The sequence below is a fragment of the Elephas maximus genome, chromosome 13, assembly GCF_024166365.1.
Source record: "Elephas maximus indicus isolate mEleMax1 chromosome 13, mEleMax1 primary haplotype, whole genome shotgun sequence".
In the NCBI taxonomy this organism is placed as follows: domain Eukaryota; kingdom Metazoa; phylum Chordata; class Mammalia; order Proboscidea; family Elephantidae; genus Elephas; species Elephas maximus.
The window spans coordinates 75,549,092-75,670,987 of NC_064831.1; the positions used below are offsets into that span (position 1 = coordinate 75,549,092).

Sequence of the window (121,896 nt, forward strand, 5' to 3'; positions counted from 1 at the left end):
CCTCACTGGACAAACCGATTTCAGGAAGTTTGTCTATAGCAACTTTACTTGGTTTTCAGTATCCTTCAGCTACCCCAGGTGAAGAGGGCCCATGTCCCACCCCAGCATTTCAGTCTTACCATGGCAGTATCTAAGGCAGCTGCCTCACACATGTCCAAATCTTACCGGTCTACAACCCATCAAGGGTGAGGATAACGGTGGTATAAAAATGGTATGGCGGCAATGTCTGAGCTTGTCTAACTTTAGGAGGGGGAGAAAGAGTCTTTACCAGCATCAACAGCCCAAGGCTGATTCCTATGAATGGGAGGTCAGACACATCTTTTCTCTGCAAACTTTATACCAATCTCTCTACTTGTACGCTGGGCTCAATAATTTGCTGCAATGGCTACACAGAACTCAGTACTCATGACTATGGGGTTTACTATGGAAGCAGCAGGTTACAATTAAGAATCAGAAACAACTTGGGATACAGTTCTTCAATCAGGATAGCCTCTTTTCAGGCGTGCCGGCAGGCAGTCATCTCTCTCTGGCCCTCGGCACCTGGGCCTGACCTCTGCACTGTTCAGGCAAGTGTTACAAATCCCTTTAGCTCCTCCGATAAGTGCCCAGGGGCACCCTACTCCACTAGTAAGCCTCGGCCTGAAGGTGCAAAGCTCTCTGGTTCCATGGGTTAGCACACTCACTGTAGCTGCCTTGCTCCGTAGGCTGGAAAACCCACTGCGCCATCTTGTGCTGGTCTCCTAGTTCTGTTGCTGCTGGTTCTCTGCTGTGCTTGCTGCCTCTTCTTGCCATCTTTCACGGTCTCCAGCATTACAGTTCTCTGTCTCCTGGGTCTAGAAGGTTCTCAGTGCAGGAATCCTGAGTCCAAAGGGAATGCTCCACTGCTAGCTCTTCTTCTTGGTGGTAGTGGGTCTCCTCTCTCTGCTCCCTTCTCTCTCCTTTTATCTCTTGTAAGATAAAAGATGTGACTCAGGTAAGGGCATGACTTGAATAAGGGTGGTAGCAGTGGTGACTGGAGTAAGGTGAGTAGTAAGGCAGTGACTCAAGAACATCCACACTAATCTTGCCCCATTAACGTAACAGACAACTCAATCCCAAATGGAACCATAACCACAGGCATAGAGGCTAGGATTTATAACACACTACAAAATGGAGGATAATCACATCAGATCACAAAGTGAAGGATGATGACATCATTACCTAACTTCCAAATTACATCATTACATAATTGTCAAACCGCTGAAAATCATGGCCCAGACAATTTGACACATAACCTTAACCATCATGGGTTCCATACAACTTTTTTGCATACTTCCACCAAATCACTGTGTGAGAGTCACAAAGACTAGGGCTAGAAAGGTCATATTAAGTAATTTACTGTACTGCAGGTGGCCATTATTGATCACTTATCACTTGCTTTGTTCTTCCTCCAGTAAGTACTCATTTAATCTTCACAACATCACTGTGAGGTTGGTACCAAATTATTACTTTACCCATTTTACAGATGATTTTTTTTTTTTTTAGGTAAGCTGCAGAGAAGTTAAGCAACTCTTCCCTCAAGGTAACCACCTAGGATAAAGTTAGAGTCCTTTCTTAACCACTAGCTTTACTTACTGATAAAGAATAAAGTGGTAATTTGGTAAGGGGATTTGATTAAGTGGTTCTGTTGCCATCCTCCATCCTCCACTGCAGCCAACCCTGATTTTAGTTTTCAGCCACCACAGGGCATTTGTTCTGTTGTAATTTTATTGTTCTAAGTCACATACAATAAAGCCACGAACTCACAAAATGTACCCTATCCTGGGTCTTTAGGAGATTTTAATGAACAAATAAGGCTGTTCTGGAGTTAATGATCCACTCTTTCAGTTGATGTAAAGCTTCTAAATCACTTATTAATTTTGAATTGAGATTCAATTAAGTACCCAACTCAGTTTAAGACCCAGGCCCTCCCCATTTTAATGAGAGTCGAGACCCAGAGAGTTTACATAACTTGCTGAAGGTGACACAGCTTGTGAGCGATAAAGCCAGAACAATAAGCAGACTTATCTGATTCCACAGGGAATGGACTGTGATTGAAAAATGGCTTGTAGAACAATATTAAAAGGCAGAGAAAAGTGCCTGCGAATTACTAATTAAAAAATGGAGGTTACAAAATAACTTTATCAATTCTTGGGTACAGATTGTTTTTCATGTTTTAACATACCTGAAATCAGGGTACATCAACAGCCAATGTGAGGGAACTGAGGCTTCACCCAAGAGGACACCCAAACAGCTAACAAACATATGAAAAGATGTTCATGATTGTTAGTCATTAAAAAAAAAAAAAAAGACAACAACAAATGTCGATGAGAATATGGGAAAATTGGAACCCTTATTCATTGCTGTTGGGACTATAAAATGGTACAACCACTATGGCGCGTCCTCAAAAAACTAGACATAGAAATACTTTATGGTCCAGCAATCCTACTCCTAGGTATATATCCTAGAGATCTAATATAAGAGACATGGACAGACATGCATACCTATGTTCATTGCAGCATTAGTCACAATAGCGAAAAAAAAAAAAAAAACCTAAGTAAGCATCCATCAAGGAATGAACGGATAAGCATAATGAGGTACGTGCATACAACGGAATAGTACGCAACCATACAATATACAGAGACCAATGTTCATTGGTGGTTACCAGAGATGGGTTTGGGGGAGGGGGATTCACTCTCTTTTGGTGATGGGAAAAGTAGCACCAAATATGGGGTATGAGCACAGCTTGACCAAAGGAAATGATACCACTAAACCCATTGCCGTCAAGTCGATTCTGGCTCATAGTGCCCCTTTGGGACAGATTAGGACTAACCCATAGGTTTCCAAGGAGTGCCTGGTGGATTCGAACTGCCGGCCTTTGGGTTAGCAGCCTTACTTGCCGTAGCTCTCAACCACTGCGCCACCAGTGTTTCAATCATGTCAAAAAAAAGTGCTAAAAAAAAAAATCAACATGAGAGATTCTAATCTGACGTACATGAGTGGGGTCACCATGAATCAGAATTGACTCAATGACAACTGGTTACAAAGAAGGAAAATCTCTATTTTTGTATCATAAACCTATCCTAGATCTGATTGCAAATTAAAAGACATCCTCCTCTACTCTTCCCAGAGTGAAATCCAACTAGACCTTCAAAACTTCTCAAAAATATAATATTATTAAGGATACAGCTACGTGGACATGTATGCTTTATTTATGAAAGTATAAGTTCATGTATCCCTTACGGAAAGCAACAAAGAAATTTTCAAATTTGTAAGTAAAAAAAAAAAATCAATGTGAGGGAAGCCGGGGAATCTGGGAACAGAGAGGAGGCTGCAGACTCAGAGAGAGGGAGGAATGAGAGGTCAGAAGGAAGGAGAAAATGGAGGAGGGCGCACAGAGGCAGAGGAAGAGAAAGGGCAGAAAGAGGTAAACTTAGGTGGGAAGAAGGGGAAGACACTCAGAAGAATGAGAAGGAGCAAGGCTGAAATGAAGTTATGGGGGTCCCTGGCCTGCCTCCTGCTCGTCCTGTGCCTGGGCAACAGGAAGGCTGGCCTACTGCTGCGTGGTGGGGAGAGTGCTGGAGCAAACCTTGGGGAAATCACTGGACATGGGATGGTAGATGTCATTAGCCATGGAGACGGGGAGGCCATTGGGCAAGGGTCTAGAGAGGTGACCAGCTCTGGAGTCAGGAAGGCTATGGGCCCTGGGGTGGGAGATGCCACTGGCTACAAGGTTGGCAAGGCCATCAATATGAGGCCACGGAAGCAGTGGGAGTGAGGCTGGCAGACAGGCTGAGGATATCATCTGACATGGAATAGATGCTGCCCACAGCTACTGGCAACTGTCCCCAGCAGCAATGACACCCTCCATCTGGAGCTTCTGGCATCTCTGGCTCTCAGGGTGGCCTCAGAGGCCATAGCCAGGGCAATCCTGGAGATCCAGGGACTCCCTGGGCCATGGACACCCCAGCGGCTCAGTGGGGTGTCTATGGCCCAGGAACCAACTCTCAGAGCGGCTCCTGGGGTTGAGGAGGCAATGGAGGGTCATTCAACTTTGGGATCTATGGCCCAGCCTGGTGATGACTCAGTGAGAGAGACAGCAGTGGCAACCAGAATGTTTAGTGCACCAACCCCTCACCCTCTGGCTCAGGGGGAAGCACCAACAACTCTGAGGGGAGTACTAGCTCGCTGTGGAGCATCAGTAGTGGCGACAGTAGCCGCAGCAGCTCAGGGGCCAGGTGGAACTGACCCTAGACAGTAATAGAAACTTGGATCAAGGCAACTACTCAGGCTTCTAGAATCCCACACCAGCTCATCCTCAGGTAGCAGCTGTGGAAGTCATGGTGGAAATAAACCCTGGTGTGACAACCCAGGTAACAAAGTTCTCACGTTCAGAGGACCTGGGGGTCAGGAATTCAGAGGACAGGGAGGCCCTAGCAGCTCTGGAATCTGGAAAGCAAGCCAAAAGAGCAGTCTCCTCTTTGCGAGCTCCCAAAGCAATTACCAGAACTCTTCAGATGTTTCCTGGGCTCTTAAACTTTGATACTTCCTGGAAGAATTTTATACCCAAGCTGAGTTTCATTACCTGGAATGCCATAAACAAGGATAGAGGAGCTTTCTCATCCTGTGACCTTTAGGCAAGGAACTACCAGACAGATGGGGCCCCTGCCCCTGCCCCTGCCCCTGCCCCTGCCCCTGCCCCTGCCCCTGCCCCTGCCCCTGCCCCTGCCCCTGCCCCTGCCCCTGCCCCTGCCCCTGCCCAAACCATCACTATCTCACCACTAATCTCAACCCCAAGGAGCCCTGGTGGAGCAAAGTTTAAGAGCTCAGATGCTAACTGAAAGATGGGCAGCTTAAACCCACCAGCCGCTCTGTAGGAGAAAGACTCAGTGATCTGCTCCCATAATGATTACAGCTTAGAAAACCCTATGTGGTTCTGCCTTGTCCTATAGGGTTCCTATGAGTCTGAATTCACTTGATAGCACATAACAACAACAATAAAAACAATCTCAACTCTTGCCTTTGAAGTAAACCTCAGCTGCTCCATATACACACACACACACACAAAAGTCAATGTGAAAGGTAAAACAACAAAGGTTCTAAAAGATGGAAATACCTTCATGATCTTGGGGTAGGAACAGATTTGTTAAAATGGACACAACAAACACTAACCATAAAAAGGTCAATATACTGGACTACATGAAAGTTAAAAACTTCTGTGCATCAAAAATGAGAAGGCAAGCTACAGAGAGGGAAAAGATATTTACAATACATATACCCAAAAAAGGCACTCATCAGAACATACGATAAACTCTTACAAACCAAGAACAGGCAGATAATCCAATGGAAAAATAAGCAAAAGATTTGAGCAGACACTTTACAGGAGAGTGCGTCCAAATGACCAATAAGCATACGAAAAGGAGCTCAATCTCATTAGTCTTGTTGTTGTTAGGTGCCGTGTCGAGTCATAGCGACACTATGCACAACAGAAGGAAACACTGCCCGGTCCTGCGCCATCCTTACAATCGTTATGCTTGAGCTCATTGTTGCAGCCACTGTGTCAATCCACCTTGTTGAGGGTCTTCCTCTTTTCCGCTGACCCTGTACTTTGCCAAGCATGATGTCCTTCTCCAGGGACTGATCATTAGTCTTAGGGAAATGAAATTTAAAACCATAATGAGCTGTCACTATACACCCACCAAAAACAAAACAGACCCATTACCATTGAGCCAATTCCAACCCATAGTGACGCTATAGGACAGAGTAGAACTGCCCCGAAGAATTTCCAAGGAGCAGCTGGTTAGCGGCAGTAGCTCTTAACCATTGCACCACCAGGGCTCCCAATCCTATAAAAGAGAAAAGACACAGAGACAAAGAGAAAGAAAGCCTAGTAAAGATGAATCTACAAACCAAAGAACATGTGGGGCTATCATGAGCTTGGAGAGACAGGAAATGATGTTCCCCTAGAGCCCTGGGAGAGAGCATGACCTTGCTGACACCCTGAATTCAGACGTCTGTCTTCCAGAACTGTGAGACAATACATTTCTGATGTTTTAAGCTACCTAGTTTATGGTTCTTCGTTACAGCAGCTCGAGAAAATTCATACAAATGGCAATGCCAGGTGTTGGTGAGGGTGCAGAGAAACTGGTACACTTATACATTGCTGGTAGAGTACAAATTAGACAATCATTTTGAAAACCTGGCAGTTTCTGTTAAAGCTGAACATGTACACATGTACCTTATGAGTCAGCAATTCACTCCTAAGTATTGACCCAACAGAATTTTGTATATATGTGTAGCAAAAGACAAGTGCAAGAAGGTTCACGGAACCATCATTCATAAGAGCTAAAAATTGAAAACATCCCAAATGTCTGTCAACAGTAGAATGGATAAGTAAATTGTGGCATATTCATAAAACCGAATTTTATCTAGCAACAGAATTAACAAATCATACAACAACATAGATGAATCTCAAAAAGGCATTATTGAGGCGGAAGATGCCCGGCACAACAGAGTACCTACTCTGTGATTCTAGTTACAAAAAGACAAACACAGCCCAAACCAATCTACTTTGATAGAAGTTAGGGTGTCGGTAACGTTTAGAGAAGTTGTGAAGGTAGTGCCTGGGAGGGGGCTCGGGGAGGATTTCTGGGGTTCTGGTAATGTTACATTTCCTGATCTGGGTGGTGGTTGGGGTGAACATTCTTAAGCTGTACACTAGGATTTGTGTATGTGTGTATATAGTATACATCAGTAAAAAGTTAAAAAAAAAAAGAGGGAGGATAAAATAAAACAATTTGAGACAAAGTTAATTACATACTCACAGACCCTTGCTGAAAGAGCTGCTCCATGACTGTAACATAAACGGCCATTTAGTGATGCCTTGACTCATCTTTAAAGAGCCCCGGTGGTGCAGTGGATAAATGCTCAGCTGCTAACCGAAAGGTCAGCAGTTCGAACCCACCAGCCGCTCCTAGGAAGAAAGTTGTGACAGTCTGCGTGCATAAAGATTACAGCCTTGCAAACACTGTGGGGGCAGCTCTACTCCATCCTATAGGGTCCCTATGAGTCAGAATTGATTCACAGGCAAGGAGTTTGGGTTTTTGGCTCATCTTGAGTCCAAAATCTGTAAGATATAAATATATAAAAATAATTAAATGTCAAGTGCTGGGCTTTTAACTAGTGGGTGGTTTGAACCCCCCAGCCGCTCTTCGGCAGAAAGATGTGGCAGTCTGCTTCAGTAAAGATTACAACCTTGGAAACTGCACGGGGCAGTGCTACCCTGTTCTATAAGGTCACTATGAGTTGGAATCAGCTGCATGGCAATGGGTTTATATGTATATATGTGTGTGTGTCTGTGTGTATGTATGTATGTGTGTGTGTGTATTGTCGCATCCTGAAAACCAGTTTACATCCTCAACCAATCCCTAGCAAACTCATACCCTGCTGCATGCTGTTACGAAGCCAAAGCAACTCCTCAAAAAAAAAACCAGCTCCCCATATCACCACTGTTCCGTTGCTCTTAAGTTGATTTCAACTCAGAGCGACCCTATAGGACTGAGTAGAACTGCCCCATGAGGTTTCTAAGGCTGTAATCTTTACAGAAGCAGACTGCCCTATCTTTCTCTCCGCGAGCAGCTGGTGGGTTCCAGCTGCCAACCTTTCAGTTCAAAGGGTGAGCGCTTAACCACGGCACCACCAGGGCTTCTCTCCATATCACATCAGCACCTGCAAAAGCCCCAACTCAAGCCTCTGTGGGTAGGGCCTAATCCAAGGTTTCCCTTCTGAACTCTCGGCGTTGTTTAAACTCCCCAATCTGGAGCCTGTTCCCCCTCCTTCTTACCATCCTAACTCTTCTGGGATGAAAGCCCCTGGTCTCCACCAAAAGCCTTTTTTTATCTAGCCCTGCTCCCCGGGTGTAGCCCCTGTGTAGCCCTGCATGGCAGCCCTTCGCTCTCAACTGTGAGAGCACTCATCATTCTGCTACCCAAGACTTGTTAAAGGAAAACATTTATAACAATTGGCACTGTGAACGGGCTGGCTAGGCCATGACCACCCGACTCCTGGGTGGCCTCTCTAGGGGACTGCTCTTGGCTTACTAACTGGGTGGGAACCAGATCTTCACCTGTTGGTGCGCTGGTGCCTTCGCTGGATGTGCTTACTGGTGGGTTTGCTGATGCTGGCCTTACCCTGACCTTACCCAAATTATTCCCAGCCAGAAACTCCATAATAATAATAGGACGGAAACTATTCAATTGCATAGTTTCTGAGAGTAGAAGGGCCCAGGTGTGAGTACAACATAAGCTTGCACCATGTACCCTAGGTCTGGGTGTTCCATGTGTCCTGATGTGGTCCCTACGATTTGCTCCAGTGTCTCAGGCAGCTCTGTACCAAGGGGGATGGAGGTGTGACTCCCCAGTTGGAAGATAATGGCTCTCCGGTGTAAGGTCTTAGGTCACCTTCTCTGCTTTCCTCTGCAGCTGTCACCAGAGATTTCCCTCCCTGGACCCCCAGGGATATTGTGAATTTTACCTACGGCAGATGCTACTGGGACTATGTAGGGGCAGGAATACCTAATATGGATGTGTTCCAAGACCCCCGTGGGGGTTTTACAACTGTTTAAACAATGCAAAACTTCCGACCAGAGTGCTAGGGCCCTGCTGGGTGCTGCTGTATACCAGCTCAGCTGAAGCCTCGGTTTGCAGACCAGGGGGCAGGGCTGCTATGTCCAAGAGGCAGAAGAAAGGGGACTGCTGGGGCCAAGAGGGTGGGGTCACCATTCAGAAGAACTAGGAGAATGGGGCCACCCAAAGCCAAGGTGCAAACCTTGACTCCTGGGAGGTTGACTGGAGAGCTCTGGAGAAGGAAGTGGCTACCTATAACAGTAGCCCTGGTGGCCCTTCTGGGACTTTTCCAGTTACCACCCAGAAAATCTGGATTTGGGGGGATCAATCTGAGATTGAATTGGAAAGTCAAAATTTTACTAATTTAGAGGTTCAACGTATATCAAAAAATTTCTCTCAGAAAAATAACGAAAAAGGGGGCTGATTGGCTATTGTGCCCCTTTACCGTGGGCTCTGAATTTGCGGTGACCGCTATTGAGTTGAGACAATTGGCAGGGTGGGTAAGAGACCCCAAAATGTATAATCTCTTGTGGGACCAAACATGTTGAGGGCCTGAGTGGCCCACTAACATGAGAGACCCCAGAGAGGCCTTGCTGGCATAAAGAAGCAAGAGGAAAGCAAAACGGAGGAGGAAGCAAGCTCCTCTGATGTTCTGCCAGTATTACATTGTGTCTTTATGGCCTGGAAAACTGCTCAGGCTGCCACTGCAGTCATAGATGCTAAGGCAGGAGCCCTCTGGGAGATGCTTGAAGAAGCCCTGCTGCATAAAGTAGTCAGGGTACAATGGCTGTATCGTTTTGCCGAGCACCCACTGAGGGAGTGTTATGAATTGAATTGTGTCCCCTAAAAATATATGTTGTAAATCCTAAACTCTCTGTCTGTGGTTATAATTCCATCTAGGAGTGGGTTTTCTTTGTTATGTTTACGACACGATTCATGCAGGGTGTGTCTTAAATCAATCTCTTTCAAATTATAAAAGAGATTAAATAAGCAAGTGAGAGAAACAGAGATGTAGGAATGTAGATGTCACACCACATGAAGATCACCCCAGAATGAACCAAAGAATAGAAGCTGCAGAGACAAGGACCTTCCCCTGGAGCCGACAGAGAGAAAACCCTCCCCTAGAGCTGGCACCCTGAATTTGGACTTCTAGTCTACTCAACTGTGAGACAAATAAGGCCACTCACTTGTGTTATTTCTGTTATAGCAGCACTAGATAGCTAAGACCCCTACCAAGAAGTAGGGGTGCTGCTCTAACAAATACCTACAATGTGGAAGTGATTTTGGAATTGGGTAGTGGGTAGAGACTGGAAGAGTTTTAAGGTGACTAAAAAAAACTCGTTGCCATCAAGTCAATTCCGACTCATAGTGACCCTACAGGACAGAGTAGAACTGCCACACAGAGTATCCAAGGAGTGCCTGGTGGATTCAAACTGCTGACTTTTTGGTTAGCAGCTGTAGCACTTAACCACTATGCACCAGGGTTTCCTTAAGGTGCTTAATAGTAAGTAAAAGACTAGATGGCCTTGAAGAGACTGTTGTTGGCAGAATTATGGACTTCAAAGGCAATTCTGGCAAGGGCTCAGAAGAGAGTGAGGAGAGCCATAGAAAAAGTCTTTATCATCTTAGAGGATACATATGGCAGAATGTGGCTAGAAATGTGGATGTTAAATGTGCTTCTGGGGAGGCTTTGAAAGAAAAAGATGAACATGGGACTGGACGATGAAAGAAGAGCCATGCTTTTTATGCAATGGCAAAGAGCTTATATGAACTATATTCAAATGTTTGGTGGAAGGTAGAACTTGGATATCTGGTTGATGAGACTGCTAAGCAAGGTCTTAAAGAGGCCGTGTGGCTTCTCTAATAGAAAAATGCGAGAGGAAAAGATGGACTTAAAAATGAACTGTGCAAAATGAAAACAGATACATCAGCCTGAGACCAGAAGACCTAGATGGTGCCGGGCTACCACCGATGACTGCCCTGACAGGGAACACAACAGACAATCCCTGATGGAGCAGGAGAGCAGTGGGGTATAGACCTCAAATTCTCATAAAAAGACCAGACTTAATGGTCTGACTGAGACTAGAAGGACCCTGGAAGTCATGGTCCCAGACCTTCCGTTAGCCCAAGACTGGAACCATTCCCAAAGCCAATTCTTCAGACAGGGATTGGACTGGACTATAAGATAGAAAATGATACTGGTGAGGAGTGAGCTTCTTGGCTCAAGTAGACACATGAGACTATGTGGGCAGCTCCTGTGTGGAGGGGAGATGAGAAGGCGGAGGGGGACAGAAGCTGACTGAATGGAAACGGGGAATACAGGGTGGAGAGGAGTGTGTTGTCTCATTAGGGGGAGAGCAACTAGGAGTTCATAGCAGGGTGTATATAAATTTTTGTATGAGAAACTGACTTGTAAACTTTCACTTAAAGCACAATAAAAAAAAAAAAAGAAAACAGAACTTAAAGATTTGCATAATTCTGTTGCCCTGGAATGTCTTAGAATGTTCACCAACGACATGGTTATACAATCTTCTGTTAAAGAAGTTAACCCTGTAACTGTTGGATCTAACCACCTACCACAGCAGAAAACCCATCAGTGTAGACTGAAGGAGACAAAGAAAGAGTGAAAGGAAAGAAAACTGTCTGCCTCTTGGAATTCTTCAGGCAGGAAACAGGTCAAAGGATCTTCATCTGTTGTCCTCCAAGAAAAGAAAGGGACCATCCCTGGAGCAGTTCAGAGATCAGCAGAACTGTTAGAAGGAGAACAGGAAACAGGGCCTGGTCTCCTGGATCTCAAAGGGTGGGGCCACAGCCTCTTAGGTTTCAAAGAGTTGGATCTTTGCCAACTTGGTTCCGGCATGTGGGGCTGCCGTGAAGGTGTGACGGGGGATCGGGCTGCTGCCCAAAGCTGAGGGGGGAGGGCTGCTATGTCCAAAGGGCAGAAAAAAGGGGACTGCTCGGGCCAAGAGGGTGGTGTTGTCATCCAGATGAGCTAGGAGAATGGGACCACCCAAAGCCAAGGGAGCAGAATTGCCATTCCAGTGGGCCTGGAAGGTGTAGCTGAAGCCCAGGGCTGAGGTTCCGGTACCCAGAATCCAGAGAACATGGCCAACACCCAGAGCCTGGATGGCAGGGCCATTGCCCCAACCTAGCCAGTGCCATCGAGTTGATTTTGACTCTAAGCGACCCTATAGGACAGAGTAGAACTGCCCCATAGAGTTTCCAAGGAGCACCTGGCAGATTTGAACTGCTGACCCTTTGGTTAGCAGCCGTAGCACTTAACCACTATGCCACCAGGGTTTCCAGGCCATTACCCAGATTGTCCTAAAGAACAGAGGATTATTTTCACACCTTGAGAGCTAATATAAATTTTCTACTGGGTTTTGGGTTTACTTGTTGCCCATTATCCCTTCTTTCCCTCCAATTTCTCCGACTTGTAATGGAAATGTCTACCTTCTGCCTGTTCTACCATTGTACTTTGGAAGCAGATAACTTGTATTGTAGATTTTCCACGTTCACAGATGAAGAGGAATTTTGCCTCAGGATGGAATATGCCTAAAGTTTCACCCATATTTGATTTAAATGATTCAGAAGATGAGATTTTGGACTTGGAGTTGATTTAAGACTTTTGGGATAATGTGATCGGTGAATATGTTTTGCATGTGGCAAGGACATGAATTTTGGGGGGCCAAAGGATGGAATGTTATCAATTGAATTCTGTCCCTAAAATACGAGTGCAGGTTTTTGAGTTGCTGAGAAACTGCACAAGGCTGTGCTCCTGGAAGACAGTACTGGCAGCAGTGGGTAGGGCAGGTTAGGTGGGGGAGGGGGGCACAGATTGTTGGCAGGGAAATCAGTTTGGAGACTACCATAAATAGCTCTGCTGTCCATACCTCGCCAGCCCTCTGCCCCTCCCCGAGTCTCGATTTCTAATAATGGCTTCACCTTTCTTTCAGCCCAGGGATGAAAACGGGAGTCACTCCTCCCCTGCCATGCCCCACGCCCAGCCAGCTGTGATTTCTGCCCAGCCCATCCCCTTCACACCACCTCTGGAGTCCCACTTTTTTTGAGGCCCTGCTGGGATCCTGTGTCAGGCCTGCCCCTGGCTCATGGACCTTGGTCTCCTTTCCCCAGGCCTGACCCCTCGTCCCCCAGTCTCCCCTTGCCCCAGTGCCAGATGTAACCCCTTATTTGAACTTCCTCGTGGTGGTAATTGAAGCCTGAATGATGCTGCAGAGAAGGATGGAGTTTAAAGAAAAGGGGCTTGGATTCTCCAGTTTAGTGTTTGTCAACAACTAATGACCCTGGAGGGCCTGCTGGTTGGAGTGCAAGTCCTCCACCAGCCCAGCCTCCTCCAGATCTTAGCTATCGTTGAAGAGCCAGTGTGATGGTGGCTCCTCCACTAAGCTCCCCAGGATCTCCTCCGTCAGGACTGATCTCTTCGCTGGATGCCTCACACCTCCAAAGTCCTCTTGGGACACTTTCCTCTTGTGTCTGAGGCAGCAGTGACTGTGTAGATATGTGTCTGGCCCCAAAAGGGTGGGGACTGAGTGAAATTGTGAGGGAAATAGAATTAAAAACAACATCTACTCACAACACAGAAAACCTCTGCACAAAAATAGAAGAGAAAGAAAACTGTTTTATTACTGAATACTGAATAAACATTAAACCAGAGTGTGACGCATCATAGGCCACCTGTGACAGAGATCGCAAAGATAGAAAGAAATTTTACCCTTTTATAGCTAAGTGAATGCAAAACCTTACATTGGGGCTTTCCAGATAAAATCGCCAATTTTCCAGAATCTTTAGAGTGGTGAAGCTATGCTTATTGCCTTCCAGGAAACTGGGAGGTTGGGGTTCTCAAGTTTTAGAGGAAATATACTTGATTTACATGCTCTTCAAAGAGACAGAGAAAGAACTTACGACTGCAAGTTTTCTAAAGTAAGTGTTGAAAGTAAAGGAGTCTCTTCCTTATTTTTAGTTTGTATTTGCCCTTAAAATATGCATTTTCTGGCTCTACGGTGGACTTGCCCGTGACTGGAACTCAATAACTAATTAAACTAACCATGGATTCCAACTCATGGCCGCCATATGTGTCAGAGTAGAACTGCGCTCCATAAACCAAACCAAACCTGTTGCCGTCAAGTTGATTCCTACTCATAGTGACTCTAAAGGACAGAGTAGAACTGTTCCATAGGGTTTCCAAGGAGTGCCTGGTGGGTTCGAACTTCTGGCCTTTTGGTTAACAGCCATAGCTCTTAACCACCATGCCACCAGGGTTTCCCTGTGCTCCATAGGCAATAGCTAATTGGAATTTGATGAAAAATGTGGAAAGATGAGAGCCTACAATTCCACTGACACCAGACTGGAGGATCCAGGCCCTGTTCCTTTAAACACTATCTTTCTTTGCAGCATCTTTCGGGCTATAATTACCATCATCGGAAATTTCCAAACAAGAGCAATATATACGGGCTATGGTCTCCTCCTCTTCCTGCTTGAAAGTGCACTAGAATAGGAGCCAGATATCCCAAATGGGAGTTTTGTTACTTCCTAGCTGTATGACTTTGAGAAAGTGACCTAACTTCTTGGAACCAACAGTGCCAACACTAGCCATCTAAGTTGGCACTGTATGAAGAAGGCTGGCATGGAGCTAGAACTGCCATTTTGGATGTGGCAATATGGGAAGTGACATAAATAACTGAATCTAATTGTTTGGGTCAGAAGGATCCTCAGATGATCCATTCTCAGTGTATCTGTGGACACTGAGGCCAAGATCAGGTAATACTGGGTTGGCATGGAAACCAAATGCCAGAGGCTTCCACAGCCTTCACTTGTTTTAAGCAAGAGAATTGGGAACAGGGTGAAAGAGAGGACGTGGGCTTCTGGGACATGCTGGCTCAAGGCCTCAGATACCGGGGGTCTAAAAGCAGTGACCCCTTTGGGCCCAGTCCACTGTAGATTCCTAGGCCAAAAAAGTAGCTCTGCTTGAGTGTGATTGCCTGACAGCAGGCAGGAGACACTTTGAAGTCAGTGGTTCAAGGTGAGTTTCCTGGCCCACCTCCATTTGGCATTATGGACTTCCAGGCAGTGAAGAAGGGGGGCAGGGGAGGGCTGGGAACACAGCCCATAGAGAGGAAGCTGGGTCCGGAGTCAGCTGGTGTGACTGGGAAGGAGGGGGCGGGGTCTATCGGATTTCTCTAAATAAATCCCAGTCCCCCAGCTAGTGTCTCATTTCTATAAACTGGTTGGAGGGAAAGATTTTGGTTATTTGTAGAACCAATCAGTACTGTCTTTTGAACGAAATAGGCAAAACAGAACTGTTTGCCCCCTTAATTGTTGAGCTTATTCATGCACACACCACTTGACTAGGAATCTGGAATGTCATAAACACTGGTGGTTGCTTTTATCGTGCACTGGGTGCGCTCCCAGTTTTTACATATACTGTTTCACCCAAGCGTCCTGGCAGCCCTGTATTGTTATCATCCTGATTTCACAGGAGAAAACCGACTCTGGATATGCTAGGTGACTTAAAGACTTGAAACTTGACCTTCTGGGGACAGAGAGGAGGGATTCGAACTCTTGACTCTGGGCAGTCCACGCAGCCCACGGAGGGGGTAGGTGGATCTAAGGCCGAAGTTGAGAAGACCGGAGGAGGTGCGGGTGGTTTTAGTCAAGAACGCGGAGCCCGCTCTAAGTTAATGCGCCTTATGGTTCCGCCCAGCAAACACAAAGGACGGACTCAGGGCTGCTGCACAGATTTGCCCTTGGGCTTTTCAGGTTTAAGCTAATGTGTTAGCAACTGCCACCCTGGTTTAAATGGGGCATCACCGAGAAAGGAGTTTAGCCTCGCCGGCGCTCCCCAGTCTTCCACCTGTGAGCCTGAGCTCGGGTCACAGAAGGTCTCAACCGTCTTCCGCTGGGGCCCAGCTGGGCTCCCCTGGGCGCCCACAGAAGCGCGGGCTCCTGCTCGGCCCCACCCCTGCTCCGGCGCTGCTCAAAGAGGTGTTGGGCGGCGGGCCGGCCCTGGCACCGCCTCCTCCCTGGCGAGGCCCAATGCAGTGGCGGCTCCGGCAGCTCCTCCCCGGTCCTGCCGCGTCTGCCCCTGCGAGCCAGGCCCTGCGGCAGCCCGCTGCCAAGCAGCCGGGAGTAGTGGCCCGGCGTCCGCATCTTGCTCGCCCTCTGTTCGCTCGCCTGCTCGGCATGGCCGGCTACCTGCGAGTCGTACGCTTGCTCTGCAGGGCCCCTGGCTCCGGGCCGGCCTGGACGCCGGCGGCCCTGACAGCCCCGAATTTGCAAGAGCAGCCGCGGCGCCACTGTGAGTGCCGCGCGAGGGTCCGGGTGGGGCGTGTGCCCGGCGCCGCGAAGTGGCGGCCTCCCGGGCCAGGGACACGCGCGAGCCGGGGACACCCGCGAGCTAGGAGTGGTGGGGTCGGGCACACAAAGGGCCGGGGGACTGCTCTCTCCGCGCTCCCCGCCCCACGCTTCCGGGCTGCGCCAGGCGCAGGGTTGGGGACTTGAAGGACGGTGGCAACTGGTGGCCCTGGCGACGCCGGGCCGGGCTCTGCGGCTGTGCGCGGGCGGAGGCTCCAGGCTGCTCTTCGCCCCCACCCCTGCAGTTGTCCCGGGAGGGGGGCTGGGGGGCTACCCTGGGCTCGGAGGGTATCCTGGCCGCCCTGCGCCCCTGTAGGGAGGCAGGCAACCAAGCTGGGCTGGAGCACCCCGCCTGCTCCCCGGGTCGCAGCGCGGTCCCTGCTCAAACAAAGGCGGGGAGGGGGAGGCGTCAATTTCCCCTTCCTTTTTAGCCAGGCGCGCGCTAATCCCTCCTCGCTGTCAAGTCCACGTCAGCTATTTTTGGAGCCTTTCACACGACTGCTGGAGGAGCGTCCTTTTTATTTTCCCCTATTGTTGGGCCGTCACCCTTCTTCGTCGCCGCACTTGAGGCTCCATCCTGGGCCCTCTCCCTGGCTGGACCTGTCTCTTCTTCCTAGCCGGCCCCTGGCCCTGCTGGGCTCCCCGCCGCGGAGAGATCTGGCAGCCCGCGCGAAATGTCCCTTTCCTGAATATTCCCAAAGCTTCTGGGATACTCTTAGCTCCCTGCTTAGGAGAGAAGACAGTAGTCGGATCACAGTACACAGAACTTAGCACTATTACCAATGCAGGCCGCCCCGCCTGGCATGTGAGCATCGGCCTCCTCTCATCCTGGCTCCTCAAGGGCAGCTTCAAAAGGCTGGGAACAATGTAGGTCCTTTGGCTCTGTCTGATGCATGTTGCCATGAAAACCCTATCCTGACCTGGCCAGGAGCCCCTTGGGGTGAGCCAGGAGAGTGAGGAAGAAGAGGTAATCTTTAACTAAGTGGGAGCAGCTGACCAGGGCTGGGAGACGAGGGAGGGGGGCTTGCATCCCAGCCCCCATGTGCCAAGGAAAAAGGGGGCATTTCTGCTTTTGTACTTCTAGGATCTGTCTCTGAGGGAACAGTCCTGCAACTCGAAGGTGCCAAGTACCCCCAGGCCCCAAACAAAGATTCCATTATGGCACCACCTTCAGCAAAATAGAGTGGAAGTTAGATACATTCTCCAATAATCCTTTTTTTTTTTTTTTTTTTTCTGCACTGATGGTAAAAAGCAAACACAAAACACACACACACAGAGCCCCTTTTGGAGCCTGGATATAAAGAGCAAGCAGTCAATGGCAGGTCTTTCCAAAAGTCCCCAAGTAGGTTGGTTATTAATGGGGAAAATGCCTGGTGTTTGAATTGGATATTAGACTGTACAGCTGTGAGCTTTACTAGCTTGTTACCTGGCAACACGGCTGGAAACAGAATTCTTGGCATTCCCCTTGATGACAAGGAAAGAATCTGTTTTTTGGCTAAAATAGTCCTGTGTCGCTGCTGCCCAGTGGTTCCCACACGTGTCTCTAGTTTTGCAACACCATAGGCCTCCAGCGACTGCTGCTGGCGGTTCTGATAAATGAAGGGCTGGCGGGCTCGTGGGAGAGTTACTTTTTTAGCCCTCCTTTACTTTTTTTTTACTCCACTTCTAGCTGGGAGACTAATCATCTCAGTCTGCCTCTTAATTTTTCAGATTTTTTTGGTGTCTTGCCTGCTCTCTTAGACTCCAGGGTGGATTATTTAATGACTGTTCAAGGTTTTGCAGACCTGTCTGCAGAGTTCTTATTTAGCCTCCACTGAGTGAGTTTTCTCTGTACCAAATAAAGACCAAACAAAGACCACAGCTGCACCTCCAGAGCTGTTTTGGGTGGTTATGTTTAGGTCCAGTAGGTTTTGAGAAAAGCCTGGAAAGCCTGGGGCCTGCCCCCAAATCCCCTGTGTGATGTCAAGGCCTCTTGGGCTGATTCCATACAGGGTATGAGGAGCTGGAAACTGCTCTCTGATTACTGGAAGCCAGGGTGCGTGGCCCTGCCCCAGGGTTTATACCTCTGTAGCTCTGTCTTAAAAATGCCAGCAGATTGCCACATATTTATACATTCTAGGTTGTGAGCTTCTCCACTGCCTGGGGCAGATGCCACCATGTACCTTTGTGATGATCTAAGTGAATCAGGTGCAGTCTGAAGCCCTGAACTAGCTGCCTCGGTGTGGCAATGCGTCCCAGGAGGGGAGACAGCGTGCTCATCAAAACAGGAGGTGAGGGCTGGACAACCTGTACCACAGACGGAAGTGACCGAAACTGCCATTCATTCACGCCTTCAACAAGTATTTATTGTACATTCATTCACGCCTTCAACAAGTATTTATTGTACTCCTTCAATGTGGCAAGCACATGCTAGGTGCTGGGGATAGAGCCGGGAATAAGGCTGGCAAGGATTTCTGCCCTTATGGAGCTTAAATTCTAATGCTGGAGGGGACAGACAATAAACAAGGTTGAAGTTGACTATAAGCACTTGGCTACTAACTGAAAGGCTGGCTGTTCAGATCCACCCAGAGGGACCTCAGAAAAAAGGCCTGGCAATCTCCTTCTGAAAAATCAGTCATTGAAAACCCTGTGGAGTGCAGTTCTGTTCTGAAACACATGGGGTGCCATGAGTGAGAATCAACTTGGCAGCAACTTTTTTTTTTTTTTAAATAGTGTGTTAGTGGTAGACGTGGTATATAGTGTGATACAGTAAAACCTGAGAAAGCCGGAACCTATGTAAGGTGGAAACTGTTAGAGAAGGAAAACTCAAATATTTTCCAATAAAATGAGTGATAGGAAAGTGGTAAGACTGTACCCCGTTGAAGGTGGAAAACTTTCGAGACCCGGAAAAACAAGGCAGTCCCACTGAGTTCCGGCTCTCATAGGTTTCACCTTCCATGATAACAGGAAAACAAATAAGCAAGGAAGGTAGGGGTGTGTGTGTATATACTATTGGATAGGGTAGCCAGAAAAGGAGAAAAGAAGATGAATAAAGCTCTGAGGGAGGCGAGGAAGCAAGCCATTAGTTTTTTGGGGAAAGAGCGCTGGCAGAGAGAGCTGCAGGTGCCGAGGGTGTGAGGAGAGTGCACCTCAGCACATTCCAGGAGCAGAGTGAGGCGCATGGCTGGAACAGAGTGCATGGAGGTGAAGTGGTAGGAGAGGTGATCAGGTAATGGGGGCTGTGGGGGCTTGTGGGTCATGTTCAAGGACTTTGGCCTTTACTGAGTGAATGGGGAGACTTGCAGGGCTTTGAGAGGAGTGTCATGCCCTGCTTTACATTTTAATAGGAGCACTGGCTGCAGACACCTGTTGGAGGCTATTGCAATAACCTGCTGACTTAGTTATCTAGTGCTGCTATAACAGAAATACCATAAGTGGATGGCTTTAACAAACAGAAACTTATTCTCTCATAGCCTAGGAGGCTAGAAGTCCTAATTTAGGGTGCTAGATCCAGGGGAAGGCTTTCTGTCAGCTCTGGGGGAATGTCCTTGTCATCAATCTTCCCCTGGGTCTAGGAGTTTCTCAGCGCAGGGACCCTGGGTTCGAAGGATGCGGCTCTTCTCCTGGCTCTTCTTTCTTGGTGGTATGTCTCTCTGCTCGCTTCTCTCTTTTAAATCTCAAAAGAGGTTGACTCAAGCTTTTTACGAACATGGCACTGAAAGTGAAGACGGAAGCCCCTGCCCCTACCAAAACTGAAGCCAAAGCAAGGGCATCGAAGGCCAAGATGGTAGTGCTGAAAGGTGTCCACAGCCACAAAAAAAAGATCCGCACGTCACCCACCTTTTGGTGGCCCAAGACACTGAGGCTCCAAAGGCAGGCCAGATATCCTCGGAAGAGTGCCCGCAGGAGAAATAAGCTTGACCACGATGCCATCATCAAGTTCCCCTGACCACTGAGTCAGCCATGAAGATCGAAGATAGCAACGCACTTGTGTTCATCGTGGACGTCAAGGCCAACAAGCACCAGATCAAACAGGCTGTGAACAAGCTCTACCACACTGATGTGTCCAAGGTCAACACCTTGATCAGACCTGATGGAGAGAAGAAGACATATGTTTGACTGGCTCCTGACTATAATGCTTTGGATGTTGCCAACAAAATTGGGATCATCTAAACTGAGTCCAGCTGGCAAATTCTAAATATAAGTTTTTTCACCACATTAAAAAAAAAAAAAAAAAAAAAGAGATTGACTCAAGATACGACCTGATCCTGTAGATTGTGTTCTGCTTCATTAACATACCAAACCAGTTGCCATGGAGTTGATTTGGACTCATAGTGACCCTACAGGACAGTAGAACTGCCTCATAGTGGCTGGTGGATTCAAACTGGGACCTTTTGATTAGCAGGCAAATGCTTAACCACTGCGCCACCGAGACCCCTCATTAACATAACTGCCTCTAATCCTGCCTCATTAACATCATAGAGGTTAGGATTACCAACATACAGGATAATTACATCAGATTACAAAATGAAGGACAACCACACAATACTGGGAATCATGGCCTAGCGAAATGGATACACATTTTGCAGGGGGACACAATTCAATCCCTAACACCTGGCGAGAGCTGTTGGTGGCGTGGACCTGGGTGGTAGCACTTGGGGTAATGAAAAGTGATTTCTGAGTATATTTTGAAGGAAGAATTGATAGGATTTTTTTTTAAAATAATTTTTATTGTGCTTTAAGCGAAAGTTTACAAATCAAGTCAGTCTCTCACACAAAAACCCACATACACCTTGCTACACACTCCCAATTACTTCCTGCGCAACGAGACAGCCCGCTCTCCCTCCACTCTCCCTTTTCGTGTCCATTTCGCCAGCTTCTAACCCCCCCCGACCCTCTCATCTCCCCTCCAGGCAGGAGATGCCAACATAGCCGATAGGATTTTTTGATGGTTTGGATATGAGTGTGAAAGAGCAGTGAAGGACAATGCCAAGGAAAATACTAGATTCTCTTCCAGAATTGCTGCCCTGCTTTCTTGAGCCTCTGGGAATTTGGGACTTTACTCCATGTCCTGCTGCTCCGTTGGCACATGCTGGCTGAGCAGCCTCTTTGCTGAAAGCACCTTGAGTGGCCAAAGGGTTATGCTTGGGGGCAGCTGTGTGGGAAGGACATCCAGCCTTGAGTTGGGAGCAGTGAGCAGATCCAGAAACCGGGGATGGGTTTGGAAATCCTTACTTGGTGTTGGGTGTTAGGATCCCCAGGCAGGGGGAGGGGAGGTGGCCTAGCAGGCCTCCTGCAGCTGGTGTAATTCCATCCTGCTCTCTTGCCAAGAGAGGACAGTGTTTGTGCAACGCGTCATCTGGAGATTCATGGTGGCTGTTACTCTGGAGGCTTTCAGAGAGCCCAGTGCCTGCTCCTTGGATTTCAGGTTGCTTGTCACCACTATATGAGTTCGAATCGACTCAATGGCACTGGGTTTTTTTGGGTTTGTCACCACTTGGGGGGCCTGGTGGCGCAGTAGTTAAGCATTCGGCTGCCAACCAAAAGGCCAGCAGCTTGACTCCACCAGCCACTCCCTGGAAACCCTGTGGAGCAGTTCTGCTCTGTCCTATAGGGTCACTGTGAGTCGGAAGTGACTCGGTGGCAATGGGTTTGTTTGGTTTTGTTACTACTTGAGAGGTGCAGGGTATGGGGCGTCTCCATATAGCCTGAGCAACAGACCAAAACCCAAACCAGATCAGTTGCTGTTGAGTCAATTCTGACTCATGACGACCCCAAGTGCAGAGTAGAACTGCTCCCATAGGCTTTTCAAGGGCTGTGACCTTTCAGAAGCAGATCGCCAAGCGTTTCTTCTGAGGCACCTTTGGGTGAGTTTGAACCTCCAACCTTTCGGTTTAGTAGTCAAGTGCTTAAGTGCTTGCACCACCTAGGGACTGCTGAACAAGAGACCCATTAAAAAATCCAACCCAGTCAAGTCCATTTTGACCCATAGTAATCCTATAGGTCGGAGTAGAACTGCCCCATAGGGTTTCCAAGGAGTGGCTGGTAGATTTGAACAGCTGACCTTTTGGTTAGCAGCCAAATGCTTAACCACTGAGCCACCAGGGCTCTGAACAACTTGATGGCAATGAATTTGGTTTGTTTTTTTATGGCCTATGCCGTCGACTCTATGGGACTGGGTTTGGTTTTGGTTTATGGCATGAGAATTTGAGGTCCCTGTCTGAACCAAAAAAAAAAAAAACCAAACCTGTTGCCCATGAGTCAATTCTGACTCATAGCTACCCTACAGGACAGAGTAGAACTGCCCCATAGGGTTTCCAAGGAGCGGCTGGTGGATTCAAACTGCCGACCTTTTGGTTAGCAGCCTGAGCTCTTAAGCACTGCATCACAGGGTCCCCGGAGATCAAACCAAACTCATTGTTGTCAAGTTGATTCCGACTCATAGTGATCGTATAGGACACGGTAGAACTGCCCCATAGGGCTTCCAAGGGTGTAATCTTTATGAGGAAACCCTGGTGGCGTAGTGGTTAAGTGGTACGGCTGCTAACCAAAGGGTTGGCAGTTCGAATTCGCCAGGTGCTCCTTGGAAACTCTATGGGGCTGTTCTACTCTGTCCTGTAGGGTCGCTATGAGTCAGAATCGACTCAAGGGCACCGGGTTTGGTTTTTTTTTTTTTTTTGGTTTAATCTTTAGGAAAGCAGACTGTCACATTTTTCTCCCAAGGAGTTGCTGGCGGATTTGAACTGCACACCTTTTGGTTAGCAGCCAAGTGCTTAACCACTGTGTCACCAGGGTTCCTTCTGGGCCCCAGTAGGGGGTGCTTCAGCAGGCCTGGACTGAAGGGAGGAGCCATCCTCAGCCCAGCCTTATCGTCAGTGAGGCCTACTCAATGTGCCCAGAGCTACTGATTCTTTAGGAGAGGCTGAATATCTAGATTGGTATGTAAAATCCTTTGATTTTTAAACCTTGGCCACCAATTACCATTAAACAAACAAACAAAATCACTATCGGGTCCAGACTACACAAACCTGTAGGCTTGGATCACCTACCCCAGGTGCTAGGAGAGGAAGTTTGCACTTACGACTTCTGTAAAAAGTTCTGCTTGCTCTCTCCCCATTACTTGTGGTTTTTTCCTTTCACCCTCACTCCCTGAGGGCGAGCACTGTTTTGTTTTAGGCCTTTTTATATTCCCATGGAGGAGGCACCTGGTGTTCTATAAATGAATCGGCCCTGTGGTCTCTGAGGGTTTGACACCTGCACCAGGGAAGGCTGTCGGCTGTGATCTTGACATTGAACTCCCCTTTGGAGGAGGCATGGTGGCCACAGCCTACATAGCCTGTTGTGTCTGCCTGATGACTAAAACTAGTGGAGCCCAGGCTGAGGCTGAAACCTAGGACTGCCCCTCAAATGATTCTTTCCTTAGGAGTCCTGTGTCCAGACCCAGTTGCCAGCTAGTTGACCCTGACTCGTGGCAACCCCATGTGTGTGAGAGAAGAACTGCCCCATAGGGTTTCCAAGGAGTGGCTGGTGGATTCGAACTGCTGATCTTTTGGTTAGCAACTGTAGCTTGTCATAGCTATTAACCGCTGCGCCACCAGGGCTCAAAACAAACCCCACTGCCATCGAGTCAATTCTCACTCATAGTGACCATATAGGACAGAGTAGAACTGCCCCATAGGGTTTCCAAGGAGGCTGGTGGATTCAAACTGCTGACCTTTTGGTTAGTAGCTGAGTGGTAAACCACTCTGTTACCAGGGTGCTGTCATCAAATTAGCTCATAAGAAATACTTATAAAAATTAAGCTAGCTCTCATACACTGCTGGTATGATTGTAAAGTGATAGCTACAACCACTGTGGAAAACGGTATGGTCCTTCCTCAAAAAACTAGAAATAAAAAAAAAAGAAATAGAAGTACCTTATTATGATCCAGCAATCCCACTTCTAAGTAGAATCTAATAGCATTTGGCTGCCAACCAAATAGAAGAGACAGTAAGACATATGCACACCTATGTTCGTTTGAGCACTATTCACAATAGCAAAAAGATGGAAACAACCTAATGCCCATCGACCGAAGAATAGTTAAGGAGAACGTGGCACATACACACAATGGAATAGTGCCAGCCATAAAGAATAATGATGAGTTCTCAAAACATGTTATAACGTGGGTGAACCTGGGATATATTAATGCTGAGTGAAATAAGTCAATCACAAAGGACAAATATTGTATGATCTGACTTCCATAAGAAGACAAAAATAGGCATATATATAAAGACCAAGGTTCATTGGTGGTTACCAGGGATGGGTGGGGCAGGGGAAGAGGGCGTGTCACTCTCTAGATAATATGATTCCAACTCACAGTGACCCTAAGGACAGAGTAGAGCTGCCTCCATCGGGCTTCCAATGCTGTAATATTTACAGAAGCAGACTGCCATATATTTGACCGGTGGAGTGGCTGGTGGGTTTGAACTGCCAACCTTTTTTTGGTTGGTGGCTGAGTGCTTAAGTGCTGTGCCACCAGGGCTCCTTATCTAGATAACAGATATTCGTTATTTTTGATGATGGACAATGTAGTACCGGGTATGGGAGAAGTGCATACAGCTTGACCAAGGTAAAAGATGTCATGATGTCACTAAGGAGTGCACAGGAAAAAACGGCGTTTTTGGTAAAGGATATGACAAATATAATTATGCAACAACACCAACACAGACCAAAAAATGTGTGTATGGTTACACATGTATGCATATTTGTGTATAGGTATACGTGTACATATGTGTGCATGAATAGATATATCTATATGTATGTGCGTATACATATATTTATGTGTATGCATGCATATCTATTCATATATAAAATAAGCCATATGGGGGCACAGTTATGGATACTTCTTAGACATAGCCAAACACCTTGCAGAATTGGTTTTATGGGTTTGAAGCCTTAGGACTATAGTCTTATGGGACAACTTGGTCAATTGGCATAATACAGTTCATAAAGTTTATGTTCTACATCCTAGTTTGGTGAGTAGTGTCTGGGGTCTTAAAAGCTTGTGAGCAGTCATCTAAGATAAAATTATTGGTCTCTACTTGTCCAGAACAAAAGAGAAAGAAGGAAACCAAAGACTCAAAGAAGAAACTAGTCTATGGGACAAATAGTTTACATGAACCATGGCCTTGTCTATCCTGAGGCCAGAAGAACTAGATAGTACCTGACTACCAATATCTACCATTCTGATCAGGGCCACAATAAATGGATACTGATAGACTAGGAGAAAAATGTGGAACAGAACTCAAATTCTTAAAAACTGTAGACTTGCTGGACCAGTTAAGACTAGAGGACTCCCCGAGACTATTGCTGAGATACTCTAAACCTTGAACAGAAACTATCCTCTGAGGTCACCCTTTAAATAACAGATGGGGTCATAAAATAAAGAATATCACCCATGAGTACTGTGCTCCTATAAAAAGTCTATATGAAACCAAATGGTTAGCAGTTCCTCTAAAGCAAAGATGAGGTAAGGGGGCAGGAAAATTAGATTATTAGAAACGGAACAACCAGAATGGAATTAATGAGAATGTTGACACATTGTGGAAAATGTTAACCCATGTCACTGAACAATTTGTGTAGAAACTGTTAAATGGAAACCTAATTTGCTGTGTAAACTTTTATTGAACACAATAGAATACTATTTAAAAAATGAAGCTAACTGTGCAACAGCTTTGCAGACTTTCTGCAGACCCTAAAGCTCTTTCCAACTCAAGCTTCAGACCAGAAAAGGTGGCAGAATTCTGTAGCCTGGGTCCCAAAATCCCCATCTCATGTTGGGGAGGGTGGTATGGTAGTGCCATCAGCATTTACCTTTTTTCTCTAGGGAATGAAATATTTTGAGTCTGGGTTTGCTTTTAGTGTCTCTACATCTTACCTATAAGGACTTCCAGAGGCTTCTGGGTTCTATCCTGCCTCTGACACAAGCCACACTCCCTGGGTCTCATTTTTCATCCTCAACAATCTCTAAGATTCTTTTTAGGTTAAGTAACAACAACAAAAAATCTGTTCCTACATCTTTGGCGAGTGAACTGTTTTGCTGCCCATAACTGAATATTTTTCTTAGTGATCTGGAAGTGTCATCATGAGCCATGGGTATGGTGTGTAGGACAGGGATATGTTTGGCTGGAGTCTACTGGGCTTTGGTCATCTTTGTTTTAAATGTGTCTAGTTTTTTTTTTTTTTTTCCAGCTGGTCATGGTTTTTTTTTTAAACTTGATTTTTTTTTTTTCATTTAATGTATTTTGGAAATCTTCCCATGTCAGTAACTATGGCTCTACCTAATTTTTTTTTTTTTTAATTGTGGTAAAGTACATATCACAAAAAATCTGCTATTTCAACCAGCTATATTTTCTTGGTTCCTGGGCCTGCTTTTTCACAGGCTTCTGTATCCCTGCTGCTCTTGCTGTCAACCTAGCAGATGTCTGTCACTTCTTCCAGCTTCTTTTCAGCTAAACATCTTCTCTTCTGATTCCCTGTGTCTGATCTGTGGTGGTGGCTCAGTGGTAGACTTCTCGCCCTCCATGAGGGAGACCAGGGTTCAATTCCTGGCCAATGCACTTCATATACAGCTACTACCCATCTGTCAGTGAAGGCTTGGGTGTTGCTATGATGCTGAACAGGTTTCAGTGGAGCTTCCAGACTAAGACAGACTAGGAAGAAAAGCCTGGTGATCTACTTTTGAAAATCAGCCAATGATCTGATCCACAAGCAGTCTTGGGGATGTCGCAGGACTGGGCAGCATTTCGTTGTGTTGTACATGGGGTTACTGTGAGTCGGGAAATGACTCAACAGCAGCTAACAACCACAACAACACTCTATGGTAAGGTTGGGAGACACTTAACTACACTTGTAAGGATTGAGTGTAACATAAGAGTAAGTGGGCTTAAGTGAGGTCTGAGAGCTGTACCTCTGGGGAAAGGGCACAGGTGTCAACCAGCCTGAATTTCAGTATCAGCTGAGATTTTCCGACGACTGAAGCCTAGTTGGGTTGGGATTTTCCGTAGATCTTGCTGCCCTACCCTGCAGTAGCTGCTGCTTCCCAGACTGTGGGCAGACCCACGTGTAGGCACTAGGGTGGCCCTGTCTGTGGAGGCCAAGGTTCAACAAGCCTCGTCCAAGGCTGCCTGCACTGATCAATTAACCAGCCAGGTGCTGTCGAGTTGACTCTGACTCATAGCGACCCCATGTGTGATTTTTCAGAAGTAGATCGCCAGGTCTTTCTTCCCAGGTGCCTCTGGGTGGACTCAAACCTCCAATTTTTTAGGTAGCAGCTGAATGCGTTAACTGTTTCCCCACACTGACTAACTGGATGGGCTGTTTTCTTTGGAATTCACTTCCCAGACCGTTGGTTTTTCTTAGGAGTCAGTCTTTCCTTGAAGTGCCACCCCCTGCTCCTGTTTCTCCCTCCACCATCTCCCTGCGACCCTGATCGGCCACTTGTTGGCTCCTTTGATGATTCTTGGGCAGGTGGGGATCGGCTTACACCAGGGATTCTGAGTTCAATTTGTAGATGCCATAAGCCTGTCCTTACCATTGAGTGAGGTCTGAAACCCTTGGCTCTGCTGTTTTCCAGCCTTGTAGCTTAGGACACTAAGTCTGTAACCTCTCTGAGCCTCAGCTTCCCCACGTTTCAAATGGAGATGATGCCTCCCTTAGAGGGTTGTTTTCGGAATTAAATGGAATCGCATACGTAAAGCATGTGGCACAGTATCAGGCATGTACCCAGCTGCCTTGGAGTCACTCCAACTCATGGTGACCCCCTGTGTGTCAGAGCAGAACTGTGCTTCATAGGGTTTTTTCTGTGATTTTTTGGAAATAGATCGCCAGGCCTTTCTTTTAAGGAGCCTCTACCAAACCCAAACCCGTTACCGTTGAGTCAATTCTGACTCATAGTGACCCTATAGCACAGAGTGGAACTGCCCCTTAGGCTTTCCAAGGAGCGGCTGGTAGATTTGAACCACTAACCATTTTGATTAGCAGCTGAGCTCTTAACCATTGTGCCACCAGGAGCCTCTAGGTAGACTCAAACCACCGATCTTTTGATTAGCAGCCAAGCGGTTAACTATTTGCACCACCCAGAGACTCCATCAGGTACATGGTAGGTGTTTTTTTTTTTTTTAAAAAGTTGCCTTCGAGTCAGTTCTGACTCATGGTGCTCCCATGTGTTTCAGAGTAGGTCTGTGCTCCACAGGGTTTTCATGGCTGTGATCTTTTAGAAGGCGATTGTCAGGCATTTCTTCCAAGAAGCCCTTGGGTGGGTTTGAACCGCCAATGTTTCAGTTAGTAGTGGAGCATTTAACCATTGAGCCACTCAGGGATTCTAGTAGGTGCTTATTTAATAAGTATCTGTACTATTTCCTTCCTCGCTTCAAGTTAAGTCAGGGGCTCTCCGGTTACAAGCAACAGACAAAGTTAGTGACTGGCTAACTTTGTGAGGCACTTATTGGAAGAATATGAGATAGCTCGTAGAGTTACAGGGAAAACTAAAGAACCAAGTCTTGGACAAGATGGAAATCTGGGCTGCTCCGAGTGACAGGATCTCCTGGGACAAGTGGGCCCCAGCTGATTCTCATTCTCTAGGTTGGTCCCCTGCCTGCAGATTTCCAGGCGGACAGTATTTGACTGGCCAGATTTGGACCTTGCCTCCTTGACCACGGGCTGGGCAGGCATCTTCTTGGCTAGTCCTGCCTGGCCACACTCAATGGGGGACGCAGGTCTCCAAGCAGTTGGGGAGCTGCTCCTGACAAAGGGGAGTGGACGCTGGGCAGCAGGAATGCTAGGTGCCCACTGTTCCCTTCCTGGTGGAGGGTGGGTGTGACCAGGGTCATGGGAAGTGAGGGCCTGTCCCACCAGCTTCCTCAGGAGTGTGATGTGCTGTGTATGCCGGGTTCTAGATGCTGACAAGAGGATCAAGGTGGCCAAGCCAGTGGTGGAGATGGACGGCGATGAGATGACCCGTATTATCTGGCAGTTCATCAAGGAGAAGGTAGTGCCCCCACCTCCAGTGGGTGCTGCCCAGGCGAGTGGGCAGGCTCAGCGTTCTGTCCCAGCACAGGTCTTCTGGGCCCAGATCCAGCCGTCACCCCGTGAGCAGCAGCAGTTCTGTTTCTCTCCTTTCATCCACCCTTCTTCCATGTCCCGGCCACTAACAGTCCTTATTGACACGAGGCAGTCTGTGTCCTATGCTGGTTACAGTGCCAAAGCCTGCACATTTAAAAAAATTTGAGCAGATTCAGGGCTGATCCAGTAATTGCATCTTTCTTGACTCCCTACATTCTGGTGTGCTTCCTTGAGTGGGACTGAAAGGGGACAGGGTGGTACGCAGGGCAATAACACAGCCTGTGATGACACCATGGATGATGGCTCCCAGGGGGGCTGCCTGGCTTCTCCAAAGCTGTGGTCTGGGAGGGCCCAGGAAAGCGTGTTTTCTACACGAAGTTTCTGCATCAAGTATACATCCATGGGAGGAAGGCTGGGAACTGCCACCTCTGCTTCTCAAGTCCTCAAAGCACTCGGGGGAGAAGAGGGAACCCCTTGTGTAGAGAAATGTAGATGCATTTGGAGTTGGGGTTCAGCCGAGTTGATAGGCCATGGTGGGGGTGGGGGAGGGAGGAAGGTTCATGCTGGGGAGGAGCCCCCTGAGGGGGTATGGCCTGGTCTGCTGATCTCTGCAGAGCCCCAGCCTCTTGCTAGCTTTGGCCTGGCTCCACTGAGGAATGGCTGACCCCAGCCCTCTGCTGCTTCGCTGTCCCCTCTGCTGCCCTTCTCTCGTCCCTGCCCTTGCCTGGGTGCCCCTTGCCGTGGTCTGCAGGCTTCTCCCCATGCCTCTTGGTGTCCTGTCCCTGAGTCATAGTCACGTGGCTAACGCCTTGCCCTGGTTGTCTGCCTGTTTCTAGCTCATCCTGCCTCATGTGGACGTCCAGCTCAAGTATTTCGACCTCGGGCTCCCAAACCGTGACCAAACCAATGACCAGGTCACCATTGACTCTGCGCTGGCCACCCAGAAGTACAGTGTGGCTGTCAAGTGTGCCACCATCACCCCTGATGAGGCCCGTGTGGAAGGTGAGAGGGCAGGATGGGCTGGGCTAGGAAGGGCCATGGCTTCTACCCACGGGCCTCTCCAGAATTGTGCTGGTGGTGTCTGGCCATGTTGGTCATCCTGGGTCTGGGAAGAGGGGACGGGAGCCCCTGTAGCTGGGCAAGAGCTGCTTTTGTGAGCCCAGCTTCACCTGGGGCTGGAGTGGGAGTGGATGGGGACTGTGACAGACTCCAGACTCCCTGAGAATGCTCTAGACTGTTAGAGTGATCTTAACCAGTTGCTGTCGAGTCCGCTGTGACTCATGGCGACCCCGTGTGTGTCAGAGTAGAACTGTGCTCCATAGGGTTTTCAATGGCTGATTTTTTGGAAGTAGATTGCCAGGCCTTTCTTCTGAGACACGTCTGGGTAGACTTGAACCTCCAACCTTTCATTTAGCAGCCAAGTGTGTTTTACACCATCCAGGTACTCCAGAGTGACCTTAGAGACCACTCTGGATGAGACCTAAGGTTCCATAGCCAGGTCGTAGCTAAGCTGAGACCAGAATCCACGTGTCCTGGCACTCAGGCCAGTGGAGTTCCTGCTGTGTCATGGCTCTGACGAGTGGAAGATGTCATTGGTAATAGTGATGCGGAAGAGGATAATGCTGGTGCTGTCACAGTAAAAATGGCTTCTTTGGGCCACTCACCCATCTGGCCTCCCAGTCTGTTTCTCAGACAGGTTAACAGAAGGACTTGGGGCCCTCTCTGTGCAGAGGAATGCTGCATGCCAGGCCTATACCCTTCAGAGCCCATGGCCCTTGGCAACATCGCTAGTGCCTTCATGCCCCTGCACCCAACCAGGGGTCTCAGAGAGGTGGCCTTGCAGATTTGGACTGGCTGCTAGTCGTCCAGTCTGGGGGCTGCTCTCAAGGGCCCATGAAATGGTACCAGTATCACCTGGGCTAGGTTTGGATAATTCAAAAAAGAAAGCTTCTAGACTATTCAGAGCTCTCTCTCCCTACTTCCTGGCCCACCAGCTCTTGTATGAGGGAGCTAGAACAGAGCCGTTCAAGGCACGTTTCCAAACTCCCCTGACCTCTTCCGGTTCTTCCAGGTTAAACCTGAGCTTAGAGTATTCAAGTCCTTCTGGTGCTGACCTCTCTTTGCATGTTTCCTTTTATTCCTCCGGAACCCTGGGATTCATGTATCCTCATTTTATGGACAAGGAGGCAGAGGGTCACGGTCTTAGTAACTTGGGCTGGACCCAGCTGGTTAGTGGCGGTACTGGGGCTGGAACCCTTGAGTGCCTTGGTGGCAGGCCCCGTGTCCTCTGCTGCCACATCTCCTGCTCCACCCAGAGCCTCTGGAATGAGGCTATCAGGGTCCTCAGTCGAGCACTTTCCCTCAGGCTGAGCTGCCTCCAGATATGAATACGGGAAGAATAATAGCTGACGGACCACTCATCGTGTGCTTGACACTCTTCTGAACATTTTACATGTTATTCCCAGTTGCCATTGAGTTCATACCAACTCATGGAGACCCCATGTGTGTCAGAGTAGAACTGTGCTCCACAGGGTTCTCAATGGCTGATTTTTCAGAAGTAAATTGCCAGGCCTTTCTTCTGAGGTGCCTCTGGGGGAACTCGAACCTATAACCTTTTGGTTAGCTGTTGAGCTCGTTAACGGTTTGCACCACCCAAGAACTCTGTTTCACGTATTGGCTTATTTAATCCTCACAGCAACCAACAAGCTAGCCATTTTGTCAATTACTTCATTTGACAGTTAAGGTTAAGCCACTTGTGTAAGTTAGAAGTGGCGGAACTAGGGCTTGAACCCAGGAAATCTGACTCCACAGCCCACACACTTAGGCTTTTCACTCTGCTGGATGATTTTTAGGACACCTGTCTGGCTGTGCTCTTGCTTGGGGTTCAAGTTCAAGTGGGGGCAGGGGAGCACTGCCGTGGGCCCACTTCCCCTCTGTCCCTGCAGAGTTCAAGCTGAAGAAGATGTGGAAGAGTCCCAATGGAACCATCCGGAACATCCTCGGGGGAACCGTCTTCCGGGAGCCTATCATCTGCAAAAACATCCCACGCCTGGTGCCCGGCTGGATCAAGCCCATCACCATCGGCAGGCATGCCCATGGTGACCAGGTAGGTCATTGTGGGAGGCTGGGTCCACTGGCCTGGGACCCCTGTCTGGAGCCCCTGGCCTAAGCTGTCCTCTCGTCACTGCAGTACAAGGCCACAGACTTTGTGGTGGACCGGGCTGGCACATTTAAGATGGTCTTCACCCCGAAGGACGGCAGCAGTGCCAAGGAATGGGAAGTGTTCAACTTCCGTGCCGGCGGCGTGGGCATGGGCATGTATAACACTGACGAGGTGAGGGCCCCAAGTTTGCGAAGCCTGAGTTCCTGCCTCCCCTGGCCTGTCTCTCATCTCTGGGCAGGGCTGGGTTGGAGGACCCATCTTTTCCTCCCTCAGTGGCCTGAAGAAGGTCTAAGGACTGTGAGCAAATGCATCTTGGATGTGTCTGAGGGGCTTGTAGAGAGCCCATGTGGTGTGGGGCTGTCAGACACGTGCTTAGCCAGATGCACCGAGTTCCTGTGCTCATTCTCAGATGCACCTTTGGGGCCCCGAGGTGTGTGTTTGTCAGAACTCTTGATTTAAGCAAACTGGTTAAGCATTTCTCCCCCTCTCCATCCACCATCTCTTGGCTTTCCATTCCTCTGTGTTGGCTTTATTCCCAGGCCGTGGAGTAGCAGAAATAGCCACCAGTAGCTCTTATCCTCTGCTAACGTAGCTAGCCAATCAGAAAAGAGTGCCTCTTCATTCATGTTGTTGTTGTTAGCTGCTGTTGAGTCAATCTCCGAACCGTGGTGACACTGTGCACAACAGAATGAATCGTCGCCCGGTCCTACAGCATCCCTATAATGGGTTGTGGGTCGGACATTGTGATCCATAGGATTTTCATTGGCTAATTTTTGGAACTAGATCTCCAGGCCTTTCTTTCTAGCCTGTCTTAGTCTGGAAGCTCTGCTGAAACCTGTTCAGCATCATGGCAACATGCAGGCCTCCACTGATAGACAAGGGGTGGCTGTGCGTGGGGTGTGTTGGCCGGAATTGAATCTGAGTCTCCCACATGGAGGGCAAGAATTCTACCACTGAACCACCAATGCCTTCTCTTCCCTCGTTACCTTGCTCTTTGCCATGGAGTTGATTCCGACTCATAGCGACCCTATAAGACAGAGTAGAACTGCCCTATAGAGTTTCCAAGGAGCAGCTGGTGGATTCAAACTCCCAACCTTTTAGTTAGCAATCAAGCTCTTAACCATTGTGCCACCAGGGCTCCTCTTACTCCTAAAACCAAAAAAAAAAAAAAAAAAACCGAAAACCTCTTACTCATAGTTCTAGCAAAAATCCTGGGCTAGGGTCACATGACCATCTCAGAGCCAATCACTGAGGCCCAGGGAAGGAGGGGCTCTGACTGGATAAGCCAGGGTCACATGTCAACCCTAATGGCAGGCAGGTGGGGCTGGGGGATTAGCTTCATTTCAGCCATAGGGCCTAAGAATGGAGAGGGGAAGGTAGCAAAGAGCAAAGTTGGGGGACAACTCCCTGTGGTTGGGAGAGTGCGCAGGAACAGATGCAAACGCTGCGGTGGCTGAGGTTAAGGCAAATTGCCTGAGAGGGTTGTGTGGAGGGCGGGATGCCATTCCTGGGGGCCCGGGGCTACCCCTGGGGTTGGGGGAGAGCTGGCAGACCCCAGGCTGGGGGACAATGCCAGGGACACTCTCTCCCTGCAGTCCATCTCAGGCTTTGCACATAGCTGCTTCCAGTATGCCATCCAGAAGAAGTGGCCGCTGTACATGAGCACCAAGAACACCATCCTGAAAGCCTACGATGGGCGCTTCAAGGACGTCTTCCAGGAGATCTTTGACAAGTAACAGCCTTCCCCTTTGCTGCCTTCCCAAGGACTCCACTGCACAGCCCTTCTTCCCTGCCCTCCTGCTCCCTTCCTACCAGGGGAAGACCCTTCCCATTTGGCTCAGCTCTGAGGCTTGGGAAGGGATTCCCAACCTGCCCCCACCCTACGATAGGCCATTTTTCTCCCAGGCACTATAAGACTGACTTTGACAAGAATAAGATCTGGTATGAGCACCGGCTCATTGACGACATGGTGGCTCAGGTTCTCAAGTCTTCCGGCGGCTTTGTGTGGGCCTGCAAGAACTACGATGGAGACGTGCAGTCAGACATCCTGGCCCAGGGTATGCTGGAAGGATCCTGCTTTCTGTGGGGGTGGACTGTTGGGCTCTTCTGGCTGGGGGATTTTCAAACCCTTTTAGTAGCAAATTTCTCTAGTGTGTTAGCAGGACTGGGGCTTGCCTGCTCATTGCAGAGTTCCTTGTGGACAGCAGGGGGCAGGAGTTCCCTGGCATATGAGTGAGGGAGGACCACAAACTAGGTTTGGACTGGTGTATCACTAAGGCTGTGGTTGCAAAGAAATATAAGGATTCAAGTTCTACAGGGCTAGGTGGGTCAGCCTTGAGGTTGTTCTTGGCCGTGAAGGGACCAAGAACTGTGGTTTTAGCTACAGGTTTAGATCCATGGCCATGGGAAGGACTTGGTAGGAAGATGGGCTCTAGTGGACTGGGCACTGTTGAAATTACAGAGGATTTCTTTTGCATAGTAAACCTGATGGGCGTAGGAGAATATCAGGGAAGATGGCAAACTCCTAAGCCCTGGAATGCCCTGAAAGGCCAACTGGATTGCAGCAGAAAGCATGGGTGAGGGGATTGGAGAAGAACACCAAGAGATAGCCTAGTTGCGTTGGGAACAAGAGCAGGAAAAATGGTGGGAGAAAGGCAATGTGGAAGGTCTAGACAGAGACAGAGAAACAAAGTTACATGAGGTGGGGTGAGGCACACCATCCTGTGCAAGAACAGTGAAGTCAATGACAGGTTGAGTTAAAAAGGCAGAGGGAGGGTCTTGATGCTTTATAAAGAGCCTTTGGCTTCATTTTCAAAAGTTCAGTGGTGATCCTCTCACCAGAACAATTCCCATATAGGATGCAAGGAGGAAAAGCCATAGCAGAGGAGAGAGACGTGAAAAGTAACCTTAAGTATGTCAAGAATTGGTGAGTGTGAAGGTCCAGGGAAAAATGGAGGAGGGACTTCTTTTCCCTCTGCCCACCTCCCCCCCCAGCACAGATTCTCAGACAAATAATTTTTCTGTAGAAGTTATCCACTTTTTCTTTTGAGGATGTTCATGTCTTTATTTTGGTGCCATGGGGTGGGTTTTTTTTTTTCTTAATTGTGCTTTTTTTTAAGTTAAAGTTTACAGATCAAGTCAGTCTCTCATAAAAAATTTATATACACCTTGCTATGTACTCCTAGTTGCCCTCTCTCTGAGACAGCATACTCCTTTACTTCACTCTGTATTCCCCGTGTCCATTCAGCCAGCTGCTTTCCCCCTCTGCCTTCTCATCTCCCCTCCACACAGGAGCTGTCCACATAGTCTCATGTGTCTACTTGAGCCAAGAAGCTCACTCCTCACCAGTATCATTTTCTATCTTATAGTCTAGTCCAATCCCTGTCTGAAGAGTTGGCTTTGGGAATGGTTCCAGTCTTGGGCTAACAGAAGGTCTGGGGACCATGACCTGCAAAGTCCTTCTAGCCTCAGTCAGACCATTAAGTCTGGTCTTTTTATGAGAATTTGAGGTCTGTATCCCACTGCTCTCCTGCTCCCTCAGGGGTTCTCTGTTGTGTTCCCTGTCAGGGCTGTCATCAGTTGTAGCCGGGCACCATCTAGTTCTTCTGGTCTCAGGCTGATGTAGTCTCTGATTTAGGTGGCCCTTTCTGTCTCTCGGGCTCATAATTACCTTGTGTCTTTGGTGTTCTTCATTCTCCTTTGCTCTGGGTAGGTTGAGACCTTAGGTGCATTTTAGATGGTCACTTGCTAGTGTTTAAGACTGCCATAGGGTGTTTTGAAGCCCAAGAGTCCTTGGCAACAGAAAAAGTCACTTGAGTTGCACACCCCACCCCCAATTTTTTTTTTTTTTAATTATTTAAGGCAAAAAAGTGACATCTAAATTTGGGAAAACTTGGAAATAAATCAGCAAGCCATTACTTTAAAGTGGCCAAAAGAGCACCAGATAGAATGATTGCTGTGAACTAGCTGACGGTAGTTTTATTCTTCTCCTGGTCACGGGCCAGGCTGTGTGGGCAGACTTGGAAGGCTGGAGAACTCGAGGGTAAGGGGGGTGCTGGGCTCTGGAATATACAGGCTCTGGAGATGGGGACACAGATGTGTGTCAATATGTTGATGACAGTCACCCTCAAGTGCCCCCCTGTTCTGTCTGGCCTCTGGGGACCCACAACAAGGGTGAACAAGCCTGAAACAGTTCCTGTCTTCTCAGTTACAGTGTGTGGAGTGGGGTGAGGAGCAGCTACACCACCTGGCGAGGAGGGCAAGTAGGGTTCCACCCTGGTGCTCTGAGGCGAGGTGCTGGCACCGAGGGAGCTCTTTCTGCCCTGCAGGCTTTGGCTCCCTTGGCCTGATGACTTCTGTGCTGGTCTGCCCGGATGGGAAGACTATTGAGGCAGAGGCTGCTCATGGGACCGTCACCCGCCACTACCGGGAGCACCAGAAGGTGAGAGGGGAGCACGGCCGTACAGTGCCCACCCACCCCCAAGGGCTCAAAGCCCATTGGTCCTGAAGGGTGGGAGGAGGGGTCTGGTCCTGTCAGTATAGGGATGGGCGGCTGTCCGGTGGCCCGCTTGCTACCTGGACTCTTGAGGGGCTCTTGATCCCCTCTAATCCCTGTCCCTAGGGCCGACCTACCAGTACCAACCCCATAGCCAGCATCTTTGCCTGGACGCGTGGCTTGGAGCATCGGGGGAAGCTGGATGGGAACCAGGACCTCATCAAGTAAGCACAGAGTGAGGGGTTGAGCAGGCCCAGGGCTATTCTGGGCCCTCACTCTGCCCCATCCCCTGCAGGTTTGCCCAGACCCTGGAGAAGGTGTGCGTCCAGACTGTGGAGAGCGGAGCCATGACCAAGGACCTGGCGGGATGCATCCATGGCCTCAGCAAGTGTGTGGCCCTGGGCTGAGGGCAGGGCTGGTCTTTCAGACCTCGGACAGGGTGGGAAGAAGCCAGAGGACCATTCTTTGAGGCTCCCCACTGAGTTAGCTTAGTGCCAAGAGCTTGGGCCCAGACAGGGACACAGCCCTGAGGAGGACTCAGGCCACGCCTTCCCATCTGTGACATTGAATTCTCCCAGCCTTTTCCATCCCTTCCTCCACCTACCCCCCAGCTTCTCCCAGGAGAGCTTGTACCCAGTTGTTCAGTCAACTGGAAAAGAAAAGACAGATCCTACCAGGTTCCTGGAGTCCCTGGGTGGTCCCAACAGTTAACACACCTAGCTGCTAACCGAAAAGGTCAGAGGCTCAAGCCTACCCAGAGGCACCTCGGAAGAAAGGCCTGGCAATCTACTTCCAAAAAATCAGCCATTGAAATCCTTATGGAGCACTGTTGTACTTTCATACACATCAGTTGCCATGAGTCAAAGTTGATTCGATTGCAACTGGATTTTAGCTTTCAGGTTCCTGCTGAGTACGCTGTGGCCTGTTGGCAGTGGGCTATAGGTAGCCTTTGACCTGTAGCTGGGCGTGCCCCTTCCCATGGGGGCAGAAGGCTGCTGTTCAGATGCCAAAGCTCAGGTTCTGCTCTGGAAGGGCCCAGCCGATCCCACACTGACTGATGTGAATGGTGTTCTCTCGGCAGTGTGAAGCTGAATGAGCACTTCGTGAACACCACGGACTTCCTGGACACCATCAAGAGCAACCTGGACAAAGCTCTGGGCGAGCAGTAGGGGAAAGCACTGCCCCAGCCGCTGTGGTGGACCGGATGGAGCCAAGCCGGCAGCCGCCACAGGTCCTCCCAACACAGTGGAGGGTGAGCCTCTCAGCTGCTCTCCGGGGAGCCTGCCTACCAGGCCCTTCTAGGGGACATTTTTTATAAGCAAGATATTTTTAAAAGCATATTTGTGTTTCCCCTCATGGTGACGTGAGGCAGGAACAGTGTGTTTTACCTCAGCCGGTCAGTATGTTTTGCATACTGTAATTTATATTGCCCTTGGAACACATGGTGCCATATTTAGCTACTAAAAAGCTCTTCACAAAACTGTCTGTTGTGTGTCCCTGAAGGGAAGGAGGCAGCTGGGCCCCAGAGGCAGAGGCTGTCTTGGAGCTGGCAGATCCCAAGTGGGACAGACTAGCATGCCTCAGGCTACAGCAGCCTGATCCTAGGCTCTCCTCCAGCTAAGCGGGCCCCAGTAGGGGAGAGGGGACTGGGCAGCAGTAAGACCCTTCCTGTGTTCTATAGGAAGTGGCCTGAGGAGCCACTGGGACTCTTTAAGGCACAGGCCTGTGGGCTCTGTGGAATTTCCTAGCACAATCCAGTTCTTCCATCTTCTTCATTTGGGACCGTATCACTTCCCCATAGGTTCTGTTTATTTTTTTCTTTGTTGGTTTTAACCTTCTAAACATCTCCCAACCCCTTTATTTGCCCTTTTCTCTGTGCTAAACAGTTCGCACCCAGCACCGGCCTGCCAGTTCCCATCTCTACAGCTGCCTGGGGTGTGGTACGTGTATGTGAATGTGTATAGGGGTCTTTCTGTAGTCTAGGCCCATGGTTCTCAAACTTGGGCTCATTTTCATCATTCTGAGGGAAAACTAGAAAAATAAGGTTGTAAAGCTACTATAAAGCCAAATATATATTCCATTTAAAGGACTGGCCTTTACGTAGGGATTATATTTCTATTTTTTGGTGTTACAATATGCTGGGCAAGAATTGTGTAGGTTTACTTGATAAATACTTGGCAATCCAAAGTCCATTTCCCGAATTCTGGGGAGTCTGCCACTGTTCACAAAACCCAAGAGTTGGGAACCACTGCTGAAGGCTCCTGGGTAGCTTTAGGATGGGCAGTAGCTCTCCATGCACACTGGTGGCCCCCTTCCTGTTGGTGATTAATCCCATTAAACTCCCAGGGTTTGAGGAAGAAAAGCCGGTGGGCTGGCTTTCCTCGGCCCCACTTCTGGGAGGGAGTTCATGGCTTCCTGCCCCTTTCAGCCCATCGGCAGCAAAGGGCTGGCAGCACTCCAGAATTCAGCCTCTGAAACCCAGTCTGGCACTGTGAGCTGGCTTCTGTCCCAGGGCATGTAGGTGGGTAGGGAAGTGGCTTTTCTGTGTGTGAGCGGTGGGAATTTGGGGGCCTGGCCCGTGCCCCCCTTTCTCTCTTTCTCTTGCTCCCTCAGTCTCGGAGCACTGAACTGTAGGCCTTGGCCCTGTAGGTGACTATTCCAGAGCAGAGGAGAGCCTGGGTCCCCTCCAGACCCTGGAGAGTGATGCCTTACTGTGTGGGGCTGGGAGTTCCTTCCAGGAGGGATGAGGGCCAGGTCCCCAGGAGCTGCGGAAAGCACTGCCAGCCACCTCGCTAAAGAATATTCATTTATTTATAATTATTGCTAAGTAAACTCTTTTAAACAGGAACATAAAAACACAGTAGGGCTTTGCACAAGTGGAATTTCTAAACAAGTTGGTTTGTATACATGTCAAAATAAGTTAGAGTGGAATTTGTCCAGGAGTTTCCCAAGTCACCCGAGAGGCCGCACGCCTCTTTGGAAAAGGTTGGGGAGGGTGAGGACGAGAGCCTTGCCAAGACCACCCCCCACCTCAAATTGTGAGTTGTGCTGTTTCCTTCTCTTCACTTTGCCCAAGTCCAAGGCACAGGGCAGGGGGGCGTTCAAGTATAGAACCTCGCAGAGGGCCAGGGCTGATGGCGGGGCTGGGGGGAGGAAAGCAGTGCCCCCACCCTGGAGGCTAGAGCTTCTCCCTTTAGCTTCCAAGACCAAGGCCACTGTGCTGGCAGGATGGAGGAGAAGGAGGAGGTACAGGGTTCTTTTTGGTACCAGGGGATAAAGATGCTGTGGGAAGAGGTAGTTTGCAGGGGATGATGCCTTCTGCTCAGCAGGAGAAAAATGTCTTCTACAGTGACGGAGGGTCACTGCCACCTGAGGATCATCATGTGGGCACCTGGGAGGCCACGTGGCCTTGGGGTCTGGGGAGCCACACCTGGAGAGAAGCTCCCTCAAGCCCCCAGCCCTTTCACTTGCTGCTTAGCTGCGCTCTAGCAGAGAAGGAAGGGGCACCTGGCTGCCTGATCCTGAGGCCACCTGTCCATCCCTCAGTTCCAGTTACAGCCACCTGAGGCCTGGCTTGCTCCTTCAACATAAGGGTACAGCCTGGGGGTAGCTGCATTTCACATGGGTTCCCCCGGCTCTCTCCCCTCTCCTGGTTTCTGGGCTGAACCTGGTGGCTTCCTCTCCTCTGTGCCTTTGGGGGAGGCCCTGCCTGCCCCCATTCCCCCCACCATGGAAGCCTCAGGAGGCGTGTGGGTGGGAGTCCTGGTGCCCAAGAGTTCCTGAATGTGCTATTTCCCTGCCCTATTCCTGCAGTCTTCGGCTCCAGGGGCAGGAGCTGGCGTGGGGGCAGAAGGGGTGAGAGCCGGGGAGTGAGGGAACGAGCTGCTGGGTTAGTAGAATCTAGCAGCCAGGCCATGGCCAAGGGCAATGCCTGAGAGGCTGGAGGGCCTGCCAGGCTTGCTGCCTTTGCCTGCCTCTCACCCCAGCCTCCTGAGGCTTCCTGTCAGTAGCTGCATCTCCAGGGCCAGGGCGGGGTCCCACAGACTCGAGCCCTGCCCGGCCAGGCTGCTCTAGGTGGGGGAGGCACAAAAGCACACACAGCACACAAGAAAGCTTATGTTTGGGAAAAGAAAATGCATCTCCATCAAAAATAATAGTAGGCAACACAGCTGGAAAGAAAAAAATAAATTAACTTCAAAATAGTCCCATTTGCTAAAAAAAAAAAAAAATTTTTTTTTTTTTTTTTTTTGGATATGGTCTTCTAGGAGCCTGCTGACACTTGGCTGTCTCCATCCTCAAAATGGATACTTGTTAATAAGAAAATACTTTAGTCCCCCTCCCCTGACAGGTGGTCCTTGGCTTCCCCCTGAGGACAAGCCCTCTCTTGCCCTGCCCCCCTCACTTCAGGGGCCTCCATGTGTTTCTGTCAGCTTTGATCACCTTGGTGGCCCTGATGTGGTGCCCCAGCTCAGCACTGAGACTTGGGTGACATTTCCTGAAATCTACTTTAGGGACACTGTGTGGAGAACCACTTCCAAACAGGGCTTCTGGGGGCTGCCTAGAGAGGGCATTGTCTGGGGGCTAGGCCATACCCTACTTTCCTGCAGGCCAGGGCTGGGCCGCACGCACACCTGGCTGAGGAGAGTGCGGGGACACCGGAGGTAGAAGGCAGAGTGCCCTGCCTGGCTGCCATGGGCAGGGTGGGGAAGGGGGCTCTCAGGCCTGGGCCTTTCATAGCACAGGGACTGAAGGGGGGCTGTGTGGGGGTCAGTGCTGGCCAGCACAGGAGGCCAAACATCCCTAGAGGCAGGAATTGACCAGGAAGAGAAACAAGGCATGACTCAAGTGATCTCTTGTGTGACAGGGGGCCCAGGACCCCCAAAGAACTGTCACTGGCTGCTGGGCTTGAGGGGAGGTCCCAAGAGTCTGTCCCTGTGACCCGTCCCCACGTGGCCCTCGGTATTCCCCTCCTCCCTCATCCCCCTCACACCCCCTCAGCAGCGGGGCAAGGAGACCCAGCCCTGGGCCTCCCGTGTTATCTATTCTTCCTTTGCTGGGATGCCTGGGGCCTGTGCCTGGTTCACAGCTGAGGCCAGTAGTACAGTCTTTAGTTGGTCTCAGAGTCCCTAGTGGTGCAAACAACTTGGTGGGAGGGAAGGGCACAGGGCAGTGGGGCAGTAGCTTGCTTCTCAGCTGCAGGAGGTGTGGCCTGCAGTACTGTGGTCTCACCCCCACGCCCATGCCCTCCTTGCCCTGAGAGGGGCGGCGGGGCTCACGCTATAGCACATTGTAGTAGGCCATCTCTTTCATGGCCTGTTCGCTGAGGACGCTGGCCTCGGTGCTGCCATCCACGCCTGCGTAGGTATAGGTGTTCTCCTCGAAGTCCTCCATTTCCTGCTGGCTGTCAAGCTCCGAGGGGTCAGTGCCCGTCAGCTCCATCATGGGGTCTGTGAAGAGAGGGGCTATGATTAGGCTTGGATGCCTCTTCGTTGGGGAAGCTGGTCACCCCTGCTCAGGAAGCTAGTGATCTTTCTGAAGAAAAGACTTCCCAGTCGTGGTTTCCTGAGGATTCTCGGCAGCCTTTCAGGTATCCAAACTGGGGAGGCCCCATCTCAGAGTGGAGCCTAAAGCTGTGTGTATCTGGGTGGGGGTCCCTCACAGGGGAGCCTGGCAGGCCTGGCCTTAAATCCCTCTTTGGATTATGCCTTTGCCCCTCCTAAGTCACTTGTTAGCTGCTGTTAGCAGCTCCTGACTCATGGTAACCCCACACACAACGGAATAAATGCCCCCTGGCCCTGTGCCATTCCCACAATCAGTGGTGGACGGGACCATTGTGAACCATTGGGTTTTCACTGGCTGATGTTTGAAAGTAGATCACTAGGCCTTTCCTCCTCGTCCATCTCTGTCTGGAAGCACTGCTGAAAACTGTTCAGCGTCATAGCAACAAGCGTCCACTGACAGGTGACTGGTAGTTGTGCATGAGGTATGTTGGCCAGGAATTGAACCCTGTATAGAAGGTGAGAATTCTACCACCGAAGCATCGCCGCCCCCCAAGTCACTGTTGTTGTTAGTTGCCGTTGAGTCGATTCCAACTCATGTTGGCTCCATGTGTGCAGAGTAGAACTGCTTCAGAGGGTTTTCAAGGCTATAATCTTTCTGAAGCAGATTGCCAGGCCTGTCTTCTGAGGTGCCTCTGAGTGAGTTCGAACAGCCACCTTTTGGCTAGTAGTTGAGTTCTTAACTATTGGTGTCACCCAGGGACTCCCCTTAAGTCACCAAGCCCTCGTTATTCATTCTCTGCAGTGACCCATCTGGGACCCCTGCTGTGAGAGCCTATGGCGCCATGCTGCCTCCCTTACCATTCCTTTAGCACCTACTGCATGCCAGGCACTACATGCATCATCTCATGGGGTCCTCACAGCAACCCCATTTAGCAGATCAAAAAGCTGAGGTTCAGAGAGGCTAATCACCTTGGCAAAGGTCACCTAGCACGTAGATATGGACCTGAGTCTGTGGGTTCCAGAGCTGCTGCTTTTAACCACTGTGCTACTCTGCCTCAAATCAGTTGAGGAATAAATGGGTTTCTCTTCTGCCTTCCTGCCAGGATTGCTGCTTTAAACCAGTTCTGCCCAGTTGTATCCTTGGGCCTTGCTCTCTGAGAACAAACAAAAACCCAAGATAGGTTAACAAGGGTACATAGCAGGGGCGGGTTATCCAATACGGGGTCATCTGTAGCGAAACTGTTTATGGTGCTTACATCGCCTACTGGGTCATCTGCCCCATGAGAGACTGTAAATTTGAAAAGAGGCTTTGATTCTGTGGGGAGGTGCTGCAGGACCGGGAGAGAGACAGATGCCAGCCATACTGGGAAGCAGAATCTTTGATATGAAAACAATGTGAAATTGTTTACTACAGGTGATCTGGTAAGCAAGGTAAGCACTGTGCTTGCCTTTACTATTGGATAATCCGCCCCTGTACATGAGGCAAAAGCTCTAAGAGCCCGCTTTATCAAATTGAAATCTTACTAGAAAGCTCTTACTATATACTTCATACTATAAAGCACTGCTGGGTGGCTCAGTTTGCGCTCAAAGGTTGTCTGTTTGAACCCACCCAGCAGCACCATGGAAGAGTGGCCTGATGACCTGCTTCTGTAAAGATTACACCCAAGAAAACCTTATTGAGTGGTTCTTCTTTGTAACACATGGGGTTGCCATGAATCAGAATCAACTTGATGGCAGTGGGGTTTTTTTTGGGGGGGGGGAGCTGGGGGAAGGGGTTGTAACAAAAGCCAGAATGAGTAACTCCAGGGAGGAGGCCTGCAGCTGTCTTCCAATGAGTTAAGGAAGGAGGGACGCCCAGAACCTGATGTAGGAGTCCTGGAAGCCAGGCCCCAATGTGTGTTCTGCTGCTCTCCACTGAGGAGATGTGATGTGTTTTGGGGGGAAGCAGACCGCAGCCCAGGGAGGCTGTCCCTGAAAAGTCTAAGGCAGGGTTTTAAAACCTCAACACTATCGACATTTTGGGTTGGATAATTCTGTTTTGAGGACTGTTCTGTGCATTGTAGCATGTTTAACAGCATCCCTGGTCTCTATCTAGTAGACAGCACCCCCACTCCCAGTTGTGACTAACGAAAAATCTCTCCAGACATGGCTGTTGTCCCCTGGGGTGCGGGTGGGGGAAAATCACCCACTGAGGATCACTGGTCTAAGAGGAATCTCCCCTCTTGCCAGTGAGTGGTTCAGGAATAGGTAGGTATGTGACCCAATTCTTGGCAGTGAATCATGAGGAAAGGCCTGGTTTCAGAGAGCAAAGGAGAAGTGAGCTCTCTCCCACTAGATGTGAACAAAGAAGCACATTGCCCTGCTGGCCATTGGCAGCCATCTTGTGACCATGAGGAAAACCAAAGCCAGGCAGAGGGTGTCTAGCCTTGATGCCATCATTGAGAGGCTGAGTCAGCCAACTGTGAAGATGGCCTGGACGTCAAATCATTTCTTAATCTACTTCCTTATTGTTCAAGCCAGTCTGAATGGTGTGTCTGTTACTTGTGCCCAAAGTCTCCTGACACCTTCCTGAGTCTTCCTGGCTTTATAAAGTATCCCCAAGTATTGCAGACCTTACAGGCTCCAAGCTTCTTCCTGAAATCCTACTGCTGCAACCTCATATTATAAAACTAATTATAAAAATAAGCTAACTAAAGCACCCAGGGAAAGTTTCCACCTCTGCATCTGACCTACCCCCAATTTATTTGTATTTATTAACTCTATTGGTCCCATCCAATTGACCTTAGGAAATAGTTTTTACTATTCTTTACAAGGACATGGATCTACCTCCGCAAATTAAAGACCCATAGTTTACTAGGTGGTTTTATCTAGAATATATGCTGCCTTTCTCCCGGACAAGTGTCAAGCCTGAGTTTCTCAGACTCAGGTTATATGTGAGAAGCAGGCAGGCTTGAGCCAGACCCATTCCAGTGTCAATCTGTCTTACTTTCCATCATCTGGTACTGCCAGGGAGAAAGCGGTCATATGGATCCCCTGGGCTATTCCGCCTTAAATCACTTGAGAGGTTTCTCCTCTACCTTCCTGCCAGGATTGGTGCTTTAAACCTGTTCCACCTGTGGTATCCTGGGGCCTCATTCTCCGAGAACAAACAAAAACCCAAGGTAGGTTAACGAACATACTTGAGGTTATTGACCTAATATGGAAAGAGCTTGTACCCTGATGTCTCTGGTTATTTCCAAAAGGACAGGTTTTGCTCCTATCCCTCCCGGTGGGTTAGATACATGGCAGGTCCACTGGAGTGATGGCCCTCAAACTCTGCTCTAAATTAAATCACCTAAGGAACTTAAGGAGTCCCTGGGTGGTGCCAATGGTTAAGCATTTGGCCCCTATCCTAAAGGTTGATGGTTCAAGTCCACCCAGGGGCATGCTGGTAGAAAGGCCTAGTGATCTACTTTTGAAAAATCAGCTGTTGAAAACCCTACAGAGCACAGTTCTACTCTGATGCACATGGATTCGCCGTGAGCTGGAAGTGACTTGATGGCAACTGCTTTTTTTTTTTTTAAAGAGCTTAAAAGAAATCCTGATCCCAGGCCACACCGCAGATCAATTACACTAGAATTCCTGGCAGCAGGAATCAGCATTTTTAAAACACTCAGGTGATGCTAACGTGCAGCTGAGTTTGAGGAACGAGTCCTGTAGTCTAGATCAACGGTTCTCAAAGTGAGGTTGCTGAGCCAGCAGGATGAAAATCACCTGGAAACTTGCCAGACATGCAAATTCTCGGGCCCCACTCTGGACCTACGATATCCTCAGAAACTCGGGGCTTAGGGCCCAGCAGTCTGTTTTAACAAGCCCCTCAGGTAATTCTGGTGCACGCTAAAGTTGGAGAATCGCCACTCTAGTTCAATGCTTCCCAAATTTTACTGCTCATGTAAATCACCGAGGGATCTTTTTTGAAAGAATGCAGGGCCTGATTCAGTAGGTCTGGGGTGGGGCTGAGACTTTGCATTTCTAGCAAGATCTCAGGTGATGCCAAGGTTCCTTGGTTCTCCTACTACATTTTGAGTAGAGGCATAGAGAGCATTTATATGCAGCCAGCAGGGTTTTATCCTCACAGACCAGGTGCATCTTTAATAGACAACTGGAAAAAAAAAAAAAAAAAAAAGACAACCGGCTACTTCTGCCAGAGAATACAGGCTATTCACTGGCTACCTGCTCCAAAACCAAAGTCAGGGTTACCGCAGATGTCCCCCAACATCTGACTGGCTTCCAGTGAATAATCCCATATGTTATGTCAACTTACTCAATTACAAGGCAGGTTCCCAGCTAGTTTGTTTCAGAAGGGGCACCAGAAAACCCAGTGGCTCCAGACTATATAGGAGCCTTCCTGAAGTGCAGTCAGCACCCTGCTCCCTGTAGATTATCTAGAGTACCTCTTCCCCGCTATGAGACTAGCAACTAGCTCTGCTGGAGCCCAACAGAGGGGCTTTCACTCCTGACCAGTAATGAGCGAAAGGCTATCCCTAATACTTAGGGATATTATAACAAACAGCCTCATGACTTCACCTACCAACTGCTGAGGTGTAGGGTCCTTTCTGGAAATTTCTCCCAGATCTTAATAGTAGGATCACCTGGCTCTCTCCTGAGTATGTGGGTTACATTCTCTTTGACAGGCACTGTGAACAGCGTGACTGATGGCTTTATACTCTATGCCTTGGCTGCTGGGAAGCTCAGAGCTCACCTCTGTACATCCATAGGACCTCCCACAGTGTGCTTGTAGTTATGACCTCACCTGACTCTCCTTTACCTTTCCAGCTACCATTTTCCTTTTTGTTACTTTCTTTCTCATCCACTTAAGTGCTGTCTCTACGTCCTTGTGTTGTGATCTTGTATGAGTTACCTAAGTTCTCTGTCCTTTAATTTGTGCATCTGTAAAATGGGGATAACAACAGAACCAACCTCATTGCAAGGATCACATGAGTTAATAAAGGCCTGGCACACAGTTAGCACTCAATAAATGTTAGTTATTATTTTTATTATTATTGTTTATGTGAGCCCACTTGAGTCTTTTGAAGAATACATAAATATCCCACCATTTTCAGCATGATGGCCCTCCAGGGTTCCCTCTCTCCAGACCTGTGCCTCAGCCTTGGCAAGCCTCCCCACTTCCCCAGCTGGATAGGAGGCTCCTGAGTGTGCCATGAGAGGATGGCTCCTGCCCCGTCCGCCATGTGTGGCCCACCCACCTTGGCTGTCCAGGCCGATGTCCATGACGCCATGCTTGACCTTCATGTGCCGGCTCAGGTTGCCCTTGAGGTTAAACTTGCTAGAGCAGTAGGGGCACTTGAAGGGCTTGCTGCCCGCGTGCAGGTGCATGTGGCCCAGCAGGTTGTACATGCGGTTGAAGGACTTCCCACACACCTGGAACACATGGACCAAGTGCCATCAGCCCGCGGGGAGTCTGCCCTCCGTGGATACCCAGCGCACTCCCACCTCCCTGGCTGGGCTGGAATCCTATTCGCTGTGGATAATACTAGCTTTGTCCTTTCCTATGTGACCTGAGAGGCAGAGAAACAAGCCGTTCCTGGTCACTGTTCCTGTGGGCCTCCCCTGCTCTCCTTGGGCTGGAGTTATCAGAAGCCTGGAGCTTGGATCTCTGACTGCACTGAGCCCGAGGCCTGGCCACTTTTGCCGTAGTTGCACTGGGCTCGCGCCCCTCCCCAGCTTTTAAGAAGCACAACTTCAGCAGCTTCTAGGATTTGAACCCCAACCTTGCCCACTCCAACTCCCAAAGCTCAAGCAAGTTTGACCCAACCAGGGCTTCCCTCACTCCCACTGGCCAGGCCAGCTCAAGGCAGGGGTCACGGGTACTGCCATCATGCTGACTCCAGGCCGCTCATAGGGAGGTCTCTAGTCCCGGCCTGACCGCCTGGTACCTTGCATTTGAATGGCTTGACGGGGGAGTGTACAATCATGTGGGTCTTGAGGGTCTGCTTCTGCACGAAGGTCTTGAAGCAGATGTGGCACTGGTATGGCCGGACGCTGGTATGGATCAGCATGTGCCGCTTCATGTTGGCCTGCAGGGTGAACTCCCGGCCACACACCTCACACTTGAACTCCTTCACGCCCTGTGGAGGTGGGGGCAGTGGTCAGGGCCACGTAGTTGCTCAGCCTCAGGAACTGACCCTTCTGGGGTTATGTTGGGGCTACAGTGTTGGGCACTGCTCCTGGGAAATGACTCTTCCTGGGTCACTGGGCCATTGCGAACCACTATCACTGGTTAACTGAAAACCCTGGTGGCATAGTGGTTAAGTGCTGCGGTTGCTAACCAAAAAGCGGGCAGTTCAAATCCACCAGGTGCTCCTTGGAAACTCTAGGGAATTCTACTCTGTCCTATAGGGCTGTTACGAGTTGGAATTGACTCAATGGCAACAGGTTTGGTTTTGGTTTTTTATCAGTGGTTGAAACCCACTGGGAGAACAGATGGAGCACCGGGCATGATACTGTCATGATGGACACATGACATTTATGTATTTGTCTAAATCCATGAGACTGTACAACACGGAACGAACCCTACTGCAAATTATAGACTTTAGTTAATAATAGGGATCACTGTGTGCAGGGGGAGCTCTGGTGGTATAGTAGCTAACCAAAAGGTCAGCAGTTCAAATCCACCAGCCACTTCTTGGAAACTCTGTGGGGCAGTTCTACTCTGTCCTATGGGGTTAGTATAAGTCGGAATCGACTTGACGGCAACGGATTTGGTTTGTGTGCAGGGAGGAGACAGAATATATGGGAACTCTGTCCTTTCTGTACAATTTTTTTGTAAACCTAAAACTGCTCTATAAAATACCAGTTGCTGTCAATTCTGACTCATAGTGACCCCATGTGTGTAGAGCAGATCTGCTCCATAGGGTTTTCAAGGCTGTGACCTTTCAGAAGCAGATCGCCAGGCCTTTCTTCTGAGGCACCTGTAGGTAGGTTCAAACTACCGAGCTTTTGGTCAGTAGTTGAGTGCTTAACTATTAGCACCTCCCAGGGACTCCTACTCTAAAAAATAAAGTATCTTTAAAAAATGGAAATTTGTTAAAAGACAAAACACTGGGAGAATGTCAGGACAGCAGGGCTACTTGCTCCGGGAAAACTCCAGTAATAGGCAGAAACAGCCCGTGTCTTATTGGTCTTCCCCCAAAATGTGCTGTCTCCTACCCATCAGGACAGGTGTGTATGGAGGTTCACATCCATGCCAAGATAAATGTGAGTTTGTTCATTCATTCATTCAATGACCATTTACCAGGGGCCTGTGGTAAAGAAGACCCAGGCTTAGTCTGGTGGCTGCGGATGGTTTCATCAGATCAAGGATGTGTGTATGTTCTTCTCCGTGTTGACTCTTGGTGGTCTTTTCGGTTCACGGACCCCTTGGAGAACATAATTAAAGCTATGGACCCTCCTCCCCACCCCAGGTGAAATGATAAACATTCAGGCCCGTGTAGAATTTTAACAATTTCCAAGCCCCGGAAGCCCATCACTGACCCCATTTCCTAAGCTTCCCTGGTGCTAAGAATCAACTGTGGGGCTTGAATTTTTCTTAACTCGTTCCCCAGGTGGGTCTTATCATTGATGTAGTTTGGGAAACTCAGCCCCAGGAGACACAGACTCCAGGTGAAAACCCCCAGTTTGGACTGTCAACACGCTTTTCCTTGGTTTGGAGATGACACTCCCCGCCCCACAGCAGGATAAGGTGCTGTGCGCACAGTGGATCCAAATGATTGATTGTAGATAAAAGTTAGGATGGAAGCGGGCAGCTGTCCTCTCTTTGCTGAGTAAGTAATTTAGCAGAAACCCAGAGGGCAGACATGTGTCTGTGGTCACGGCTGCTGTCTGACCGCTTGTTTGGTACAAAGTTTTGTATTATAATTTAATGGTTCCCATGTCTGTCTCTTTCTTTTATTGGATAGGGACTCCAGCAGGACAGTGGCTACGCCTTGTGTTTTGTATGCCCACTGGACACACGGTATGTGTGTGACCACTAGGGGGCTCTGCCCTTTGGGAGTTTATTGTGAGTGCGTGGTGTGCAAACTTAGGCTGATGATAGGGACATTTTCAATTTCATTAGCCTTTGATTTTTGCTTTCAGTTTTTCTTTACAGTATTATTTATCTTTCAACACTTTGAACTAGTAGAGGAGGAAGATGACAAATATGTAGCATACATGTCATCACTCAGCACTCTGACCCCCTGCAGACGTTAATATGGATCAGAAAACCTTACTGTAGAGCCCAGGTTCAGCTTCAGAATCCTCCTTAACATTACACTCTAGGCAGCTTCTACCAACCTACTGGAGGAGGCACCTGCAATGAAACCTACAAATCACCCCTGCTCTAGCAGAAAATGTTCCCGGGGTAGAGAAAGCTAGATTCTTGGCTTGGCAGGCTGTTGCTTCCCCAGTCTCTGTAGTGTCCACTGCAGGAAAGAAGGACCCAAGTTTGACCTGAAGTATCACTAAGGCCACCACTGAGCATCACTAAGACAGGAAGATATATACACATTTAGCTTTGAAGAATTAACTTGGTTGGATTTGGGCAGAACTTTGAACCGGTTCATGCTGGTTTGAACCCCTGCTGAGAATTGGCCTTCTAACAAGTTCCCAGGCAATGCTAATGCTGCTGGTTAGGGATCCGTTCTGAGAACCACTAGTAGAGCAAACCCAACCCAACCAAACCAAACCCAACCAAACCAAACCCATTGCCGTGGAGCCGATTCCAACTCATAGCGACCCTACAGGACAGAGTAGAACTGCCCCATAGAGTTTCCAAGGAGCTCCTGGTGGATCCAAACTACTGACCTTTTTGTTAGCAGCTGTAGCTCTTAACCACTAACTCCACCAGGGTCTCCACTAGTAGAGCAGTGGTCCTCAAAATTTATTATACGTAAGAATCACCTGGAGGTCTTGCTAAAAGGTAGATTGATTCATTATATCTGGAGTGGAAATGCAAATTCTCAACAGGGGTTCGAACTGGAATGAACCAGCTCGAAGCCCTGGATTTGGGGTGGAAACCATGGGGCAGCCAAGTGCCTAAGTGAGATGTGTGAGGTCTGAGAGGCCTCAGTCCACTTGCCTGGACGTAAGGGCTTCTCGAGGAGGGGATGCTGGCTGGAAGGCAGAGCGGTTAATAGCCTGAAGAGAGAGAGGGGCGTGCAGGGGAGAACAGGTCAAAGGGTCAAGGCTGGGCTCAGGAACATAGTGGATCAGAAAGCGTTGCTCAATCTTCCGTCTCCACAAAACCTTTGTCTAGCTTAGCCGTATTCTAGAACTACCTGTGCCTTTCCGTAACAAATACTTTTCCTTATATCTATTCCCTTTTAAAAATTAAATACATTTAGCCTTTTCCTAAAGGGCGATACCTGTGAAGTTCCAGGTTTTGATACACTTTTGTAATTATGTAGGAGCAAAGGGAGCCCTCAATATCTCTGACCATCTCATCCACCTCTCCGTGGCATCCTGGCCTCTCTCTGGCCTCGGTTCTCCTGTCTGTGAAACAGGGAGGTTGGGCTACTTCAGTTATTCTCAAACTGTGTTCCCTGGGTCCTTCAGGGGTTTCTGAAACACTTGATTAAAAAAATGATAAAATAAATGAGGTTTTACTGTTTGAAAAAGTAACTTCAAATTACTATTTTTTTCTAACACTCATCCAAATAAATACGTAGCTATAAAAACCAGCAGTGTTCCTCTGTGTACCACTTACATTATCCTGGGAGCCACCCTTTGAGAAGCAGGGGACGAGACCATGTGGGAGGGGAGGAAACTGGGCAAAGGCCTGGGACGGGGCAACAGCACAGGGCAGGCGGCCTTACCTTGTGGGTGAGCGAGTGTTGCTTGAGGTGGTGGATCTGGCTGAACTCCATGCCGCACTCAGTGCACACGAAGGGCCGCACGTTCTGGTGCTTCAGCATGTGGTTCTGCAGCTGGCTGCGGTAGTGGAAGGACTTGTCGCATTCGAGGCACTGGTAGAGGGTGGGGCCCTGGTGGGAGGCAAGGTGGCGCTTGAGCTGCGTCAGGGTAGAGAAGTCCAGGCCGCACTCGACACAGACGTGGCAGCGGCCACTCTCGTGCTTCACTTCGTGGGCCTTGAGCTCACTGGGGTAGGCGAAGCCACGGCTACAGAAGTGGCAGCTGTAGGGCTTGACCTCCGAGTGCAGCAGCATGTGGCGCTTGAGGTGGCTGGTCTGCGTGAAGGCCTTGTGGCACACCTGGCACTTGTGGGGCCGCGTGCCCTGGTGTGTCAGCAGGTGCGTCTGTAGGTGGCTAGGCTGCTTGAAGAGCTTGCTGCAGTGTGGGCACGAGTGTGGCTTGATGCCATTGTGGCCCAGGATGTGCGTCACCAGGTTGTACTTGGACGTGTAGGACTTCTCACACATGCGGCACTGCCAACGCTTCTGGCGGTCGCCTGCCTCCACCAGGTAGGAGTCGTCGATCTGCACGTTGATGTCCAGGCGATCCAGCTGGGCCTTCTTGTGGCGCTCCACCGTTGAGCCTGCTGCGTCCGTTTCGAACTCGCCTGCCTCCTGCCACACGAAGCCCTGCTCCGGCTTCACTGGCTCTGGGGATTCCATGGTGGGGGCCTCAGGATCACTCAGGGGGGCCAGGTGGGGCGGCTCGAAACCACACTCAGTAGTCACAGACTCGGCCCCCGGTAGCGCCACGCTGGGCTCGGGGTAGCCATCCTGGGCTGGGTCAGGGAAGTGAGGGTCGTAGGGGGCCACGTCCAGCTCCGGCCGCGGGGTTCGGGGTAGGTGCCGAAGCGTCCGGGGCTTGCGGCTGAAGGCGCTGAGGTCGATCATCTTGACAGCACTGCTCTGCACTAGGGCTTCACAGCCGCCACTGGCCACCTGGGCGGGGGCTTCTGCTGGGCCTGCCTCCTTGTCATCGCCAGGCACAGATACCTCATATACCTCCTGCTCCTCCTCTTCCTCCACCTTCTCAAACTTGACCTTGGGTACCAGCCGCACAGGGGGCCGTGTCTTCCGCCGGGTGTGCTTCTCAAAGGCAGCCTCCACCTCCAGCACCTCCTCCTCCACTGGCTCCTCCAGGGCCCGCCCATTGCAGGCCAGCTGGTAGACATCAGGGCCCGGTGGCCCAGGCTCCCCCATGGCCGCCCCAGATAACTCAGGCCCCAGGTCTGGGTAGAAGGCCTCGGCGCTTATGGTGGCTCCAAAGAGCTCATTTTCGGAGACCAGGCCCAGCACGGCGGCCTGAGCCAAGGACAGCACCACCACGGCATCCGTCTGTGTCCCTGAGTCCATGAAGCCCTCCATCCCGCGGCGGCTGGCTAGGAGGGCATTACTGCGGGAGGAGAAGGGGATGTTAATAGTGCCGGTTCAATGCTGCACACCACAGACAGACACACATGCAGCACAGACAGGACTCAGTTGATTTCTGGTGGGCCTGGGCCTGACATCTTCCTACTGCTGCCTTGGGAACAGGGCACACTTATAATTACAAGGAGCAATGACACCCTCTGTGTATCTGACCACGTCTCCCCTATCCCCATGGGATCCTTGGTAAGCCCTGCTCCTTGCCAGCCTTAGTCCTCTCATTTGGAAAACAGGGAGAGTAGACTTCTTTGGTGGTTCTCAAACTGTGTTCCTTGGGCCCTTCAGGGGTTCCTCAAAAATTTGATTCAAAATTGTAAGACATACAGATTCTACTATTTTAAAAACCCATATATGTGTGTGTATATACATATATGTATATATATATATGTATGTATGTGTGTATATATATATATACCACATCCCAAGACACTGGATAGCCTCCCTGGCTTTGCTGCCAAGGTAATTAATTTTGCACAGGCCTTGAGACTGTACAGTGAGGTGTTAAACAACTGTTACCACTTGTGATGGCTTGGCTGTATGAATACTTTTTTTTGTTTTTAAAAATATATTGGGAAAAAAACAAGGCAACATAATATAAATTAGGTGCTGAGGCTCATCATCAGACGGCAGCTACCACGCATTAGCCCTGAAGCTAAGTGTCTGTGTCCATCACGACAGGTTATTGTTCTTCTTGATTGTCCAGTTAAATATCTACATTTACACCCATAAATTCAAAATCTACAGCTTTTATTCATTTATACCTTGGAGTTCCATGTAAGATCTGATTTGAAGGACGGGCTTTTGTGACTGCTAGACTGTTTGAGACAACTGCCAAAGGAATGCTAAAACTGACTCCCAGGTTCACTGCCACAGCCTCTGATGTAACCAAACCAAAACCTGCTGCCATCTAGTCAACTCTGTCTCATGGAGACCCCATGTGTGTCAGAGTAGAACTGTGTTCCATAGGGTTTTCAGTGGCAGATTTTTTGGATGTAGATTGCCAGGCCTTTCTTCTGAGGCACCTCTGGGTAGACTGGAACCTCTAACCTTCCAGTTAGCATGAGTTCTTCTAAAAACACTTGTTCAGGTCCAAACCCCCAGGCACAGTGGTGTTTCCCTGCCTATGGGCTCCAGCTGCATCGATGCACACTACTTTCCTAAGTACTCTGTACACCCTCTCCCCACCCTCTCCCCAACCTACTCTTGCTCCTCTTGTCGGCCTCCCAGGCACCCCTCAAGTCCACCTGTTTGCAGGGCCTTCCAGCCCCCAGCCCACCCTCACGAGTCTCCTGGTTTCCCCAGCACTAGGGACCTCCCCCAACCATCGTGCCCAGTCTCAGCTTCAGATAGTCACGACCAGACCCGCCCCCGGCTCTGCGCCTGGCACAAAGGCACTCCAGAGAGGGGAAAAAGATTATTCCTGGGGTGACTCCTGCCTGCCTGGCCTGCTGTCCTGCTACGGCATCTCCTGGGGTCAGGTCCAGCCCTCTGGGAAAGAGGCTTCGTGGTCTTCCTCAGGAAACTTGCTCCCTCTGCCTAGTGCCCTCCTCTCCCGCAGCACAGGGTAGCTTCCCCTTCCTGAGGCCAGCTAAAAATACCCCAGACAGGAATTAGCCTCCTTGAAACAGACACTAAAGATTACACTATTAAGCTTAAAGTAGGGCTCTTGAAGGAAACCTTTGACATGGGGTTCAGAGTCCATCTGGAACAGACCAGACAGGCTAAATCTGCTTCAGAATCCCTGCCTTTTTAACTAAGAGTTGGGCCGCCTGGCCTCAAATCCCGGCTCTGTCACTTACTAGCTTGTGACTAAGCAAAGTCACTTCAAAGACACTTCTGAGCCTCAATTTCCCCATCTATAAAATAGTTGTTCAGAGCCCTGAGGTCCTAACACAGGTGAAGGGGCTTCGTTACTTACACAGCCCTAACCAAATATAAAGAATCACTGTTACTTGCCTACCTAGATCTTTGGAGGAAACCTCTTCTGATGAAAGCCACAGAGCTGAGAGATCTCTCCGCTTTGGGATCCCAGCTTTTTCCAAAAGCTTCAAGGACTGAGGACAATCACCAGGGACTAAGAACTCATTCATTCAATCATTCATGCCGCAAATATTTGTTCATAAGTCCCTGTGCTTGGGGATAGCAAGGTGAATAAGGCAGGGTCTCTGTTCTCATGGGGCCCACCACAGCCACCCCTACCCCACGTCCACCAGGCACTGCTGGGTTTTCTGAGCAAGCCCAACCACCCCTTGCGGAAGTCACTCCCTCCAGTCACGGCGGCCTGCCTCTGACGCAGCACCTGGCAGCAGCCCACATGTCTGCTGTGGGTTTGAGCAAACACTGTACTCAGCATTTTCTAGACTTCCCTCAAGGCAGGGCCAGCAAGGAGGAAGAACTAATCATCAATAGTGAAGCCCGTGCAAGGTCCTGGCGCTGGATTCTGAGTGCAAATCCAGAATCTGCCATTTACTGACTGTGTGACCTTGGGCAAGTCCTGCCATGTGCCGAGCCTCAGTTTCCTCATCTGTACAGATGGGGAGAGATGCCTGACTCACAGGGTGGTAATGAGATGTGGCAAGAGTGTCGGGGCCTGCACATTATCACCATGGCGTGAGTGTTAGCGCCCACCCCTGACCTTCCCCTCCTCGGCCCCAATTCCAGGGACACAGAAACACTTAAAACTGCACTAGAGATGAGGCGGCAGGAAAGTCAGGCAGCACACACCCATGGGAACTGGAGAACAGGTCCGGTATGGTTCCCTGCAGGGAGGGTAACCATGTAATTTATTGTCCAAACCGGACCTTCCAAGAGTAAAAGCGGCCACTCCTAATGATTGCTCTGGACACCAGGTGCAAATCCAGTCTATTCCCCTACCTCTGGCGAAGCCGCCAGAAAGGCACCTTCCTATAATAGCGGGTGGTTTGGCTTTGGGGCTGAGGAACGCAGAACGTGCTTCAATGACAGGGGCTTGTGCTGGTGTAAAAGGGGATGACCCAGAGGTGCTGACAACTCACCACAAACACAAAGAGGTGGAACAGCTAAGCATCTGATTAGTAAGTGCTCAGCAGGGCCCAGTGAGCCATTTATGTAATCCTAAAAACTGACTGGTTTAAAGTCAGGAATGTCGTGCTTCAGGGTTGTATCCTTTCACCATACCTATTCAATCTGTACGCTGAGCAAATAATCTGAGAAGCTGGATTATCACGAAGAAGAACGGGGCATCAGGATTGGAGGAAGACTCATTAACAACCTGCGTTATACAGATGATACAACCTTGCTTGCTGAAAGTGAAGAGGACTTGAAGCACTTACTGGTGAAGATCAAAGACCACAGCCTTCAGTATGGATTGTACCTCAACATAAAGAAAACAAAAATCCTCACAACTGGACCAATGAGCAACATCATGGTAAACGGAGAAAAGATTGAAGTTGTCAAGGATTTCATTTTACTTGGATCCACAATCAACAGCCATGGAAGCAGCAGTCAAGAAATCAAAAGACGCATCGCATTGGGCAAATCTGCTGGAAAGGGCCTCTTTAAAGTGTTGAAGAGCAAAGATGTCACCTTGAAGACTAAGGTGTGCCTGACCCAAGCCATGGTATTTTCAATCGCATCATATGCATGTGAAAGCTGGACAGTGAATAAGGACAACCAAAGAATTAATACCTTTGAATTGTGCTGTTGGTGAAGAATACTGAATATACCATGGACTGCCAAAAGAACGGACAAATCTGTCTTGGAAGAAGTACAACCAGAATGCTCCTTAGAAGCTAGGATGGCGAGACTGCGTCTTCCATACTTTGGACATGTTGTCAGGAGGGATCAGTCCCTGGAGAAGGACGCCATGCTTGGCAAAGTAAAGGGTCAGCGGAAAAGAGGAAGACCCTCAACGAGGTGGATTGACACAGTGGCTGCAACAATGAGCTCAAGCATGACAACGATTTTAAGGATGGCGCAGGACTGGGCAGTGTTTCGTTCTATTGTGCATAAGGTCGCTATGAGTCGGAACCAACTCGACAGCACCTAACAACAACAACAAAAACAATTCTGTGGGGGCTGGTGTGTTTCCAGGGCCGAGAAATGTGCTCGAGATTGCCCAGTTAATTGGGCAGAGCTGGGTTCTGGCTGGCTGAGGTCTGTCTGGCCCTACAGTCAGCCCCCTCTGAGCTCCATATCTCCATCCCTGTTCCTTTCGGCTCTGCAACCTGGGAGCTGTGTCTCATCTCCACTCCCAGGGCTGCTCTACTGACCTCGAGGTTATGAGGAGCCAGTGGGAACCCATGAGCAAGCTCTGGGCAGCTCAAGCGTGAAGCTTCAGGCTGGCTCCCGGCTGGCTGGTCAGGGCCACAGGCAGACCTAGGGAACTGGGGCCTCTCATTGGTGTCCACTAAGACCTCTTCCTGGAAGCCTTCGCGGCCACACCTGGCCTGTCAGGCCCCTGCTTTCCCTCCTACTGGATGGATACTTGCCCAGCTACAACACACAGGGCCCCGTAAGTGCATGTTTAATGGAACTTACAAGGCCTGGGCTGGGCCCTGTATCCACCTATTTGCCCTCTTCACAGCAGAGCATGGTTCTGAGGCAGCCCAGTGGGCTGTGTGTACGTATGTTTATTGAGACAGAGGCAGAGAGAAAGAAAGATGATGGCAGGAATCTAATTTACCTGCATTTCCCATGCTTGTGTGAGTAGTGGGAGGCTGGGGGCTCTGTAACCTGGTATCATTATTCCTCCACCTCCTGAGCCATCTTTCTGGTCCACCCCCCACCCCCTTCATTCTCACACCCTACAACCCTGGGGCTTCCCAGGGCAGGAGAAGGACCTGCCAGGTGTGCACTACATGTGTACCAGGGCTGCCCAAACCCATGGGCCGCAGGTGGCACTTCCTCCTCAGGGCAGGGCCTCTCCCCGCCTGTGCTGAGGGCGCAGAACAAAAGCTCTCCAGTGACCAAGAGAACAGGCAGCTCAGGCTCCTGGTGCCCTGGGCTCCCCCACCTGCTCGACCAGGGTGATGACGGGGCCCCGTCAGTGGGGGGTGCAACACTCCTCCCACCAGGGCCCCTTGGTCCCCTAAGCCGACCCACCCTGAGCCAAGAGAATGTAAATGTTAGAGGCGGGGAAATAGAGGAAAAGGGTAGCTGCCTGATTGTAGTTTAAAGACTTGTGCTGGGAGCTGGGAGTGGGGGAAGGGAAGCCACAGCAGAGAGAAAGAGAGAGGGAGAGAGAGAGAAGAGGAATGAACAGACAGGGAGGTGGGGAGCCTGATTGAGCAGGGGGTGGGAGGGAAAGAGGCTGTGGAGGCCAAGAAACAAAGGCGGGGGGAAGGGAAGGAGAGGAGTGAAGAGAAAGGGAGGGAGGGGACTTGGCCATTTACACTGGAAGCCTAAGATAGGCCCAGTTTCCCAGCTTATCATCAACCCTCCCACACTCAGGCCTGAGGGTCAGGCTGCCTCTGGGAACAGATGTCAGTGTCCTCCTCCAATGCCCAGCAGGAGGCTCTCCCCACCCACATGAGGACCCAGGCCTCCCACTGTTGTTCCATGTATTGCCTCATTAGTTCCTCCATCCTACTATGGTTCCTGTAAACAGCCTTGTGAGAGAATTAATGAATGACTTGCTGTGTGACCCTCAGGGTCTCTGCTTCCTTATCTGTAAAATGGGCACAAGAGCCTCTTGAGGGCTGGATACTTTTCTAGGAGCAGGGGAGAGTCCCAGTAACAGTGGTGAGCAGAAGGCTGCAAGGGGGTGGCTCAGGGTGGCTGGTGTCCCCTGGGACAGAGATGGTGAGGCAGAGCACGATAGAAGGCACCCAAGGTCTGGTCTGGCTTGTGGCTAGTGAGACAGGAGTCTGGGGGCTTAAAAGGCCTGCCTAGGGAAGGCCCATCAGAGCAAGAGAGGAGGGTCTCTCCTGGGTTTGGCATTCAAGCCCTCCAAGACCTGGCTCTGGCTTCCCTTTCTAGCCTCTGTTGCCAGCTGTTCTCTTAGGGACAGTGGCTCTGTGCCCTTTGCCCCTGGAGACCCTAAACCACACTCCAGAGAGGCTGATCCTGGGGTGTGGCAGGACAGGGAACTGAGCCTGGAATGGAGAAAAGTCCCAGTCTGTAAAAACCTTCAGGGAACTCAATAGCGAAACCACCTCCTTTGTTTCCTCTGTCTTCCTCCTGACAGGAGACTGAGAGGTAAACTCTGCTCACATCTCCAGAAAGGAGGAGGAAGAGGAAGCGAAAGCCAGGAAACTTGTGCAAACCTTGGGCTCCTTGCCACAGTCTCACTTCTGCCTAGGCCACAAGGCCTCCACTCAGCAGCCCAGGGGCCCAGCAGGTGCAGGCTGCCTCCTGGGGCTGGAGGCCGGAGGGTGGCCTGGGGGAAGTGTGTGCCTCTCTTCCTTATAGGACTCGTCTCTGCCTCAGGTTCCCCTTTTCTCTGTGGACAGACTGGCTGAACCCTGACTCCAGAGGTCAGAGTGGCTGGGCCACCACCAACCTGCAAACCACATAAAATGATCACTGTGTCCTGCTCCTTTTTATAGATAGGAAACTGAGGCCCAGAGATGGCTGACCCAGGTCACACAGCAAGATGGTGCGGAAGCAAGGACTAGAATGCAAGTTTCTGGCCCACGATCCCACTGACAGCCCCTGTAGGATGAAGTGCCCATGCTTAGCTTGCTGCCGAAGGCTGTCCCCAGCCAGGCCCCATCTGACCCTCCATCAGCGTTCTTGTCTCTCTGTCTCTCGTTCCGCATGTCCACTCAGTTCTCTGCACACTGCTGGTTCCCACCGCAGGGCGTTTACATGGGCTGACTCCGCTGCTAGGACTACCCTTCTTTCCCCCCGGGAGAATTTCTCCTCATCTTTTAGGATTCAGTGCAGGCACTGCCTCCCTGGGAAGCCTTCCTCAGCCTGTGGGGTGGGGACAGAGCCCTCTTCCACACCTGACAACACGATGCTGGTTCACAACTGTGTCTACTTATGGGTGCCTCCCCCATCAGACAGACTGCGCCTTGGGGACAGTGAGTGCAGGGAAACAGAGCCCAGCAGGGGAGCAGCTTGAGAGAAAGATACCACCTTGAGGGCCTGCTAAATCAGGGCCTGTGGGGAAAAGAGGATGGGAAAGAAGCTGATACTGTCACCAAGAGACCTCGAGTGAATGAATGAATGGGGCTAGACGGAAAGCCCTTGCTTTGCTCTCCTTAACCTCAGAGCAGTTCTGCGTCCTCCCCAGGGGTCGCCTCCAGGCTGCACAGAGAAAGGCTTTGTTCTGGGCCAGTCCCCAGGAGCGCAGGCCTATGAGGCCAGCTCTAAGCTCCTTCCCCTGGGAGAGCTTCAGCCTCACCCTCACAGGCAGGGCAGTCCCTCCCACAGACCTGTGACAGCAAGGCCTGTTCTGAAAGTCTCCCCGCCTCCCAGACGACAGAGACCCTGGTCCCACAGGGTTCCAGAACTGGCATCATTCAATTACAGTACCAATATCTGGGCTTCACCCCAGACCAGTTAAATCAGAATCTCTGGATATGGGACCTCGTTATGGGTTGATTCATACCTCCAAAAAGATATGCCAAGTTCCTAACCCCCAGTACCTGTGAAGGTGACCTTACAGGGAAATAGCATCTTTGCAGATATAATCAGTTAAGTTAATATGAGGTCATACTGGAGTAGGGTGGGACCTAATCAAACGTGACTGGTGTCCTTACAAAAAAAGAAGAGGCACAGAGATAGACACAGAGGGAAGGGGCTGTGTGAAGATGGAGGCAGAGACTGGAGTGATGCTGCCACAAGCCAAGCAACACCTGGGACCACCAGAAGCTAGAAGAGGCAAGGAAGGATCCTCTCCTAGAGCCTTCAGCTGGAGCATGGCTCTGCTGACATCTTGATCTCAGACACTGGCCTCCAGAACTGTAAGAGAATAACTCTGTTGTTTTAAGCTGCCCACTTGGTGGTGTTTTGTTAGAGCAGCCCTAGGACACTACTACAGGCTTGGGCATTTGTATGTTCTAGAAGCTTCTCAGATGGTTTTAATTCTCCAAGTCAATTAGTAACAGCTGATGAGGATGCTTAAATTAAAGTGACCTGTGACAGCCCACCCAGGCGTGCTCCTTCCTCATTCTTCTCCCAGGGCTACTGCCCAAACCCAGCCCCTGGGCAGCCACCTGTAACACACCTGTCCCCACCCCATCCCAGGTGTCTTACCAAGGACAGGTCACACAGTAGGGGACCCTGGGCCTATGTCCTGCTCCTCCCCATCCCTCAGTGAACTTAGGCAAATGGGTTCCTTTCTTGGAAATGAGGTATACATCAAGCCTCATGCCATCAACCACAGGAGCAGATGCCCAAAGAAAATGCAAAGGTGGGCCACGAGCTGGAGCTGGGCCACACCACCAGGGGACAGGAACCTTGAGTAAGCTGGGAGGCTGACCCTTTGAGGAGGAGGGAGCCTGCAGTCCAGGAAGCAAAGCCCTAGCAGGACACAGACTGAGATACTATATGGAAAGCCTGAGGGGCCCTGAGGCTATGCAGATTCCCCATGGTGCCTGGGTCCTGCTCCTAGACTGGGGACTCTCACTGATGACCAGTCCCCTTGGTCCCGAGGCAAGTTGGGTGGGTATCTGATTCTTGCCTGTCAATGGGGTGTCTGCTGCACAAATTGCCCTCAGAGCTGCGTAAGAAGGGTTTGGTGGCTTTCCCTTGATGCTAAGTATGGTAGGATGCGGTGTCTCTGATCTCAAGTCATCAGGCCCCAGAAGCCATGGTCCATGGGTCCTCCTGCCTGGCCACTCACATGCCTACTGAGCGTATGTGTCCTTCTTTTCTGAGAGGGAGGACAGCTTGGCTGTCTCACGAAGGACAGTGGCCTCCCGGTAGGCCCTTCCCCCTTGGCCACTTTGGCCTCGGGCCCTCTAGGCTGGTCTTGCAATATTACATCAGCAGAGCTGGAAGGAACTTTGGGGTCCCTCCTGTGCAACACTCTCATTTTACAGATGTGGAAACAGGTACCAATGTCCCCATCCCACGATGGGAACTAACCTGAGAGCTTGAGTCCCAGTGAAGTTTTCTTCCATTCACGGCAAACATTGTGGCCACCCCCACATACTCAGGCTCCCCCACCAAGGGGTTGACCCTCAACAGTCTGGAGGCTGTAGAGAATTGCGGTGGTGTGAGGGAGCCAAGGATTTCCACTGTCCAACCCACCTTCAGTTCAGTTGCCATCAAGTCGACTTCGATTCGTAACAACCCTGTGTGTGTCAGAGTAGAACTGTGCTCCATAGGGTTTTCAATGGCTGATTTTCTGAAAGCAGATTGCCAGGCCTTTCTGGGTAGGCTCCAATCTCCAACATTTCAGTTCGCAGCTGAGCAGTTAGCTTTTTGCCCCACCCAGGGAATATTCAACCCACCTGCAGGAAGTATTTTGAGCTCTCAGGAGTTCTGCCTCATAGGTGCCCTTTGTCCTCCAATGATAAAGAGTGAAGACCAAGGGGGAGAGAGATCCAGAGCAAGCCTTGTGCTCACATGTACCCATTGGTCATGACATCCTACCCTGCTCACAACCCCACAGTCGCTTCCCACTGCTCTTGCAATCAAGTCCAAACATTGCACCAAGGACCCATAAAAAACATTGCTTGGCTGGTCTCTGCCAACTTCAACTTCATAGCACAAGTGCTTGTCCCTTCACTCATCACCCCCCAGCCACACAGGCTTTCTTTCATTTCCTTCAATTATTCTTTGTCTGCATGTGGCCTTTTCATATGCTGTTCCCTGTGCCCAAATGTTCTTCTTTGTTCCTTATCCTTCTGCTTTCCACTCGGGCATCACCTCCTCAGGAAGCCTTCCCTGATCCTCCCAAACAGGTCTGTTCCCCTGAGTTCTAAGCAATTTGAAGTTTTATACTTTTCCTGCCAGGTCCTTATGGCAATGCTTAATGATATATTTATTTGTACAATTACTCGGCAATTTGTACAATTACCTGGCATCCCAGTTAGCGATCTTGTCTGTTTGCTCACCATAGCATCCCTAGCAGAGTACATATAGAAGGAACCATTGCCCTTTTGAAAATACCCATGTTCAAGTGCAAAGAAAAAAAAAAAAGGTCCCTTGCTGAGCCCAGCCTTTGGAAAGCAGCCAGGTGGAAACCCCTGAATCTGGGCTTCCTTTCTCTGAGCTTCGGGACCAGTTCCTCTTCCCAGGACCCCATGTTTCTGGGAGGCTCCACATCTTTCCTCTAATTCCGGAAACAAAAAAGCACTACTGTCCTCCAAACAAGTACACAATGCTGGGCCCAAAGATCACCAGCTTAAAGTAACAGAAACAAAAAACAAAAAACTTCGGCTCACAAGTTCAGGGGACAGAGATAAGAATCCCAAGTGAAGGAACACAAGCATTTATTGGCCTTGAACTTTGTCAGGCCCAGGGACGAACACATGCTGCCTCTGGGAGGCCCTCTGGGGTGGGGAGTACCATTCCTATCTAGAATGTGGAAACTGAGCTTGGAGAGGCTGCCACTCTTTCCACCCCATCAGCCCTTGGCGGGGATGAACTTTCTGGGCCAGGTCTTCTTCCCCGGTCAGCCTCAGTTTCCCCACACTGCGGTCTGATTGAGACTGAGAGCCCCTCATGGCTTCCCTTCCTCCTCCCCAGCCTCCAGTCTCAGGCCCCTCCCACATGCACCCTCCACCAGCCTTCTCCATCCCATCTTCCTCTCCCTTCATTCCTCCCCTCCTTCCGTTTCCCTGGCAACCCCTTCCTCCGCTCTGCATCTCAGTCCTGCACTCCCGTCTCATCTCTTTCTTTTCTATTTCATCTCTCCCCTCATTGCAGTGTAGAGTCCAAATCCCCCGTCCTTTGCTTTTGGTCTCTCACTCCCTTTTACTCTACTTTTATCTCTGTCAATGTTCTCTTGTCATCTCAGGGTGACATTTATTTATCTCTTGCTTTAAAAAAAAAAAGAAAGGAGGGAAAAGAAACCCCATTCCCTGACCCCCAGATTCCCCAGTCCAGTCCCAGCCTCCTTCTCTCGGGCCGTCTCTAAGGGTCAGACATCCCGCAATGGTCAGGAGGAAAGGGGCAGATTCCAGAACAGACTCCCCACCTCCACAATGAATCTTCTCTAGTTATGCCTCACCTGTGGGAGGAAGGAAGAAAAGGCAAAGGTGGGAAGGGTCCAGGAGGTGAGAGCTTACTGGGAGGAAGTGCACCCTAGGGAATCTGGCTGTGTTTCCCAGGCTGTGGACAGGGTTTGCCAGAGGCCCCTCAGGATGACGGAGCAAGGGCAGGGACCTAGAGCATGGGGGAAGCCAGTCCTAGAAATCCCATGCAATCCGCCGAGGCAGGAATTCACTGCTGCCTAGGAAACCCTAGTCTTACCCTGCCCCACCCTCCCTCACCTTGGGTGAATGGGACCAAGGGCCTGGCCGTGTAGTGGAGTATCGTGGATGCTCAACGTACACATTCCAAACACAATGGTGAGATTAATCAATTCTTCAAATTCACTCTTTACCGTGACCCTGAATTGCCTCTGAGAGAAGGAAGCACCCCCTCCGGGTTCTCCCACTCATGTCACTTTAGCCTCTAGAGTTTCAGGCAGAACTGAGGGCATCAGCTCTTTTCAATTTCTTTTCAGCTACTAGAATGCTCCTTAGAAGTGAGGATGGCAAAACTTTGGCTCGCTTATTTTGGACACTTCACTAGTAAAGACCAATTGCTAGAAAATGACATCATGTTTGGTAGCAGGTCAGTGAAAACGAGGAAATCCCTAAAAGAGAAAGATTGGCACAATAGTCAAAATAATAGACTCAACCATACCAACAATTGTGAAAATGGTGCAGGATCAGACAACGTTTTGTTCTGTCACACACGGGGTCGCCATGAGTCGAAGCCAACTTGATAGCAACTAACAACATCCACCACCATTTACTGAGCTCGTTTTATGGACCAGGCACATGCTACAAACTATCCTAGGGAGATGAGCATTTTTATTTTCATTTTACAGGTGAGGAAACTGAGGCTTGGAGAAGCTCAGTTGCTTGTCCAAGCCAGTCAGTAAGAGGCCGGCCTTCCCCCAGTTACTCCCCTTCTTCCTGTGTTCCGAGGAGCGGAAGGTCACATCAAGCTCTGGCCCAGCCTCCTAAACCCTTGGTTTCTACATTTCTGTGTTTAATCTGCTGTGATCAGAAACAACAGGAAAAACAAAGGCCCGGGAACACTTCACACAGAAAATAAAGCAAGCCGGTTATGGCCGTGGCCCGAGTCTCAAACTGACATGGGCTTGTGGAAAATGGCAACAAGTCCCCTGAGAAGGTCACATGAAGGAGAATAAATGTCCCCTGGGTCTTGGGGAGCCCCACAGCCTGTGTGAGCCTGAAGGGCATCGGGCAGCGGCAAGGCTGCCAGATGGCTCTCATTCTGCTCCCATAGGAGAGAGGGAGGTGCAGCTGGGGCCTGGGACCCCTGAGACAGCTTACCCTGGGCTGGGGAAGGGGTAGAGAGTAAGGCAAAGCCTGGCCCCTGGGCTGCAGAAGCTGAGGATGGTCTCCTCTGGCCAAGCCCCCTTTGTCAGGGCAAAGCTGCACCAGGCTACAGGTGGGACCTTGGTCATTTTGCAAAGAGACATGGGCACTGTGCTGCACTCTTTTCAGACACCTGTGGTCTGAGAACGGTCTGGGACCCCTCTGCTTGCTGCCACCTGTTTCCTCCATAATCCTGCTGTTTGTACAGAGCCCATTCACTCTCTGCCAACCTTCTCCCTCTTCTGTCCCATCAGCCAGGCCTGCGAGCTGCGCAGCTCCCGAGTGGCCTACCCTCAAGTGTCTCCGAACATCTGTCTATAGCTACGGAACTTTGCCAGGCCAGAAGGAGGCCATGGTATCAGTGGCCCCCTCAGTCCTGGGGTCCAAAGGTCCTGCTGGAGTGGCTGTCGGGTCTACCTTGTTGGGTGCAGGTGGCAGGGACCTGCCCCCAGGATGCAGCAAGTCCCAGGGCAGAATGCCTGAGCCTCCAGAGGTGCCAATGACACTGCAGCTCTGCTTCCTCTATGAAAGGCTGGCTCAGCACCTCCAGGGCCCAGGGGCAGGGCCTAGGGGGAAAGGACAGAGAGCAGCAGCAATGGGGGGGAAACCAGGAAGGCCAGCTGCTCACTCTGCAGCATGAATTGAAGGGAGAGGAACCCGGGCTTCCAGGTGTGTTTCCCACCCCCACTCCAATCTCTCTGGGACTCAGTTGTCTTTTCTGTAAAACGGGAATAGAGTGATAGAAAAAGGCTTGACCACGTATTGAGCCTTTCTTTATGCCAGGCATTGCACCTGATGAAATCATGTAATAAAGCATGTAATCTCAATAACAAAATCCATTTTCCAGAGGAGGAAACCAAGCCACAGAGGAACCGAATAACTTGCCCGATGCCACCAGATACAAGAGAGAATAAGTGGGAGTTTTGGTTTCATTCTTTCTCGGGTCTCAGTGAAATGCCTGTGCATTTCATTTACATCAAGGAGATAAATAATGCCTTTCGTAACAAGGCTGGTGCATGGTGAGGACTCAACTGATGATGCTGAACAGGTTTCTGCAGAGCTTCCAGACTAGGAAGAAAGGCCTGGCAATCTACTTCCATAAATCAGCCCATGAAAACCCTGTGATCCCAATGGTCCAGTCTATAACTGGTCCTGGGAATGCCGTAGGACTGGACAGCGTTACATTCCGTTGTGCGGGGGGTCACCAAGAGTTAAGGGCCAACTCAAAGGCACCTAACAACACAATAACACTGCTGTTGGTACACTGTCCTCATCCACCCGTGGGCCCGGTGGGTGCTGGCTGCCGGTGGGTCATGAAGACGTGTACTTTCAGGAATGGCTGGAGTGACAAGATTAAGAATCACGAAACAGGAGTGCAAAATATAGGACGGGAATTAAACACTACATGTGTCGGGCGCTGCAGAAGGACAAAATAGCTTTGTCTTTTTAAACTTAAGGAGCATTCTTCCATGTCCACTGGTGCTTTGGGAGCAATAGAGCACCGTGACTCAGTGACTCAACAGGGGCTGCACAGTCAGGCTGCTGAGTCTACACTGGCCCCGTTACTCACACGTCACTTGTGTGCCTCAGTCTCCCCATCTGGAACGTGGGGACAATGGTTCCTACTCCCTAGAGTTGTTAGGTTTAACTGAGACCATTAGCCCAATGAGAACGATCCGCGGTGTTCAGCACACAAAGGCTGGGCAGAGGGGTCCAGGAGGCCTAGGAGGAGAGAAACTGGTTAGGACCCCCTCTTCCAACAAGACCCAGCTGGAGTTGATGAAAACCTGTCCCAGGCTGGAGAAGCTAAGGGAACAGAGAGGGAAGCGGGCCACAGAAGGTGCCACATACAAGGCGGGTGGCCTGGACCCAGAACTCACTCTCCTCTGTCCTCACAGCAGCCAGCGTGAGTCATCCCTGGCCTCCATCCCAGCCGAGCCCCCAGTGGTGGCCGCCTCCCGAAGCTGATGCTGTAATCAACATTTATTTTGCAGTCACCCACACACCCAACACGAGTACAGACTGATGCCAGGAGAAGAGTCAAGAATGCTCCTCTCATTCACGTAATGCCTCCATCTATCTCCTGGTGGGAGGGACAGCTGGCGAACGTTCAGGCTGATCGTGTACACAAGCTGACATCAACATGCGCAGCCGGCCACACAGGCTATAATCAGAAGTAAGCGGGAGTAGCGAGCAAATCCATTCTTTCTGTAGTCACCCCTCAAACAGTTCTTTCATAGAGTGAGCTCAGGGTAGGACCCACGCAAAGGGTGGGAGCCTGTGGATATGTGCTCCAGGACCTCACAGTCTGGCTGGAGGAGAAATGCACGCAAAGGAAAAGCCCACAATGTAGTTGTGATGAGAGGCTCCAGGGAGAGCATACTGGGTCTGGGGAACAGTGACCCAGGATGGGGGTGTCGGAACCACATGAGGGGGATGTCAGAGCTCCGTGATAAGGGTGTTGGAGCCACTTGACGGGGAGTATAGGTGCCACATGATGGGGTCCTTGGAGCCAGGCACTGGCCAGGGTCTGTACATGGCCAGGAGTTAACAGATTAGGAGGCAAAGGGGGCCTTTTGGCTGCAGCCTGGAGGAGGTCTGGAGGGCAGAGACAGGAAAATGGAGCAAGTGGGTGGGGAGGGGCAGGAAGAGAAAAGGCTGAGGTTCCCAAACTGGGAAAAACAGTGGGAAAGGCAGAGACCTAGGGGTTGGGAGGCACGAACACTTAGGGGGAAGATGAGGCCGAAATTCACATGTTGTTGTGACCCAAGTGCTACAATGGCTTTAGTGGAGGTGACAATTATAAAATAAGCAAATGCCTGTCCTTCACTAGGGTCTGGATTCCGCAGGGCTCTCCCCACTGTGAGGACTGCCTGTGTCTGTGCCCCTCAGGGCAGGCCAGGGAGCGAAGGGTGGGGTTCTCCAGTAGGAGACTCTGGATCAGCTTGACCACTTCTTGGCTGTGTGGCCTTGGGCAAGTCCCTTCATTTCTCAGAGCCTCAGTTTCCACAACTGTAAAATGGGGATAACAAGAGGGATAGTAAAAAACAAAACCAAACCCATTGCCATCAAGTGGATTCCGACTCATAACAACCCTATAGAACAGACACAGAGTTTCCAAGGAGCGCCTGGTGGATTTAAACCGCCAACCTGTTTTGGTTAGCAGCTGTAGCACTTAACCACTACCACACCAGGATTTCCAACAGGATGGTGGGGGAGATCAAATAACATAATTTGAGTGAAAGTACCTGGCATGGGGGTTGTCATTTGATAAATGGTAATTTCTTGCCTCTACCATAGATAGGCACTGGGTTTTTTTTTTTTTTTTTACCATAGATAGTAATTTACGTACACACACAATATGAATCACCTGGGGCCACAAAAATTTGGCATATTCTTTTATAATGAAAAATATCTGTAGTAAATACCATGTAGGAGTGTTGAAAGGTTGAAGATTTGGAAAAAGCAGCTGCTATTTTGAGGTGGGGGGAGGAAAGTAACCAAATCTGGTAGAAGGGTAGAGATGCTGGAAATGAATCTGGTCTCCTGGAAGGTTCTAGCTCAAGTTTTTGTCTCACACGAGAGCCCCTGGGCTGCCAGGGGATGGGTGCTCATGTGCCCCCAGTGCCTGTGGGTCTGTGAGCACCCTTGGGTCCCAGGACACAGAGTGGAGAAGGGGCCTACAGAAGCCCTCATCACAAATGCTGTCTCCTTTTTCAAATTTCACAACTCATCAAGGCTGACAAAGTACTGGTCTGTAAGGATTAGAAATAATAATTAAAAACACAGATTGTTTGAGAAGCACTGGTTCAGAGCCCAGACTCTGCTGTCTGAAGCCTTTGTTCAAATCCCGCCTCTACTACTTCCCAAAGGTATGGTTGTCTCCTCCTATTAAACGAGGGTGGTACTGCGAGCTCCTGCCTTACTGGAGGATTAAACACACTAAAATATGTAAAGTGCTGAGAGTGAACCTGGCAAGCCTGTGTTTCTACTGTTACCAGTACCAGTAACTCACCTGGGGCTGCACAGGTAGTTACCGGAGTCCGTATATCCGTCTCTGACTTCTTGATGCCAATTCCGGTGAATGACCACTAGGCCCCTTGCCATCCCAGAAACTGGGGCCCAGGATACATGCCTGCCTCTACAGCCTGTGCACAGATCCAGACCCTGTGCCTCTGCTTGTGGCCTTCACGCTTGGAATGAGGTACCCCAGCCTCAGCCAGCTTCTCCCCTCTCATCTCCAGGCCAGGCAGCTAGGGGTGCACCTTAATGGGGTGTCAGGAGATGTTGCTGTCCAAACCGGAAAAACCTGACTGCCAGCCAGCTGCCCTGGCAGGCTCCTTCAGGGTTTGCAGGTGGCTTCTGGCCAAGCCGTGGGGTGTTCTGAGAAGAGCAGAGGGGCCCTTCCCCACGGGGCCCATGGCCTTGTGGTCCCAGACTCAGACCTCCGCTCAGGGAGTCACTGCAGGGGTGTAGTTCCTGCTCCTTAATCACCTCCATCCTTCCCCAGAGTACAAATCCTGAACGTCCCAGAAAACACCGCTTTCTGCTACCTTTAACCTCAGCCCACCTTGTCTCTATCACACAGGCTTCCTCCCAGCCCTTCTGAGCCCCAGGCCCTCATCCTCCGCGTGTCATCCATGCAGCCACCGAACCTTCACACAGAAGGTGCCTAGCACTCATCTCCTGAATAAACCACTCCCAGGGGATTCAGATCCACCTCCCTCATTTCAATATCCCCTGAGCTGACCCCTTGGCACTTCCCCCTAGATTCATTGCAGTGGCCTTTAAGTTGGGGACTGCCAGCACCCTCAATGCTGTTTGTTGCAGCTACCCCAGACCCCACGGCTCATGTACCCCAGCTATCTTGGTGTCTGGCTTCATCACTGCTCCTTCCTGCTCTTGCCTCCCCCATCGCCCGGCAAACATGGCTTGGACCCTGGTCCTGTTCTCCTTGGAGGAGATATAGATATAGACGATCTGTGTGTCCTGAGGGGCAGGGCATGGAGCCCTCACATTTGTATGGGGCTTTACAGTTTAGGGAGTCCCTAGGTGGTGCAAAATGGTTAACACACTTGGTTGCTACCCAAAAGGTTGGAGGTTCCAGTCCACCTAGAGGCACACCGGAACAAAGTCCTGGTGATCTGCTTCAGAAAAACCAGTCACTGAAAACGCACTGGAGCACAGGTCAACTCTGACACGCATGGGGTCGCGTGAGTCTCCGCTTGGCTGTGCTGTATTCATTCCCCATCAGTTAACAAACCCAGTTCCCACCTCAACAAACATTTACAGAGCACCTCCTCCAGGCCAGGACTGTGCTGGGTGCCCGAGCACGAAAGAGACACAGACTTGCCTGCCCTCTGGGAGGCTCCCACTGACCCAGACCTCCAGGCCTGGCACCCTCACTCCTTGCTCTGCATCACCCAGCCCACGGATCAGGGCTCCTGCCCTCTACTCCCCGGGCGGCTTCTTCCACAGAGATCCCTGTTTCCCCCCAAACTTTCTACCTGCAGCCCAGGGATCAAGGCTGCTGGGAACAGCCTCGAACCTGGCGACCTGGCTCTTACCCTGTGCTCTGAGGAGATGTGAAGGGCCTTTTAGACCTGCAGCCCAAGGCCCTTTCTCTAAGGGAGTAAACGTGCCCTGACACACTGGCCCCCTTTTTGCACCAGGCCTGCTCGCCCACACTCTCCTCAAGTACTCACTCCATAGTACCCCCTCCCCACGGCCTGCTTGCAGCCCCCACACACACTCAGACTTCCCTGCCCTCACAGCCCCCTAAACACGGGCTCAGACCCCACGGCCTTGGCCCCTGCCCTTTGACATCTGTCCCCTCTGCTGAAGCCAAATGGTCATCTTGAAGGTCACAGACAAGCCTTTTGCCAAACACAAAGGCTTTTTTCCAGGCCTTATCCCTGACCTGGCAGCAGCCCTGCCACCCCTGCCTAGGTTCAAAGGCCCTCCTCATCTTCTTCACCCCAGTGGCCCCAGTGCTCAGGCCTGGCCTGGTCTCTGCTTTCTTGTCCTACACAGACTCCCTCAGAGAAACCATCTTCTCATGGCTTCGCCACTCACCTCTGTGGTGATGTTACTAGGCCTGCACCTCTACCCCAGCCTCCTCAATGCCTCCTAGATGTCAAACCTTCTATCAGTCTTCTTGTTATTGGCCACCACTGAGTCGGCCCCCAACTCACGCACAACAATCCCATACACAATGGAACAAAACACCGCCTGGTCCTGCACCATACTCGCTATTGGTTGAGGATCGGACCATTGTGATCCATGGGGTTTTCATTGGCTGATTTTCAGAAGTAGATTGCCAGCCTTTCTTGCTCATCTGCCATAGTCTGGACACTCCATTGAAACCTGTTCAGCACCATAGCAACACACAAGCCTCCACCGACAGATGGGTGCTGACTATGCATAAGGCACATCAGCTGGGAATTGAACCTGGGTCTCCACCATGGAAAGTGAGAATTCTACCACTGAACCACCAATCTTAGCCCATCTAATCTCCACATTACTTGCATCCTTGGAGCCGTCTACCATACCCAGCTTCCTCATTTCTGTTCCAGATTCCTAGGCTCAAAACTCTGGAGGGCACTTTTGAGTGGTTGAGGTTCAGCAATGCTTTTCTGTTCAGAAATGGAGACTACATACCCATTCTCCTAGGGATTCACAGAGATGAAGACAGCACAGTCCCTATGCTCATGGGGCTACCCAAAAACAGTCTAAGTAAACGGATAATTACTTTAGTGAGCTGGTAGCTACAACATATAAGTCTCAGAGGTACATAAAGGGAGTAGTGGTTAACTCTATGTGGGGAAGTCAAAAGAGGAGGTGGCACCTGAGCAGGGCTTTGTAGAATGTGTAGGAGTTCAGCAAGTAGCCTAAGAAGGGAAGAGCATTCCAAGGGGAGGGAACAGTAATTGCAAAGGTGTGGAGTCATGAGGTAGCACCACTGTTTGAACTGCAGCCTACACAGGCATAAATACATTTTGAGGGTAGTCAGGATGACCACGTACAACTACCACTCACACAGGCCACAGAGTAGTGGCCCCCAGAGTTGTGCCAAGTGGTGGCCCTGACTGTAGTCCTATCCCCTGATCTGTGCTCACAGGAGAGGAGCCCCTGCTTGGCAGACAACAATCAGTGTGATAACCAGGCAAATGTCTGACTGACAAGCTTATGTCAGCTCCTAGAGGAGGAGTGTCAGGCTCATTTCTAGATGCTGAAAAATAAATACAGAGACCAACAGAGAAAGAGTCAAGCTGTTTTGCTTTAATTATCTAGGAAAACCCAAATGAATGTTCTGGGTTGCTCCAAGGTGACATTTGAAGATCCCTCTGACCAATGAGTGGGACATTTACATCTCTGTCACACAAGATATGTCAACATAGCCTGCCATCCCAGAGGCAGGTCCTTTACCTGGCAAGGATCATCTAGCTTTGGCCACTGTCCAGCCTGCCTCAGGTAGATGAGGACCTCTATTCCAGGACTACCAATCTAGCCAATGTGGGGCCCACCACCTGAGCTCCCGAGCCCGGAACTCACTGTGCAGGGGACAGAACTGTCCTGCCCCTTGTCAGCCCTGCCCTTCGCTCTCACGGCCTCTACTAAGCCCTCTCTTGGCCAGGAAAGCCAACACCAGACACTAGGTTCCTGCCAGAGGGAGTGAGGCCTGGCTGGGCATTGGTATCCACTTTTGATCCTCACCCTCACATCAAGTCCCCACAAGGGTGAGGCAGAGGCGGGAACAATCCCCAGGGCCATGTTTGAGCCCTGCACACTCCAGTGCCAGGCCCCTTGTCAGCAATCCCCAGTGACCAGCTCTAGAGTTCGCGAGAACGACCTGACCTGTGAGTACCAGGTCCTGGTTGTCGAGCAGTGCTCCTTTCCAAGCACCCTTCCCTCCCAAAGCCAAAGCCCAAAGAGAAGTAGGGCCCAAAGGGAAGTGGTTTCCTGCACAGAGGTTTTTTCCCCATTGAGAGCAATGGAGAAAAATGGAAACACTCACATTGTCCCTTCCTCAAATGAACCGACTTCTCTACAAGTCCCTTTCCCTGAAAACAGAAGTGTTATTCAAAAAGAAAAAGAAAAAAAAAGAACTGAATAGAAGAAGAAATGTAGAAAAAGAGAGTGACCCCAGAGGGAGATGGCGAGAGCTTAGAAAGAAAGGCAAAAATGAAGGGAAGGAAAGCAGAGATACAAAGAGGAAGGGGGAGAGGAAGACAGAGGCTTTGAAAGAAAGACTGTTCTGGCTGTGGCGTGAACACAGCGTGCAGGGGAGAAAGGAGCGCTTGGAAAGGAGCAGCCGAGGCAGTGACCCCTCATTCACAGAAGGTGCCAATCACAGCGACAATGCAAACCCTTCTTTTCTCCTTCTCTCCTTTCTGGTGAGAGAGGGAGGGAGGGAGAGGCTGAGAACCGGAAGTTAATTCCTAAAAGTACAAAAAATAAATTTGGTTCCACTGCAGAAACATCAAACAGCTGCTTTAAAGGATCCTCCCAAAACTCACTGCATCCCCAAGAGATGAGCTCCCTCTGGGGGGCACAGGCCTGGCGGCTATCAGCTTTAATCCTGTGTCTGGCTGTCCCCTGCCCGGCCCAGGCAGCCTGGCTGTGGCCTCCCCAATACAGTCCTGGGTGAGGGAAGCCCCAGGCTGTGAAGCTGTGAGAGAGACATGGTCTCTAGGGTGGCTCTGCCCTCCCAGTGTCTGGTGTTCTGCTCTGTTCTGAGAGCAGGTAGGTTACCTGGTAGGAGGGCAAAGGAGGACAGGCCTGAGTGAGGCAAAAGCTGTCTCACTAGAGGCGGAGGCCTGGGCGGCTCACCTGGTCTGGGCCGTGTCACTGGGTTCTCCTGGTATGTGGCACACACACGAAGTGCTCCGCACATGACAAATGTGTGGAATGAATGACATTCTGAATGGGCTCTGGGACAGGTGCCACTGGGGGGACTGCTCCAAGGCCAGGCCCTTGCTCCCAGAAGGTGTGAGGAGTTAGGCCTTTTCACTGGTGGCTAACTGCCCGATCTGTGTCCTCTTATGAGGGAGAGGTCCCAAAGACTTCAAGGAAAACATCTGAGAGACCCTCAGATGCTTGGAAAGGTGCCCCAGGGAATCCAAAGTCCCTCTTCCAGAACAGGCCTGGATTTGGACTTCCTTCCTACAGTCAGGCATCAGCCACACACTGGATATGCAAGGTGGGCAGGGCTTGTGCTGAGCTCTGGGAGAACCCGGTGCACAAGACAGACGGGAGTCCTGGCCTGCACACAGTACCCAGTCTACTGACCAGATACCTCTCTGAGACCAGAGGTGGACTTCCCTGGTCCCTTTTCTTTGTCTTTCCTTCTCTTGCTCTTCCTTTCTTTCAGTGTCCAGTGAGTCATGGGGAAATCTGACCCGGGGTCACCTTCACGCTGAGGTTTCTTTTTCCTTCTGATCTTTCAAATGCTAGGTAATAAGAAATTCCTGGGAGCAGAGAGGCTTGAGTGGAGGAAGACTGATTGGTTTATTGATTGATTGATTGAGCCAGTCTCAACCTCACTCATCTACTGAGCACTCATGTGCTGCGAGTGCAGGGCTGTGGGCTGGGACTGTAAGGTGACTTGTGGCTGGGACAAACCTAAGGCCCTCAGATGCTTGAGGCTAATCTGGGGGAGCAGGGGAGAGGCATAACCGATCTGGGAAAGAAAACCCTGCTGTTGCTATCTCCGCCTGGCAAAGGCTCTTATCAGAACAGGCCCAGGGGACCTCCAAGCCCAACAAGGAAGCTAGACAGAAGAGGCACTGGGAAAATACAAAGGAGCTCAGGGGTCAGGAATTTAATTGAGCCACCAGGAGCACAAAACCACTATTGTACTTCGATTCAACAAATTCAAATTTCAACACACACAGAGCACCCACTATATGCCAACAGAGCCCTGGAGGCACAACAGTTAAGCGCTCGGCCACTAACCAAAAGGTTGGCAGTTCCAACCCACCAGCAGCTCTGTGGGAGAAATAACCTGGTGACCTGCTCCCGTGAAGATTACAGCCTAGGAAACCCTATGGGGCAGTTTTACTCTGTCACATGGGGTCGCTATAAGTCGGAATCGACTGGATGGCATCTCACAACAATGTGCCAGCTCCTGTATATTCCTAGGCATAGTGAACAAGACCCAACCCTGCCCTCAAGAACATCCAGTGTAATACCTACCACAGGCAAGAAAACAGCCAATTACAATTTAGCGTGTTAAGGGCTATGCTAGAAGGAAAACAGAACTGCGGGTGCACCATTGGGTGGGGAGTAGATCAGGAAAGCCTTTTCAAAGGAGATGCGTTGGAGTTATTTTAATGTATTAAAATGAATTAAACTTTCATTTGTCCTGAAAAAGCTTTAGAGATACCCTAGTGTCTAGAAAGAAGGAAAAAAAAAAAAAAAAAGGAATTGAACCGATAAAGCATCTGATAGATGTTTTCCGGGTCTGTTGGTGCACCGGAAAAAAACAGAGATAGGCACAGAAAAAGTGAACCTGGTGAGAAAAAAAGAGGCAACGATTAGCTCTCTCTCTTTTTTAAAAAAGAAATCCTATTTCAGTGCTAATATTAGTAGAAGAGGGGACGGGACAGAGAGGTAGTAAAATAAGTCCTTACCTGCAAGAATATGGAGGCAATAGCTAACGTTCAAAATCGATAAATCAAGAAGCAGCAGAGAATTCAAATTCACGTAAGAAGACCAGACTTCATGGTCTGACAGAGATGGGAGGTACCCCCAAAAACTATGGCCCCTGGATGCTCTGTTAAGAGGCTCTTAAGACAAAGATTACACAAACCTATACAAAACAAAAAATAATACACGTGAGAAACGTGCTCCTTAGTTCAATCAAATATATGAGACCAAATGGGCAGCTCCTGTCCAAAAGCAGGACGTGAAGGCAGGAAGGGACAGGAACAAGCAAGAAAAAAAAAGAAAGGTAGCAGATAAACATATTATTTTAAAACCTGGGGGTGAATAACAGAAGGAGGAACTAAAAGAGGTGAAGACAGTTAACTGGCCTGGAGGGCTGGAGTGGGGTGAAGTGAGATGGGGCAGGACCTACTTATTGTCATAAGCCTTTCGTATTTACTTGACTTTAAAAAGTGATGCATTTATGTATTACTTCGATTAAAAAACAACAAAATTACAAGCAAAGTCACAAACAAAAAGCTCGGTACAGGAGTTATTGTTAAGTCAAATTGAGATTACGTTGAACTCCTTTAGCGAACCCAGCAGAGAAATTGAAGAGGCACCACGCTTGCACATTTATGACAGAACTTTCCCTGAGAAAGAACAGAATTTAGTAAGCTCCTGCCCAAGGTACCACAATTAAGTGGAACAGAATGGAAGAACAGTATGTTGGGAGAAAAAGACCAGCAAAACATTGACATGTGGCTTTAACAACAAGATCTGAAGCGCCGCCCCAAGGCACCCAGAAAGCCAGAGACTAAGGGCGTGGAACCCTCCCGCATGGGGCCCAGATCCTTCGGAATGCCAGGGAAAACCGTTGCTATTGAGTCGATTCTGACTCACGGAGACCCTGTGAGTGTCAGAGTGGAACTGTGTTCCACAGAGTTTTCAATGGCAGATTTTTCAGAAGTGGATTGCCAGTCCTTTCTTCTGAGACACCACGGGGTAGGCTCCAACCGCCAACCATTTGGTCAGCAGCTGAGCACGTTTACCATTCGCACCACCCAGGGACTGCAAGGAATGACAGGGAGTGAGTATTAATACAGCCGACTTCGGGGAAGGCAGAGCAATCTACACAAGCCTGAAATTTGGGCATTTTCGCCAAGCCAGGACCTTACATGGCCTCTCAGCCTTGGGGCCCCCCGCACTCAAAGTACCCTTGCACTCTGGCACACACACACATGCACACAGCTGCCTATCTTCTCACCAGCTATTTCTGCTTTATGTGATGGTCTTCTCTAAGGCTTTTAAACTTAAAACACAGAGCAGCAACACCGCCTTGTCCAGGGGTCTCTGGCAACCTCAAACACCCCAAAAGAGCGGAGAGCTGCAGAGTATACAAAAAAGATCACAAAAGCCCAGAATTCAATCTGATGTGGGCTGCTTGGAACAACGATACCTAATGAGGGGCCTTTGGTGTTGCAGCGACTTTTGCCTTCCCGGGAGAGAGGTCCTCACTGGATGCCATGTGACACCATTCTAACACGCTTGGTTATCTGGTTTCCCAGACCAGAGCAGATGCAAGTTGCAAATTAGGAGAAGAAGCAGGGAGATGGAAGGGGTGCAGCTGCTGGAGGCAGGGAGAGCTGATAGGCAGGGAGCCAGGTTGGAAAATGACAAAATGGCAGCCTGGGGCCATTCAGGGTGGAGCAAGCAGCTCTGACCCTTCAATACCTCAGTTCAATAACTAAAGCTCAAAACCATGACTTGGCTTCATCAACATAGGTTAGATTATATTAGATTGTATTTAATATTCTCAGTCCAGGACTCAGGAAAGCATGTGTTGGGTCCCTGGCTGAGGTGTGGTGAGACTAGCTTGCAACTTGCAATGGTGCAACAGCAGCAAAGACTTCAACTCTGCCCAATTTCCCAGCTGCCACGGCAGCACACAGTGGTGCAGACAGCTCCGCAGTGGGTCAGAAGGGAGGTGTCCTGGTCTGGTTCTGCCTAATCTCGGGGACCTGGGCACAGCCTCAACCTCTCAGAATCCCATCCACAAAATAAAGAGAATGGCTTGTGGATGAAGTGACAATCTTTATGGTCAACTAAATTATAAACTAATGTTAAAAAAAAAAAACAAGAATGAAACCAAACCCATTGCTGTCGAGCTGATTCCAACTCATAGTGACTGGGTAGGACAGAGTAGAACTGCCCCATAGGGTTTCCAAGGAGCAGCTAGTGGATTTGAACTGCCAACCTTTCGGTTAGCAGCCAAACTCTTAACCACTGTGCTACTGAGCTCCAAAGTAACACAATGTTACTAAAAAATAACCAGTTGCAGTTAAGGTAACCCAATTCACGACGACCCCACGTGTGTCAGAATAGGACTGTGCCCCACAGGGTTTTCAATGGCTGATTTTTCAGAAATAGGTTGTTAGACCTTTCTTCTGAGGCACCTCTGAGTGGACTCAAACCTCCAACTTTTGGGTAGCAGTCAAGCACATTAACCATTTACACCACCCAGGGACTCCAATGCTCCTAACGCCTCGACTTACACAGCAGTAGGGGACGAAGCAGACACCCCCAACTGTATCTTCTGCCTTAGGACTTCCTGGGACACAATGAAGCAAGAATCAGGTGAGTTTCAAAAATGTAACTTGAATGTACTCAATCAGAGAAATCCAGGATGTGGGACACTGCAAGACAGCTGGCCTGCCTGGACTCTTCCAAGTTTATCACACACACACACAAACACACACACACACACACACACACACACACACACACACTCACACACTCACACATGCACACGCACAGGACTGTGCTGGATTAAAAGAAGCTAAAGAAACAGGAACCAAATGTAATACATGAGGCTTGCTTGAATCAGGAAAAAAGTTATAAAAGACATTTTGGGGGGATAAATGGGGAAATTTGCAAGGACTGTATATTTGATATTATCAAACGATGGCAATTTTTTGGGGGGTGTGACGATGGCATTGTGGTTACGCAGGGGAAAGTTGGCTCCTGAGAGACACCTGCTGAAGTATTCAGGGGTGAAGCAGCATGGAGCCTGCAACTCACTTTGAAATGATTCAGCAAAACCATCTGAAAGAGAGTGAGATAAGGCAAACGTAGTAAGATACCATCAGTCAGTAAATCTAGATGAAAGCTGTTAATTTTTCTGTAGCTTTGAAATTTTCAAAATAAAAAGTATTGAGGAAACAAACTGCAGGTGGGTTGTGACTTGTTTGGCTCTGCTGGACCAGCTTTTGCATTGTTACCCAACCTGCCGGACACGGAAAATGATGTGCTTATGATATGCTTCTTAATTTTCATGGTTCACATAGAAAATAGTTTGTGCACTGTACACTGGGGTAAACAAAAAACCAGCCTTTGGTACCAGCTGGCCCAGACACCACCTAGCCCAGCTGCCTGAGGGCCAAAGGGAAATCAATACCTGGGCACACCTCAGTGGCTGCAGCATTCAGTCCAGCACGCTTTCTAGAGAGCCAGATCCTACAAGGAAAATATTAGTTCAAGAGACAAAACGGCCACATAAAGCAGACCTCATCAGCCTGAGGTCCGAAGAACTAGATGGTGCCCAGCTACCACCAATGACTGCCCTGACAGGGAGCACAACACAGAGTCCCTGACAGAGCAGGAGAAAAGTGGGGTGCAGAACTCAAATTCATGTAAACAGACTAGACTTAATGGTCTGACTGAGACTGGGGAACCCTCGAAGCCATGAACCCTGGACACTTTGTTAACCCAGAACTAAAACCATCCCCAAAGCCTACTCTTCAGAAGAAAGGTTAGATTGGACTATAAAACACAAAATAATACCCGTGAAGAATGTGTTTCTTCGTTCAAGCAGATACATGAGACCAAATGGGCGGCGCATGTCTGGAGACAGGATGAGAAAGCAGGAAGGGACAGCAGCTGGTTGGATGGACACGGGAAACCTGGGGTGAAAAGGGGGAGTGTGCTGTCACACTATAGGGATTGCAATTAGGGTCACATAACAATACGTGTATAAATTTTTGTATGAGAAGTTAACTTGAGCTGTAAACTTTCACATAAAGCACAATACAAAGAAAAAAGAAAGCCAGGTCCTGGAGAGCCAGGTCTGTTGGGTTAGGGGGTAGATGCCATACCCCAGAGGCTCACCTGCTTCTTCACTTCCTCATCAAGCTTCCCCTGGGGGAATTACTCTCTTCTCCCTGAAGCCTTTGACTGCTCTGGGAAGTCCATATTTTAATGTTTATGCATGGGTCCATCATCCGCACTAGATCCTGAATTTAAGGGCAGACACCCTGAATCCCTCATTTAAAGCACACACCTTGACCCATCACAGGGGCATGACAGCTGCTAATTGTTAGCACCCCCACACCTGAAGGTCAGAGAAAAGGGTCCAGGTATTAGAGATTATGAGCCTGAAGATGCTTCAACAGCTGGAACCAGTGATGTCAGACATCAGTGTGATGGTAATATTCTAGATCTGCCATCATACCATCCTAGCCAGAGAGATGGTGGGGGCAGAAGTACCACCACCCACCTGCAGTGCTCACTCACTGACGACGTTCAGGCCTGTTCGCTCTTCTGAACAAGGCCACTTTCAGCTGACTCTAGGAGCTCCTCCCTGTTTAGTGCTCACTTACCTCATTCATTCACCTATAGGGTCACCATGAATTGGTACTGACTCAAAGGCAACTGGTTTACTTCATTCTGTTCTGGGAGCTGCTCACAGAATGAATAAGGCAGCTTCCCATCAATAGACAGTCCTGGTGCACTCCTGCTGTGGTTCTATCATTTGGGAAAAATAATAGGGCTGTTGAGGGTCCTGCCACCTTCCTAAAGCGCTCAGAGGTGCCCACCCTTGTGGCCCACCCTTGTGGCCCTGGGGCCCTGACTCTCAGCCCTGCTGTGTAGTACAGTCCTGGGGAGCAAACACAAACACCCAGGCTGGGCCTACCCCAGAGACTTGCCTATTTTTAAAAAGCCCCTCAGGTGGTTTGAGTGTGCACCAGGTTCAGAATCATGGCCTCAAGGGACCAGGCTTTTAACCTAGTCCCCCTTTCTCCCTCCCCCATCACTCCTGAGACCCAGCCTGACTTCTCACCTTCAGCATGTCCTCTGAGTATTCCTTCCCTGGAATGTTCCTCCCCCTTCTCTTCACTGTCCCAAACCTCTTGCATTATTCAGGTATGATTTAAATGCCTCCTCAGCAACTCAGGGACCTTCCCTCCCAAACAGCAGAATTCCCAATGTGTGGACCTGGGAACAGTGGCTGGAGATGGTGGCCACCGAGGCAGGAAGGGCCTTGAAAAGGCCTCGCGGATGGTCTGGATGCCATTCTCAGGAAGCTGGAGGGGGTTTCAGGCAAGGAAGTAACATGGCCCAATTTATGTTTTGAAGATTCTTCTGGTGACTGTGGAGAGGATGAGGAAGGTGGGCAGTGTCCCACTGGGCTTATCCACCTAACCTTCTGTACACCCTGCTTCAACTCCCCAGTCTAGACCTGCTGTGGAGCTGCTGTCCTTGGGGAAGACAGCCAGGTCTGTCACCAGGGCTCGTGCAGTGGTGGGGCCATCAGTCATCAGGAAAAATGCAGTAGGCTTTCTTTCCACTGTGACTAGTAGGGCCGACAGCTGGATTTGGGGAGGAGGTGAGAGTGCCATGGGCTGATGAGGAGAACTTATTCCAGGCTCCCAATAGGCAGCGACCATCTGGACAGAGCCAGAGGCCGCTGAAGGGGCGTTCCTCAGTGGAGAGGACCCTAGTCTGAGCCACTTCAGAGAGAGGCCTCTCAAACCCGAGGACCCTGCACCCACCGTGTGACTGAGAGGAATATTTAAAATCCAAATGAATGGGTGGGAAATGTCCTACAGCAAACATGTGAAGGGTTTTCCCCACAGAGATAAAAGCAACGGAAAGAGGAAGAGAGAAAGAGAGGTAGAGGAAGGGAGGGAGGGAGAGGGGCAGGAAGGGTGGAGGGGGAAAAAGAGAGAAAGAAGAAAGGAAGGAGGGAGGGAGAATCTCAAAGCTTTCTGAGTTTACAAAGAAAGAAGGGAACAGCATAAAGAAGAACAAAAAGAAGAAGGTGAAGTTCTTTTCACTTTGAAGTGGAAGTTACTCCAACCCTTGAGAAAAGCTGGCTGTGGGATGGGGTGGGGAGGGCACGTCTCAGAACATGCAGCTGGTTTGCGTGAAAAGTTCCTGTTCTACCAAAGAAAAGCCCGATTTTGCCATCCTCAGAAGCATCAGAGCTTTGCAAACCTGGGAACTGCTGACTTGGGGCTGGCTTCACGGGTATACGACCTGGGCAGTCACACGGGGCCTAGCGCTTAGTGTCATGCTCAGCTTTTGCCATCTTGAAATTCTCAGTCACTTTCAAACAAGGGGTCCTGCATTTTCATTTGGAACTGGGCCCTACAAATTATGTAGCCAGTTCTGGCTGACCTTTGCAAAGGACATTTTTGCTAGAAGGACAGAAAGCAGTGTGCCGGCTCCATGTTTGCTAACCCAACACTTGTCCCAGCACTGTTGACTCAGCCACTAGCTACGAGCAAGTACGGGCTTCCCACCCAGCCACAGCTGGGCCTAATACAGGGGAAATGCATGATGGGCTGGGGGCACTGTCAAGTGTAATCAGTCAAGAAGCTGTGAGGGTCAGCCACACACTAGGTACAATGGCCCTGACCCTGTCCCTGCACTTGAGAAGCAAAGTTGGTGCTGGGTGCTGAAGCTGGCCCAATCCCACTTGCCTCCCGCAGTTAGCTCTCGGGTGTGGGTGGAAGGAGCAGCTGGGTGAGTCTGTCCACCTCCTCCAGCTGATGGCTCATCTCTTCAGCATGGAGCTGCCATGTCTGTGGGAGCCAAGGCTGGGTCAGAGTAGGGAACCACAGCTGATCACTGGCACTCTGCAGTCTGAGGGCCAGGGTATTTGGGAACAGGATCACAGGCTTGTACTGTGGCCCCCATACCACCCATGGGGCCACCTGCAGTGGGAGCCAGGGGATCCTGCCAAGCACCAGGACCACCGGCCTGCAGCCAGCCCAACCTCCTCCTCCAACAGTGTCCCCGGCCCCTCTGCAGGCCCCTTCGCTCAAGGGCCAATAACCAGGCCAAAGCAAACAATTCATAGTGACCCTACAGGACAGAGTAGAACTGCCCCATAGGGTTACCAAGGCTGTAATCTTTAGGAAGCAGACTGCCACATCTTTCTCCCATGGAGTAGCTGCTGGGTTTGAACCACCGACCTTTTGGTTAACAGTTAAGCTCTTTAACCACTGCACCACTAGGGCTCCTCAGGTGTAGGCCAGGGGCCCCCAAGTCCCAGTACCTCACAGATCTCTTCTCCTGAAGACCAAAGGCAGAGACCCTCCAGCGCCCTTTCCACCAAAGGGGAAATTCTAGGGCCTGCTGCCCGGGTCTGGGCTCTTGCCTGGGGTCCTTGCCGTCAGGCCCCTCCTCTGAGCAGGCAGAGGGCCCTAACAAGTTCATTTCCAAAGGCTTGCAATTCAAATAATCAAACTCTCTTAAGCCCAACCCGGTAGCAACACAGAAGAGGCCTAAGTCCCCAGCAGGTGCCAGGTGTGCAAAGGAAACCTGCACCTGCAGGCAAAACCCAAGGCAGCTGGAACCTGAGTGCCCCACCCACAGCCAGAACAAAGCCAGGCTCAGAAGGCCTGTGAGGGTGTCCTGGGCCCTAGGGTAGCAGGAGGGCAGGTGGGCCTCTTAGTCGGGGTGAGGAAAGCAAGACAGCGAAGGGGAAAGCCAGACAGGAGGCCCAGCCCTCGCTGCTGGGAGGGCCCTCCAGGAACTGAATTAATCAGCAGGAAACTGATGGCTGTTTCCTGAAGCCCCCCCGCCCACCCCCCAGCATGGGCACAGAACACACACACACACACACACACACACACAGGAATTCGGAAACAGGCAGGGCAGCTGGCAACTTCCTGGGGACCCACAGTGCAATCTACTTTTTCAAATAACATAAGCAAAACAACACAAAGAGGCCTCCCTTTCCTGAGTGCAGAGCAAGAGCAGAAGCCACTTCCCAGTGTGGGATCTCATTTAAATCGTGCACAAGAACCCTTCATGGAGGCACTGAGGCACAGAGAGGGAAAGCCAGTGAGGCAAGGTCAAACAGGTGGCGCATGCCCAAGTTGTCAAACCCAGTGGGGCAGGACTCTGAAGACCCCCCTCACAAACCACCTCACTCTGCTTGGACCAATGAATCTCTCTCTAGGCTCTGTGACCAGGGCTCAAATGAATTCTGTGGAACGAGGCGGAAAGACTCAAAATAGAATGGCCCATTGGTGGCAGGGCCAACCCCCTTCTATATAACTGGCCTCTTGGGACTTCAGGCCTTGTGACTGGGAGGGTGGGGTGGGGGTGAGAAGGCTTCCACCTCTCTCCCATTCCTACTCCCGCTTTCAACTTCTAAATCTTAAAGGCACACCTCCCACTGCAAACTTTCACCATATTTAATATACTCAGTGCTTCTCCAACTTTCTGTGGGGAAGGATGATTTTTTTTTTTTTAACCCCTGGCAGTTCTAACACCTACAGGCAGCTCCTGGCTTCTGTGACCTGTGAATGAAAGAGATAATCACAGATGCTCCAGCCTGTTCAAGATGCAGCCACTGGCCATGCACTTGGATGTCGAGTCAGTGTCAAACTGTAAAAGTTTCTAAACACTGCTCAATTTCTATACAGGTAGTCCCCGATTTACGAAGTATCCTAGTTACAACGGACCACACTTAAGAAGATATTTTTTTTTTGTACATGTTATCGTTACTACATCCTCCTGGGAGGAAGTTACAGGAAAATGCATGCAGGGGAGGCAGAAAAAATTGCTGAGTTATGTGAATGCACTCCAAGCATTTGATCAGAATAATATGATGGAAGAGATGGGTGGAAAAATCGTCCATATGGTGAGAACACTGAACTTAACTTGCTATCGCTAATGTGGAACAGCTCATGGATCACAAAGAAGGGGAACTGACAGAACAGGACTCAATGGAGTTTGAAGAGAAAAGAAATGCTGAAAAAAGAAAGAACGAACGAAGTCCTAGAGGAAGGAGAGAAGTTGTTAAAAAATTTCATGAATGGATTAGCTAGAGTTTTTCTAAACTAAATCAGGGGCTTCAGTTGCTTAAAAACACGGACCTAAACCCTGATCGTTTTGCTTTGCTAGAGTCGATAGGCAGGTTGAGGAAGCGGCGAGATGTCACCTCGAAATATATGAAGAAAAAAAGGAAAAGACTGTACAGACAATTCGCACTCGTTTTGACTAGAAATGCCACTCCCATTCCCAGGGATAATTCAGATGATCCAGAACCTTCCACAAGCGTAGTTACGACCGCAATTGACGAAATGCCATCATCATCCAACTCTTCTTCCATTGTCAGCGTAAATTTTTATGATTTGTGTTAGTTTTGTATCTATGTATGTATGTATCAAAATATACCTAAGTTTGTATGTAATGTTCCCACCCCTCAAAGGCAAATAAAGATTGGATTTATAAAGATACTGATAATAAAAGGTAATAATAATGAAAAAAAAAATGAGGTATTCGACTTATGTCAGACCTGACCGTCAGTTGTCAGAATGGAAGCCCGTCGTAAGTCGAGGACTACCTGTACTTATCTCCTTTTGGCTGAGTAACACTCTGCAGAACAGCATATGACCATGGTCCCTACTTTGCGTGGCACTGGTCTAAGAATGTATGATTAAAAAAACCCCAAAAAACCAAATCAGTTGCCGTCTACTTGATTCCTACTTACGGTGACCCCATGTATGTCCAAGTCAAACTGGGTTCCATAGGGTTTTCTTTCTTTTTTTAAATAATTTTATTTATTTTGTTGTTTTTCCATAGGGTTTTCAATGGCTCACATTTAGAAAGCAGATCACCAGGACTTTCTTCCAAGATACCCCTGGGTGGACTCAAACCACCAACCTTTTGGTTAGCAGTTGAGCTCTTAACTGTTTGTGCCACACAGGAAGCCCCAAGAGCTTATAAATGGAAGAATTTTAAATGCAGATTTTATATATTTCCTTTTAAGTGAAAATTCTAGTCTTTGGTAAGACAGCCTCAAATGTGCCCCCTTTTAATATTTCAAATGTGCATCCTTAATTGTCATTTTTGGGGGGCATTAATTTTCCAAGGTCATCTAACTTGCATCTCCTCTCTCTCAAAAACAGAAATACATTCAGGTTTCTTAAGTGTTTTTGGAAGTTACCTGCAACTGCTTGTGGCCTGCTGAGCTCCAGGTAGCTGAGGTTTGAAGGGAATGTTCCGTCAGATGAGAAATTCACGAATGCTTAGTGCGCAGTACGAAGTTTGCAATCATTAACCTAGTTCATGGCCCTGCTGGGTTCCTCCAAGTGAAAATCAACTTTGGTTTATACCAGTCCCACCATTTGCAGGTTTAATCTCAGAAGAAAAAGGCCACTGTAACAGTTCATGGTTGGCCCAATTTGGCCCCTAGCAAGACTGGCACCCATGGGTCTCCTAGGAACAACCTGAGGGTGTTTTCAGATGCAGACTCAGGGTTTGAGACTGGCCCAGCTAACTGCATTTTAACAAGCTCCCTAAACCAAACCAAGCCTGTTGCCATCGAGTTGATTCCAACTCAAAGCGACAGTACAGGAAAAAGCAGAACTGCCCCACAGGGGTTTCTAAGGAATGGCTGATAGATTCTAACTGCTGACCTTTTGGGTAGCAGCTGTAGCTCTTAACCACTGCACCACCAGAGCTCCACAATTAGCTCCCTAAAAACCTAAAAAAAGCCTAGTGCCGTCGAGTCGATTCTGACTCATAGCAACCCTACAGGACAGAGTAGGACTGCCCCACTGAGTTTCCAAGGAGCGCCTGGCGGATTCGAACTGCAGCCCTAGCAAGGAATAATAGATGGTGTGGTCTCTGAAGGTGCTCCCATTGCATACCAGGTATGATGGGATGTGATCAGTGGCTCAAAAAGTTTGGTCTTAGCATAGTAAAACAAGCCCAAACAAACATACAAAACCAACCAGGCTTCCTTCTCTGGGGCGACTACTGTGGGAAGCCCTGGTGTTGAGAGAACTTTCTGTTGTTTAGAACTTCTTGTGGGTCCTTAGGTGAGTCACTTAACCTCTCTGGGCTTCAGATTTTCTCAAAGGAGATAGGATGAATGAAAGCATTGGTTCTCAAATGCTTTCACGTGTTAAAATGCAGATTCTGGTTCAGCAGGTCAGGGGGGCCATAACAGATACTTGGGTTCTAACAAGCTCCCAGGTGACGTCACATCCTGATTCTCCCCAGGGTGCATTTCAACCCCTAGAGTCCATCATTAGCTGCTATACCCATACGGCTTATGTGTTCTTTTTCATTCAGTTCAATCAATGTGTTGGGGATTAAATTCATAACCATCATTCTCATTTATGAACAAATCCACCTCTACCAGCTGTCAGGTCCACAACCTCATAAGACAAGCCTAAGCCACCTATTCAAATGTTTATTTAAAAACAGAAAAAAGCCATTCTGTTTTTGTTGGTATCCATTTGTTCCCAAACAATTCATTAAGCAATTTTGAAAAATCCGAAATAACCCTTTTTGTAGCACTTTGTATTTGTGGAAATATGCCCCTTTCCTGCTGGGTGTCTGTGATGGGAGGCCAGTGAGCAGACTCTGTTCAGCTGGGAAGATGGCCTCACATTCTCTACTCAGCTGGACCTACTTGGCTCCCCAACTGATTAACTCGGCACCATGCCAACCCTCTGGGAGGATGTGTTTAGAGTGAGTGGCCAGAGCCTGGCACATAGTAAACACTCAACTAACATGTTAGTGATGTTCACTGTTGAGGAAATTAAATCCCAGACGTTTGTGATTTCCTGCAAGTCAAGCTCTTGGCAAACTTAACCCTTGCTCTGGAGCCCTTGCCTCTTTCCTCTGTGCCTCAGTTTCCTCATCTATAAAATGCAGATGATATAGTTGCTACTTCTCATGTTTGTAAACTCACTTAGCACAGTGCCTGGCCTTTAGTAAACATTCAATAAATAGCAACTGTTTATATGATTGTTTTTATCAAATTTGAAAGTCTGAGAATGACATAAAATCTGTTAAGATCTGAACCAGAATTTGTTTATTCCACACGGTCCACATTTGCACTAACTGCTTTGGCAGTGGGGGACAGTGGTGGTTCAGTGGTAGATTTCCTGCCTTCCATGTAAGATACCAGGGTTTGATTCTCCGCCAATGTACCTTACAGGAGCTACCACCTGTCTGTCAGTGGAGGTTTGCACGTTAATATGATACTGAACTGGTTTCAGCAGAGCTTTCAGACTAAGACAGACTAGGAAGAAAGGCCTGGCAATCTACATCTGAAAATCAACCAATGAAAACCGTATGTATCACAACGGTCCAATCAGCAACCTATCATGGGGAGGGGATGGTGGAGGACGAGGTAGGGTTTTATTCTGTTGTGTATGAGGTTGCCATGAGTTGGGGAATGACTCAACAGCAGTTAACAACAGCCCTGGTGTGATTCTGAACAGCCAGAGTGGCACCTGTCCTTTGGTAAGGTCTTGTTGGTTGGACCAGGAGAGCTGAACTCGTTGCTGTTGAGTCAATTCTAACTTACAACAATCCTATAGGACAGAGTAGAACTGCCCCATGGGGTTTTCAAGGCTGTAATCTTTTTGGAAGCAGATTGCCACATCTTTCTCCTGCAGAGCAGTTGGTGAGTTCAAACTGCTGACCTTTCAGTTAGCAGTCCAGCACTTAACCATTGCATCACCAGAACTCCTTCAGGAGAGCTTACCACCCTGCAAATACCCCACTCCATGACACACTAACCTGGCCCGTGTTTGCTCTCAGGGAGACTAGCTGGAGGAAGCTCTCTAAAAACATGTTCATGGGCCAAGCCTCTCTGAGAGGTTTCCCAGTGGGCACTCATCCAGCACACATTTATTATATCCCTAAAACGCCAGGCCTGGGGCTCGGCATTGGAAAATACGACAGCAGGAGCAAACAGAGCCTTCCCCTCCATGAGCTTACAAAGCTGTAAAGTGGGTATAAATTGCTTTTTCTAATTAAAAATTTTTCATTATAAAAAGTAATAAGGTATACTTGGAAAAGGTGGAAGAGAAAAAATTAATAATCCTTTTCATTTGAACACAACCACTTCTTGTGTATTTCTTCCCGGTCCTCTTCATACTTGTGGTTTCCACATGGTTTTGATCATGATGTATACAATCTGGTGTCCCGCTTGTTTTCCCTTAACTGGATGCCACGGCAATTTTCCATCTTGCATGTCCATAATCAATCATCCATGTTCATAATCACAGAATATGCACATGAGTGCACAGAACGCCATTTGCCTCCCCATTCTCACGCAGGAGGACAACCAGGTTACTTCTAATTTGTCCACACTACCCCATAAAACGACATCATGCATTCACGCACGGAGAAGCTAAAGGAAAGAAGCAAATGTGTAATTGGATGGTGTCAGACAGGCTTGGGTTGAATAATGCTGCTGTGTGAATGTGGGCAAGTTACTAACCTCTCTGAACCTCAATTTCCCATAAAATGGGCATAAATCCGCCCTCATAGAGTTGAGGAGCAGATTAAATGAGACAATCAGTAAAACATCCAGGGCAGAGCCTGAGACATAATAGATGTGTGCTTTCCTTTTTTTCATATAGCAGAAGGTCATGATTGTGGCTCTTAAAGGACTTCCCAAAGACAAAGACAGTTTGTAGACACCCTCAGAGCATGGTACAGTAGCTTCCCATGCCCTGTACAAAAACTGTAAAATTCTGGGTGATTCAGGATTTGCAAGATGAAGTATTCAGGGGAGAAGTGACACGTGCTCTGCAACTTACTTCAAAATAGTTCAGGAAAAAAAATACATGAACGGATGGGGCAAATAGGACATGTTAGCATCTGTTAGATCTAGGCCATGGTCATAGGTGTATGGGTATTTGCTGTATTATTCTTTCAACTTTTACGTATATTTGAAATTTTCAAAATAAAACCTTGCAAAAAACCTTGCTAATTTAAAAGGTGAAAAATGGTACCATCCTTTTAAAAATTTGCGTTATGTTCATTTGTTTATTCAACAAATATTACTTAAATACAGTATCTGTCAGGCAGTGAACTGATCTGATCCCTGACCTCATGGAGCTTACCATTAGCATTTCTTTGAGCCAGGCGTTTACTTCCCAATTATATTGTCTGTGCACATTATCTTCAAATTTAGATCCTGATTTCTTTCAAACCAATGTATATATAAGATTGTTGCAGAACTAAAATATTAACTCTTTGTGTGTCCTTTTTATAATAAATCATTTTCTTTTTCCCCAGGCTCGCAATTACTTTGTAGAAAACATACAGAAGTTATTAATATTTTAATGTAGTCAAGTCTACTGAGTTTTTTTGATGACTTGTTCTATTGATTCTAAACTCTAGACCACGATTTGGTATAAATTGTAACTACTTTTAGTTATTGTCTTAGTCATCTAGGCTGCTATAATAGAAATACCACAAGTGGGTGGCCTTAACAAACAGAAATTTTCTCACAGTTTAGGAGGCTTGAAGTCTGAATTCAGAGCACTGACTCTAGGGGAAGCCTTTCTCTCTTTATGGGCTCTGGAGGAAGGTCCCGGTCTCTTTTGAGCTTCTACTCCTGGGTGATCCCCATGTGGCTTGGAGTCTCTCTTCCACCATCTCTGCTGCTTTCTCTGGCTTGTTTAATCTCTCTTATATGTTATTTTTTTTTTTATATGTTAACACAAGACACACCCCACACTTACATGAAGAAGAATGCGGCATCAGGATTGGAGGAAGGCTCATTAACAACCTGCGATATGCAGATGACACAACCTTACTTGCTGAAAGTGAACAGAACTTGAAGCACTTACTCATCAAGATCAAAGACTACAGCCTTCAGTATGGATTACACCTCAACACAAAGACTACAAAAATTCTCACAACTGGATGAATAAGCAACATCACGATAAATGGAGAAAATATTGAAGATGTCAAGGATTTCATTTTACTTGGATCACAATCAATGGCCATGGAAGCAAGAGCCAAGAAATCAAACGATGTATTGCACTGGAGAAATCTGCTGCAAAAGACCTCTTTAAAGTTTTAAAAAGCAAAGACATCACTTTGAGGAAGGTGCACCTGACCCAAGCCATGGTATTCTCAATTGCCTCATATGCATGCCAAAGCTGGACCATGACTAGGGAAGAACTGATGTCTTTGTATTATGGTGTTGGTAAAGAATATTGAATATATCACGGACTGCCAGAACAAAGGACAAATCTGTCTCGGAAGAAGTACCCCGAGAATGCTCCTTGGAAGCGCTGGCAAGACTTTGTCTCATGTACTTTGGACGTGTTATCAGCATGGACCAGTCGCTGGAGGAGGACGTCATGCTTGGTAAAGTGGAGGGAGGGTCGTTGGCGAAGACGGCCCTGCACAAGATGGACTGACAGGGTGGCTGCAACAATGGGCTCACACATAGCAGTGATTTTGAGGATGGTGCAGGACTGGGCAGTGTTTTGTTCTGTTGTATATAGGGTCACTATGAGTCAGAACCAGCCTGGCCCCTAACAACAACAATCCTGCCTCATAAACATAACAAAGATGATCCGTTTCCAAGTGGAATTATAACCACAGGCACAGAGATTAGCATTTACAACACACATTTTGGGAGGACACAATTCAATTCATAACAGCTACACATATTTATATTATTATATATTTTACACATACATGTTTTATATTTAACTTTTAATCCACCTGGAATTTACTGCGATATACGGTGTATATTGGAACTTCCTGACCCCAAACTGGTAACCATGTACTGAATAATCTTTTCCTTCCTCATTAATTTGTAATGTCTCTTTTATCATAAGTAAATCTTATTGATTAAGGTCTACTGTTTCTGAGCCATCTTTTCTATGGCTCTGGTTTCTCTCTCCAGTATTGTACTGGTATCACATAATTTTAATTATTGAAACTTCCCAATATGTTTTCTATTTCAAGGGACTAATTAATACTCCTTCCTTTTCAGATTTTTTTTGGACGTTCTTTCCTTATTTGTTCTTCAGTAAACTTCACACTGATTTTTGCCAGGTTTAAAAAAAAAAAAAAAAGGACTTTAGAATTTTGAACGGAAGAATATTAAACCTACAAATTGATTTGGAGAAACGGACATCTTTACAATAATTAGTTTTTCCTTTATGGAAAGGGAATATTCAAGTCCTTATAAATCTCTCTTTTCTGCACTCTTACTAATTCTATGCACTTATCAGTCAATTCTGTGTGTACAATACTATATGCAAATAGTGATCGTTTGTCTCCTTTTCAATATTTCTGTATTTCTGTTTCCATATTATTGTGTTGACTAGAATTTTTAAAGCAACGTTACAAAGTGATGATGATGGCAGGCGTCCTGATTTTGTTTCTGGTTTCAACAGGAATGCTTGTAATATTTCACAGTTAATTATAACATTGGCTGTTGGTTTGAAATAGACATTGTTAATCACCCTACAAATACATCCTTCTATTCTTTTTTTGGTGTATTGATTCAGTAGAAATGGTTGTTCAATTTAATCAATTTTTCCCCTGCATATATTGGAATCAATACAGTTTTATTTCTTTAACCCATTAGCATGACGTAGTTACTATATTAAGGTTTCCTAATATTGACTATTCTTACCTTCTTGCCCCATTGGGTTCTGGTGGATGACTTAATATATTATTGAATTCTATTTCCTACCTAGCATTTTCATTCTTTGTTGTGGTCTCTTTGCCATGTTTAATATCGGGCTTTTTTTGCTTTATAGAAGGAATTGGAGAGTTCTCCATCTTTTGCTAAGCCATGGAATAGCTCAACGTTATCAGTATTATCAAATTTGAAGTAATTAACTAGCAAAAACACTTGGGACCAGTGTCTTCTTTGAGCAGAGAGAGCAGTGCTTTGATAATGATCTCAATTTTTTTCCTCAATTAGCAACATATACATTTTCAGAAAGGCATCCATTTAATTGAGATTTTTAAATTTAAGCCTCTTGTTCATAAATTTTCTATTATTTTTAGATCTCCTCTGTCTCGACAGCAATGTCCCCTTTCTCATTCCTATTATTTTTTCTTTCTTTTCTCCCTTTTACTTAGCAAATAGATTTGCCAGAGATTAGTCTACCTTATTGTTTGTTTAAAAACAGAATCAGCTCTTGGATATATTTGCTAATTTCACTGTGTTTCTAATTCATTTATTTCTGCCTTTATCGTTACGTTTTTTTCTTTCATTTTCCTTAGGGGCTGTTTTTCTTTTTTTTTTCTAAGATCTCAGGTTGAATGCTTGGTTTACTCTCTTTTTCTCTCTCTCCCTTTTTAATAATAAAAGCATTTAAGGCTATGAGAACAGCACCAGCTGCCTGCTATAGGTATGGTTATGTGCCATTCTGGTTTTCAATGCTTTCTAAATATTTGTCACTATATTCTTTATTCCTTCCTTGACCTAACAGCAATTTAAGAGAATGTTTTAAGTTTTTTTTTTTTTCCCAAGTGGTTGGGTTTTGATTTTATTTTGTCTTTAAATTTAAAGTACTAGTGCCTGGGTTTACTGCACGGTGATCAAAGGACACGCCGACTGGCACAATTTCTGTTTTGGGCAGAACATGAGCTCTTATAGTTGGTTACTGGTAGCTGACAGAAATGTTTGCAAAGCATATGCTCACTTGCAAAGCCCAAGTGCCTTTTAAAAGTTTTTGCATGCCATTTTTTTTATAATGTTATGTCAAATGAAAAAAAAAAAAAAGATATTAAGTCCAATGTGCTTGCAACCACCTTTAAAATATAGTACATGTATACATACGCATAGACAAAGGCTGAGGAAATATACAAAGGTATTACTCTAGTTAATGAGACTATGGCAATTTTGACTTTCTCTGTCCTTTTCTGTATTGATCAAATTTTCTATATAAGATTTCCTACTTTAATAATAAGATTTCTTTAAATCTTTATTTGCCTAAGGTTTGGTCGCAAAAATGCTCAGCTGGTCAGTGTTTCTGCAAAGTTCCCCCAGGCCAGAGAGTTAAGGAAGCCACTACAAAGGACTTGAGGAATAAATGCATTTGGACCTAAAACAGCATTGACACCTGAAGATGGTATAATAAGCTCTTTTCACACTGGGATCCTGTGAGGGACCCACACTCACTCTCTGGCTCTGGAGGTCCCCCTGGAGGAGAAAATTAATTCCCGGGAGGGCACCCAGGAGAGCCACTTTTGTCCCTCCCTGCTCCTCACCGTCAACCCGAGCACTCCTCCATTACTGTGATGGCCATTTTCCATCAGTGGGGAAGGGCAGGTATGAAAAATAGCCAGCGAAATCCAATGGCTGCAACCGACCTATGTAGGCTTTTCTTTTCTTTCTTCTTCAATTTGAGCATGATCTCTAGGGTCACTCAAAAAAACTACATTTTCAATCTAAGGTCAACTGCCAGAGATCATGTGAATTCAGAAGAACTCTGGCCAAACCCCAGTTTGGATCCTTGGAAACAGTAGAGGCGGTGAGTGTTCTCCTAGGGGGCTCTACCAGCTCCTGCTGCCCACCCCAATTCCACCAGCTCTGGAGAGGGGGCGGCCATATTTCCACAAAGCTGTCTGGTCAGCATGTATGACTGAAAATGCCAGAGAGATCTAGAAGCCTGCTTGGCGACTGCCCACCTTGGGAAGAAATCAGGGACAGAAGCTGAGGGAGAGGCAGCATGGAAGAGAAAGGATGAGAGAGAGATGGATGTGGCAGGAAGTGCTAAGGGGAGAGGGAAGATGGTTGTTCCTGGGAAGCCATCGTTTCATCAGCATAAGCCAGGGCACTGCACAGGCACCGCAGCAGCACTAGCCACCTGGGTGAACTTCCCCTCTCGTATTTATTACCATTACTGGGAGTCATCCTGCACTGGGGTCTTCCTCCTGTTTCTCCCCCCTCCATCCTCACTGACCTGAACCCTCTGTACTAGAAGACAGCAGTAGGGGGCAGAGACAGAAGCATGCCCAGGAAGAAGAGGGCAAAGGTGGGCCACCAGATGTCTCAAGCGGCTTCCTATGCGCCCCAGCACAGCCTGGGGGTGGGGTCCTGGTCTACTGAGTCAAAGGGAAGAAAACACTCTCAGAAAGCTGGCAGAAAAGAATACTGACCAAGGTGCTCTTTTCTACAGGAAATGTATTAAGGTGGCCAAACAAATAAAGGCCAAGAAGAGTGCAGGCGACCAGGCTAAATCAAAACCTAAGACATTTCCTGAATACAACCGAATGCTTCAAAGGCCAGAGTAGCTGGGACGGGGGTCCGGGGACCATGGTTTCAGGGGACATCTAAGTCAATTGGCATAACAAAAATGTATTAAGAAAATATTGTGTATTTTACTTTGGTGAGTGGTGTCTGGGGTCTTCAACACTAGTAAGCGGCCACCTAAGATGCATCAATTGGTCTCAACCCACCTGGAGCAAAGCAGAATGAAGAACACCAAAGACATAAGAAAAAGATGAGCCCAAGAGACAGAAAGGGCCACATAAACCAGAGACTATACCAGCCTGAGACTGGAAGAACTAGATGGTACCCGGCTACCACCAGTGACTGCCCTGACAGGGAACACAACAGAGAATCCCTGATGGAGCAGAAGAGTGGGATGCAGATCTCAAATTCTCGTAAAAATACCAGATTTAATGGTCTGACTGAGACTAGAGGGACCCCAGAGGTCATGGTCCCCAGACCCTGTGTTAGCCCAAAACTGGAACCATTCCCGAAGCCAACTCTTCAGACAGGGATTGGACTGGACTATAAGACAGAAAACGATGCTGGTCACGGGTGAGCTTCTTGTCTCAAGTAGAGACATGAGACTACGTGGGCAGCTCCTGTCTGGTGGCGAGATGGGAAGGCAGAGGGGGACAGGAGCCAGCTGAATGGACACGGGGAACACGGGGGAGAGAAGGAGTGTGCTGTCTCATTAGGGGGAGAGCAGCTAGGAGTACATGGCAAGGTGTGTATAAGTTTTTGTATGAGAGACTGACTTGATTTGTAAACTTTCACTTAAAGCACAATAAATAAAACAAAAAGAAGTGCAGGGCTGAGCAAAGAGATGCTGGTGGATGCCAGCTCCACAGTGGAATGCCTTATTTCATGGGAAGGCTCACTGCCCATGTATGGCTTGGGTAAGGGGCTTGCAGGAGGTCCTCATGATGTCAGCAGGGCAAAGAGATCAGAGTTCTTTCTCCATAGCTCTGTCCATCCCCCTCCTTCCTACTCTCTGCCCTGGATGTTCTGCACAATGACCTTCAAGCGTGTTTCTCTTCAAACCTGATGTCACCTACAGGTGCCAACTTCCTGCCCTCTGTGCCTACACAACAGGCTGACCCACCCAAATCAGAATGCCGCCAAAGGGCTTCCAGCCACCAGCCCTATTCTTTGGAAGAGTGCTCTCTAGAGAAGGGGTGCTTCATAGCCAGCAGAGGAGGAACTTGCTGAAGGAGGAGACAGCAGATCTTTCAGCTGTATTTTTTTTTTTTTTTCCAATCTCTCCAGTGGCTCATCTGACACCCTCTGCATCTCCTGCTTCACTTTTCTGCTATGTCCTATGAGTTCGGTTGCCAAGTGTGGATGGATTGCGAACTTTGGACTTAGATACACCTGGGTTCAAATCCCACTATCATCTCTTATACGTGTGAGATCTTGAGAAGGTGATCACCTTCATGAACCCTAGTGTCCCTATCTTTAAAATAGGGACAGAGATGCTGTTTCTCACAAGGTCATTGAGTTAAAAGAGTCTAGCCCAGTATCCCACCACCCAACTGTCAAATTGTTGTACTGTGATGGACAGGTTTCAGCAAAGCTTCTAGATTAAGACAGACTAGGAAAAAAAAGGACTGGTGATCTACTTCTAAAACTTAGCCAGTGAAAACACTATGGACCACAACAGAATATTCTTTGATATAGTGTTGGAAGATGAACCCCCTAGGTAGGAAGGCACTCAAAATACACAGTGGCTGCAACAACAGACTTGAGCAAACCAATGATTGTGAAGATGGCACAGGACCAGGCAATGTTTTGTTCTGTTGTACATGCGGTCGCCATGAGTCGGAGTTGACCTGATGGTAACTAACAACAAAGCCCAGAATCTGGCTTGTAGCAGGTGCTCAGCAAACATTGGTTCTCAATCTCTTCCCCTTGCCAGGATCAGGGGAAATCTAGTCTGAAGAGCCATGCCCTGATGTAACATTTCTGGAGAGCTCCCTACATTTCCAAGTTGATTCAGTCATTATAAACACATATTAAGAACACACCTCTCCCCAAAAAGAACACAACCCAATAGAAGAATTTCACTTGGGATTATTTCTTGGTAAATTTTTAGAAATGCAATTGAACACAGAAAAAGTGCTTTCATAAATTATTTGTAAACAGCAGGTGTGAAGTGGAAATTTTAGGTAAAATGAGAAAGAATTCAAGCAAAAGCGCTGTTATTATCTCTCTAAGGGGTTTCTCAACTTTCCGGTCAGCATTTCCAGGGGAATCTCCCTACGTGAACGGGACAAAAACACAAGTCCTCCCTGGTTTATACTATAGTGATGTGATCGTGTTGTTCTTCACTCAGAACCCACTGCTGGCTCCCTCAGGCCTCATGATGAAGCCCAAGCCTTCTGACACACCCCAGATTGGCCTCTGCCTCTTCCTCCAGCTCCACCTTCTCCCATCCCCACCACCCTGTTCACACTAAACCACCTCTGACTCCTAACGCATCCTGTTCTCTCTGCCTTTGCATGTTCTAGACCCCATGATGGAATGCCCCATTCTCCTTCTGCAGAGACTCAGCTAAACACTGCCTCCTCCAGGCGGTCTTCCCTGAACCACCACGCCCCCAGTCCCAATAACACTGAAGAGTTAGGTTCCCTTCCTGTGCTCCTGTTTACATACCTCATACCACATCTGGGACTGGGGGGATCCTTGGGGACAGGGGCCATGCCACTATCCTTTATATCACAGAATTTGGCACATGATAGGAGCTTGGTAAATATTTGTTGATTAAATGAAGGAATAAAAAGATGACAAAGGGGGTTTTTTAAGAGAAAAGAGCATTCAGGACTGCACAGGCTTCTCCCCCATCTTCCGAGCCCTGTGGTCCATAGGTGCGATGATAACCATGGATGACACACACAGAGTGCACAGCTTGAGAAGTAGGTTCATGACCCCATTTTACAGGTCATGAAACCAAGGCTCAGGGAGAGTGTGGCTCATCGGAGGAAGGATGGTGAGCTAAGACAGAAAGCCATGGCTCCCCTGATCCTGAGTCCTGGGGCTTGAAGTGAGGTTCTCTGAGCCCAGTTAAGTAGGGAGAGTTCTTTCAGATCTGTTCCTACCCATGGGGAAAAGAGTGGCTGTTTTATGAGGTTTCCATTCTACAAAGAACATGGGGACTAGAGCTCCCAAGACCAAGAAGGTGGCAGGTCAGAAAATGGAACACACACTGGAGCAAACATTTGACTCTGTCAGGCCACAGAGAGCCGAGACCCTTACCCTCAGACCCAACACCCCCAAACTGCTAAGGACTGGGGTGTCACACCCTGCTTCACAGGACACCAAAGCTGCCCACTACTTGTGCCCTTAGTGGGTACAACACCATTAAAAGTGGGCCCACTATTTCCTAAAATCTTAACTGGCTAAGAAGCAAAGTGACAAGTGTCATCTGACTCTAGGGTAGCAGTGTGGGATCTGTGACACGGTGTCATACATGGGGAGGACAGAGTGTGGAATGGGATGGGCCATTCAGAGAAGAAAGGGAGGATCGGAAAGATAAGAGATCTCATCCACTAGGCAGATAACGGGGCTAAAATGACAAAGGAACTCCAAGCTGTCGCTGGTGCTGTGAGAGAAAGAAAGAGCATATTAGATTTTAAACAAAGCCCACCCCAAGGGAAACATCCAGCCTCCCTCTCCCAACCTGCGCCTCTCATTTCCAGCACACGAGACGGCAGGTTCATATAAACCGAGACGTCATGTTCACATAAACCGAGACGTCCCTCATCTCAAGGGGCTGGGGTTTTGTGTTTTTGTTTTCTGTAACCTATACAGGCAGCAGCTGGCATGCTGTGTCTCTTGGGTAGGAGGCAGCTCAGGCCTCCATAGCCCCTATGGCCTTCCTGCCAGGCCTGAGGAAGGAGGGCCAGCTTTGGCTGGGCCTCAGCTGGGCCAGTGCTGCTGGGACAGGAGGACAGAGGGGGAGGGGAGCCAGCAAACTGAAGAGGGAAAGCGCAGTGATGTGGTTGGATGTGCCCAGTCCAGACGGTGGACACCGATCTAGGCGTCAGCAGGAGCAAAAAGGAAAGAAAAAAGCTAAGGAGAACGGAAGGTCCCCAGAGACCTGATGAACTGCCATAAAGACTGAGTGCTATGAGGGAGCTAATCCGTGACTCCAGGAGGAGGAAGAGAGAGGAAAGGAGGAAGAGACAGTGAGGAGCAGGAACAGGAAGGCCCAATTTAGCCTAAGCAAATGCTACTTCCTCAGTAATTCCATCAAATCTCATCCCCCTCCCCCACCCCAGGAGATGACTGAGGAATCGGGCTGCAAGGGGCTGTCAGTCTGAAGCAGTCAGAGGCCTGCACAGGAAGTCTTCTGTCCTCCCACCCCCACAAACACCAGCCCAGCCAGGGAGGACCAGCTTGGCGTTTGTCCATTTGCTAGCCGTGGTCTCTGGTGTTAGGGGAGGATGTTTGTTTTGTGAGACTCCTCTTGGAAGAAAGACCAGTTCACTGACAGACTCTGGAGTCCTCAAAGCCAGCTTTGCTCCAGGAGCCCCCAAGGATGGACACCTTGAGATGGTTTCCCTGGGGAGCCTCATGCCTGCCCAGATGCCTAGAGTTGGAAGAGTTAGAAGACAAGGCCACCAGTTCCCATCGCACACAAAGGAGCAAGGATGGGAGACTAGCTTTCACAAGTCTTATGGTGACCTGGGTCTCTCAGGCCTTTTCCTGGCCACTGGCTTTTTTGTGCGTGTGGTAAATATCTATGTAATAAAGCATTTGCCATTTCAAGAACCTTCACACGTACAGTTCAGTGACATTAAATGTGCTCATCATGCTGTCCAACCATCACCATTCCCAATTTGTTCTATCACCCCTAACAGAAGTTCAGTGTCCCCTAAAACCACTGACCAAATGCTTCAACCAAGATGTGTAAGACATTGGAAGAGGTATCTTAAAAACTCAGAACAGCATTTTAAAAGAGTAAAGCTTAATTTTCAGCTAAAAGCGATCAAAATACTGCACAATGTTTCTTTGGAGGTAAATTTAACCATCTAAATCAAGAGGCCTTAGAATGCATCCTTGGCCCAGTGATTCTCGTCTACAAATGTAGCCTAAGGAAATAATCAAGACTGTGGACAAAAATATCCAAGGATGTTTACCACCAAACCAAAACTCAAACCCATTGCCATCCAGTTGATTCCAACTCATAGCAACCCTATAGGACAGAGCAGAGCTGCCCTAGGGTTTCCAAAGCTGTAATGTTCATGGAAGCAGACTGCCACATCTTTCTCCTGCAGACTGATGGTGGGTTTGAACTGCTAACCTTTTGGCTGGCAGCTGAGTGCTTAACCACTGTGCCACAAGGCCTCCTTGATGTTACCAATGTTCTTTTTTTGTGTGTGTGCTTTAGGTGAAAGTTTACAGCTCAAGTTAGTTTCTTATTCAAAAATTTATATACCTGGTTCTATTCCTGGTTCCCCATGTCCATTTATCCAGTTTCCTGACCCTTCCTGCCTTCTTGTCTTGTTTTAGGGCAGGAGTTGGCCATCTGGTCTTGTATATTTGATTGAACTAAGAAGCACGTTCCTCACGTGTGTTATTGTTTTAGAAGCCTGCCTAATCTTTGTCTGACAAAGATTTGGCTTTGGGAGTGGTTTCAGTCCAAGTTAGCAGGTTATCTGAAGGCCATAATCTTGGGGGCTTCTCTAGTCACTGTCAGATCAGTAAATCTGGTCTTTTATCATGAATTTAAATTTTGTTCTACAATTTTCTCCTGCTCCAGGACCCTGTATTATGATCCCTGTCAGAGTTGTCGGTAGTGGTAGCCAGGCACTATCTAGTACCTTTGGGCTCAGGCTGGTGGAGACCACCACAGTGTTCTTTGTAAGTGAGAAAAAGAGGAAACAACCTAAATGAAGGAGAATGCTTAAATAAGTTATGATTCATTTGTTTAAAAGAGTACCATGCAACCCTTTAAAGTGACTTGGAGAATATTTAACCCAACAGAAATTTCAATTAACATACTGTTTAAGTAAAACAGTGTTTTATTACTTTTTTTTTGGGAGGGGGCTCCCCAGGGTATGTACAGTATGAGCTCATTTTTTAAAATGAAAAGATTTTTGCTGGAAGATTATGTAATATACTAAAATATTAAATTGCAGGTGGTTTTTATTTTCTCCTTTTTGCCTATTTATACTTCCTAAATTTTCTGCAATAATCATGAATCACCTTGTAACAAGAAAAAAAATCAATAAAAGCTATTTTCTAAAAAACAAAAAAGGAATATACTAGTAAGATCTAAGACATTATTCATTCCTTGGACATTCGAATCTGAATGGAATTTTTTTTAAAAACTGGACAGAGACACCTTAAAACCACCCAAGAATAATTTCAAAGACTAAGAAGTGGTTTCCAGAAAAGAGGAATTAAAATCCTCCAGGACCAAGTAAGGGCGGGAAAGGTGGCAGCCACCAGCAGGGAGCCAAATCTGCTAGAAAATTCCATTGAGTACTCAGGATCCAACTTTTCTGTATAGGTCCTTTGAGCAGCTGTTGCCAGAGGAGGGTGATAAGAAGCACGCAGAGGGGCTACAAGAGGCAAAGCAAACTGCCACTTCACCTTTGTCCGTGCTTAAGAAGACAATGGCCATTTCTTTAGACAGTGAATTCAAAGAAGAGAAAAGAGACCAGCCAGTCCCTGAGCAGAGACTGGTTAATCTAGATGGCAAAAGGGAATGAATTTTTACAACCAGTGTATAATCAAGGAACCCCGAACTAGTTCCCAATGAGTCGATTCGGAGACTCACAGCAACCCCACGTGCGCAAAGAGGAACTGTACTCCACAGGGTTTTCAAGGCTGTGACCTTTTGGAAGTAGATCACTAGGCCTTTATATAGAGGTGCCTCTGGGTGGGTTTAGAACTGCCAATCTTTCAGTTAGTAGTCATAAGCACTTAGCCAATTGTGCCACCTAGGGATTCCCATAACCAAGCCACAAAAGTCCTGAAATACAGGTTTGGAGCCCTGGTGGCACAGTGGTTAAGAGCTTGGCTGCTAACTAGCTGCTAATCAAAAGGTCAGCAGTTGGAATCCACTATCCTCTCCTTGGAAACCCTATGGGGCAGTTCTCGGTCCTATGGAGTCGCTATGAGTCGGAATCGATATGATGGCAGCAGGTTTGAGTTTTTGGTTTTGGAAGAGAAATTCTGACAAGATCTTTAACTAAAGTAAAAGAACTCAGCTGATGTTACACAGACATTTTCCCAGATAATGAGATCAAACACAAGAAGATAATGGAGTGGAACGGTAGGGGAGGGCATTAAGTGTACCATTTAAAGAAGTAGGCCTTTGCGTAAGACGCCCGATAGTCCAAGGAAGGAAACGTTCCATGGGACGCACGTTTCATTATTCAAGTGTCAGGAAAACCTGAGGAGCAAAAGGAGATGTCTAAATTTCTCCAGTCTTCTTTATAATCAAAACCTGAACGCTTTAAAGTCTATCTCACATTCCAAAAAATTCATTCATTTGGGAAAGGTTTATTGGGTGCCTCCTATCCATTCATGCAATTAGCAAATAGCTGGGTGCTGACGGGTACGCATTTTACGTGGGCGCAGCACTGTGATGTTCAAGGCACTTCCAGTTCCACCAGACCAAAAAAAAAAAAAGGATCACGTGGGTCATTAGGATTCGTTCCTCTTAAAGTGACATACATAGTGGCACAGTGTCAGGGTATGGACGAGCCCGCTCAGGCTTAACCAATCAACCAAGCAGTTGCCATCAAGCCAATTCACACTCATGGTGACCATACGTGTGTCAGAGTAGAGCTATGCTCCGTAAGATTTTCACCGGCTGATTTTCCAGAAGTAGATTCCCAGGTACCTCTGGGTGGACTCGAACTGCCAACCTTTCAATTAGCAGCTGGGTGCAATAACCTTTGTACTAGGGACTCCAGCCCAGGCCCACAGATCCTGAAAATGTCCATCCCCGGAGCATTCCTCAGCCCAAAAAGACCCTGCCTCTTTCTTAAGGAATGATGACTCCAACTTAGAAAGTAAATTTGATGCTGCACATGAGGACAAGTGGTGCTGGATGACTTTGTATCTCTAAAGATATCAAATTCTTCCCCCGGGGGAATCCATAGCCTATAACTACAACCTTGTATTATCCATGGCCAGCCCCTTAGCTTTGCTTTCCATACACTGTTTCTCTTCAGCAAAGAGGAAACAGTCAACACAGGTGTTTCTGTGAGACAATCATAAATTTTTTTTTTTTTTTTAATGCAACCCTCCCTTTAATTAAAGAGATGCCAGCATCCAATTGCACCTCTGGATAGAAAACAAACAAACACACTTATTCTTCCAGAATATTCCAAGTACAAAGTGCCTTCAGCCCTGAAAACTTCCCTGCCACAAAACAAAGTGAAGGCGCCAGCTTAGGGAACTAGGAAAAGCACCCTGGACGCCTAGCAGCAGCTGGTACCTACCTGAGGCCAGCTCACAGACAGTAACAAAAAAAAAAAAAGCTCCCTCTAAATAATGTGAAGGTTCAGACACTGATAAAAGCTGGGAACTTCAAAGGTAGGACTGCAAAGCCCATCCCTAATCCTCATTGTGTCTGATGTGGCAGCCGGGATCTGGGCTCCTCTCCACCACCTACCGCCTGAGCTTTGCCCCGTAGGCACGTCTGAGCCCGCACGCCAGCTGGAGCAGGGGCAGTGGAACTCTACACTTACTCTCTTGGAAGAGAAGGGCCAATACCATGGTCTGTGGAAGTGACCAACTGACAGGCAACTGTCCTTGACCAATGGAGATGTTGGTTTAAAAAAAGAAAACATATCTACAGAAATGACTCTAATTGCTCAGCATTCAGAATTGGGTTCAAAGCCAGGTTTCAAGGCTAACTCTCTCCATGAACTTGGGCAAGTCATTTCAGAATTTTGAGCCTTGGTTTCTTGCTCTATCAAAATGGGAACTGGCATGGGGTTGCCTAGGGGAGGAACTGAAATAGCCTATGTGAGAATGTACTGAGTTGAGCAGATCTTTCTCTCCTTCTCCTTCGCTTCCTCCCTCTCTCCCTTCCTTCTACCCCAAACCCCTTCTTTTCTTCTTTAAAATATTTTTTATTAGGTTATATATGCACAAGGCATAAATTCAAACTCCCCCCCACCCCAGCTGTGGAAAACTGCTGTTCCTGGTTCCCTAGGTATCCTTGAAGAGCCACTGCATAGCCAGGCACTGTGCCCTTACTTTCTCACTTAAGACAATATCTTAACAACCCTTCCACATCAACATATAGAGAGCTTCCACATTCTCTTTTACAGCTGCACAATATTGGATTTTACCAGTTAATCTACCAGTTCTCTACTGATGCATGTTTAGGTTACTTCCATTTTTTCTTTTCTTTTACGAGCAATGATACGTTGAACTACCATGAAAAATACACTATTTCACATGCATGCACATATCTTTAGGGTAAATTCCCAGAAGTGGAATTGTGTGAGCACTTCTAATTTTAATAAATATCGTCAAAATTCTCTCTATAAAGGTTGTACCAGTTTACACAACTATGTCAATAACTATCACATGATTTACACAATTATGTCAACAATTATACGTGTGCCTGTTCCTCACTACCACCTTTCCACAGTAGAGTTAACTTGCATTTTTCTTCTTCTTATTGGCTGGACACTCTTTCATATGATTAGGAACCATTTGTATTTCCTTTTTAGGGAACTCTTCATGTTCTTACCCCATTTTAAAAATTTGGTTGAATAGGGGAAGAGCAGGTGGGAGTACGGAGTAAGATGTATGTAAACTTACATGTGACAGACTGATTGGATTTGTAAACGTTCACTTGAAGCTTAATAAAAGTTAATAAAAAAAAAATTGGGTTGATGGTCTTTTTCCTATTCATCTGCAGAAGCTCTTTAGATATTAAGGAAATTAACTCTGTGATACATATTGCAAAAATTTTTTTTTCTGTTTTGATAACTGGAAAGCTCTCTTTTGCCTTTGTTGATGATGACTGTGCCTTGCAGAAATTTTTTACCTTTGTAGGGTCAAATCTATTAATCTTTTATAGCTTCTGGGTTTTGAGTCATATTTAGAAAGTATTTTTCCTGAGTTAACTTAAAAATATTTGACATTTCTAATCCATCTGAAATTTATTTTGTTGTAAGGTTTTTTTTTTTTAAGATAGCCACCTAGTTGTCTCAAGGTTGTAAATTTGAAAATGCCATCTTTGTTTCACATTACTTCATCTTTGAGTCCCTTCTCCTTCCTCTCTTCCAACTCATGCCCAGTTACCTCAGCATTATGCTTTCTCTCCATGCCCCCCCACTCCTTTCATTCCATTTGTGAGCCAAGATCTGCTTCACCGTATCATAACTGACATCCATACAAGTTGTATTGAATCTCAGTATCTTAAAGCAAGTAGAAGCCTCAAAAGCATCCCTTCATTTTATACCTAAGGACACTGAGATCCAAAGAGGGGAACCGGACTTGTCCAGGATCATAGGGCAGGTTAGTCCTTCTGATTTTTTTTTTAATTCGAGAAGAAGAAAAGTATTGATTTTACTATAAATTCTATCCAATCAATAAATATCTATTAAGCAACTACTCTGCCCCACAGTAAGCTAGGCACTGGGGCTCCAGAAATAAATGACACGGCACCGAGCTTTCAAGAAGCTCAGAGTTCAGTGTGGGACCTGAACAGAGACCAAAAGGTAAGATGACAGTGGCCTATGAATGTGGACAGACTGGTAAATTCTGCAAGGGATGACTTTGGGAAGACTCAGAAGATGCAGTTTTCAGTTGGGCTTGATACAACTAGGACTTTGTCCAAAGATGGAGAGAAGGGCACTTGGCAATAAGGGAACAATGAGACAAAGCAGGGTATCTAGTGGTATACAGCCATGAAGGAAGTAATCTGGGTTAGTGTTTGGCTCTTGGCAGAGCTTAAAAAAAAAGGGGGGGGGTCCTCTGAAAATCTATAGCTATTGGCCAGCTCTCATGTGGGTTTGGGCCCTGGTTCTAAAAACTGCAAGCTCAGAATTATAAATAAAATGGATTCATTTGTAAGATCTACAGGTGTCAGGCAGAAGGAAACACGTATCCTCCCTGGAAGAATGTACCTTCATCTATACTTCAAAGAATTCCCACAGAGAGAATTCTAACTAACATAAGCTCACAATCAAAACTCAAAACACAAGGAAACAAGCCCTCAAGAGTGGGAGTCAGCAGAAGCATCAAACAACAGAACCACACCTGGGAATACTTCACATACTGGAATTAGCAGCTACAGAATACAAAATAAGTATGTTTAATACGATTAAGAAAATAAAATGGGGAATTAAAAGTATGAGTAAGGAGTAAGAGATTATTAAAACAAACAAAACAGACCATAAATATTAAAAAAAGAATAAAATGGATACACAGAAACAAAAAAATACAATTATCCAGATTAAAAACTTAACGAATGAGCATCAAAAAGAATAATAATGCAATAGCTAAAACACATCAAATGTATTAAAATATGCAAGCTAATAGTGATACTAAAAATATCTCAATGGAAAGGTTAAACAGAAGATTGGCGATAACTAAAGAATTAGTGAATTGGAAGACAGATAAGAAATATATAGAAAATAGCACAAAGAGACAAAAGTAATGAAAATATGAAAAAAGAAGCTAAGAGACACAGAGGATGGAATAAGATCTAACATACATCTAATTGGAGTTTCAAAATGAGAGGATAGAGAGACATAACAATAGAGAGGAAATATTCAAAGAGAATGGCTGAAAATTTTCCAATATTATTCAAAGTTCCAATCCTTAGTTTCAGGGAGCTCAATAAATCCTTAGCCAAAAAAAATCTACTCTTAGAAACATATTAAACTAAACACATAAAACACACACACAGAGCAAGAAGCAGAGAGAAGAGATTACCTAAGGACAATAACCAGGCTACCAGCTTCTCACAGCAACAATGGAAGCAAGAAGACAGTGTAATAACTAAATACTAAGAGAAAATAACTATCAAGGTAATGTTTTATACCCAGTAAAACTATCTTTCAAGAATAAGGATGAAATGAAATTTCAGCCAAACAGAAACTTAAAGTTTATCGCTAAATGCTCCTAACCATACTGGGTTCTAATACCAGAATTACAGCCAAGTATGTAAGAAATATGAGTAAACAAAATGGTAAATATATGGCTAAAGCAAAGGCTAACCATATACCCATCCACTTCTGTCGAGTCAATTCCGACTCATCGCGACCCTATAGGACAGAGTAGAACTGCCCCATAGAGTTTCCAAGGAGCACCTGGCAGATTCGAACTGCTGATCTTTCGGTTAGCAGCCATAGCACTTAACCACTACGCCACCAGGGTTTCTATAGAACATTAAAAATAATGTCCAATTTGTGGGGTTAAAAAGAGAAACAAAAGGCAGCTAAAAGTGCTAACAACTGAATGTGAACAGGGACAGCGGTGATTTTATACAAAGTATTCCAAGGTTCTTGAGTTGTTTGAAGAGATACAAATATCAACTAACTTTAAACCTTACAGGGTCTGCATGCATTGAAAGAACAGAAATACCGTGTGTATGTTCCAAGTCAGAGAAGGGAGAAAGTGGGGACATGGGAAGGGAAAAAGCTTTCAAGCAATTAAAAATAATGAACTGAGTAAAATGAATTAAAAAAAAAAAACAAAAAAACACAGAAAGCACATAATTAGATAGTAGAAGGACATCCATATATATCCAAACCCATAACAAATGTAAACAACCTGAACTCTCCAGTTAAACAGCATAGATGTCAGACTGGATTGAAAACAATAGGAAATTCAACTCTAGGTTGTTTGCAGGAGGCGTGAGGACAGGGACATAGACCAAAAGCCCTTGCCATGCAGGCTGAAACCGCAGGCATGGAAGGGAAGCAAGTAGCAGAGAATCATGGCCAAGACACCAAAGCAAAGCAAAGAGAGGAGCGAGTGGCAGAAAAAACAAAATCACACAGCAGGAGGACCAAGAGCCCTGGTGGTGCACTTGGTAAAGCGCGCAGTTGCTAACTGAAAGGTCAGCAGTTCAAACCCACCAGTGGCTTCATGGGAGAAAAGACCTGGCGATCGGCTCCTGTAAAGATTAACAACAACAACAAAAAACTCAAACCATTGCCAATTCCGACTCATAGAGTCCCTATAGGACAGAGCAGAACTAACCTATAGGGCTTCCAAGGCTGTGATCTTTACAGAAGCAGACTGCCACATCTTTCTCCTGTGGAGCAGCTGGTGGGTTCGAACCACTGACCTTTTCGTTAGCAGCCAAGTGCTTAACCACTATTCCACCAGGGCTCCTTCCTGTGATGATTACAGTCTAGGAAATCCTATGGGGGCAGTTTTACTCCGTCCTATAGTGTTGCTAGGAGGCGGAATTGATTCAAAGGCACAAAGCAACAACAGGAGGAGGACCCAGTTGCAGCGACGAGTCAGAAACCAAAGAGGGGTGAGATTTTACAGGAAGAGGGACTGTCTCCATGACAGTAACTGCTGCAGAAAAGTCAGGTGAGTAGAGGCCACAAAATGGACCACTGGGTATGATTAAGAGGAGGTCAGGGACCTCTAGGAGAACCTGTTGGTCTTTCTACCATTGCGGAGCTGGGAAGGAGAGTAGGAGAGAGGAAGTGGACACATAGGTGGTGGAATCTTCTTTGGAAAGTCCTGGGGTGAAGAGAAGTGATGTAGGAGGGGGTTTGGGGAAGTGAGCCTGCAGCTGTGGATGGGGAGTTGGGGCACAAGAGGATGTAGGGTGCTCATTCCTAGGGAGGGTTGGGAACAAGGGATGGGTTGATGGTGAGCACATGGAGAGTAGCTCAGGAAGACAGGCATAGGATGGCCAGCAGGGTGGGCAGGGCTGCTTCAAGGAGGGCTACACCATGGGAAGACAGGAAGAGTTCAGAATTTCAGAGGTGGCTCAATTCCGGGTAATGGCAAGTCCACAGTTGGTCTTGTGGTCTGTGGGTTGTAAATGGAACCCTGAAGGGAGGTGAGGGGCTAGTGAGGATGATGGGCCCGAAAATCAGACATGATAGAGTTGGGTTCACCAGCCAGCATCACACCAACCTCCAAAGAGTACATGGTGCTTGTTAAGAGGCTGGCTTGGACATGGTCCGTTTGAGGAGAGTATGGTAAATTATAAAACCACCACTGAAGTTTGGTTATTATTTATTACCAAAGATATACAGGACAGCCTTCCTATTTGGAACCTCACTCCGTTGCTGCCCCCTGGCAAATGAAATGGCATGATGGCATTTAGTCAACCCCAGACAAACCACAGATAACCAAGAGTCATCACAAAAGTTAGCTTCCCATTTAAATCTGGTGGATGCATATTTCTGCGTTCTTTATTTCGTTTCAGTATATATACAGGTAGTTTCCAACACTTACAACATACTCAAGTTACGACAAACTGTACTTAGGACTGTCCATTTTTGTTTTTTACATCTTATCGTTAGTACATCTTCCTGGGAGGTAGTTACGGAAAATGCGTGCAGGGGATATGAAAAAATTGCTGAGTTATGTGAACGCACTCAGGATAACATGACAGAAGAGATGGGTGGAAAAATCATCCATATGGCAAGAAAGCTGAATTTAGAACTCAGTATCACCGATGTGGAACAGTTCATAGACCACAAAGGAGGGGAATTGATAGATCAGGACTTAATAGATTTTGAAGAAGAAAGGAATGCTGAAGAAGAAAGAATGAGGCAGTGGCAGGAGAGAAGTAGTCAAAAAATTTTACAGTGAAAGGATTAGCTGGAGTTTTTTTCTAAACTAAATCAGGGGCTTCAGTTGCTTGAAAACATGGACCAAACACTGATCGCTTTGCTAAAGTCGGAAGGCAGATACGAGAAGCAGTGAGATGTCACCTCGAAATAATATATGAAGAAAAAAAGAAAAGGACCATACAGACAATTCCAACTAATTTTCTGACTAGAAACACCATCCCCATTCCCAGAGATACTCCAGATGATCCAGAACTTCCACAAGCAGAGTTATTACCACAATTGACAAAATGCCAACATTGTCCAACTCTTGTTCATCGTGGGAGGAAATCTTTATGAGTTGTGTATTTTTTATGTATGTATTTATTAAAGTATACCTGTAAGTTTATATGTAATGTTTCCAACCCCCTAAGACAAAGTTTGGATTTATAAAGATACTGATAATAAAAGGCAATAATAATGAAAACAAATAAAAGAGGTATTCGATTTACATCAGAACCGACTTATGATGGAGTTGATGGAACGGAATCCTGTTGTAAGTCGGGGACCATGTATTTTACAAACTGGGGGATAGAGAAGAAGAAAGGGAAGATATTCTGGCCATATTGTGATCCCTTATTCTCAGCTTCTGACTGCAATGAAAATTGTCATTTCTAACAGTTGTCTCAGTACTCCTGGAAATATACACACACAGATCACATATATTTAATATCGGAAATTCCTTTATGGTTATGGTCATGGAAAGCAGAACCAAAACCTCCTTAGAGGCCCTCCCAAAAAACCAAACCCATTGCTGTCGAGTCAATTCCGACTCATGATGACCCGACCATGTGTCAGAGTAGCACTGCATTCCACAGGGTTCCATGAATGGCTGTGACCCTTTGGAGATAGATCACCAGGCCTTTCTCCTGTGGTGCCACTGGGGGGATTCGAACCTCTAGCCTTTCCGTCAGTTCAGCACAAATCATTTGACCACCCACGGACCTCCCTAGAGGCCAACCACTTCTAATAGTCCTTTTACTCCATTTACAAATATATATAAAGATAACACCTAGTGATAAAAATTCAAATGACACAGAAATGGATAAAATAGAAGACAAAAGGCCTTTGTACTTGGGCTAGGCACTTGGGATGGTGGAAGGGTTGAGTCTGTGAGATACACACATTAATTGTTATCGTTAGGTGCCGTCGAGTTGGTTCTGACTCATAGCGATTCTATGCATAACAGAACAAAACACTGCCCGGTCCTGCGCCATCCTTACAATGGTTGCTATGCTTGAGCCCATTCTTGCAGCCACTGTGTCAATCGTCTTGTTGAGGGTCTTCCTCTTTTTAGCTGACCTTCTACTTTACCAAGCATGATGTCCTTCTCTGGGGACTGATCCCTCCTGAGAACAGGTCCAAAGTACCTGAGATGCAGTCTCACCATCCTTGCTTCCAAGGAGCATTCTGGTTGTACTTCTTTCTCCCAAATACATTAATTAGTAGGTAATAAAAGCTGGTTATTTTACCTTTGAAGCTGCTGACTCAACATACATCATTTGGCCCTTTGTCGTGTTCCATTGAGTTGATTCCAACTCATAGTGACTTTGTATAACAGAGCAGAACTGCCCCATGGGGTTTTCTAGGCTGTAATCTTTATGGGAGCAGATTGCCATGGAGCCACTGGTGGGTTCAAACTGCCAACGTTTCAGTTATCAGCCAATTGCTTAACCAGGGCTCCTTGCTTTGGCCTCTATTATCCTTTAATCCCTCCTTTCAGAACCTACCCCAATTTCCTGCTATCACCTCACTACTCTTATTTAATGGTGCAATTCTTCAAGAACCTTCTTTCCAAATCTACAATTTTTAATTTAGCTTTTAATGGGGCAGCAGTCTTGTTTTCTAATTCTTTTCTTTGGAAACAAGCAGGAGTTGGGCCCAATTATGATATAGGCTTTCCCGGGCTAGGAGCCCCCGGGTAGTGCATGTGGGTAAGCACTTGACTACTAACTCCAAGGCTGGCAGTTCAAAGCTACCCATAGTTGCCTCACAAGAAAGGCCTGGCAATTTGCTTCCAAAAGTTCACAGCCTTGAAAACTTTACGGAGTGCAGTATTACTCTGCAAAACATGGGTACACCATGAGTCAGAACCAACTAGACGGCAACTGGTTTTTTTGGTTTTGTTTTCACAGGACAGCCTGGCAACTTGACATGACTTGTAACATGTTTCCTTGTTTCACACATGAACAATTCAGAGATGTTTACTTGTAAAGTGGAGGCCTCTGTAACCTCAACTCTGTGCTACCAAAAAGAGTTCATCCTTAATCCTGCCTGCCCTGTTCCTGAGGTTAGACTTTACAAGTAGGGACTCTAGGATCCAACTGCCTGGGTTCGAATCCTGACACTAGGTGTGTGGCCTGTTCAATCTAAAAGAGCTAATATGTGTAAAGTGCTTAGCATAGTGCCTGGCCCATATTACCAGCTGCCTTTGAGTCAATTTCACCTCATGGTGACCTCATGTGTGTCTCAGTAAAACTGTGCTCCATAGTGTTTTCAACGGCTGATTTATAGGAATATCACCAGGCCTATCTTCTGAGGTATCCCTAGATGGACTCAAACTGTCAACCTTTCAGTTAGTAGCCAAGCACTTGGCTGTTTGACCCACCCAGGGATCTCATACTATAATAAAAGAGCTGGGTCAGCTTAATCAAGAAAGATATTCAACCCTTGTTCTTCCAGAGCACAGACTCTTTTGAGGCTGGTGAAAACTACCGGTCCTCTCTGCAGAAAAGTGTGCACACACATAACTCTCTGCATGCAGTCTCAGGTGCATGCCAGTGACCCCAAGATTTAAGCTTTCTGTCCTTTCTATAATAGAAGCCCTGGTGGTGCAGTGGTTAAGCACTTAGCTGCTAACCGAAAGGTCAGTGGTTCAAATCCACCAGACTCTCCGTGGGAGAAAGATGTGGCAGCCTGCTTCAGTAAAGATTTATAGCCTTAGAAACGCCATGTGGCAGTTCTCTTCTGTTCTATAGGGTTGCTATGAGTCAGAAGCGACTGGAAGGCCATGGGTTTTTTTTTTTTTTTTTTGGACAAGTGATGTGGAGATCTCAGGGATAAAACTCTGGCAATTCTTAAAGTATTATGTTCACAACGCATGAAACTACTGAGCAGGCTCCTCCCTCCCCTCGTTTTAGGTTCCACTTTTGGCAGAAATGTTACACACCATTTTTCCCCAAAGCCCTTTTTGACCCCTGCGATTTTTTCTCTTGTTCCAGGCCAAATCCTTCCCGGGTCACCTTAAGACAGTCCCTCTGTGTGCAACAAAGCCCGGCATCCTTCTTGGGAATTATTCTCATTCTTCTTAGGAGCTCTGATGGTCCAGACCATCTTCAGCGCCTACTGAAGTCAAATCTGAATATAGACTAGTACGTGCTGGGCCCCAACCAAAGACAAGGCAAGGCAGGAGGTGGTGCTGTGTAAGCCCAGGTCCTTGCCTTCAACAGCAAAGAGACAACGCAAGCCTAAAAAAGCCAAAGATCAGAGAAGGCAGAAGGAATGTGTAAGATTATCTAATTCCCTTGCTACCCAGAGAAGTTAACTGATTTTTCCAAGGTCACCCAACCATCCAGGGCAAAGCTGGGAACTAGAGTTTCCCAGTTCAGTACTTTGTTTCCATCAGTGTTCCTCAGACTTTACTAAGCGTGTGAATTGCTTAAATTACTATGCAAGTGAGTCTTGTTAAAATGCAGATTTAGCAGGTCAGCTGAGGGGCCAGGGTCTGCAGTTCTAACCAGCTCCCAGGTGATGCTGACCACATACAGATTAGCAGGATGGAGAGGCTTCAACTAGCTTACTGTGGACCCATTGTCAGGAAAGACCAATTGCTAGAAAAGGACATCACAGTTAGTAAAGCAGAGGGTCAGCAAAAACGAGGGAAATCTTCAAGGAGATGGATTGACACAATATAGCCAAAACGATGGACTCAAACATACCAACGATCATGAAGATGGCACAGGAGCAGGCAATGGTTTCTTCTCTTATACGTGTGGTCGCCCTAAGTTGGAGCTGATTCAAGGCCACTACCAACAACATCAAGGTTAACCAGTAACACCATCCTGGTGAAGCCTCTTCATCTACCTTTCAGGTGGCTGTTTAGATGTCCTTCTCTGGAAAGCCTTCCTTCCCCTCTCCTTCTAGACCTGATTATTCACTCTCATGGCCCTTTGAAGCATTTATAACAACTGTAATTAAAGATTATTTGTGTAATTATTAGTTTAATGTCTGTCTTCCAGGGAGACTGCAAGCTCCATCAGGACGGGGACCAGCATGGTCTCTGGTAAATCACAGCCCTGCATCCCGGACTAGGAAGGTAAGGTTTACACGCATGGGAAACATCTTCTGGAGCGTCAAGGGCAACAGTGACATTTCTAGCTTTATAATTCCTACTGGTTTCAAATATATGCCAACCAAATTTTAAGTTGAAAAGCAAGCCTTTCCAAAAAAGGCCTCCGAAACCTTTTTCTGGGGCATCGGTGGTTCAAAGGTAGAATTCTTGCCTTCCATGCAGGAGACCTGAGTTCGAGTCTCAGCCAGTGCACCTCACGTGCAGCCACTACCCACCCGTCATTGGAGGCTTGCGTGTTGCTATGATGCTGAACAGGTTTCAGTGGAGCTTCCAGACTAAGACGAACTAGGGAGAAAGGCCTGGTGATCTACTTCCTAAAATCAGCCAACGGAAACCCTATGCGTCACAATGGTTCTCTGTGCACAGGGTCACCATGAGTTGGGGGCCAAGTTGATGGCATCTAACAACAACAAATCTTTATCAATTGCAAAACAGCCCTGACCTGGTACTTGCCACACTGGCCTGGGGAGTAGATAGGCCCTTGAACATAAGCATTCCCTTATGTTCCTCACTGGGTGAACCATCTTTGGATACTGTGAGGGCCCTGGCAAAGGAAGCAGTGGCCATGCCCCCTGAGCAGCCTCACGCCACTGCAGACTGACAATTTCTTCTCTAGTTTTTCTGCTGCCATCCTTTGGAGGAACCGTGAAGCTCTGAATGCTCAGCTCCTTGGCAATGGGCAGAGACATCTGACCACATCATCATTCGAGAAGGCAAACTTTAAACCTGCCTTCAGATCCCAGCCCCGTCACTTACCAGCTCTGTGACCTTGGATGGGTTAATCCTCTGTGCGCCTACTTCCCAATCTGCCAAATGGAACTAAGAATGAGGTAGCTAGCACCTGTGAGGACTAAGGGAGATGATATATATATACGAAGCACTTAGAATGATCCTGGTCCTAGATACATGATTACAGTCGGTCCTCTGTATCCTCGGGTTCCGCATCCGCAGATTCAACCAACCACAGATCAAAAATATTGGGGTGGGGAGGGCGTAGAAAGTTTCAAAAAGCAAAATTTGAATTTTCTGTGCACCGAGCACTACCTTGAATCCATGCGAATGAAATGATATGTGGGCAAACTTTGCAGTAGCTCCCCACCATTTATTTCACAGATCCTCACTCTCTCCAGCACCCTTTTGAGCATTGTTCGCCTCGTGTCTTGTCATTATTCCCTAATCAATACAGTACTGTATGACAACTATCTACATAGCAGTTACCTTAGGTATTATAAGTAATCTAGAGATGATTTAAAGTATATAGGAGGATGTATACAGCTTACATGCAAATACTATGTCATTTTACATAAGGGACTTGAGCGTCTTTGGATTTCATATCCACAGGGGTCCTGGAACCAATCCTCCATGGATATTGAGGGGCCGACTGTGTTATTATTCTCCCCAGACCTGAGTCCAACTCAGAATCTCCCTATTGTTTTGCAGAAGTCTGCAGCCAATTCAGGATCTCCTCTTTCCAGCCCCCTCCTGCCGTACCTGTCTGGAGCTTGTTTCAAGCAATGACTCACAGCATAACTCTGCTGCTTCCATCACCTGCCATTCCTGCCTGTGTGTGTCATTCATGGGTTCCTTCTGGCAGGAAAACCTTTCCCTAACCTCTGGCACACTCATTCAACAAGTATTTATCAAGCGACCACTACATGCCAGGCCCTGTCCTAGGCACTGGGCTCAGCAGTCAACAAAGACCTCTACCCCCATGGAGCTAGTAGTGCATACTAGTAGGGGTTCAGTCCAGGTTTCTGGCCCTTTCTGATGCCCCCTTTTCTTCTCCCCTGACCAATCCTAAATAAATTACCCACAAGTACAAAGCATGAAGAAAGCGTCCCAGATTAAAACATGAGAAATGCAAACTGGTAACATCCTGATGACTAAATGCTGCCCTGCTGGACCGCTGGACTCTGAAGGTGTCAGCGTTAAAACAGCCAAAAGCACCCACTGCCCACCTGGAGTGATACTGGCCCAGCAAACCCACCAAAATGCCCGTTTAACACACCTAGTTTCGAAATAAGGTGCTCCATTTGTTCATCTTATGCTTGAGGCACGAACTCATGGTTTCAAGTTCTCATGGCCTCGGTCTGTAGACTCAGCTTGATTCGGGATCCCCAGCAGTAGTAAAGGCCATGTGGATGGAGCACTGGTAACGGGGTCTGAAAGCTTAGGTTTGAACATTGGCCCTGCCACTTACTGTGTGATCCCGGGCATGGAGCATTTCCCATACCTCAGTTTCTTTTAGACAGCCTCTAAAGTCTCCTTCCAGCTCTGAAGTTGAAGGGCTGAGATTAATGACCATTAACATGAGACCAGGTTCCTAGATGGTACAAACAGTTCGCACTCCACGGCTAACCTAAAGGCTGGAGGTTCGAATTTATCCAGCGGTACCACAGAAGAAAAGTCCTGGCAATCTGCTTCCATAAGATTATAGCCAAGAAAACCCTATGGAGCAGTTCTACTCTATAACGCTTGGGATCGCCATGAGTCAGAATCAACTTGATGGCAACTAGCAACAACTACATGAGACCAAGCAGATATACAGACTCATTAACTCGACAAAAGGAGCGCCTCCCCTGCACCAGGCCCTGGTTAGCCATGAGGGATCCAGGTGAAGAAATCGAGCATTGGCGAGGCCGGTGGGCCTTCACCTCTCTCCTCCAAGATGTGCCAGACTCCTCCTCTCATTTATTTACTCCCTTCTAACTTCAAACTTGAGTGTTCCAAGCACAGCTCTGCTAGAAATATCTCCAGGCCCCAAAGTAAACCTAAAATAGAAGTTGTGCCAAATCTCTGGTGGTCTCATTAGCCTCCCTCCCTCCACTCAAAAACCATTCCAGACCTTGTCTGTCTCCTTGTCCTCCAGACAGCAGGCCTAAAGTAAGTCCTGATAGGAAATGCTTTTGGAATGGAAGTGGCTAAGAACAGAAAGAATGGCCCACTGGTCACATGCCATGCAAAGAGGACTCATCCAGGAATCTACTCTGAGAGGAAGAGCAAAAGGTTCTAGAAGACTGAACCTCTGCTCTCACTTCAAAACTCACACCAGAGCTCATTCCATGGGCACACAGACAACCAGGTGAGCCTGGAGGAAAGCAAGTGGGAAGTGTCCAACTCCTCTTACCCAAATCAGGTCCTGCAGATTACTGGAGCTCCAGTGAGACTGGAGGACTAGGTGACTGGCAGGTGCCTGGCACAAGGTTACAGGTGGTCCAAGGGCCAACTGAGAAAAACAGAGGAAAGCTCTGGAAAATAACATTGGCTTTAAAACAAATGTGAAAGGGAGAGTCACAGTAGATCTCAAAAATCTAAACCAGACAGGCCCAGCAGCTTTCATCACACACATCAGGAATACATTTTCCTAATGTTTAATGACAATTAGGGACAGTTTCCTTCCTTCTCCCCCCGCCCCCCAACCCTGCAGGTCCTTTCAGGCCCCCTGGTGCAGACTCAACTGGGATGCAAGCCCTGGCCTTTCTACTTGGTACAAGTGAACTTTGACTGTTTTTACTTACACGTGTACAAAGGCAGGACTGGGAGAGCAGCTTCAAAGGTGGCTGGTGACCCCCAAGGGTGCAAAGTCCTTCTCTGCACACCTGTAGGGGAATTTTGTGAGTTTCCCAGGTGCCCACAAGGACTGGTTATATCTCTCCAGGTCGTCACTGGCAATGAGTTTCCATTTTACACAGAAATGAAGGCGCTCGGGTGCCCTTTGCTCAAAGGTGGGCCACGAGGATGGCCCCTCCCTGAATTCCCGGCAGCTCGTAGTGAGAGGGACCAACACCTCACAGTGTCCTGGGTTACATCCCGCCTGAACCACTGCAGGGCTTAGACAGACATTAATGACCGTTTCGGGTTAGTTAAAACCCACACAAGCACCTCCCTAGACCCTTAAATCTTCCCAACTACAGCTCACACTGGAGGGAAGCAGTTGTAGCAACCATAAAAGTCATCTTAAAAGGCAAGTTGGGAAAAAACCGACACGCACTAGTTAGCAAGTCCGCGGTTTGGGGGGCGGTGGCGCAAGGGCTGGATCTGTGGGATTTGCGCGTCTGCGGTGGGGAGGCAGGGGCTGCCGGGTCGGTCACCGCACCCCGGTGCCCACCTGGCAGACCAGGGGCCCCGATCCGACGCCGGCGATCACACTCCACAGCTCAGTCCAATTAGGAAAATGACCGCGAGACGACGGAGAGCGGGCGACGAGGAAGGGGGACTGAGACCTGGGAGGCTAAGGGTAGCCCGTGGACACCCTGCCCGCCACCCCGCCCCCCAGCCGGCCAGCGCCTTCAACAGGTCCCCGGCCCAGGAAGCCCCGACGCCGGCCGGCCAGGGGTCCCGCGGGGGCACCCCCAGCACCCCCAGCGGCGCGCTCAGCCCTCCCCCACCCCCGGCGGGCGGGGACGCGCAGCCACCCCCCACCCCGCTCAGAGAATAAAGTTTGTGGGCAGCCGGAGGGGCGGAGCGGCGAGGGGGTGAAACTTTGAGTCCTGGGCCGGGTGCGGGGGGAGCGCGCCCGGCGCCGGGACACCCACGTGCGGGCCCGAGAGCCGCCACCGCCACCTGGGCCTCCGGCTCCGCCGCCGCCACCGCGGCGCTTTCATTTTTGCTCTCTTCTCTGGCTCTCTTCTCTCCCTCTCCTTCGCGCGCTCTCCTCGCTCTCGCCCTCTTTCGCTCGCTCCCTCCCCCTTCCCCTCCCCCTCCCCCTCCCCCGGACGCCATCTCTTCCTCTTTCCCCGGCTCTCCCTCTCTCCCTCCAGCTCTCCGGCATGAGGGAATGTGGAAGTGAAAGGAAAAGACGACATGTTTGCAGCGCGGCGCGGGCCTGCGCGCGGCCGTCCCCGGGGAGAGGCGGGGGGCGGGTCGGCCGCGGCCGCAGCGACCCACCCCCGCGTCCCCGGCGCCCCCGCCGGCGCGCCGCCCGGGGCTGCTGGGCCGGGGGCCGGGGGCCGCGCGGGACACTCACCCTGGGTCCGGGCGCGGCTCCTGCGCTGGGGCCCTCGGCGGGCCGGGCCGGGCCGGGGGCTCCTGGCTGCCCACCGCCCGGGCTGCTGCTGCGCGCCCGCCGCCCGCCTCCACGCGCGCCCGCCGCTGCTCCCGCCGCCCTCCCTCCGGCTCCTCTTTTTCTCTCTCTCCCTCTCTCTCTCCCCCTCTCCTCTCTCTTGCTCGTCTCTCCTCTCTCGCTCGCTCTCTCACCCTCCCTGGAAGAAGGGAATGAGGCAGGGCTGACGTGAAGGGATGCAAAACAGCTCCTCCTAACCCAGCTCGCAGAGGAAGAGAGAGACAGAAAAGCAGCCCTTTTATCTCTCTTTTGTTTTCTCACTTCCTTCCACCCCCCAACACCCCCCTCTTGTCAGCCCAAGTTTTCTTTTCTCTTTCTACCGCAGAGAGGATTTTTCTTCCTTTCTTTCTCTTTCTTTCGGTTCAACTCTCCCACTTGAATTGAAAGCCTGGAAGGTTTTCTCTCTCTTTTTTTCTTCCCCCTTCCTTCTTCCTCCTTTCTTATTTCTCTAAAAGGGTTTTGTTTGCTGTGGGAGTTTCGTTTGAAAATCAAGTCACGCCTTTTTTCCTTCTTTTCTTTCTTTCTCTTTTTTTTTTTTTTCTCCTCTCAGCAGAAAAGGGGAACAAAGATTAACTGAAGCGGGGGAGAGAGGGAGCGACGGAACCTCCCATGGAAATGGGGGGCCCGGCCCTGGCCGGCACAAAGGGGGCCCGGGGGCTCCGCCCCCCATGGGAAGCCTGGGGCACCCTCCCTAAAGGAGAGTCAGTGGGGGTGGGGGACGCGAGTGCGGCTCCTGGGTACCGGGTTCTTTCGAAGTGCGGGGGGGGGGGTACGTGGAGGCCGCCCCCACCCCAGCTAGAGGTGGAAGGCTGGGTGTGTTCTTATATATTTTAAAAGTAGGCAGATGGGCTTGAAACAAACATCCCCACTGAGCACTCAACTGTAAAAGAGCCTTTAAACAGCTGTTTGCAGAGCCCTGGACGGCCAGACTCGAGGGAGCAGCACGGGCTGCGAGCGCCAGGGCCCGGGCGGGGAAGGGGCTTCAGGAGAAGCTGGGATCGGCCCTTCGTGGGCTCCTAGAGCGCAGGGCCTGCGCCTTGGCCCCGGGGAGCACTGGTTGGGGCGCCGAGGCGTGGCCGCTCGTAGCGCGGGGTCAGGCCCGCGCGGCTCCCTGCAGGACCAAGGGGCTTGGCTCAGCCATGCCTCCTCCTAACTCTGGGGCAGGCTGCACCCCCAGCCTCCAACCTCCAGAACACCCTCCATCCTGCTACTTGGAGCCCCTTTTTCGACTCTGACTCTGGGCCCATCCGAAGCCCTTGAGCAGAGCCCGGCAGAGCCGCCACGAAGGGTCAATTATTCATGAGGCGCCTGGGCGTGCTCCCAAGACCTGCTCTGCCCTCGGCTTCTCCGAAAGAGTGGAGAGAAGAGTAGGGAAAAGTTCCCAGAGCAAAGTTGGCCACATTTCTCATTTTCCCAAGTAAGTGTGGAGCACCTGCTGGATACCTGACCTGTGGTCTGGGGCTGCTGCCAGCTGTTGGGGAGAAACGTGATGTCTTGGTGCCCACATTGCCTCTCCTCCCCTCCCCCCCAGCTTCTGTACGAAACAATACGAAGAGAGGCTGTTCCTAAGGACCAGGTCACCGAGAGGAAGGAAAGCCTGGATCCTCTCCC

The 121,896-nt window shown here is 48.4% G+C and overlaps 2 protein-coding genes and 2 pseudogenes across 9 annotated transcripts; 3 read left to right on the forward strand and 1 right to left on the reverse strand.

The window, feature by feature from the left end:
- The first annotated feature begins 3,505 nt into the window (after positions 1-3,505).
- Positions 3,506-4,655, forward strand: LOC126087848 (dermokine-like; annotated as a pseudogene).
- Positions 4,656-15,728: 11,073 nt separating this feature from the next.
- IDH2 (isocitrate dehydrogenase (NADP(+)) 2) lies at positions 15,729-39,464 on the forward strand. 2 transcript variants are annotated; one of them, XR_007519823.1, is made up of 12 exons: positions 15,729-15,957; positions 28,928-29,019; positions 29,930-30,095; positions 32,039-32,199; positions 32,284-32,427; positions 33,852-33,988; positions 34,162-34,313; positions 36,585-36,697; positions 36,878-36,975; positions 37,047-37,139; positions 37,833-38,003; positions 38,638-39,464. XR_007519823.1 is itself a non-coding variant. In XM_049905250.1 (11 exons), exons 1-11 carry the CDS (start codon positions 15,843-15,845, stop codon positions 37,918-37,920), a joined length of 1,359 nt encoding a protein of 452 aa, XP_049761207.1. In that variant the 5' UTR covers positions 15,729-15,842; the 3' UTR covers positions 37,921-38,626. The 2 variants fall into 2 exon arrangements, 1 of the variants encoding a protein (XP_049761207.1); XM_049905250.1 differs by lacking the exon at positions 38,638-39,464 and having other exon boundaries at positions 37,833-38,626.
- On the forward strand, positions 15,964-20,233 carry LOC126087680 (60S ribosomal protein L23a-like; annotated as a pseudogene).
- A 2,290-nt stretch (positions 39,465-41,754) lies between the features above and the next one.
- ZNF710 (zinc finger protein 710) lies at positions 41,755-120,705 on the reverse strand. 7 transcript variants are annotated; one of them, XM_049905244.1, is made up of 5 exons: positions 54,389-54,746; positions 52,107-53,595; positions 48,189-48,380; positions 47,499-47,673; positions 41,755-42,198 (listed from the first exon to the last, which is right to left on the reverse strand). In XM_049905244.1, exons 1-5 carry the CDS (start codon positions 54,532-54,534, stop codon positions 42,029-42,031), a joined length of 2,172 nt encoding a protein of 723 aa, XP_049761201.1. In that variant the 5' UTR covers positions 54,535-54,746; the 3' UTR covers positions 41,755-42,028. The 7 variants fall into 7 exon arrangements, with proteins under 7 accessions (XP_049761201.1, XP_049761200.1, XP_049761204.1 ...); XM_049905247.1 differs by lacking the exons at positions 41,755-42,198; positions 54,389-54,746 and adding exons at positions 118,351-118,449; positions 118,742-119,547 and having other exon boundaries at positions 45,793-47,673; XM_049905243.1 differs by lacking the exon at positions 41,755-42,198 and having other exon boundaries at positions 45,792-47,673; positions 54,389-54,749.
- Positions 120,706-121,896: the final 1,191 nt, after the last annotated feature.

Excerpts from the sequence above, each read along its gene's own strand:
- IDH2 (XM_049905250.1), top strand. The coding sequence starts at position 15,843 with ATGGCCGGCTACCTGCGAGTCGTACGCTTGCTCTGCAGGGCCCCTGGC. Across the intron at positions 15,958-28,927 it reads AGAGCAGCCGCGGCGCCACT|ATGCTGACAAGAGGATCAAG; the intron begins GTGAGTGCCGCG and ends GCCGGGTTCTAG. Across the intron at positions 32,428-33,851 it reads GCATGTATAACACTGACGAG|TCCATCTCAGGCTTTGCACA; the intron begins GTGAGGGCCCCA and ends CTCTCCCTGCAG.
- ZNF710 (XM_049905243.1), bottom strand. The coding sequence starts at position 54,534 with ATGGCAGCAGGTTTTGGTTTGGTTACATCAGAGGCTGTGGCAGTGAAC. Across the intron at positions 53,596-54,388 it reads ATCTTACATGGAACTCCAAG|TAATGCCCTCCTAGCCAGCC; the intron begins GTATAAATGAAT and ends CTCCTCCCGCAG. Across the intron at positions 47,674-48,188 it reads TCAAGCCATTCAAATGCAAG|GTGTGTGGGAAGTCCTTCAA; the intron begins GTACCAGGCGGT and ends CATGTGTTCCAG.